A 144,179-nucleotide genomic window follows, 5' to 3' on the forward strand; every position below is an offset into this window, starting at 1 on the left:
CAGAAACTGTTCTACAGCTGCATCATAGAATGCATTTTCCTGAACCAATCCTATCAACCCAAGATTTTTAAACAAGAGCCCTCTCCCTCCCCTCCCCGCCGCTCCCCTCACCACCCACCCCCTTTAACTGCCTTATTCTTATCTAAAAAAACAGGCCCCAAGCACCTTTTCCACTAGATAGATAGATAGATAGATAGATAGATAGATAGATAGATAGATAGATAGATAGATAGATAGATAGATAGATAGATAACCCCATTGGCTTTAAGGCCTTTTAAATTTTATGGGACTTTTCCCACTGGGGCTGACAAACAACAAAAATAATTTTCGGGGTTTTTAGAGAGTGTTCCCTGTTTTAAAATGTCACAGTTCAATTAGGGCTTGTCTACACTGCCACTTACAGCGCTGAAACTTGTACCGCTCAGGGGTGTGAAAAAACACCCTCCTCAGCTGGAGCCGCAAGGACACTGCCACCTTAAAGCGTTGTCGCGGCAGCGATTTCACGTGCGCAGTGTAGACACCTTCTTAAGAGTTTAAACCAGTTCGTGTTACAAAGGGGCCTCTTTATTTCCCTACAGAACAAGGGAGTTCATTTCAAGGGTTACAAATGTGTTAAATAGATTGTGAATGGTAATATTGCTTTCTCTTTACCATTAACGTTCCTGTAAACAGGTGTTGATCTTACTAGTGTTCAGTAAAACTTGGCAGCCCTTTCGGTTTACATTTAGTTTTAATCCTCTGCCTTTGCTGTAAAAAAAAATTTAAAAGCAGAAGGGCCTGCTTCAAATAGGTCAAATTTGGCCTTTGGTTTACACTTAAAAAATCATTAGAAAAGAAAAATGTGTTGCGGGGGGGAAGGGAGGCGACAAATACCTTATCTCTTGTTTAAAAAAAAAATCTAACTGGTTCACATAAGCTGCTTTTTCTTGTGTTTTGTAGAAATCCATACTTTCAAAACGTGAGGTTTTTAACTGTACCCAGATTTTTAAAGCTTTCTTTACAATTTCAAGGTAACCAAAAAACACACAACTTTCTCTTTTTGCATTCTTTGATATATTAAGTCCATTTAAATAGTTAAAAAAGAGCTTGTACCTGGTCTCAGCACACGGACTGCAAACATTTAGAAACAAAGACAGTCTGATAATGCAACAAAAAATCATACTAAAATCCCTAAGTCAATAAAAACTTAATTTAACTTTAACAAATTACTTTTGTAAACTGCCTGTGGTTTTAACCCCAAGATGCTTCTTTATTTTACACTCTTAATAAGTTCAAAGGGTGTCTTTTGAAAAGCAATCTGCTGTGGGTTCTTGTTTGTTTTAAATTCATACATGTTCTGGTCATCTTTACAGTGAAACAACTTTGGTCACAGGACATGCGAGCTAAACAGGGGAAGGCAGCTATTTTTAAATCCTGCTTCATGCAGATTTTATATAACAGGCCTAAAGCAAACTTGTTTGTCCTGGTTTACATTTCAAAAAAACATGAGAAAAGAAGAAGAACGTATGTGTGTGTGAATGTTGGAAACAGAACAAGCCCCTTATCTCTGTCAGAACTTTTTCACATCAGCTGCTTTTTCTTCTTTTTTGTCTAAATCCAAACCTTAAAAACATGAGGGTTTTAACTGTACCCTGATTTTTAAAGCTTTCTTTACAATTTAAAGGTAAAGCTGTTTTGGTTTGGGTCTCTTTTTGTATTCTTTTATATAGTAAGTTTATTTAAACAGTTAATAAAAAGATTTTGTAAATGGTGATATGGCCATTCCCATTTCTGTAACCAGGAGGCTTTGAAATCTACATGCCTGTTTCCTTTAATTAACTTTACGGCCCTGGCTTTTGCTTAATGGTAACTAGACATCTTTGGAAAACAAACTGGCTAATTCAAAAATGCCCCTGTCAAACTTATTACTAAAATGCTTTTTGTCTTCTTAGAAAAACAAAGTACAAATGAAAAAGCCTTTTTGCTTTTATAAAGCATTCCTTTTAATACAGCTTCTAGACCCAAAACAAACACAGAAGCATGTATTTATGTCTCAGCCCATGGGCTGCAAACATTTAAGAACAAAAGCAGTCTGATAATGCAACAAAAATCTAAAATGTTTAATCAGCTTAATATAACTTTCATCATGTGTTAAAACTGTTACAGCATTTTTAAAAGGTGCATTTTTATTCCATTCCAAAACACAGCCTTCTTTTTTTCCGGTAAACAGGAGGTTTAAAGTCATGGCACTGTTTCCTTAGGTCCTGTCTATGCTGGCAAGTTGCAGCGCGGTAAAGCAGCTTTCTGCGCTGCAACTGGTGAGGTGTACGCACGGCCACGCCACTCAGGGCGCGGAAACAGGGCAGTTGCAGCGCTTTAAAAAAAGCACCGCACAGTTTAAAAAACTTTCTGCGCCGGGGCTATAGGCTGCGGTGCCAGTGTAGACACCGAGGTCGATTACGGCGCTGCGATTGGCCTCCGGGAGGTGTCCCACAATGCCTGCTCTCGCCTCTCTGGTCATCGGTTTGAACTCTACTGCCCGGCCCTCAGGTGACCATCCATCATCCCCACTCCATAAACTCCTTTGCCATTTTGAAAGTCCCCTTCCTGTTTGCTCGGTGATGCGTGCAGCGCATCTTTCCAGGTGGCTAGGCCTGCTCCACGCACCAGGTGATCCCCCTGCTTGGAGCTATGCTGAGCTGCTGGACCCCATCAGCATTTGGGGAGAGGAGGCTGTACAGTCCCAGCTGCACTCCAGACGTAGCAGTTATGATACCTACTGTGACGTTATTGACTTGAACTGGGACCATATAGATCATAGTTGTAACCAAGGTCCTGTAGTGGCACCAAATCTTGTATAAAGGGGGGTCAAATAAGGTGTCTAAGGCAAGGTTATGGTTTGCTGGTTATGATTATGCTTTCTATATGCTTGTGTCATTATTGTATTTTAAGTTATAAGTATTGACTCTGTACGTCTGTGGTTCAAACTTGTACTATGCTTCTGGGTGACACCCCAGACAAGTTCAAAAGGAGGACTTGTGGCCCTTAGAGACTAACAAATTAATTTGAACATAAGCTTTCGTGAGCTACAGCTCACTTCATCGGATGCAATGCCTAGCCTGCTTGATGGCCGATTAAGGACCATCACCTACACAATTGACCCATTGAGAGAAGGCAGACAAACCTTGGGACTCAGCACGGTGTGCAGGGACCTGCCTATGGACAGAACTCGGAGGTTTTTCCAAGCCACGTGATGGACAGCTTGTCTTGGGAAAAAAGAAAGACCACATGGCAAGAGAATATAAAAAGCTGCTGGAGCTCCTCCATCTTGTCTTCAGTCCTGCTTCATCCCTCTGGAGGGACTTTGCTACACTGAAGCGTTGAACCAAGAACTGAAAGACGCATCCCAGCTGTGGATGTTCTCCAGAGACTTGATTTGAACCTCCAGTTTATTCTGTCGCTGCCGCAAGCCTGAACCAAGAACTTGGCCATGACTGTATGTCATTGATTCCATTTCACCAATTCTAGCTCTCATCTATAGCTTTTTCCTTTTATGAACAAACCTTTAGATTTTAGATTCTAAAGGATTGGCAAGAGCGTGATTTGGGACAAGATCTGATTTGTATATTGACCTGGGTCTGGGGCTTGGTCCTTTGGGATCAAGAGAGCCTTTTTTCTTTTCCTGGGGTATTGGTTTTCATAACCATTTTTCCCCATAACAATTGGTGATACTGGGAAACTGGAGCGTCTAAGGGAATTGCTTGTGTGACTTGTGGTGAGCCAGTGGGGTGAGACCAAAGTCTGCTCTGTTTGGCTGGTTTGGTTTGCCTTAGAGGTGGAAAACCCCCAGCCTTCGGCTGTAACTGCCCTGCTTGAAGCAGTTTGTCCTGAACTGGCACTCTCAGTTGGGTCCCGGCAGAACCAGCATCATTACACCTACGGACAGATTTCACGATGCATGACAGAAAGGGGCGATGACCGGGACACACGGCAGTTTAGGATGAAAGTGAAGGAGCTGCGGAACGCCGAGCACAGGGCACGGGAGGCAAACCGCCACTCCGGTGCTGCGCCTATGAGCTGCCGGTTCTCCAAAGAGCTGGACATGATACTCCGCGGCGACCCCACCTCCATTGCGAACACCACTGTGGATACTTCGGTGGCTCGCATGTCAGTTGAGAGTGGACCGAGCCAGGAGGAGGAAATCTTGGATGAGGATGTGTAGGGGGACCCAGAGGCAGAAGATGACTCGGAGGTCAGAGATGCCTGCGGCCAGGAGCTCTTTTCTACCCAGGATGTTGGTGAAGCGTAAAAAGGAGAGGAGGCCCCTGGTAAGTGGATTTGATTTTGGGACTCGCTGAAGTGGGTTGTTGGGGGCAGGAGGGTTGCAGAAAGCAGGCTTGTCTCCCACCGCATGCCACCCTGCCAGAAGCAGAGGGGTGGGACAGGAAGCGGAACTATAAAAGGCCGCCCCTCCAGCTGAGTTGGGAGAGAGCTGCTGGAGGAGCAGAACGTCTCTTCCCTGCTCCCCTAATGGAGAGCGCTATCCTGACAGAGAGCCAGAGGGGCTGCCGGCGCTGCCAGACGCCGGGGACTCCAAGGAGCTGGTGGGGCTGCCACTAGCCGTCTACCCCAGCGAAGCGAACAACAACCCTGGAACCCATGTACACACGGAATGGGTGTGTAGGAAGGAGCCCAGGGCAGCCAAATCGGGTTCAGCTGTGTTATTGACTACAAGCCGGCCAGCGTGTTGTGATCGGATTTTCCCCTCTGACCCAGTGGCGGGCCACTCCGCTGCTGTTTAGGACCCTGGGTGGGGACGCAGTGGAGCGGGAAGGCCTGGGTTCCCCTACCACCGCCACGCCACCGTCAGGAGTAGCAGCCTCCCCACCTGGTTGTCAGGAGGCCTCATTGGTCTGGCACCCGCTTGAATCAGGACGCCAGACGGTTGTGCTGACTCTCCCACCAGAGAGCTAACCTCCCCTAGACGACGACGGCTCTGCCGGACTGTAGGCCAGAGCCCCCCTACTTGATTGCTGCCCCGCCCTGATCAAGGGCCAGGCAAATGGACCTTCTGCTGCTCTGCCTGCCTGACTGTAGGCCAGAGCCCCTACTTGACTGCAGCCCTGCCCTGAATGAGGGCCCCAGGGAAACAGACTCTCTACCATTGCTCGGCCTGACTGCAGGCCTGAACCATTAACACTGGGCTAATTTTCCCCTGAACCAAGGTACCCCGGAAGTATCGTAGCGAGGGGCGTGGTCTCCTACCCTGATGGACGGGGAGGGAGCCGCAAACCCCTTACAGCCTTTCTTTCTACTTGTTCATACTTTTTCTCTAAATATGTCAAAACACAAGAACGCAATCTTCCCCCAGCCAAACACAGAAAAACAATACAAAATAAATGTTCAAAAGGGCCAACGACGCCAAAAACGTACACAACTGGAAACGGGGACGGAGGGCTGGACGTAAACCCTACACAGGGTGCAGAAACCTGTCAGAAAGTACACGGTGATGAAACCTCTCGAGCCGTTAACTAGTCACGTGGAAATCCCCCTGTACATAGCAATCTCCCCTGTACATAGCAATCCTCTGTTTCATTTTGATGCTTTTTGATGTATTGTTCTACTTTTATTTATTTGATATATTAAATAACTGTATTTACAGTGATACATTGAGGTATAAACGATCTACACGCCTTGTCCTGTACAGAGCACACAGACGGCTCCCCTGGATCCCACAACCCACACAGGGAGAAAGCTGTCGCAAGCGTCGGCATCTCCAAAATCATATCAGGGCAAGAAAAGGCACCTGCTATTTCCCACCCTTGTACAGTGTAGACACGGGGTGAGGGCGAGACTCAGTGACCCCGGTTAGTCCTGCTCCATCTCTGCCGTCTGGGTTTCCATCGACAGCTGTTCACTCTCGAAACGCAGGGCGGGGTGAGGTTCGCCCATCAGCCAAAGAACCTTAATGTAAAGCAGCGCGCTCCTGCCAGTGCCCGTGGCAGATCCCCCATTTGAAGGGTGTGATCATTTCCGCCCTGAGACGGACGAGACCTCGTGTCCTGGTGTGAGGGGGCGCTGTGCTCTGTGCCCCACATATCCCCCCTCTCCCTGCCCCCAGCCTGGTGTTAGGGGATGCTGTGCTCCGGATCCTACATATTCCCCCAGCTTCCAGGCCCCCTGCCCAGCCTTAGGGGGTGCTGTGCTCTGTACCCTACACATCCCCAGCCCCCAGCCTGATGTTAGGCAGTTTCTAGTGTCTGTGAACTTACTGCATGTACCGGAGTCTATCGGCGCATGCTGGGTGCCACACACTGTGGGTATGGACAGGGCCCGATGCTGGAACCTGACCTGAAGGTGGGATTGGCCACTGTCCTGGTGGTTAGGACACAGGCAGGTAGTAGAGGGGCTCTGTGCGGGGACCCAATTCTGCCTTTCTGTCTGGCCGATCCCTTCTAATGAGGCTGAACCTGCCCATCTCCCCAGACTCAGCATAGCACAGGACTTGGGGGGCACCTGCTGGCAAAGTGGCCTCAGTCCCCACCGTATAGGCAGGGGTCATTCAGCTGGTGATAGCCCTTCTCTCAAGCCCCCAAGCACCTGTGTGTCATGGCTGCCTGCAGGAGTTCAGGGCCAACAACTGCCTGGGGGGAGGGAACAGGGCCTGGCTAGGCAGGGGCTCAAACCGGGGAGTGTCTGTTTGGATCCCCAGCTAGCCGTAGGGGTGCAACATGCGGGTGGGGCGGGGAGAGGGGGGAGATCAACTCCAGCCGGTTCATCATAAGCTAACAAAATAGTAGGAACAATTAGGAAAGGGATAGATAATAAAACAGAAATGATCACAAAGCCACTATATAAATATAATAAATAATATGGAACACTCAAGGACATGGAAACTCAAAAATATCACTTTATTGATACATGGCACGCCCACATCTTAAATACTGCATGGAGTTCTGGTTATTTTATGTCAAAAAGATATATTAGAATTGGGAAAAAGATACAGAAGGACAACAAAAATGAGTAGGGGTATGGGATAGCTTCCAGAGGAGCCGAGATTAAAGACTTGAACTGTTTAGTTTAGAAAAGAGATGACTATGGGGGATTCGATACAGGGGTATACAATCATTAATGGTGTGGAGAAAGTGAATAGGGAAGTGTTATTTATCCCTTCACATAACACAAGAAGCCAATGAAATGTATTGCTGTCAGGTATAAAACAAACAAAAGGAAATACTTCTTCACACAATGCACCATCAACCTGTGGAACTCGTTGCCAGGGGATGTTGTGAAAGCCAAAAGTATAATGGGGTTCAGAAAAGTTCCTTAGATAAATTCCTGGATGACAGGTCTACTAATGGCTATTAGCCAAGATAGCCTGTGACACAACCCCATGTTCTAGGAGTCTTTAAATCCCTGACTGCTGGATGCTGGGACTGGAAGACTGAGGATGGATCACTTGATAATTTCCCTGTTTTGTTCATTCCCTCTGAAGGATCTGGCACCAGCCACTGTCAGATGACAGGTTACTGGGCTAGATGGACCATTGATCTGACCCAGTATGGCCGTTCTTACATTCTTATTTTACCCTCCTTTAATTCTAGCCACTCCATTATCTTGCCGCGAAGCCACATCAGACTGACAGTGCTCCAGTTATCTGGGTGATCCCGTTTACCCTTTTTATATATTGGCACATTAGCTTTCCAGTGCTAAGGTCCTGTGCCCAGCCAATTCCCGGCCTTTGTATCACCCCCAGCCAAAGGGAGTGCTGTACACAGGCCACGTCCTGGTGTTACCGGCATGGTCCCCATTTTCCATGTGATGCCAGTGTCTCAGGTCCCCTTCACCTGAACACCTGGGGCATGCTGGGTTTTCATTCCTTCCCTCTCCATGTCTGGTTGTTCTGCAGGCACAGTGTCTGCCTGAGCCCTATGCCTGGGCCGGGCAGGCCTGGGTCAGTGTGACAGGGACACACGGCCCCTGGGGGCAGGGCTGAGGGTGTGCAGTGAAGAGGCCAGTGGAGTGAGAGCTCACACTGCCAGAGCAGGCTGGGAGCTCAGAACAGATGTTAATGACCCCTGTGCATCATTTGGTGATAAATTCACCCCCACACACAACGCCCGCCCTGGCAGTGGTGCATGCGGCAGGCTGTGGAGGGTGGAGACGCCGAGACAGACACCAGCTCACACCAACAACACGCCCTTGTGTCTCCCGTCTCAGGGGACAGCTGGAGCTAGTGGTAAAATAGTGGAAATTGTCAAGAGGAATTTGCCCTTTTCCTGGGAATGGATTTAGAAATTCACTAGTTATGGCTCAGCAGGACTGAGCCTGTCACAGGGGGGTTCCAATGGGAAACCAGGGGGTCCAGCTCTCCCCAATGCAGAGACTAGATGGGGGTGTGGTGGGGGGGTGATGGTGAATAATGTTTCCATTCTCATCTCACGGGGGGAGGGCCCCTCTGGCCACAGACACATCAGGGCCTCCCTGAGACACGCTACAAGAGCCCAGAGCCTGTCCGGGCCGGAAGAAGGAGGGGAGAAGGAGGGACCTGGGGCAGAGAGCCCCGGTTGCTGTTCATCAGAGATGTAGACTCGATGCTGCTGTGGGATATTCAGGCTGAGTCGCCGGCTCTCGATCACCCCATGATCCTGCTGTGGCTACTCTGTGAGTGTGCAGTGAGCTCTCTGCCTAGGGTTTTTTGGGGGGGGTGGCAGGTTTATAGGTCTGCCTGTGCTGGGGGGCATGGGGAACAGCCTGGAGGGGAAGTTATGGTAAAAATGGTTTAAATGAACTGAGCTGCTCTATGCATTCTTTGCCAGTCTGACGTTTCTGGGCACATGGCGGGAACTGTGGGAAGGCACTGGAGGACTAGTGGTACTCGTGGTACTCAAGTGGTGCTAGCCTGTGTCCACACTACAGTGGTTGTTGTAACAACTGAAGCTTTGTGCTCACACATTTTAGCATATACCCCTATAGGGCTGGCCAACTCCAGAGAAGAGCATCACCACACTTGAGTTAAGGGATTTCTTTCTGAACAGGACTCATGTTATAATTCAGGTTAATGCTGCAGTGAAGACAAGCCCTTAGTCTCCTCTCAGAGGCCTGTTTTAGAGCACATCTACACTGTAGATAAAAACCCCACAGCAGTGAGTCTCAGAGCCCAGCTTAATTCACTTGAGCTTGTGCTAAAGATAGCAGTGTAACATTCCTGCCTTGGCCTAGCTCCAGCCAAAGTGGAAGTGTCTACACTTCAATTTTAGCTCCCTCGCGTGACTCTATGAGTCTGAGTCAGTTGCCCTGTCCTCTGAGACTTGCTGTCACGTTGGGTTTTTGCCATGGAGATGTACCCTTAGTCTCTCTTTCTTGTTGCAGGTGACTTCCCTTCTCCTAAATTGTCTCTGAGCACCTCTTCAGCTCAGGTCGGGGACTCCGTTTTGGCTCAGTGTCACCTTCGTCTCAACAGTTTCGCTGCTTTAGTTATTTTCTGTCAGGATGGCAAAGAAATATCAAGCCAAAAGGTCATGCCAGGCTGGTCACTGTATCGACATGACATCTCTGTGCAGAGCTCAGGCCAGTTTCGATGTATGTACCAGTACAGGAACGACCAGAACCAGGTGAAAAATTCTCATCTCAGTCTCCCCCAGACATTGAATGTACCAGGTGAGTTGTTGGACCCCAGCACAATGTGAGGAGGGGGAAGGGGACTGTGGCTGGTGTCAGGCATTTTATAATTGTGTGGGCTTCTGCCACGGGAACCTGGTAATGGCGAGGCAGGTAGTGAGCTTGTAGGTTTGTTACCCCATTTTCCAACCCCACCCCTTGACCTGTTTGTCTTCTCATCCACCCACTGTGTTTTGAGTTTGGAGCATGGACTGACCTTTTTCACCTCTGTAACACTCCCAGCACAATGAGACCCGACCTGGATCTGGCCTTCAGGTGCTAGTGCATTATTATTATTTGTTATTATTATAACCCCAGCTGGGGATCTGGCCCATTGATTCCAACGGAGTGACACTGATTTACACTAGATGGGGAGCTGGCCCATTGACGCGAGTGAAGTGATGCTGATTTACACCAGCTCATTGATGTCAAAATTCCCCCAGAATGATCAGCTCTGGGAGTTACTGCATTACCAGCAGGAGAGTGGGGTGGGAGGAGGTATTGTTTCATGGTCTCTGTGTATATATAATGTCTTCTGCAGTTTCCACGGTATGCATCCGATGAAGTGAGCTGTAGCTTACGAAAGCTCATGGTCAAATAAATTGGTTAGTCTCTATGGTGCCACAAGTACTCCTTTTCTTTTTGCGAATACAGACTAACATGGCTGTTACTCTGAAATCTGATTCACTGTACCTTCAGATTTGGCTGAAAGGTGCCGAAATGTTGTGATTCTTTGTGTGTTTATGTCCCAGACAGGAGTGTTCACTCCAGTGACACTGATCACAGCAATAGCAGCAGCTCTGAGAAAAAATCAGTTCCTGATGGTAAATAATTTGTATTCGCTAAAGGCCAGTTTCCCAACCCACTGGAGGCAGTGGGACGATTTCCATTGAGTGCTTTGCACGTTGCATGAGGCACTAATTCGGTGTTTCTCCAGCATGCTGATCTAGAAGGGGGAGTCCTTGAGGAGCCCCAGCTAAGTGTCTCCCTTTAATCTATCCCACAGCAGAAGTTTGGGGGAGTTCAGGGAAAACAGGGGTGGCCAGGAGTGCAGGACACTATTGGCTTTTCTCCCCACAGCTCCTTCTGCCTCTGATCCTGCAGCTCCCAGGCTTGGCATCATCTCTCAGGGCTGGCGTGAGGGGAGGGCTGCACAGGAGAACTATTAGGAATTCCATCAACACTTTTTTCCAAAATTGATTTTTTTAACAAATCAAGAGTTTGGTGGCAAAATTTGACTTTCCTGAGAAATTTCTTTTCTTTTTGGTCAGTAAATTGAAAAGTGAAAACATTTTCAGTCTTTGGCTGATAATTTGTTGTTTTTTGGTGATTTTCTGACTCCCTGAAAACAAAACAATTTTTTTTTTTCGGTGTTTGGTGAAAAGTTTAACTTTTCCCACCAAAATTGTTGACAAAACCAAACTTTTTTTTTTCATTTTAATCAAAAATTTTCCATAGAAAAAAGCCAAATCATTTTCTAACCAGCTCTGCGGCCTAAGTGTTCAGGCCTGCTCCTACCCAGCTGACCTTCCCACCAGCCAGGACAGCTACAGAGCGCTGCCCCTCTGAAGACCCCTCACTCTGTGGAAATAGCAATGAGAGCTGGCCTAGGAGTTGTGTCCAGTGCTGCTCGAGCCCAGCCGTTCCCCCTAACCAGCCAGGAAGCCTTAGTCAGGAATGTAATCATAGTGTCATAGAAATGTGGGGCTGGAAGGGATCTCAAGAGGTCACCTGGTCCAGCCCCCTGAGCTGAGGCAGGGCCAAGTCAGCCTAAACCATCCCTGACAGGGGTTTGTCTGACCTGTTCTTCAAAACCTCCCATGTGGGTATTTCACAGCCTGCCTTGGAAGCCTGTTCCAGCGCTCAACTGTCCTTAGAGTTGCAAGGTGGATCTACCAACCCTGCCTGAGGAGCTATGGTCCAAGGCCCAGAATATGCAGCACTGGCCATGGGTCTGTACAACTGTCTGTACTGTCCGGAGTCACATTCAGCATTCCTGCCCCCAGGCAGTAGCTCCTAGCTCCTTCCCGTCTCCCCTCATTCTGCCCCTCCTGGAGAATGGCCAAGGGGGTGCTGGTTCTGGGAACGACAGCCGCTGCTGTGTAGTTCTGAAGGTCCCCATCCCAGTGTATTAGTTTCCCCGTGTCCACTCTGCTCTGAATATGCCCCGTGTCTCTCACATACCCTAACTCTCTCTGGCCATGGTTACTCCCAGGTTTCCGTCACTCCCTGATTGTCTCTTGCGGTGGCTTTGCTGTCAGGAGTTGGCCTGGGCAGGAGCAGGGAGAACAGACAGGCCCGTGTGGGCCCAGCCATGGCTGGAACTGTCCTAGCCATAACCCAGAAGTGACACACAGCCAGCACGACCCCTGGCGCAGGGAAACCTGCATCATGAACACTTCAGCGCTGGCTCCTGCAGGAATGTTCACATTTGTTTGATTTTCCCAGGAGGACGACTGGGACCGGAGGCCATCTGGGGAATCACAGGGCTCTCTGTCCTGTGTCTGGTTCCACTGATTTATCTGCTAGTGAAGAAAGGTAGGTGATGGGGACCTCAGCCCGAGGCTGTGAGTGAACAGTGGCCATACTAGGGAGAGACAAAGGGGAGCATTTTCCAATGAGCCTATGTAACGAAGGCAGCTACATTCAATGGCTTTCAATGGGATTCAGGCATCTAGGTCACTCTGGTGCTTTCAGAAACGCTGCCCCAAAAGCCTAGATGGTTTCAAAATCTGCTAAGGAAAATAGGAGCGGAAGTGCTTACAGTGGGGCATGAGCTCCCTATTCCCATGGGCACTTTGGCAAATACCACATCCTGGTCCCCAAAGGCGGGATGGATACATCATACAGGAGGCAGCTGCTCACAGAAGCCTGCTCGGCTCCAGGAGACTATTTGAGTGAGCTATGTTAAGGCCAAGATTGCCAACACTTCCCAGGGGATTTGGATACACTAATTTCACAGCTAGGCCTATGAATCCCTGGGGCCATTATGAAAAACCCACTCTAACCATGGTGCAGAGACCAGCCCCTGTCCACAGCATCACAGAGCTCATCTCTTGGTTGGACAGGGAGGGACGGATGGCTGGGACCCTGAAAACTGTAATTTTCTTCCTTTTTGTTTCAGTTGCATCTAAACGGAGATGTCCAAGGTAGGAAGGAGGATGACTTAGCTTGGGGTTGTTGTGAGTCTGGACGTGGCCCCAGGGTGTGATGCAGCAAGGTGCAGGTGGGGGAGGCGGTGAGGAGGAGAGGGGAACTGAGTTCTCAGCCGCCCTGGTATGTTCCCAGGTGAGCAGGACAGGGACTGAATGTGGGTAGGTCACCTGAGAATCCACTGGGATTCCCCGGCCTCTCTCTTGGGGTCAGCGTCTAATGTAGTCTGAGATACACCTGCTGGGAAGGGAGGCTTGTGCGTCACTCAGTGCCCAGTGGCAGCGTGTGCACCACAAACACAGAGTAATACCACCCACGCTGACGGGTTTCACACTCGCTTTCGACAGGGAACAGCTCCCAAACCACAGCACCGAGAACACTCCCACGGATGAGCAGATCCACTGTAAGTTCTTGTTCTTCCCCCTTACTACTTGTGTATGGGTAAGACCGAGTGCCCTCCGTGCCTGGGGAATGGTGTGCCAGGTGCTGTACACAATCCCCCAGCACAGTGCCCACGCCTGGCTTCCTGGTCCAGCTAGCGTCTGATCTGGCTGTTTCTACTGGCCCGAATTCACTGGCTAGGGTCTGAGGAAGGGGGAGGGCTACACATCTGAAAGGCAAGGTTACAGGATCAGAGAGCTGTAGGGCGGGAAGGGGCCTCAAGGGGTTGTTGAGTCCAGCCCCCTGCACTGAGGGTGGGTTAAAACTATCCTTGTGCTGTAATTCACAGACCGTCAGGGACCCTTGATATCATCTAGTCTGACCTCCTATATAGCACAGGCCAGCGCCTTACGCTAATCTACAGTGCCTGGCACTGTGGGACCCAGCCTGCTGTGGTCTTTAGGAGCTACCCCCATAGACATGTTAAATAATAATAACAATAACTGGCATCCACATCTCAGCTCTCACTGATGTAAGCAGTGTCAGGATGAGCTCCACCCTGACATCTGGTGGTGAGGTGTGGCAAGTTGTGGAAAAGAACTTCAGGGGCTGATCTCATTTGCATAGGCACACCCACCACGCCTAGAATGAGACCATAGCTGCCCAAATGGTCACTTTGGCTGCTGTGGGATCCCCAGTGTCTCTGTTATTGGGGCAGGAAGAATAAATTGTTATTACCCTGATTATGGGAACTGTGCTTGGAACTGCACGTGGCCTTTTGTTATGATGGAGGGATTCACCATCAACTAAGTAGCACTCGCTAGGCAAGGGTCATGGGTTCCAAAACTGTGTGAATGGAGAGGGGCTGGGGATAAGTATTAATACTTGGTGGCATGGGCCCCTTGGTGAGGGCCTTACATGCTAATTGCACTTCCTCCTCTCTCCACTGTGGAATATCAGAGCTAATTTTGATTTCATTAGAAGTCTAGTTATAGGCTGCTGAGCTCACTTTGGGCTGACAGTGCACCAGCACTGGGGCTCCCCTATTATAAGCTGAATTCACCTAAGAGCTGACATACACTGAGTGTTGTGTTAAGTAGTGGGGGAGCCTGAAGATATATTGTGGAGCAGTTTGCGGGACGGCTGGTGAAGCAGTTCGACGCGGCGCAGTGTGTGGCTGGCAGGAGTTGCTTGTGGGCCGTGGAGCTGAGTGAAGGAGTTCGTGGGGCGGCTGGCGGAGCGGAGCTGAGCGCAGCTGAGCGCAGCTGAGCGAAGGAGTTCGTGGGGCGGCTGGTGGAGCGGAGCGCAGCTGAGCGAAGGAGTTTGTGGGGCGGCTGGCGGAGTGGAGCGCCGCTATGGAGCTATGGGGCGGTCAGCTTCAGATCACGTAAGGTGCCTCTTACCCCTGTCCCATTTCCACCCAGGTTGGGAGGTAAAGCTCCACAGATAAACTTTCGAACTCTGGGGCTGCCCTGACCAGGGACAGAGACTTTTGGGGCATTGGACTTTTGGGACTTTGGGTGATTTGGGGTTGCTGGACTCAAGAACCAAAGGGAAAAGGGCATGCCCCAATTTGCCTGGGGTGGGTTTTTTTTGCTCATGGGTTGTGTTATGAATCCTGTTGGTGGTGTTTCCCCAACAAATGCAGGTCCTGACGGAACGGATAGCTGAGCTGCAAAGTACCGTTGACCGAGTTAAGACTTCCAGGAATAAGAAGCCTCAAACTGTGGCGATTGAGAAGCCTGCACTTAGAGCCACCATCCCCCCCAGGCGAAGGGGGAAAGGTCAATTCTTCTGCTACCGATGTGGTCAGGATGGACACAGTGCTGCCAAGTGCCGTAATGAAGAAAACCCCTCCTTAGTGTATGGAAAGCTGAGGATTAGTTGGGAGAGATCCAGTAGCTGCCAGAGGGTCTGGGGACGGGGACCCCCCAGGTCTGCAGGATTTGAAGGTTCCCCCAGAAAAGACTGTCCAGCTGGGATCCCTGCAGGACTGATAGAGCCTCGAGCAGAGGTCATGGTGAGGATCGAAGGGGTGGAGTGTAAAGCAGTGCTTGACACTGGATCTCAAGTGACTATTATATTTCAGTCATTCTACCAACAGATGCTTAGGCACCTGCCTATACAGCCACTGACTGGCCTTGGCCTGTGTGGCCTCAGCATGGATGAATACCCCTACCAAGGGTATGTCATAGTGCACCTGGAATTCCCAGAGGAGGTTGCTGGGGTAAGAGAAGAGGTAGACACAGCTGCCTTAATATGCCCTGACCCTAAAGGGACTTCTGATGTGTCTGTGCTGATAGGGACCAACTCCAGTCTCTTCAAGGTACTCGCGGATTACTGCAGAAGGCGGGCTGGGGACCAATACCTGAATACCCTGATGATCCATACGCTTTGTGCTGAAGCCTATAGGAAAATTGAGAGCGCTAAAAGGGACACATCTGAGCTACCGCTTGGGGCACTGAAGTACACGGGCACAACCCCCTTAGTAGTGCCTGCAAGGACGGAGCAAGAAGTGCTTGTCATGAGTACCTGTCTGAAAGGCAGTAAAGGGACGTTAGCAATGATAGAGCTGCCGATGGGAGGAGAGCTCCCTGAGTGCTGGTTCCCAGTGGAGTCATAACCCTACCTGCTGAAGCCCAGGAAAGGGTGACTATACTGATTGCTAATGAAACAAGTCGTGATATTTTTGTGAAGCAAGGACAAAAGATAGCAGACCTCTTTGAGCCTGAGTCGATTGTAAAACCCCAGTGTGAAACTCAAGTTCCGACAATAGACCCAGCAAAGTTTGACTTTGGAGATTCACCAGTGTCCGAGGACTGGAAAGATTGCCTGAGGAAGAAACTTTGTGAAAGATCCAAGGTGTTCTCACTGCATGAGTGGGATGTGGGATGTGCAAAAGGAGTAGAGCACAATATCAGACTACATGACTCTCGACCTTTCAGGGAGAGATCTAGGAAGATTGCTCTCTCTGAGATGGAAGATGTGTGACATCATCTTCAGGAGCTGGCTGCGAATGGCATCATTACAGAGTCCCGCAGCCCATACGCCTCACCCATTGTGGTAGTCCGCAAAAAGAATGGGAAAATCCGGATGTGTATTGACTACCGCACCCTAAACAGCCGTACTGTGGTCGACCAGTACACTATGCCTCGAGTGCAAGACACCTTAGACTGTTTGCTGGGAAGCCAGTGGTTCTCTGTGTTGGATCTTCGAAGTGGATACTACCAGATCCCTCTGGGAGAAGAAGATAAGGAGAAGACAGCCTTCATTTGCCCATTAGGGTTTTATCAGTTCGAACGCATGCCCCAAGGGATTTCTGGAGCACCTGCCACCTTTCAACGTCTCATGGAGAAGGTTGTGGGAGACATGAATTTACTGCAAGTGTTAGTTTATTTGGATGACCTGATTGTGTTTGGAAGAACCTTAGAGGAGCATGAAGAAAGACTTCTTAAAGTGCTTGATAGGTTGGAGGATTATGGTCTGAAGCTTTCAATTGACAAATGCCAGTTCTGCAGAACCTCAGTGAAGTATGTGGGTCACATTGTGTCCCAAGAAGGTGTGAGTACTGATCCTGATAAAATAGAAGCACTCACTACATGGCCACGTCCAAGTAACTACAGAGAACTCAAGACCTTCCTTGGATTTAGTGGCTACTACCGCAGATTTGTGAAAAACTATGCTGCGATTGTAAAGCCTCTGAATGATCTTACCAGGGGACATCAGTCCAGCAAGAACAAATCTAAGTCCAAGAATAAGGGGAGGTCCCCAAAGCCTCCTGTGCAGAGACACAATGGCCCCTTTGCACCATTTGGGCCACGGTGGGATGAGAGATGTGAAAGGGCTTTTCGAGAAATCATTACTTGCCTAACTCATGCTCCAGTCCTAGTTTTTGCTGACCCAAGCAAACCATTTATCCTGCATACTGATGCCAGTTTGGAGGCTCTGGGAGCAGTCCTGTACCAGGAAGTGGAAGGCAAATGTAAACCTGTAGCCTTTGCCAGCCGAGGATTGTCTGATAGTGGAACTCGCTATCCCACCCACAAGCTGGAATTTTTGGCCTTGAAATGGGCCATCACTGAGAAATTTCGAGACTACTTGTATGGTGCTCAGTTCCAGGTGTGGACAGACAACAATCCACTGACTTATGTGTTAACAAGTGCTAAGCTGGATGCTACAGGGCAGAGATGGGTGGCCGCCTTGGCTAGCTATGAGTTCAGCATTCAGTACCGATCAGGGAGAAGCAATGTAGATGCAGATGCATTGTCCAGGCGTCCGCAGGCTCCAGAAGTTGCTGTGATACCCACAGATGGAGTGAGAGCTATTTGCAGTGTGAGTCGCTGAGAGCCAGAGGCCCGTGAGGGCTTTCAGGGATGTGTTGCAGAAGCTTTGGGCCTGCCCCCTGAATGCATGCCTTCTGCTTCGGTGAACTATATTGCATTAGACCAATCTCCTTTGCCCATGCTCAATGCGGCTGACTGGCAAGAAGCCCAGCAGCAAGATATTGACATTCGTGATACACTACTTGCCAAAAGGGAGGGGCGAAGCCCAGCTGCGGTTGTCCCACCTAACCCGGAGGGTAAACTACTATTGAGAGAATGGACCAAACTAAAACTGATTCAGGGAGTGCTACACCAAATGACCACTGACCCTTTACAAAAACAACGAGCACAACTAGTACTGCCAAAAAAGTACAGAGCCCTGGCCATGAGGGCCCTGCATGATGACTTTGGGCATTTAGGGATGGAGAGGACCCTGGAACTTATTCGTAGTAGGTTCTATTGGCCCCGAATGGCTGAAGATGTTCGCAGGAAATGTGAGACTTGCGCTCGATGTGTTCAAAGGAAAACTCTGCCCACGAGGGCTGCATATCTCAAGAATATCACCAGCAACAAACCTTTGGAGTTGGTATGCATTGATTTCTTGTCTGTAGAGGTAGACAAGAGGAATGTTGGAAACATTCTAGTAGTGACTGACCATTTTACACGGTATGCACAAGCATATCCCACACGTGATCAGAGGGCCACCACCGTTGCTCGAGTATTGTGGGACAAATATTTCTCAGTCTATGGATTCCCGGCTCGGATACACTCTGATCAGGGGCGGGATTTTGAGAGTCACCTTCTGAAGGAGGTGCTGAAGATAGCAGGAATTAAAAAGTCTAGGACAACGCCTTATCACCCCCAAGGTGATCCTCAGCCAGAGAGGTTCAATCGAACCCTATTAGATATGTTGGAAACTTTGCGACCAGAGCAGAAGGCAACCTGGAGCCAGCATGTCGCATTTCTGGTGCATGCCTACAATGCCACAAAGAACGATGCTACGGGAGTCACCCCATATCTCTTGATGTTTGGGCGAGAACCAAGATTACCCATAGACTTGTGCTTTGGTGTATCAGAGGATGGAGATAGCTATGAAACTCATCAGCAATATGTATCCCGACTAAGAGAAAAGCTGCGGGATGCTTATCGCTTAGCTACCGCTGCGGCTCGGAAGAACGCAGACCGCAACAAACATCGATACGATGCTAGAGTGCGTTCGCAGGAGCTCCAGCCGGGGGACAGAGTCCTGCTGCGAAATTTGGGTATTGCTGGCAAACACAAGATAGCTGACAGATGGAAGGCAATACCTTACCTGGTGATGGAAAAGCTGGGAGATCTGCCGGTCTACAAGATCAAACCTGAAGACGGTCCAGGGCAAATAAAGACGGTACATAGAAACCTTTTGCTCCCTGTGGGAGAATTGGTAAGCACCCCTTGTGAGATGGGCCACGGCAGGGCCGCCAGGCAGAACAGAGGTGCTAGACCAAAGCCGCCATCCAACACAGACAGTGGGCCCCCTGCAGCTAACTTACCCCTATTCTGCACATCTGAGAGTGAGTCTGAGGAGGAAGACACAACCCTGGTGTATCCTGGGATGGAGACAAGATTTCAGTCTCGATCAGCTGAACCAAACGAGAGTTTTCCCTCTTCCGCCCTAAACCCAATGGCGGAACTATTTAGGCCCCTTTCTGATACCCCGGTGCTGCTGATGAGACCCCCCTGTGATGACACACACAGGTTATTGGACAATGGGGACAGACAGGTAGAGGATGTCCTGGGCACCTTGGACCCTCCAGCGTTAGAACTAGGAGTGCAGGGGCCTACGCCAGTAGCCGAGGGACCCTCCAGGGAAGCCTCTCCATCCGTCACTCAAGAGGATGTTCCCCCTACCTCGGCAACAGAGATTCTCAATAGACGAGACAGGGTGATAAGACCAGTGAAACGGTTAACTTATGATGCACCTGGGGTGACTAGTGAGGAGCCAATACATTTAGCACACAGGCTTGTGGAAGCTAAAGTGGGCTTCCTGAGGCCCTTTGGAGGAAACCAATGAGTTGGTATAAAGGGAGTGTGATTTGTCGGGACGACAAAGTCTCGGCTGGGGGGAGGATGTAAGCAGTGTCAGGATGAGCTCCACCCTGACATCTGGTGGTGAGGTGTGGCAAGTTGTGGAAAAGAACTTCAGGGGCCGATCTCATTTGCATAGGCACACCCACCACGCCTAGAATGAGACCATAGCTGCCCAAATGGTCACTTTGGCTGCTGTGGGATCCCCAGTGTCTCTGTTATTGGGGCAGGAAGAATAAATTGTTATTACCCTGATTATGGGAACTGTGCTTGGAACTGCACGTGGCCTTTTGTTATGATGGAGGGATTCACCATCAACTAAGTAGCACTCGCTAGGCAAGGGTCATGGGTTCCAAAACTGTATGAATGGAGAGAGGCTGGGGACAAGTATTAATACTTGGTGGCATGGGCCCCTTGGTGAGGGCCTTACATGCTGATTGCACTTCCTCCTCTCTCCACTGTGGAATATCAGAGCTAATTTTGATTTCATTAGAAGTCTAGTTATAGGCTGCTGAGCTCACTTTGGGCTGACAGTGCACCAGCACTGGGGCTCCCCTATTATAAGCTGAATTCACCTAAGAGCTGAAATCACTGAGTGTTGTGTTAAGTAGTGGGGGAGCCTGAAGATATATTGTGGAGCAGTTTGCGGGACGGCTGGTGAAGCAGTTCGGCGCAGTGTGTGGCTGGCAGGAGCTGCTTGTGGGCCGTGGAGCTGAGTGAAGGAGTTCGTGGGGCGGCTGGCGGAGCGGAGCTGAGCGCAGCTGAGCGCAGCTGAGCGAAGGAGTTCGTGGGGCGGCTGGTGGAGCGGAGCGCAGCTGAGCGAAGGAGTTTGTGGGGCGGCTGGCGGAGTGGAGCGCCGCTATGGAGCTATGGGGCGGTCAGCTTCAGATCACGTAAGGTGCCTCTTACCCCTGTCCCATTTCCACCCAGGTTGGGAGGTAAAGCTCCGCAGATAAACTTTCGAACTCTGGGGCTGCCCTGACCAGGGACAGAGACTTTTGGGGCATTGGACTTTTGGGACTTTGGGTGATTTGGGGTTGCTGGACTCAAGAACCAAAGGGAAAAGGGCATGCCCCAATTTGCCTGGGGTGGGTTTTTTTTTGCTCATGGGTTGTGTTATGAATCCTGTTGGTGGTGTTTCCCCAACATAATGCCACATTGTTTCTCTCTGTTATTAAAAGACTTTTGCTACACTCAGACTATGTGCTTGCGAGAGGGGAAGTATTGCCTCTTGGAGGCGCCCAGTGGGGGTGGTATATATTTGTCCCAGGTCACTGGGTGGGGGCTCGAGCCGGTTTGCATTGTGTTATTGGAATGGATCCCCTAGATATTGAACCCGGCCCTTGTTGCTGCCAACTCTGACGGGCAGAAGGGTTACACTCACACCCTTGCAGCTGCAATGACACAATTAGAGCTGACACCTCAGTGAAACCCTGATGTGGTCCCCCAGCCCCAGACTGTGCTTATTTTGGGCTGTCTCAGGCTGCTGCTGCTGCTGTGTTTATTTCACTGCAGTTTCCATTTCAACCCAGCCCCAGATAGAACAAACCGCCCCGATGAAATGTGTCCATTTAAAGAACCGGTCGGGTCTGGGAGGGGAATTTCTCATGCTCAGCAAGAGAGCAGGTGCTGTGACCGCAAGCCAGCGCTGTGCTGGTCGTGCTCGGGGAGCAGGGTTTCAATAAAGTCTCACAGTGTATACTCTAAAGCTGTGACCGGACCTCTGGGTCGGTGCTAGGGTGTGTTATTTTTGAACACCTAGATCATGCAATAGATAAATCTTTCCCCTTGCGAGGTCGGCACTTCTCCTTGCTGGGCTGGTGCCGAGACAGCATTAAGTGTTAGGTGAATGACAGCAGGATACTGAAAGAAGACTGTGCTAGGTGTTATCATGTGCCCAGCCCATGGACTCCAGGGGAGCAGCAGTATGCCCCTGCCCAGGGGGGATCTGCGTGTGCTGGGTCGGGGCGGGAGCTCTGGGCAGGCTCAGCCTAGGGGACATTCCCCAGGGGGTCCCGTCAATCCTTGGCAGATCCCACGGATCTGTGGATCCGAGTCCCAGCTACAAGGCCCGGCAGAGGGGCCGGCTGGTCTCGTGGTTGGGTCGCTGGGACTTGGGAGATCTGGATTTAATTCCTGGCTCTGCCGCAGGCTCCCTGGGTGACCTTGGGTAAGCCACTTAGGACCAGGTCGTTCCATCTTTGCTCATGGTGAAGAATACCTCACTCCGTGAGCTCTCCCCGGCACTCAGTGTGGTGAGGGGCTGTTCAGCTTGAATAAGGGGGGTGCACTCCAGCTTTAGCTCTGTCTGTACTGCCGCTCCCCATGTGTAACCATGGGCTAGTCTGACTGCACAGGGCGGGGTTGGGAGAATAACCCCATGAGTGGAGGGAATGCTAGGGGCCGTGTAAGTAGATGCAGAACTAGAACTTAGATCCACTGATGTCCCCAGTGGGACTCCGCTGCTGGCGAAGTGGGGGCAGGAGGTGATGGCTCACCTGGGGGTGGGGTTGGTCCTATTATGTCCTCTACCCCTTGTGTTAGTGCTCAGAGGCTGCTGGGATGTGGGGCGTGTACCAAAGCACAGCATGGTACTGAGCTGAACACAGGTTCCTGGGGCAGCTGGGCCCACATGAGAATCACAGCAGCTCCTCAGACCCCTTTGCTGAAGTGGGAATGGCCCATACCCTTGCCCTAGGCCTGCAGGTGCTGGAAAGATACAGAACAAGTCATCCCCAGCCAGGATAGCCTCTCTCCTGCCCCTCCGGCCCTGGCCCCTCCGTGGCGCTGGCTGTGTGGGGATGGGAGAGGAGGGGGGGCTGGGTGGGTGTCCCCCACAGGTGCTGGGTGCCTAGCAGGGGTGGCTGTGGGTCTTTCTCCCAGGGAGCAGCACTTACCCGCGTACTCTCTGCTAACTCTCTCCCCAGATGCCGCCATTGGCCAGTTTGGTGCAGCCAGGATGAGTCGTGGTGTTGGCTGAATCCTGACTCTGAATTTCAGGCTCAAGATCTGGGACGTCACAGTGGGAATTTGCACCATGAGACACTGGCCAATGCTGGAGCACAGCAGTGCTGAGCCCAGCGCTGGGGGTGTGAGCAGGGAATTGCATCCCTCTCTCTGCCCTGCTGTGTGTAGAGAGCAGCCTCAGACATTGTAATGCAGCAGGGATCGCTGTGATGGCCTGGTCTGCGCTCCTGCAGAGTCTCATCCAGCGATTCCTGCGTCCCACCCAGAACTTCTGCCACTGCAATTATTGCTTTTAACTACCCAGAGAAAAGACAAGATTTCTCTCTCCTTCTGCCCAGTTTTCTATCTCTACCTGCCCCTGCCTCTGTGTTTGAGCGGATTGAAAATTTTTGAACAAAAAGATTGTTTTGTAGAAAAATGAGGATATTTTCTAAAATGAAAATTTTCACCCAAAATTGCAGGATTCCTTTGAAATTTTCTATTCTGTTTGCAAAAATGTGGTGAACATTTATATCAAAGTGGTTGCTAAAATTGTTTGTTTACTGAGAACTGGGCTTTCAGTAAATAAATAAATTATAATGATTTTGATAACATTTGTTGATAATTCTGATAAATTAATGGGAAATTGTGCAAAATAAAAAACGGATCCATCTGGAACCAGAGAGATGCAACCAAATCCACACGTTTTTTTTCAGAATTGTTTCTCCATAGTCTAACCAGCAGTTTTGAATGTAGCTCCCTTCAAAGAGCTATTCTGCTGCGGTGTCAGTCTCTCTCTGTTGGGGTTTGGAGGTTAGCAGAGGACTAACAGGATTTTATTTTTGTTTTAAAGCTTCCTCGGGTGCAGGAAAACGAGACTGCAACATACGCCGTCATAGGGAAAGTCCGTGACAGGCCCAGCTAACGCTCTGGCTTCTGAAACACAGCACAGCCTGCACCTCCCGTCTGCACTGACTCTGAAATGGTGGGCGCCGAAGAGCCCTGTGGCTCCTGTATGGGCTAGTCGCTGAGTAGCCTTAGAACTTTGTCAGGTTTTAGGGAAAGTCTTTCTGCTCCGTGTCTCTGTCTTCAGATTCCTCTGTGCTCTTACCCGCTCCCCAGCATATCGGTGCTGTCTGTGTGCATTTCGCTTAGCCACCCCATCCCTGCTCCCCTCTGTTGTCTGGAGTTTTATAGACACCAGGGCAGATGTCAGTGAGTTTATTCCAATTGCAATAAACCTGCAGTATGAATTTGTGCAATGCTGATTCTTTCTTGGATGCTCAGGACTTCCGCTCCCCTCAAGAACAATGGAGTTCTGCCAAGCCATGAACCTCGCGCTCCCCACAGGCCTAGGCTGGCCAGGAAGGAGCTGGGTACAGCGCACGGGGGTGGGCCTCCACCCTGCAGCTGGGGTCAGTTCCCTCCTTCCTGGGCCCAGACAGCCCCTCTTTACTGCCTGCCCCCATCACCAGGGCTGCAGCTCCCCCTGTCCCTGGCCTGCCTCTGCAGGGTGCATGTTCAGCGGGGGAGTCACTGATCCCCTGGCTAGGGCCAGGCTGTGGGTTTGCTGGGGATCTTCCCAGGACATTTCTGCCCTGGCCCAGCCACCCCAGGGCTGGGGTTACAGCCATATGGGCTTCGAGCTGGGCTTCCCTCTCCCCTCTAGATGGCGCCAGAGCCCCACTGCCCTCCTGCCCACTGTTTGTTCTGGTCATCCCCTCCCCCTCTGGGTTCCTGGTCAGGGCTTGTCTTAATCTCTGGTGTGGTTTGGCCGGTTTCCCTCCCTTTGTATCACAGGGCTCTGACTGGACAGGCGCCTCTCACCCGCCAGCCAGAGATCTTAGGTCTGAGCTTTCACCTCAGGCCCACAGACCCCACTCGCCTCCCAGACCTGGGATAGAACCCAGAAGTCCTGACTCCCAGCCCCCTGCTCTAACCACCAGACCCCACTCCCCTGCAACTGCCAGAGCCAGAGTTAGGGGCTGTCTTTAAATTACATAAGACATTTTTTGGTGATTTTCAAGACCCACCAACACTCTGTACCACTGAAACAAACATCCAAAGTTAAGGACTTCCCCTGCAAAGCATTATGTAATTTATGAACAGCCCCATGGGCCCCAGGAACCCATGGAACCCTGACTCCCAGGCCCCCTCTTCTAACCCACAGGGTCTCCCTCCCTCCCTCCCTTGAGCCAGGGATAGAACCCAGGAGACCTGGCTCCCACCCCTGCCCCGCTCTGGCCATTAGACCCTACTCCCCTCCCAGAGCCAGGAGCGAAGCCAGGTTGCTGTATTCAGAATGCTAACTGTGACACCATGGAAGCAAGCTTAGCATACATTTCAGTGGCTTCTCTGAAGCCAAGATGTGAAGGAGGAAAAAGCTACAAGACACAAACTGTGGTCAGAAATAGAAAGGAGATTATGAAGCGATTCCTGTGTTAGAGCCAATGAGACAGGATACTGGGCCTGGGGAAGACAGTGGGAAGATAATAGAATCATAGAAGATTAGGTTGGAAGGGACCTCAGGAGGTCATCTAGTCCAACCCCCTGCTCAAAGCAGGACCAATCACCAACTAAATCATCCCAGCCAGGGCTTTGTCAAGCCAAGCCTTACAAACCTCTCAGAATGGAGATTCCACCACCTCCCTAGGTAACCCATTCCAGTGCTTCACCACCCTCCTAATGAAATAGTGTTTCCTAATATCCAACCTAGACCTCCCCCACTGCAACTTGAGACCATTGCTCCTTTTTCTGTCATCTGCCACCACTGAGAACAGCCAAGCTCCATCCTCTTTGGAACCCCCCTTTAGATAGTTGAAGGCTGCTATCAAATCCCCCCTCACTCTTCTCTTCTGCAGACTAAATAACCCCAGTTCCCTCAGCCTCTCCTTGTAAGTCATGTGCCCCAGCCCCCAAATCATTTTTGTTGCCTTCCACTGAACTCTCCCCAATTTGTCCACATCCTTTCTGTAGTGGAGGGTCCAAAACTGGATGCAGTAATCCAGATACGGTCTCATAAGTGCCAAATAGTGGGGAATAATCACTTCCCTCGATCTGCTGGCAATGGTCCTACTAATGTAGCCCAATATGCCTTTGGCCTTCTTGGCAACAAGGGCACACTGTTGACTCATATCCAGCATCTGTAGGGAATTCTCCATCACTTGATGTCTTTAAGTCAAGACTGGGTCTCGTTTTCTAACATCTGCACTAGCTCAAACAGAATCTATGGGCCTGATGAAGGGAACAGGTGGTGAGTTTCTCTGGTTTGTGCTATGAAGGAAATCAGACAAGATTATTATAAGATTTGCTTCTGGTATCTCTTATTTCAAGGGGTCACATGTGGAGACTGGGCACCACTCATTATTAGCAAGTCTTGCCGAATTAGGCTATTGATAATAATGAGTGTAATAATAATAATTGATAATATTAATAATAATTGATAATAATACCCTTTTTTATACTGCCCTTTTTTCCTCCATAGATCTCAAAGCTCTTTACATATGAGTAAAATATTACCAGCCCTAATTTATAGAAAGAGAAATTGAGGCACACAGTAGGGAAGTGGCTTGTCCTAAATTGCACAGTACCATGGCAGTGGCTGGGATAGAACCAAGATCCCCCAACCAGTGCACTATTCACTAGCTTACACTGCATTAGTAAAGTCAACGTAATGTCAGACATTAAACATGGAAATTACTATCTCCCATAAACTGTGTATTTTTCATGTACTGTTTGCTACAAAAACAAACCATCAAAATATCAATTTATTGGTCTGAGTTACTGACTGCTAAGGAACAGATTTCATTGGAAACCTGAGTTGTGTATTTTGCAGGAACATGTTACCTAAAGAAAGAAAACAGTGATGTACAAAAAGGGAAATGAATTCAAAGAATTTGCGAGAGTCTGAGCCCTGGTCCAGGAGTTGCTGAAAGGTCGCATCAGTAACCAAAACCTGAAAGGAGCAGGAGAGAGAAAATTAACATAAATATAAATTAAAATTCATAGCCACTGAAAGGAACAACTTGAAACCCAACTTTTCAGAGGGAACATGGAAAACCTTAATTTCTTCTGCAACATGAGACTAGATGGGCCAAGTCCCTCAGGGACTTACTCTGAATGATCTTCTGGGACGGACTTCATTTAATGCTCTGTTTTATGTGCTACAGTGTCCTAAATAGATGCAGCTAGAGTTAGAGATGCCTCCCGCTTTCACCCAGACCACACCGCACAATCCATTGTCTACAGCCAAGCTCTACGATACAACTGCATTTGCTCCAACCCCTCAGACAGAGACAAACACCTACAAGATCCTTATCAAGCATTCTTACAACTACAGTACCCACCTGCTGAAGTGAAGAAACAGATTGGCAGAGCCAGGCGAGTACCCAGAAGTCACCTACTACAGGATAGGCCCAACAAAGAAAATAACAGAACGCCACTAGCTATCACCTTCAGCCCCCAACTAAAACCTCTCCAACGCATCATCAAGGATCTACAACCTGTCCTGACGGATGACCCATCACTCTCACAGATCTTGGGAGACTGGCCAGTCCTTGCTTACAGACAGCCCCCCAACCTGAAGCAAATACTCACCAGCAACCACACACCACACAACAGAACCACTAACCCAGGAACCTATCCTTGCAACAAAGCCCGTTGCCAACTGTGTCCACATATCTATTCAGGGGACATCATCCATCATAGGGCCTAATCACATCAGCCACACTATCAGAGGCTCATTCACCTTCACATCTACCAATGTGATATATGCCATCAGGTGCCAGCAATGCCCCTCTGCCATGTACATTGGTCAAACTGGACAGTCTCTACGTAAAAGAATAAATGGACACAAATCAGATGTCAAGAATTATAACATTCAAAAACCAGTCAGAGAACACGTCAATCTCTCTGGTCACTTGATTACAGACCTAAAAGTTGCAATTCTTCAAAAAAAAAAACCTTCAAAAACAGCCTCCAGCGAGAGACTGCTGAATTGGAATTAATTTGCAAACTGGATACAATTAACTTCGGCTTGAATAGAGACTGGGAGTGGATGGGTCATTACACAAAGTAAAACTATTTCCCTATGTTTATTCCCCCCTTCCACCCCCCACTGTTCCTCAGAGGTTCTTGTCAACTGCTGGAAATGGCCCACCTTGATTATCACTACAAAAGGTTCCTCCCCCCTACTCCCCGCTCTCCTGCTGGTAATAGCTCACCTGAAGTGATCACCCTCTTGTTACAGTGTGTATGGTAACACCCATTGTTTCATGTTCTCTATGTATATAAATCTTCCCACTGTATTTTCCACTGAATGCATCCGATGAAGTGAGCTGTAGCTCACGAAAGCTTATGCTCAAATAAATTGGTTAGTCTCTGAGATGCCACAAGTCCTCCTTTTCTTTTTGCGAATAAAGACTAACACGGCTGCTACCCTGAAATCTGTTTCAGTGTTATCTAGTTCTACTGCCAGGTTGGCAAAGCCAAAGTGATTTATTAGAACAGCTGCGTTTAGCAGATTCTCCACTTTAGACAGTAAATACATTCCTATTCTTGATCAAACTGTTGTGTTAACTTTTAACAGCTAAGTACGTTACACGTGTAATTTTTGTACAACACAGCTCCAGGAGAGTTTGCCTGGGGGTAGCTATTCATCAGATCTGCTCTTCTGTGGACTAGGCTGCAGAGTGTACTTTACAGCTGAGTTTACCAAGCCACTTAAGGGATTTGAACACCAACTCCCATTAAAATCCCTTGAGATTGAGCCTCCAAATCCCATGGACAGCTTTGACAATCTCAGCCAACATGTCCAAGACACAGCATAGATATACACTAGCCCATCCTCAGAGGAGCCCTGTGAGGTAACACTGGTAGGTTGAAACTTGGAAATTCCATTCCACAGGAAATACCAACAGTTAAAAAACCCCATTTGTTCTAGACCAGCACAAAATTTGAAATTCTGAAATTGCAAAAAAAATTGCAGGAAAACAATCTTTTCATCAATCAAAATTTTTATATTGATATATTTGAAATATGGCATTGCAATCTTGATTTTTTATTTTATTTTATTTTGATATTATTGTTCTTTTATTGTATTTTGATATTTTATGTTCCTTTATTTTATTTTATATTTATTATTTTATTAATTTAGGTTATATTATTTTTATTTTTGTATATAAATTGATCATTGTTTTTGAAATAATTGTCCTAATTTTTAACTGGTATTCTAATTTGTTTTGGAATTGGTTTTTGGATTGCTCAATTGATATAGTAACTGGTCATTTGTAATTGTTATTCTTATTGAAAATTGTTTGATAATTGATTTAGTAATTGGTTTGGTAACTGATAATTAGTTTTCTAAATTGGTATTCTAACTGGTAATAATATAATATAATATAAATGACAGTCAAAATGAAATATTTCAATAAGTTTGAATGGATAGTTTCAATAATTTTTCATCTAAAGCTTAAACTAAATTGATACACTTCCATGTGATATTTCAATTTTCTTGAATCAGCATTTTCTTGTGGAAATGTTTTTTGTTGGAAATTTTTTGACCAACTCTGCAGTGAGATAGATGGGGCTGACTTTTGCCATTATCTAGGGCTGGGATTTTCAAAGATGCCTAAGTGAGTTAGGAACCCACTTCTCCTTGACATTAAATAGGAGTTACGTGCCTAAATTCCAGACTATTTTAAAAATACCACACTAGACAAATACAACCTTAGTTGGTGTATATACATGTTACTTCTTCCCCCTCCAATTTTCAATATTACATTACATTAATTAATAAATAACATTCACATTAATTATTAACAGAAGAGCACCATATCTACATTTGTGCTTGGTATTTGTTAGCTGAAATGCTGAATTATGATGCAAGTGGTTGTTCATTGCTGAGCAGGATTTAAGCACTAAATTGGTTTTAAATCCTTATGCAACTTTTACACCTATTTTTCACCATCTGTTTATGCAGTTATGGACAATGATGAATGTAATTGTTACCTCTTGTCACCAGAAGGGAGCACAGTGCAACTAGGACCAGGGTAGAAGGAATGGTAATTCCCAGTACCGACTTAGAGGACAATCCTAGGAAAGAAATTGTATAATGTCAGCACAAAGGAGGCACCAGAGAAAAAATAAGAAATTAGCAGGGAGATAAAGAGTGAAATAGCTCTTGACATCTATTAATATTATCAGCTGTCTTTTTGGGAGGGTCTCTTAACTGTAATGAGTATTGAGGAGGGATCTGAATATGAGGTGGCAGGTGCATTGGCAAGCAGCAAGGGGACGGCATTCCTAACATTATGGGCAACCGAGGGAAAGGCATGGAATTGGGAAAAGGATGCAGTGACAAGGTCAGCCACGTTTTTATGTAGAACCAGAGCTGGCTGGGAATTTTCCATTCAAATGGCTTTTGGATGGGAAATGTGATTTCTACAAAATCAATAGCTTCTGTATGAAAATGTCAATTTTGCTGATTTTTTTTTTCAATTTCCCAGCCAGGAAAATTCAAATTGAGAAGTTTAATTTCATGTCAGGTCAACATTAATCTTTTCATCTGCCTGAGCTGCTGCACTGCTTCATGGGAGCTGTAGTTCAGGTGTCTCGTGCCTCTATTCTCCCCTAAGAGCTGGAATTCCTGTCCAGACTACATTTCCCATGGTTCCCCTTGGTCACAGTACTTCCATGATGCACCATGAAAATAAGTGGATGCAGAAATGAATGTCAAAGTGAAACATTTAATGTCAGGCCAACCAACCACAATGGAACACTTCAGTTCGGGAATGTTAATACATTTTATTTCTATTGCAAACATCAAAATGGAACATATCGGCATTCCAAAATTGATTTTTTTTTTCCAATTCTGGATGAAATCAAATGCCAGAATGTTGGAATTTCCCATGGAACAGAAATTCCAGTTGATGATCAGCTCTCTGTATAATTTACACACCTTCCCTGAGCTTGATCATGCACATGTTTAGCTGCTGTGAGAGTTCACATAGTTTATGTATGGGGAATGGTATATACTTTCTGGGACGTGACTGGTACATATTTTAGGGGGAATCAATATTACTTTTGCTCATCTCCTTACAGCTGAAATTCAAACTGGAGGCTGGCTGCCAACGACAGGCGAGACAGGCGAGACTCATCAAGCCCTCGGATCGCTACCCCTTCCTGCTTCTCCACGTGGGCACCAATGATACTGCCAAGAATGACCTTGAGCGGATCACTGCAGACTACGTGGCTCTGGGAAGAAGGATAAAGGAGTTTGAGGTGCAAGTGGTGTTCTCGTCCATCCTCCCCATGGAAGGAAAAGGCCTGGGTAGAGACCGTCGAATTGTGCAAGTCAACAAATGGCTATGCAGGTGGTGTCGGAGAGAAGGCTTTGGATTCTTTGACCATGGGATGGTGTTCCAAGAAAGAGGAGTGCTAGGCAGAGATGAGCTCCACCTAACGAAGAGAGGAAAGAGCATCTTCGCAAGCAGGCTGGCTAACCTAGTGAGGAGGGCTTTAAACTAGGTTCACCGGGGGAAGGAGACCAAAGCCCTGAGGTAAGTGGGGAAGTGGGATACCAGGAGGAAGCATGAGCAGGAGCGCGCGAGAGGGCAGGGCTCCTGCCTCATACTGAGAAAGAGGGACGATCAGCAAGTTATCTCAAGTGCCTATACACAAATGCAAGAAGCCTGGAAAACAAGCAGGGAGAACTGGAAGTCCTGGCACAGTCAAGGAATTATGATGTGATTGGAATAACAGAGACTTGGTGGGATAACTCACATGACTGGAGTACTGTCATGGATGGATATAAATTGTTCAGGAAGGACAGGCAGGGCAGAAAAGGTCGGGGAGTTGCACTGTATGTAAGGGAGCAGTATGACTGCTCAGAGCTCAAGTAGGAAACTGCCGAAAAACCTGAGAGTCTCTGGATTAAGTTTAGAAGTGTGAGCAATAAGGGTGATGTCGTGGTGGGAGTCTGCTATAGACCACCAGACCAGGGGGATGAGGTGGACAAGGCTTTCTTCCGGCAACTCATGGAAGTTTCTAGATCGCAGGCCCTGGTTCTCATGGGAGACTTGAATCACCCTGATATCTGCTGGGAGAGCAATACAGCGGTACACAGACAATCCAGGAAGTTTTTGGAAAGTGTAGGGGACAATTTCCTTGTGCAAGTGCTGGAGGAACCAACTAGGGGCAGAGCTCTTCTTGACCTGCTGCTCACAAACCGTGAAGGATTAGTAGGGGAAGCTAAAGTGGATGGGAACCTGGGAGGCAGTGACCATGAGATGGTCGAGTTCAGGATCCTGATATAGGGAAGAAAGGAGAGCAGCAGAATACGGACCCTGGACTTGAGAAAAGCAGACTTTGACTCCCTCAGGGAACTGATGGGCAGGATCCCCTGGGAGAATAACATGAGGGGGAAAGGAGTCCAGGAGTGCTGGCTGTATTTTAAAGAATCCTTATTGAGGTTGCAGGGACAAACCATCCCGATGTGTAAAAAGAATAGTAAATATGGCAGGCGACTAGCTTGGCTTAACAGTGAAATCCTTGCTGATCTTAAACACAAAAAAGAAGCTTACAAGCAGTGGTAATCATCAAATTCCTACAGTTCATAAACAACAGTATTCCTGAGCCATTCATAGGCAGGCTGGATGGGCCTCTTTGGTCTCACTTGCTCTCCATTATTTCAAACCAGCACCTCTAGTAAAGCTGGCCCTGCTGGAGAGAGAGGAGTCTGCTGCTGAGTTCTTTGCTCCCTCTGCAGACCCACGGCTGGAGAGGGTGAGAGGGACAAGCCCTGAATTGCAGAGCCTGCATGGGATGCAGGGCCTGCAATCTGCAAAGCCCCAAGTAGCCCACTGAGTGTTTGCTCTGAATTCACTCCATTTAGCTGCTCCACCAAAGCTTGGCTCAAAGAATGACTAAAAGCCAACGTTGGGTCTGACACTTCTATCCCTTGAGTGATGCTGCTGTCCCATGGGAGTTTAATTGTCTCCATGGGGATGGGATTTTTCCTTATGCTGCATCATCAACAATTATAAAGATTCTGCAAGTCAAATTAAGAAATAGGTGACACTTGTGCAGCCCCCATTGCCTGCAATATGAGTTTGCCCAGCGGATGGATTAATAAACACTATTTTTGATAAAAAGAACGAGGAGTACTTGTGGCATCTTAGAGACTAACACATTTATTTGGGCATAAGCTTTCGTGCGCTAAAACCCACTTCATCAGATACATGCAGTGGAAAATACAGTAGGAAGATATATATATATATATACATAGAGAACATGAAAAAATGGGTGCTGCCATACCAACTATAATGAGAATAATCAATTAAGATGGGCTATTTATCAGCAGGAGAAAAAAAACTTTTGTAGTGATAATCAGGATGGCCCATTTCCAACAGTTGACAAGAAGGTGTGAGTAACAGTAGGGGGAAAATTAGCATGGGGAAATAGTTTTTACTTTGTGTAATGACCCATCCACTCCCAGTCTGTATTCAAGCCTAATTTAATGGTGTCCAGTTTGCAAATTAATTCCAATTCTACAACCGCATTTGCTCCAATCCCTCAGACAGAGACAAAGACCTACAAGATCTCTATCAAGTGTTCCTCGTTCTTTCTGCTGATACAGACTAACATGGCTACCACTCTGAAACCTGTCACTATTTTTGATGATGCACTAGAGGAACTCTCCATTAGCTGGGCTGGCTCTGCAGGGCTTACAAGAGTAAAAGGGAGGAGAAAATGTAGGTCGGGTCACTAAAGTCAGCAGGTCCAATGTACACAGGGAATAAAACTGACAAGCAAGAGGATGTCTGGTTTACGTAGTCACTCTTTACAATACAACTGCTATTTTGAAAACTGACAATTTGAACAGTAACTTATTCATCTGGATTCTGCCCCTAGCAATAGAGAATTTTTGTATAGAGAAGGTGCGTTTAGTGTCTTACCTGTTACACTCAGATGCTGGGCAGTACTTAGACGAGAAAGAGTCTTATGATTAAGATTGTCCTTGTGCTCGTATAAACAGTAAAAGTTTCCTGAGCTGCTAGTGGATATTTCATAAGGCAGGTCATAGGCAAATTTGCTTTCCTTCATTGGCTGGATTGCAATTTCCTTCCCATCTTTACAGAAAATAACACGGGTAAAAGGGAAAAGTGCAGGTATTTTACACTTCATCACCACTGTATCCCCTTGGGAACTGGATGCTTTGCCAAGAAACATCTGCGGAGCAGGGAGGTCTCCTACATAGGACAAAATATGAAATTAAACACACTTGACTCCATTCCCTTCTGGTGTTAACTGGCACTGCTCCAAGGTTTTCAGCAGGGGCTTTGGCTTAGTATGGCAGCTATTCCCATTCCCATGCTAAGATTTCTGTTAAACTAAGGCAATTCCTAGAGAAAAGCATTGTGAAACTAGAGTTAAGGTTGAGAGCAGATATTAGTGACCTACGGGTAAAAATCCATGTAGACAATTATAGTCAGTAAAGGAACAGACATTGAAAAGCCAGGAAATTCAGAGCTGAGAGTAAACATGAGAGACATCAAACATTTGAAAGTACTGAAAATTGATTATTAAGGTATCCAGACAAACTTAACTCTGTCCTCCTGAGACATTCAGCATGACTTATCAATCCATGGCAATCACTTCTTAACAAATGAAATAACAGAGACTTGAAGGGGGAGGGATAGCTCAGTGGTTTGAGCATTGGCCTGCTAAACCCAGGGTTGTGAGTTCAATCCTTGAGGGGGCCATTTGGGATCTGGGGCAAAAATTGGGGATTGGTCCTGCTTTGAGCAGGGGGTTGGACTAGATGACCTCCTGAGGTTCCTTCCAACCCTGAGATTCTATGATTCTATGATGGGGTAACACACATGACTGGAGCATTGTCATGGATGGATATAAACTGTTCAGGAAGGACAGGCAGGGGAGGAAAGGTGGAGGAGTTGCACTGTATGTAAGGGAGCAGTATGATTGCTCAGAGCTCCAGTATGAAACTGGAAAAAAGCCTGTTGAGAGTCTTTGGGTTACGTTTACAGGTGAGAGCAACAAGGGTGATGTCGGTGGACATGTGCTATAGACCACCAGACCAGGAGAATGAGGTAGACGAGGCTTTCTTCAGACAACTAACAGAATTTTCCAGATCACAGGCCCTGGTTCTCATGGGGGACTTCAATCACCCTGAGATCTGCTGGGAGAGCAATACAACACTGGACAGACCATCCAGGAAGTTTTTGGAGAGAGTTGGGGACAACTTCCTGGGGCAAGTGCTGGAGGAGCCAACTGGGGTCATGCTCCTTTTGACTTGCTGCTCACAAACAGGTAAGAATTGGTAGGGGAAGTAGAAGTAGTTGGCAATCTGGGCAGCAGTGACCATGAGATGGTTGAGTTCAGGACCTGATAAAAGGAAGAAAGGAGAGCAGCATAGGGGAGAGCAGCATAACACAGAAGCCCAAATGCCTAAGCTTAGGCAAAACTCCCACTGAATCATTTTTTATGACTATATATTATTTTTATTGCTATCTACCTCATGGTTTACCTTTTGATTTTACTGCAATCCTTTTCTATCTGTTTAAACTAAAGAGCACTTGCTGACTTGCAATTCACATGGGTCACTAGTGAGGGTTGTATAGCAGTGATTTTCACCCTATGGTCCACGGACCTCTGGGGGTCAGCAGAGTATGTCGAAGGTCTCCTGAAAGGGTGTTGTTACCATAGAACAGTGGTTTTCCGCCTGTGGTCTGCAGACCCATGGGGGTCCGCAGACTGTGTCTAAGATTTCCAAAGAGTCTGCACATCCATTAGAAATTTTTTAGGAATCGTCAAATGAAGAAAGGTTGAAAACTACTGTTGCACAGAGTTCAGTGACTATGCTATTTGACAGATTATGCCCTTGCTATCACATACATTATTTACCAAAGATATTTTGCATAAAGTTCATACCACTCTATAAACAGTCCTGTGCTATTGGGCAAATAAATAATTGACCCACTATAGTGAATTTCATCTAATAATCATTGAGTTTTTATCATAATCATAATGAATCATAATAATTTTTCCTTCTCTGTGGCCAAATACATTTGTATTCCCAAAAGTAATTCCTCATCTTCCACAGATTGCAGATGTTTTTTCTGTCATCTCATTTCTGCTCTAGGTATGTGGAAAAACTACTCACCTGGAGAGGAGCAGGTTTCTTGGTTTGTGAAATGAATACCTTTAAAATAAATGAATAATAGATTGATTTTAGTAATAGGTCAATGTAGAGGCTCAGATTTTGATCTCAGCTGCTTGTGTCACCCACTGATTCCAACCCTAGATTCACACAAAGGTCCCAGTCCTGAGTTCACTGAGGTTCTGAATAAGTAGAGAGATTTGTTCAGTGGGAGCTCATTGCAGAATCAAGGCCTTAGCATGCAGCTAGGCTGTGTGTTCCCTTATCATAATTAAATTCTTGTGTAACTCCTTCCATGCTCTTTTTTGAAAAGCTAAGCCGTTCTGAAATGGCTACATATCAAATGGAGGACTGGTCACCTCAAAAATTGCAGCTTCTGAAGTCCCACTGCATATGAGCTCTCCATGTGACTATTAGTCAATTATATGTGGTTTTATTGCCTGGAGAGAAATATATTTTTTCTGTGCTCACATAAATAGTTTTAAGGGGCTCAAACAATTAAAACTAAAAATTGCACTTCTGGGCTGTGAATAAGCATAGAAATTTGCATTGAAAAGGAGACTTTTTTGAGAAATTCAGAGCATATCAAAATAGGACTTTTTAATGTTATGTTTTTTTTAATGAAATCAGAACAGAATCTCAAGTACTGCAACTTTCACAACCAAAAAAAGTCCTGATTCTGCTCCCTTTAAACTCAGCAGCTAACCTCACAATCCTCGCTAGCTAGAATACTTAAAGTGTGTAAAAGGAAAATACCTGCACATATTAAATAATACAATTTAGCTATGACAATCTAATATTAGTTCAAATGATTTAAATAAGTACTTATCCTGTATTTTTCTTATCTGACAACTAAAACAGATCAGACAATTCATTGCAAATAATTAACCTGTTTCACTGTGCCATTTTTTCTTAAACCACAAATACAATTGAACTCAGCCACCCCTCTACCAGCTGTGACTCCTGTTCCTTACAACTAGAATGATTTGAGTGGATTTCATGTTCTCCATTGGGTTTGTAAGATCCAGGCATCACTTGTATATTCCTAATGGAATGTAAGCTCTAGGACTGATAAAACATTTAATGACTAAAAATATCTCTTTTATTTAAAGTTCCCTAACTGTCCAAAGTATGTTCCTTTTCCATAGCAGTTAATTCTTAACCCAAGATATGTTACCTAAGCAAATGACATTTATTTAGGGCCAGGTTCTACTCTCAGCTACACAGGTATAAATCAATCTGATATATAAATACATCTGTTGAGGTTGGTGGAGTTATCCTGGATTTACAATGGTGCCATTAAGAGGAAGAATTAGATCTTTAATAAAAAAATTGTTTTTTAAATAAGGCTGAGATTTTCAGAGCCACCTAAAAAATCTCAAAGCCTAATTCATATTAAAATTAATAGGAACTGGATGTCTAATTCCCATAGGGGCTTGGAAAATCTCAGTTTTACTGGCTAATTAGACCTGTCATTAAAATGTTCCTGGTTAATTAAGGGGACAACTCTTTACTGTTTTGGCCTGTCTCTTCTTAAAGTGAAATGCAGAATATCTGTAACATACTCACAGCATAGCCAGAGAACCAGCAGCAGAATCATTGGGAGAATCAGGAAGAATTTAGCCTTGAAATTTCTGCAGAGCCTTCTGCTGCTTTGGGTATGAGTTGGGAGACCAGCCCTGAGTCTCTGCTCTAAGCGTCCTTCTGCCCAGTGGGTTTCATAGAAGATCAGACACAGTCACTCTCATCTGAACTGCAATGTGCTCTTGGGTTGCAAGTACTGGAGACCCTGCTGTCCCTTGGCTCAGAGCCTTCTTTTGCTCCTCAGGTTCAAACAGTAGTCAGGTTGGTGATGCTTTCTCCTGCGGCTTGTGTCACTGCTCTCTGTATACAATAAGTGTTCACTTCATTCTGCTCTATGCCAGCCCTCAGCCCCAACTTCCTACAAGAAAAGTTAAGGCGTTGCCCTTGATCTGCACCTCAGACAATAGTAATGGATGGTCTAGTCTCAGTTGTACCTACTGAATGGAAATAAACAGGAAAAGAGACATTTCAGCAAACTCAACCCTTTAAGTGATGTGTCTTTCAGTGGGTGTATAGGGGGTGTTTTAAGGTCACTGCTCTGTTGCACTCCCTAGCATGCACTAGACCATAAGAAAGTCTTTCACCATGTTTGAAGCAAGCTAAATAACCTCCCTTATACCAGTGTAAACCCAAGTAGTCACTACTAGACTAATACCAGTAAAAAAAGAGAAGTAACATCACAACGCTCAGCAGAGTGACCCAGGATTTATGTGAGTGTAGGGGAGAGTAGAATTTGATTGAGAATGTTTATCTGTGGTTCTAGCAGACACCAAACACAGCAAGTGAGTCGAAAAGCTAAGGGGCTGAAAAGGCTGCAGAGAAAGCACAGATTTTATGTGTCAGGTTTTATGGTAGATGATGGGGAAGTTCCTAACCACAGAACATCTTTAGGGGGAACAGTTAGTGGGGGGGAAATTGGGAAATATTGTGAATAGCTGGAGATTCTTAACATCCTCCAGAAGTTTGAGAAGAAATGGGGGGCATGGGACGAGTTAGTGATAAAACTGGCTGAAGTTAGTCAGAATTTCAAAAATTTTGAAAAAGCAGAAATAAAAATTTAATAAAATATGTGTGATCCCCCCCCCCCCCCGCCATTTTTGACCATTTCTAGATACTCACCTTGGGCAGGTTTTGTCCCTGATATTTGTCAGCCAAATCATCATCTAGATCTCAATTTGAAGTGCCGATTTTCTCTTGGCTTAAACTTGATTGTGGAGAGTAAAACACTGAAATTGCTAGAAGAACCGGGCCCTGACTTTGTGCCTCACACTGAACATTGTTTTATTTCACCCATCTGCAGGTGTATCAGTGATGTGGTGTTTTCCTGATTTTAACAGATTTTCACATTAATCCAACTGTAAATAGTTATATTCAGCACTTCTTAACCTTCCCAAAATATAAACAGTGAATTCTAACTTAATAAGATTAATGTTAGAGATGGTTGAAAGTTTACAACCAAAAATAATTTCTCATCTGAAAATGTATTTTTATCGACATAGACATTTTCCACTATAAAATGTCAAATTCAATGACATTTTTCAGTTTTCCATAGAAAAGTCTAAATGAAAAATGTAGTTTTGAATTTACCTGAATTTTTTTCATTTTGACTCAACATTTCAAAATTATTTTATTTTTGTTTTGAAAAACTTAAATGTTTTGTTAAAATATTTAGAAAAAATTTATTTCAGTATTTCTGAATTGATTTTTTTTTTGCCACTTTTCATTCCATACATACTTTTCACTTAGGACAAAAGAAAATGTAAAAATAATGAAATTTTTTATTATATAATTATTTTGTTTTCTGACCAGTCTTAGTTAATAATCAAACCAAGTCATTCAGGAACTTTTGAAAAATTAGCTACCATTAAAATACAAATAAATTAAAATACATCTATATGGCAGACATCTCCCCCTTTTATCATGTCCTTTCTTCCCTTTTGGCTTTGCCCCCCCCCACCTTCAGAGTCAAGTGAGCACTACCTTCGTCCCAAAGTGACCAAAGGACGGGGGGTAACTAATTCGAGTGTCCAACAGATCCTTTTGTTGCCGCCTAGGCCAGCGTCCTGTGTTCCTGTTTAGGCTGGGCTGGATTTGTCCCATACATGCCCTGATGAGGTGTAAACTGCCCTTCTGCTTCTGGAGAGTTTTTGCCTGGGCTTGCTTTAAGCCATGAGGACACATTTTCAGCCTCAAAGCTATATACATGAAATTAAAACATGTAACATTACAATAACAACAATGCTCAATACATCATGAGCCTTCCGAAGACACCCAACATGACAGACTTTGCATTAGATACCACACAATCATATTATAAGGATGAACATGGGGGTGCTGGGTGTTCTCTGAGGTACAGAATGCCACACTCTGCCTTTCCTCCCAAGCCCCAAGGCCTAAATCTCTTGGGTGGTTCTGCTCAGAAATTCAGCTGGGTAATTCCAGCAGCAATGTCTCGGATCAGCCCATTCCCTGCTTCTGGCAAACAGAGGCTAGGGACACCATCCCTGCTCATCCTGGCTAATAGCCATTAATGGAACTATCCTCCATGAATTTATTTAGTTCTTCTTTGAACCCTGTTATAGTCTTGGCCTTCACAACATTATCTGGAAAATTGTTCCTCAGACTGACTGTGTGTTGTGTGGAGAAATACTTCCTTTTGTTTGTTTTAAACCTGCTGCCTAGTAATTTCAGTTGGTGACCCCTACTTCCTGTGTTATGAGAAGGAGTAAATACAAATTCCTTATTTACTTTTTCCACAACAGTCATGATTTTATCATATCTATCATATCCCTCCTTAGTTGTCTCTTTTCCAAGCTGAAAAGTTCCAGTCTTATTAATCTCTCCTCATATGGAAGCTGTTCCATACCCCTACTCATTTTTGTTGCCCTTTTCTGAAACTTTTCCAATTCCAATACATCTTTTTTTGAGATGTGGCAACCACATTTGCATGCAGTATTTAAGATGTGGGTGTACCATGGATTTATATAGAGGCAATATGATATTTATTTATTATTATTTATCCCTTTCTTAATGATTCCCAACATTCTCTTAGCTTTTTTGGCTGCCGCTGCACATTGAGTGGATATTTTCAGAAAGCTATCCACAATGACTCCAAGATCTCTTTCCTGAGTGGTAACAGCTAATTTAAACCTGATCATTTTATGTGTGTAGTGGGCTCCACGGGGAGCCATCAGCATTTAATGGTGCTTACAGTTAAAAACCGTTCTAGGTGACCCCTCAGTTTTAGCACAGCTCCAGATGCCCCACGGCATGCTCCCTTCCCTTGCCACAGTCCAATTGCTGGGATGCATGTGAGAGCTACTAAGTATGTCAACAGGCACTTCCGATGGGACCCCAGCACTATTCTGCCTTCATGGAGGCAGGATGACCGGAAGTCAGAGCAGTCTGGCCCAGGATCACAGCCCAACTCCCTGAGTTGCTCCTCAGACACTGCAAGGTGGGAAACTGAGGCAAAGGACACTGCCCAATGTACTTTTACCAACACACTGTAGGGCACCCACCTTTACCCAGTTCCCAGGGCTCAAAACATAACCCAGTTAATTTAAGTACCCACCCTTACCCAGTTGCCAGGGCTTCGGGCATATGCTTTTACAAGACTCATAGGGTATGTCTACACTACGGAATAAGGTCGAATTTATAGAAGTCGGTTTTTTAGAAATCGGTTTTATATATTCGAGTGTGTGTGTCCCCACAGAAAATGCTCTAAGTGCATTAAGTGCATTAACTCGGCGGAGCGCTTCCACAGTACTGAGGCTAGAGTCGACTTCTGGAGCGTTGCACTGTGGGTAGCTATCCCACAGTTCCCGCAGTCTCCGCTGCCCATTGGAATTCTGGGTTGAGATCCCAATGCCTGATGGGGCTAAAACATTGTCACGGGTGGTTCTGGGTACATATCGTCAGGCCCCTGTTCCCTCCCTCCCTCCCTCCGTGAAAGCAAGGGCAGACAATCGTTTTGCACCTTTTTTCCTGAGTTACCTGTGCAGACGCCATACCACGGCAAGCATGGAGCCCGCTCAGGTAACCGTCACCCTATGTCTCCTGGGTGCTGGCAGACGCGGTACGGCATTGCTACACAGTAGCCTGGGCAGACATGGGCGCAGGGACTAAATTTGGAGTGACTTGACCAGGTCATTCTCTTTAGTCCTGCAGTCAGTCCTATTGAACCGTCTTATGGTGAGCGGGCAGGCGATACGGACTGCTAGCAGTCATACTGTACCATCTTCTGCCGAGCAGCCATGAGATGTGGATGGCATGCAGTCCTTCTGCACCGTCTGCTGCCAGACAAAGATGTAAAAGATAGATGGAGTGGATCAAAACAAGAAATAGACCAGATTTGTTTTGTACTCATTTGCTTCCCCCCCTCCCCTGTCTAGGGGACTCATTCCTCTAGGTCACTCACAGAGAAGGTGCAGCGAGGTAAATCTAGCCATGTATCAATCAGAGGCCAGGCTAACCTCCTTGTTCCAATAACAACGATAACTTAGGTGCACCATTTCTTATTGGAACCCTCCGTGAAGTCCTGCCTGAAATACTCCTTGATGTAAAGACACCCCCTTTGTTGATTTTAGCTCCCTGAAGCCAACCCTGTAAGCCATGTCGTCAGTCGCCCCTCCCTCTGTCAGAGCAACGGCAGACAATCGTTCCGCGCCTTTTTTCTGTGTGGACGCCATACCAAGGCAAGCATGGAGGCCGCTCAGCTCACTTTGGCAATTAGGAGCACATTAAACACCACACGCATTATCCAGCAGTATATGCAGCACCAGAACCTGGCAAAGCGATACCGGGCGAGGAGGCGACGTCAGCGCGGTCACGTGAGTGATCAGGACATGGACACAGATTTCTCTGAAAGCATGGGCCCTGCCAATGCATGCATCATGGTGCTAATGGGGCAGGTTCATGCTGTGGAACGCCGATTCTGGGCTCAGGAAACAAGCACAGACTGGTGGGACCGCATAGTGTTGCAGGTCTGGGACGATTCCCAGTGGCTGCAAAACTTTCGCATGCGTAAGGGCACTTTCATGGAACTTTGTGACTTGCTTTCCCCTGCCCTGAGGCGCATGAATACCAAGATGAGAGCAGCCCTCACAGTTGAGAAGCGAGTGGCGATAGCCCTGTGGAAGCTTGCAACGCCAGACAGCTACCGATTAGTTGGGAATCAATTTGGAGTGGGCAAATCTACTGTGGGGGCTGCTGTGATGCAAGTAGCCCACGCAATCAAAGATCTGCTGATATCAAGGGTAGTGACCCTGGGAAATGTGCAGGTCATAGTGGATGGCTTTGCTGCAATGGGATTCCCTAACTGTGGTGGGGCTATAGACGGAACCCATATCCCTATCTTGGCACCGGAGCACCAAGCCGCCGAGTACATAAACCGCAAGGGGTACTTTTCGATAGTGCTGCAAGCTCTGGTGGATCACAAGGGACGTTTCACCAACATCAATGTGGGATGGCCGGGAAAGGTGCATGATGCTCGCATCTTCAGGAACTCTGGTCTGTTTCAAAAGCTGCAGGAAGGGACTTTCTTCCCAGACCAGAAAATAACTGTTGGGGATGTTGAAATGCCTATATGTATCCTTGGGGACCCAGCCTACCCCTTAATGCCATGGCTCATGAAGCCGTACACAGGCAGCCTGGACAGTAGTCAGGAGCTGTTCAACTACAGGCTGAGCAAGTGCAGAATGGTGGTAGAATGTGCATTTGGACGTTTAAAGGCGCGCTGGTGCAGTTTACTGACTCGCTTAGACCTCAGCGAAACCAATATTCCCACTGTTATTACTGCTTGCTGTGTGCTCCACAATATCTGTGAGAGTAAGGGGGAGACGTTTATGGCGGGGTGGGAGGTTGAGGCAAATCGCCTGGCTGCTGGTTACGCGCAGCCAGACACCAGGGCGGTTAGAAGAGCACAGGAGGGCGCGGTACGCAGCAGAGAAGCTTTGAAAACCAGTTTCATGACTGGCCAGGCTACGGTGTGAAAGTTCTGTTTGTTTCTCCTTGATGAAACCCCCCGCCCCTTGGTTCACTCTACTTCCCTGTAAGCTAACCACCTGCCCCTCCTCCTTTCAATCACCGCTTGCAGAGGCAATAAAGTCATTGTTGCTTCACATTCTTGCATTCTTTATTCATTCATCACACAAATAGGGGGATGACTACCAAGGTAGCCCAGGAGGGGTGGTGGAGGAGGGAAGGAAAATGCCACACAGCACTTTAAGCACAGCACTTTAAAAGTTTACAACTTTAAAATTTATTGAATGACAGCCTTCTTTTTTTTGGGGCAATCCTCTGTGGTGGAGTGGCTGGTTGGCCGGAGGCCCCCCCACCGCGTTCTTGGGCGTCTGGGTGTGGAGGCTATGGAACTTGGGGAGGAGGGCGGTTGGTTACAGAGGGGCTGCAGTGGCAGTCTGTGCTCCAGCTGCCTTTGCTGCAGCTCAACCATACACTGGAGCATACTGGTTTGGTCCTGCAGCAGCCTCAGCATTGAATCCTGCCTCCTCTCATCACGCTGCCGCCACATTTGAGCTTCAGCCCTGTCTTCACCCCGCCACTTACTCTCTTCAGCCCGCCACTTACTCTCTTCAGCCCGCCACCTCTGCTCCCGGTCATTTTGTGCTTTCCTGCACTCTGACATTATTTTCCTCCACGCATTCGTCTGTGCTCTGTCAGTGTGGGAGGACAGCATGAGCTCGGAGAACATTTCATCGCGAGTGCGGTTTTTTTTCTTTCTAAGCTTCACTAGCCTCTGGGAAGGAGAAGATCCTGTGATCATTGAAACCCATGCAGCTGGTGGAGAAAAAAAAAGGGACAGCGGTATTTAAAAAGACACATTTTATAAAACAGTCGCTACACTCTTTCAGGGTAAACCTTGCTGTTAACATTACATACATAGCACATGTGCTTTCGTTACAAGGTCGCATTTTGCCTCCTCTCACCGCGTGACTACCCCCTCAACCTTCCCTTTTCCCTGTGGCTAACAGCAGGGAACATTTCTGTTTAGCCACAGGCAAACAGCCCAGCAGGAATGGGCTCCTCTGAGTGTCCCCTGAAGAAAAGCACTCTATTTCAACCAGGTGACCATGAATTATATCTCACTCTCCTGAGGATAACACAGAGAGATAAAGAACGGATGTTGTTTGAATGCCAGCAAACATACACTGCAATGCTTTGTTCTACAATGATTCCCGAGTACGTGTTACTGGCCTGGAGTGGTAAAGTGTCCTACCATGAAGGATGCAATAAGGCTGCCCTCCCCAGAAACCTTTTGCAAAGGCTTTAGGACTACATCTAGGAGAACCGCAAATGCCAGGGCAAAGTAATCCTTTCACATGCTTGCTTTTAAACCATGTATAGTATTTTAAAAGGTACACTCACCAGAGGTCCCTTCTCCGTCTGCTGGGTCCAGGAGGCAGCCTTGGGTGGGTTCGGGGGGTACTGGCTCCAGGTCTAGGGTGAGAAACAGTTCCTGGCTGTCGGGAAAACCGGTTTCTCCGCTTGCTTGCTGTGAGCTATCTACAACCTCCTCCTCATCATCATCTTCTTCGTCCCCAAAACCTGCTTCCGCATTGCCTCCATCTCCATTGAAGGAGTCAAACAACACGGCTGGGGTAGTGGTGGCTGAACCCCCTAAAATGGCATGCAGCTCATCATAGAAGCGGCATGTTTGGGGCTCTGACCCAGAGTGGCTGTTCGCCTCTCTGGTTTTCTGGTAGGCTTGCCTCAGCTCCTTCAGTTTCACGCGGCACTGCTTCGGGTCCCTGTTATGGCCTCTGTCCTTCATGCCCTGGGAGATTTTCACAAAGGTTTTGGCATTTCGAAAACTGGAACGGAGTTCTGATAGCACGGATTCCTCTCCCCAAACAGCGATCAGATCCCGTACCTCCCGTTCGGTCCATGCTGGAGCTCTTTTGCGATTCTGGGACTCCATCATGGTCACCTGTGCTGATGAGCTCTGCATGGTCACCTGCAGCTTGCCACGCTGGCCAAACAGGAAATGAGATTCAAAAGTTCGCAGTTCTTTTCCTGTCTACCTGGCCAGTGCATCTGAGTTGAGAGTGCTGTCCAGAGCGGTCATAATGGAGCACTCTGGGATAGCTCCCGGAGGCCAATAACATCAAATTGTGTCCACAGTACCCCAAATTCGAGCTGGCAACGTCGATTTACGCACTAATCCACTTGTCAGGGGTGGAGTAAGGAAATCGATTTTAAGAGCCCTTTAAGTCGAAATAAAGGGCTTCATTGTGTGGACGGGTGCAGGTTTACATCGATTTAACGCTGCTAAATTCGACCTAAAGTCCTAGTGTAGACCAGGGCAGAGACTCATAGACTTTAAGGTCAGAAGGGACCATTATGATCACCTACTTTGACCTCCTGCACAACACAGGCCACAACATCTCACCCACCGACTCCTGTAATAAACCCCTAACATATATCTCAGCTACTGAAGTTTTCAAATCATGGTTTAAAGACTTCAAGGTACAAAGAATCCTCCAGCAAGTGACCCGTGTCCCATGCTGCAGAGGAAGGTGAAAAAACCCATTGCTTCTGCCAATCTGCCCTGGGGGAAAATTCTTTCCTGACCCCAAATATGGCGATCAGCTAAACCCTGAGAATGTGGGCAAGACTCACCAGCCAGACATCCAGGAAAGACTTCTCTGTAGTAAGTCAGATCCCACCCCATCTAACCTTCCATCACACACCAGTGGGCATATTTACCACTAATAGTCAAAGATCAATTAATTGTCAAAAATTAGACTATCCCATCATACCATCCCCTCCATAAACTCATCAAGCTTCGTCTTGAAGCCAGATATGTCTTTTGCCCTCACTGCTCCCCTTGGAATTGTGGAAGAAAACAAGATAATATAGCTTCCTGCAGTAGTGGTAAGATTAAAATGTATCTCTTGCAAAAGGAAGCTCTTAGCATATACATAACTGTCATTAGCCTGAAAGATCAGGTGCCCTGCCAGGGTTGTTCCTAGTCACATGCCTTCCCAAAAAACGTTGTCATGAACCGTGACAACCTCTCCTTGTTTCAACTTTCATGTACACTGAAGCTGCGGGGTTTCTAGAGGCCAACGTGTCCATTGGCTTCCTATCAGTATCCAAATATCGGGTATTAGTCCAGGACCACCGACTATAAATCGGCTAGGCTCACCAGGTGAATTTCCCAATCCCACATGCATTCTCCCCACGGACCTGACAGAATTAGGTATGTGGGAGCCCACACCCATCCGACTGGCCCATATGCTTGGAAGGAGCACTGCGAGTATCTTCATTTCCACCCTGAAACCCTCCAAGTATGTCTCCAAGGCCACAACTCAGATGGCACCCCCGAAGCATTAGTAAGGGCCAAGTCTGATGCTCAAGATCAATCAGAATGGCCATGAGCTGGTCATTCAGAAAATCCTGAATTTCTGAACAGGCCAAATCCCACTGCAATACCCTTCCCGCCTCAGTGATGTTTAATACCATCCTTGTCATTAGTTCCTGGGTTATTGAGCTAAGGGCAGAGATAACATGCAATTCACCAATTCTGTGCTCCAGTAATAAGTCCCGTGGCTTTCTCCAGCTGCCCTAGTTTTTCCTCATGTTGTTGGCCCTTGTAAATATTCCAAATTGCCACTGCGCTATCAGCACCATCCCATAGGCATTCGTTCAAGTGCCTTTTCCTTCTAGAGAAGACCCATGCCCTTTTCTCTGCTAACCGAATGGCAGCCCCCTTGGAGCAATTTGGGTATAAAGAGGTAACCTGAAAACTGGATAATGTCAGTGTGAATTTTACAATCCCTAGTGTGGCATTAACTATTGTCCATCGATATCCTAGCACATCTCTCTTTCATACAGTGTCATAACACATCTGTTGGTTTTACAATTCTCATATAGCTCTGGGAAACATCAACATTAATGGCATAGGAAGGAGAATATTTCAATATGGTACAGGTTAAGTTATTGGTTATCGGGATTAATTCAGTACAGGTAAAATTTCCATTAGTGGAATGCACTTTCTGAGTATGAGTTTGATTATTTACTAATTGGGTAACCAAATAACAATAAGGACCCCTTCCTTCCAACATACTGCAGGCTCTGGGAATGGCCATCATATCAACTCCGCTATGAAACCCACTAATCTAAATGATGGATTCTTGAAACTCATTTGTAGTTATATCATACACTTCTATCTCTACTGACCCGTCTGTTTTCCACTCAATTTTTTGCCCGTATGAGATATTCTGAACCTTAAAGAATAAATTTTCCAAGCAATATTTAAATAAATCACTAAGATGTGAAGGCCTTGGCCATTGGTTTTCATCAGAATATATGGTATTATTGATATTTGGGTAAGTTACAGGAGTGGTAGTGGTGGTGGAGGAGCTGGCGGGGGCAGTGCTCGTGGCAGCAAGGCGCCTTTGGTATTTGTCCTCTGGAAGCCAGTTAGGGAGGGCAGTGCATTCTGATGGTACTTGTCCATAAGTACAGAGCCCAGCCCCCGAAAGAAACCCAAACCACCACTCAACCCCGCAACATTCCCAAGAACGGTCCCCTGACAATGTACAATATTCCGTTCCCACCCCCAGAGCCAATTCTTAATGTCTTTTGTAGTCAGGAATCCATGGACTTTGGTGGTTTTGGCGGAGCGAGTGTTCCTTCGTCTTTCCGGGAGTAGTCATGGTACAGGATCATGCAGGGGAGAGGATACTAGCACACCCCCCTGTAGTGGTTTGGTTCCTTAAACAGATGCTGGATAGAATCATAGAATCATAGAATATCAGGGTTGGAAGGGACCCCAGAAGGTCATCTAGTCCAACCCCCTGCTCAAAGCAGGACCAATTCCCAGTTAAATCATCCCAGCCAGGGCTTTGTCAAGCCTGACCTTAAAAACCTCTAAGGAAGGAGATTCTACCACCTCCCTAGGTAACGCATTCCAGTGTTTCACCACCCTCTTAGTGAAAAAGTTTTTCCTAATATCCAATCTAAACCTCCCCCACTGCAACTTGAGACCATTACTCCTCGTTCTGTCATCTGCTACCATTGAGAACAGTCTAGAGCCATCCTCTTTGGAACCCCCTTTCAGGTAGTTGAAAGCAGCTATCAAATCCCCCCTCATTCTTCTCTTCTGCAGGCTAAACAATCCCAGCTCCCTCAGCCTCTCCTCATAACTCATGTGTTCCAGTCCCCTAATCATTTTTGTTGCCCTTCGCTGGACTCTCTCCAATTTATCCACATCCTTCTTGAAGTGTGGGGCCCAAAACTGGACACAGTACTCCAGATGAGGCCTCACCAATGTCGAATAGAGGGGAACGATCACGTCCCTCGATCTGCTCGCTATGCCCCTACTTATACATCCCAAAATGCCATTGGCCTTCTTGGCAACAAGGGCACACTGCTGACTCATATCCAGCTTCTCGTCCACTGTCACCCCTAGGTCCTTTTCCGCAGAACTGCTGCCTAGCCATTCGGTCCCTAGTCTGTAGCTGTGCATTGGGTTCTTCCGTCCTAAGTGCAGGACCCTGCACTTATCCTTATTGAACCTCATCAGATTCCTTTTGGCCCAATCTTCCAATTGGTCTAGGTCCTTCTGTATCCTATCCCTCCCCTCCAGCATATCTACCACTCCTCCCAGTTTAGTATCATCCGCAAATTTGCTGAGAGTGCAATCCACACCATCCTCCAGATCATTTATGAAGATATTGAATAAAACCGGCCCCAGGACCGACCCTTGGGGCACTCCACTTGATACTGGCTGCCAACTAGACATGGAGCCATTGATCACTACCCGTTGAGCCCGACAATCTAGCCAGCTTTCTACCCACCTTATAGTGCATTCATCCAGCCCATACTTCCTTAACTTGCTGACAAGAATACTATGGGAGACCGTGTCAAAGCTTTGCTAAAGTCAAGAAACAATACATCCACTGCTTTCCCTTCATCCACAGAACCAGTAATCTCATCATAAAAGGTGATTAGATTAGTCAGGCATGACCTTCCCTTGGTGAATCCATGCTGGCTGTTCCTGATCCTGATATATGGTGATTCCATTAGTGGACAAGGGAGCGGTTACTAGCACTTCACCTTGTCTTTGTTTCCTGCTGTCCAGGAGGTGGGAAAGAGGTACCAGAAGGAGAGATAGGCTGATCAGCAGTTGGAGTAGAATCATCTCGAGGCAGTGGGGCCTTTTTGCAGTGAGAAGCATGGGTCCAGGCAGTCAGTCCTTGGTACTTCACGGTGGTGTTGGTAGTCAACAGAACTTGATAAGCGCTTTTCCACAGCAGGGTTAGAGCAGTCCTTCGTTGATGGACCTCTATGTAGACCCAGTCTCCTGGTTCCAATGAATGACAGGGTTGCTCAGGATCCTTGGGTAGTGCTTCTTTCACCTGTGAATAAAGAGACCTAACACATTTCATTAATGCCTGGCAGTAATTAAGCATTGTATCATCCATCAAATGAATGTCCGTCTGGACGAGGGCCAGAGGAGGCACTGCTGGAAGTCGCATTGGGTTCCCTGTCAGGATTTCATAAGGGCTAAGTCCAGTCTTTTGGTTGGGGGTGGCCCTCATGCTCATTAATGCTAACGGAAGGGCATCTGGCCATTTTAAGTTTGTTTCTGCACAGATCTTGGCCAGTTTGTTTTTCAGAATCCATTTCTGGCATTCTACTGTCCTGGCAGACTGAGGGTGGTGGGGACAGTGGAGGTTGTGTTGGATCTGCAAGGCTGCACATAACTCTTTTACGATCTGTCCAGTAAAATGAGTACCCCGATCACTGTTGATACCAACAGGTACGCCAAATCGTGGTACAAGATCCTTAAGAAAAATGTTCACAACAGACTTGGCGTCTGCCCTCCTACAAGGGAAGGCTTCAACCCAGCTCGAAAAAACATCAACTAATACTTATTCACATACTCATAATTACAACATTTAGACATTTGAATAAGATCAATCTGAATATTTACAAAAGGTCCCCAAGGAGGGGGATGCACTGCCTTTCTAACTTTGACTGCTTTTCCAACACTATGTTGCTTGCAGATTGCACACTGTTGACAGTAATGTTGGGCTACAGAGGAAAAATTTGGTGCATACCAGTATTGTTTAACTGCAGCAATCATCCCACCCTTTGCTCACGTGTGCCATTGTGTGGTGCACGCGAGCAAAGTAGGGCAAGAGCACCTTCAGTGCAACCAGGCGGCCGTCCAGGTAGCGCCACACGTGATCAGGAAGCAAAGTGCACCCAGCAACACTCCAAGAACATTTTTCGGCTTTCGGTGCCACATCCTGGATCTTGGCAAGGTCCTCAGGGGAGGCCAGCGGAGGTTGCTCAATCATGGCAAGAGTGTACGCAGCCTGAGAGGGAGAAAGGGCCACAGTTTTGGCTGCTGAATCAGCCAAAGCATTTCCACGTGTAACTTTATCATGAGGGGTTGGTTAGCAATACATTTTACAACACCAACAGCTTTGGGCAACAGAAGGACATCCAAAAGAGCAGACACATATGTGCCATTTTTAATAGGGGAACCAGAGGATGTAAGGAAGCCTCTGTGTTTCCACAGTTGACCATAGTCATGTACTACTCCAAAAGTGTAGTGGGAATCAGTATAAATAGTAACAGCTTGATCCTGTGCCAAAATACAGGCTCGGGTCAAGGCAACGAGTTTGGCAACCTGGGCTGAAAATACAGAGGGAAGGAGGGCACTTTCAGTGACAGAATACAAAGAGCATACTGCATAGCTAGCAACCATATTTCCCTTAGATTTTCGCAAATATGAGCCATCTACAAAATAAATGAGTTCAGGGGTCTGTAAAGGCACATCCATGAGGTCTTCCTTTCCTTTGGATGGGTAAGGATAGAAATCACAGACACACAGTCATGGGGCTCTCCATCCTCTGGCAATAAGGAAGCAGGATTTAAAATGGGACAGTGAGTCAGGGTAATATGAGACAAGGATAGCAGAACAAGTTCGTATTTGGTGAGGTGAGAAGTAGACAGATGTTGAGTCTCGGATTTTAACAGAAGAGCAGCCACAGCATGAGGTACTGCAACAGTCAAGGGTGACCCTAGGACTATGGATTCAGACAACTGCACAGACAGAGCAACTGCCGCTACAGCCTCTTCCCCCTGAGGCCCCACCTGCACTCAGCACTGAGGCCTCATCCTGCTCCGTCTCTTTCGCCCCGAGGCCCCCTGGGGGAGGAGGGGGCAGAGAGGAGCAAGCGGTGGGCAGTGCCTGGGGGGAAAGAGGTTGAGTGTGGGTGGAGCTGGGGGGAGGGTCACGATATGGGTGCCGCTACCATTGTAAACCCAGTACTGCCCCGAGTGCCTCTAAGAGGCAATACTTTCCACTCGCAAGCATGGAGTTTGTGTATAACAAAAAGAAAACTTTTATTAAAAGGTTTCAGAGTAACAGCCGTGTTAGTCTGTATTCGCAAAAAGAAAAGGAGTACTTGGGGCACCTTAGAGACTAACCAATTTATTTGAGCATAAGCTTTTGTGAGCTACAGCTCACTTCATCGGATGCATACTGTGGAAACTGCAGAAGACATTATATACACAGAGACCATGAAACAATACCTCCTCCCATCCCACTCTCCTGCTGGTAATAGCTTATCTAAAGTAATCACTCTTTCCCAAACCCTGGCTGGCCAGCAGATATCCCTTTATCCTTTAAGGCCTCTCCAAAAAAAACCCTCGGCCCCATCTGGAGATCTTATCAATTTGTACTTAGAATGTAGGCAACTGGCTGCCCCTACATCACCTAGACAGTCAGGTGCTGGATCGTCTGCCCAGGGCGAACTGGATAGGGAGATATGATTTAACTGGGAATTGGTCCTGCTTCGAGCAGGGGGTTGGACTAGATGACCTTCTGGGGTCCCTTCCAACCCTGATATTCTATGATTCTATGATTCTATGATAGTTAGCGCAGGTCCATCCACTCAGGGCGGAACAAATAGAGGGGCCAGTAGACCCCGCACGCCTCCACCAGGCTACAGTCTGGAGGCTGACTCCACTATCCAGGGACCCCTACCCCAAGTAGTAACACCGATATCAGCATCTACTTCACCCCCTTCCCCTAAGTCGCCCCCGGATCCCACAGACTCGGTCCAATACCTATTTAACCGATTAGACGGACTGCCGGAAAATTCATCTGGACCGCCGGCAAAGAATACTAGCCTACAGAAGTTACTATCCCAGGGGCCCCCACGTTCAGCCCTCTGTCTCTGTCTCCCCATCATGAGACAACATTTCCCTCACGTCAACTTCCAGACCCAGGTTTAAATGAATCAGGCCAGGTGACCCTGGTGACTGTACATGCCCCTTGGTCTCCCACAGATTTGTATAATTTGGTTGAAAGATTCTCTAAAATAAAGGAAGACCCTGTCAAATTCCAAGAAGAATTAAGAACAGTCATAAACTGTTACAATCCTCACTGGGCAGATTTAAATCAACTCCTGAGAGCAGTCCTGAGAAGGGAAACATTAAATCGCCTCTTACATGAGGCAAATTGGCCCAATGACAACCAACGCCATAATCGGGATTTAAACTCAGACAGGAACAATCTGTTGGATGCGGTCCTCAAAATCTGCCCCCAAAAGGCAGATTGGACTAAAATTAGTGCTTGTAGACAAACTAAAGGAGAAAACCCGGACGATTATATGCAGTGCCTTAAGCAGGTTTTCGAGAGATATTCTGGCATAGATAATGCAGAGCAAGATGCTAAACAAGCCGTGGTGGCTGCCTTTGTCCAAGGACTCAACCCACGATTGGGAGACCAATTAAAAATTGATACCATGGATTGGGAAGGAAAAAACCCAGACGAAATTCTAGCAGCCACCCAGCCTTACTACCGTCAGTTAGAAAAGAAAAAGGACAACATCGAAACTAAATTAATGATCCTCCAGATCCAGAATATAGAAAAACCCCACAGCAACCACCCATTAAGGGGAAGAGGAGGGAGACCCAACAGAGGTCCCCACCATCTCCCTACCCAGAGGCAAAGTAATGACACCTGTTACTTCTGTGGACAGGTGGGCCATTGGAAAAGCAATTGTCCAAATTGCCCTGAGTGGTCAATTGACCCTGCCCTTTCACCACAATATTCTTCCCCTGTTCCCTTATGCCCTCAAAGCCATTAGGATAGCCAGGAGACAGGTGACATCATCGCTTCGCTTGTTCCTTTGAACCAGACGGGACCATATGTAAACTGTTAATTAAAAGCACCCCTCCCTCTTGCTTGCTAGATACTGGTGCCTCACGATCTACTCTCCACGCGGGCGATTTCCCTTCCCTCCCAGTAACCTCAGAAATAGTAAATGCAGGGGGAGTGAGCAACACTCCTATTCCCCATCCCGTCTCCTCACCTCTGACCATTTCTATTGGTCCTCTGTCGGGACACCATGCTTTCCTCCTCAGCCCCTGCTCACCTGTTAACCTTTTGGGAAGAGACTTTCGCAGGAGTGGGTGGGTGAGATTCTCTGGCCTGAGTTGTGCAGGAGGTCAGACTAGATGATCATAATGGTCCCTTCTGACCTTAGTGTCTATGAATCTATGAAAATGTACTGCTCACCAAAAACCTTATCATGATGTTACTAGAGGAAATGCACTGGCAGATGCTACTGCCAGACAGGTGGCCCTTTCCGGGTCTCCGGCTCCATTTGATTTTATTTTCCTCAGTTTACAGTTTCCCTCCAAGCCTGCCTCTTTCCACGATTTAGCTCTTATGCAAAATTCGTCCCCAGAACCAGAGAAGGACAGATGGAGGCGGGATGGATGTACTTTGCAGCTGGATGCCTTGTGGTGCTCCCCAGATGGCCGCTTGGTGGCGCCCAAAGCAGTGCTCCCCTATCTCGCTCGTATGTCCCATGGATTGGCGCCTGTGAGCAAAGGCGGGATGATCGCTTCAGTACTGCATCATTGGTATTCCCCAAATTTCTCTATTATGGCACAGCAGTACTGCAATTCTTGTCCGACCTGCCTAGCCCACAATAGTGGCAGACCAGTTCGGACAAAACCAGCTGTGCACCCCACCCCGTGGGGACCTTCTGTAAATATCCAGATCGATTTTATCAATATGCCAAAGTGTTGTTCTTATGAATATGTTCTCATTTGTGTTTGTATGTATTCCGGATGGGTAGAGGCCTACCCTTGTGCCAAGGCCGATTCCCTCACTGTACCAAAAAAATTGTTAAGGGATTTTATTCCCCGGTTTGGTCTACCTCTCTCTTAAAAAGGGGAATTAGCTCAAATGGTGGAGCGCTCGCTTAGCATGCAAGAGGTAGCGGGATCGTTGCCTGCATTCTCCAATGGGTATTTTTTGGGGGGGAGGCATAGCTCAGTGGTTTGAGCATTGGCCTGCTAAACCCAAGGTTGTGAGTTCAATCCTTGAGGGGGCCATTTAGGGATCTGAGGCAAAAATTGGGGATTGGTCCTGCTTTGAGCAGGGGGTTGGACTAGATGATCTCCTGAGGTCCCTTCCAACCCTGATACTCTATGATTCTATGACTCTATGATTCTCTATTAACAGTGACCGAGGCACCCATTTCACAGGCCACATCATTCAACAAATTTGCAAGGTTCTTAACATCACCCAACACTTACATTGTGCTCATCACCCTCAAAGTGCAGGGGGGGTAAGCACAAAAATGGGGAACTAAAGAACAAAATCTAAAATCTGTGCTGAAACCAGCCTTAAATGGCCTGATGCCCTACCTCTTGCTCTCATGTATATGAGGAGCACACCTGAACACAAACATGGCTTGCCCCCATATGAAATCCTTATGGCCAGACCCATGGATATGCCAGAATCCCCTCCCCCACTCCCTTGCCAATTGGACCTGCAACTAAACGATGATACTGTTATGACATACTGTCAGACGCTAATTCGTTGCATTAGGTCTATCAACTCACAGGTCCAAAGTGCTCTGGTGGAACCAGCTGACACACCATGCCATCCTCTTCAGTCTGGGGACTGGGTTTATATTAAGGTATATCAGAGGAAAACTTCTTTGGAACCTCACTGGAAAGGCCCCTACCAGGTCCTACTGACCACCCGTACAGCGGTCAAGTGCAAGGGACTCGCCAGCTGGATCCATGCCTCCCACTGCAAGAAAACAATGTCATCTCTAGACCCAGATGCTGCAGATTTCCAACCGGCAGATCTAGTTCCCAAAAACAACCAAAGTGGTCGTGATGACAACCCTGCTTCGGGCCCCGAAAGGGAACCTAGGTACAACCTGAGGAAGAGACAGTGATACCTCCAGTGATTCACCTTTATAGCCAGCTAAGGCTTCAGGCCTGCTGGTAAAGGGGACACCAGAGATTAAAGGCCAGAATAAAGCCTTTAGAAATCCAGTGGAGAGCCTAGCGCTCACTGGCACCTAACTGCCATGACTGACACCGTGGTCAAAATAAAGGAGTGAGCCATGGAGCGAAAATGACTGATGCCTTCCATTTGGTTCATATATGTAACTATGTTCTTGCTACTATTGCTGAATTTTCATGATACTGTTATGTTCTTTTGGATGCACAAAGCCACCAGCAATTTGTCAATAAATAACCCCTCTGAAGGACCGAATAAAGTGCCAGTAACCTCTCCCTTTTATGATGCCAAACTGTGGACGTTCCAAAAGAAGAAGAGGAACATCTGCTCTGCTAAAGCCAAGGCACAAGAATTCCTGACTACTAAAGACATTAAGAATTTACCCTGGTACAGAAGATGGAACATTGTACATTGGCAGGGAGGAACTTGTGGGTCCCATTCTTGGGAATGTGGCATTGATTGGGTATTGGGGTTTATTCCACAGGCTGCACCCTGTGTTTTTGGACAAGTGGCTTCACCACGCACTGCCCTCACGCACTGCCCTCATTGGCTTCCAGACAATGAATATCAAAAACACCTTGCTACCACAACCATCACCCCCACCATCCCTTCCTCCATTAACCTCACCACCGCCCCCACAACCTACTCAAATGTAGACAATACCGTATATTCAAATGAAGCCCAATGGCTAAAGCCTTCATATTTAAGTGATTTATGAAAATTTTGCTCGGAAAAACTATTTTTTAAGGTTCAGGACCGTTCATAAGAGCTAATGATTGAGTGGAGAACCGATGGGTTGGTGGAAATAGAAATATATGATGTCACTGCAACTGAGCCCAAAAGTCAGAGATTGAAATTGATGGGGCCCATAGTGGGACAGATATGATGGCTATTCCTGGAGTTTGTAGCATGATAAATAAAAAAGGCCCTTATCGTTATTTGGTCACCCAACTAGTAAATAATCAAACAAATACCCAGAAAGTTTGCTCCACTGCTGAAAAAGTTACCTGTACTGAAAATGTCCCAATAACTAATCATTTAAACTGCACCATATTGCAGTACACCCCATCCTATGATATTGTTGTTGAGGCCTCTCAAGAGTATGTGAGGGTGTTCAGCCATCAAATGTGGTATAATACTTCCTCAAAGAGAGATGGGTTGGAGTTTTGATGGACTGTAATTAATGCTACACCAGGGACTGTAAAATTTACACTACCCTTATCTAGTTTTCAGATTACCTCTATATATCCTAATTGTTCAAAGGGAGCTGCCATTCGGTTGGCACAGCAACGGACATGGGATTCCGCTAGAAAGAAGAGGGACTTGGCTGGACACCTATGGGATGGTGCAAATAGCGTAGCTGCAATTTGGAATATCTATAAAGGTCAGCAACCTGAGGAAAAATTGGGACAGTTGGAAAAAGCCACGGGTGTGGCAGTTCAATGATGAGACAGAACACAGCTTTATGCAAGCAAGCAGGCTGGTCAGCTGAGATGGGCTGTTCTGCCTCCCGCCTTCCACCTTCTCCTTTTATTATATTTCTCCCCCCTAAGCATTACACACTGCTGCCGCAAAAAGATACACAAAGGAATGTATGACATTGATTAATATACTTATTTACCATCTTTTATCTACTACAATCCTGGTTCTCAGGCCTTGAGCCCAGGCTAAGAAAGCCTCCCACAGTCACTGTCCCAATAATCAAGTTCTCATGGTTCATATCTAGCCTTTGTCCTTGGATAGAGCAATGTGTGCATTGCTTCTACAGAACAGTCAGGGTGTGCCCCGCCTGCTTCCAGGTGGAATAACTAAACATGAACCCTTCATCCCCCCGTTTTTTATTTAATGATATTCGGCCATCTCATGGTAGCCGTCAATTTGTTTTGTCATGCTATTTAACTCCCAGACAGACAAGGACATAGCTTGGGGAGCTTTCCAGGGCGAAATTTCACAAAATCTTAACAAGGAAGGAATACATTGTACACAGCAGCAGCAAAAAATAAGCCCAATGATTACAAACACAGCATAACCGAAAAGCTGTCGCAGCCATTCTAGAGAGGGCAGCCAACCTGTAAGCCAATTCCAAAAACCCTCAAACCCCAGATCTTGGCGTATGTGTGTTGTAAGATTGGCCAATTCAGCCAGTCTAGTTTCTATGGAGCGACTATTATCAGTTAAATTAAAGCAACACATGTGCTGAAACGTGGAGCAGCCTAGATGGTGTTTCAGGAGCAGAAAATCAATGGCTGCTCTGTTATCCAAGATTGCATTCCTTAATTCGTGTTGTTCTGTGTTAAGTAAGGCAATAGCCTGGGATGTTGTATTAATTGCCTTTGCTGCAAAGCATGCCAGGTTATTTAAAGTTCTGGCTGAATACATGGCAAGCACGGGGACCCCAACAATAGAGGCCGCTAAGGCAGTATACTCAGCACGACTAAAAAGCTCAACATCTGCAATACAATCATCTGAAAGGGGTACGCTTCTTTTACTACGTTTTTGACCGGCAAAAGGCAATATAAGTGTCATTCTACTAAGACAGCAAATGATGCCATCACTTAAATTTGCAGGAATATAATTAAAGGTGCGTGAACCGCAAGTAAAAAACCATCCTGATGGTAGGATGATATGGCCATAATTGTATGAAACATTAACAGCATGGGAACAATTTAAAAGGGGTTGAGAAATTTTTCGACAGCCCAAGGGCACCTTTGTACTAGCGCAGTTAACTACACACGCACAGGTGACATTGTGAGCCCCGGCCGGGTACGGTGTGTGAAGGGATATAGCCGTGCGAGGCAGAGTATAGTTGGCCGGGCCCCAATTAGCCATGCTAGAGTACTGGGAAGAAAGATTCGCATAAGCAGAAAACAATGTCTTATTCTCCATCTCCTCAGGGTGATGACATACTGGAATAAGGCATGTACCTAACAAATCTCCGGCTGCTACAGAATTAGATAGACAAAAGTGGGTAACATTTGCTATTGAAGCCAGTCTTTCCCATATGTTATATGTCATTCGGGCTCATAACGGGGGAAGCGCTTCCGAGCCAACCCCTACAGGAAATAGCAGGCACAAAAGGCACACAATCATCACAGAATTAGCAGTGATTTGGGCGAGAATCGCCACAAACAAAGTCTCAGGAGTCTCTGGCTGTTGATCTGCTGCCAGTCTTCGTTGGGCCGCGGCGACCAATGCTTTTACTGCTCCCCATGTCACGGGCCGGTTTGGGACACTACGCCTCCTCCGTTTCCGTCCCGTCCTTGTCGACTCGGGGGGCAACGCGGTCTCCTCCAAAGTCAGCTGAAACTCTGGCATGGGATTCGACAGCCCCTGGTGCCATGCCATGTTGTTTAAGTGCCGGTCGCACACACTGAGCTGGAACCCACAACGGTCCTGCAGGGAGAGACACAGCAGCATATCCCCGACCCCAAGTGATTAGAGGTACTGGGCCCAGCCACTGTGGATCGGGCAGCTGACGGTAAAAGACACGCGGTCTTTCCAGTACCTCAGATTTGTGAAAATGCCGATCCGCAGGGGTCTGCTGATCTGCATTCAGTGTTAAATTATTTAAAGTAAACAAGAGGATATGCATTTGTTGTAGAATGTCTCCTAAGGTTCGGAGACGCAGCTCCCCTTGTTTTAATTGTTTATCTAGCAAGGTTTTGAGTGTGCGATTGGCACGTTCAACAATGGCTTGGCCCGTGGAATTATAAGGGATTCCGTGTTTAAGACGGACGTCCCAGCGGGCACAAAAGGTGGAGAGGGCTGCAGAGCAGTAGGCTGGGGCATTATCTGTTTTAATTTGGCAGGGGCGACCCATAACAGAAAAGCAGGCCAGCAAATGGTGAATAACTTTGTTAGTGGCTTCCCCACGTTGTGGGGTTGCCCAAAGGAAGCCCGAATAAGTATCAACGGAAACATGTAAAAACGAATAGGGGCGGAATTGTGGCACATGAGTAACATCCATTTGCCACAGCTGATTTGCTGCGGTACCTCTGGGGTTAACGGCATAAGAAAAGGTAGGAGCAGCAGCAGCACAGTGGGGGCAGGAACGAACAATGGAACGTGCATGATCAGCAGGAATGTGAAACTGCCGGGCCAAAACAGAGGCAGACTGATGAAAAAAGGCATGGCTTTCAATGGGGTCAGAAAAAAGGGAATTTACCTGACCACGCAACGCGCGATCGGCGCGTGCATTGCCCTGAGCGAGTGGCCCAGGCAGAGGGGTATGACTGCGAATATGAGCAACAAAGTAAGGGAAATGACGAGTGGCAATAAGATGCTGCAAAGACAAAAACAGGCGAAGGAGGTCCGCATCAACCTGAGGGGTAATGAGGGCAAGGGGTAAATGATCAATTACCTGATAAACATAATGGGTATCCACAATTAAATTAAAGGGACAATCAGCAAAAAGTTGAAAGGCCAAAATAACAGCAGCCAATTCTGAACGCTGTGCAGAACGCTGAGGCAGTGTAAAACGAGAATGCCAACGAGGGGGGTCACCCAACTGATAAGTGACTACACCTCGGTGGGGAGAGCCATCAATAAAAAGAGTGACAGCGGAAACAATGGGTTGAGAGCGGCTAAGACGATGAACAACTAGGGGCACCTTTTGGGTAATGACCAACCGAGGATCTTTTGGAGGATTGTAAGAAATCTCTCCCACATAATCACAAAGAGCAACCTGCCAGGCCAAGGAGGTGTGGCACAAAAAGTCAAATTCAGTACGGGACAAGGGGAGCACAATGGCAACTAAATCAGTGCCAGTGAGTTGCACTGCACGGTGGCGGGCTTTACGAACAAGATCAGATAGGGCATCTAAATATGGATAAATATTTCGAGGAGGGGTGGATGAAAGGTATAGCCACTCTATAATAGAGATGGCTGTGTCTGTACGGGGTACAAACAGAGCCACAGTTGGCGTATGAGGGGTGGCAAGAAGAACCAACCGTAAGGGACGGACCTCTGGGAGTCTGTCCACAAACTGCTGACTCAATGCTGCATTGATTTGTTGAATGCAGGCAATATGCTCCTCAGTGATGACAATAACCGCACCCAGTGCCCGGGCTCCACGTAGGAGCTCGAACAACGGCTGCAGCATTGAAGTGGGGAGACGAAAGTAGGGACGAATCCAATTTAAATGACCCAAAATCTGTTGTAATTTAACAAGGGTTAGAGGTTGAGGTAGAATTAATTCCGGACGAACCGGAGCAGCATAGGTTTGTAAAACCTTATATCCGAGGTAGTGGTAGGGATAAGAGCGTTGGATTTTTTCTGGTGCCACTAACAGACAATTTTGGCCGAGAATCTGAGACAAAGATTCAAGCTGTTGTGCCGTGACCCGGGGACCACTAAGCAAAATGTCATCCATGTAATGGTAGACCTTTAGCGTAGGGTACCGGGCACGGAAAGGGGCAAGGGCCTGATCCACAAAAAGCTGACACAAGGTTGGACTATTTTGCATTCCCTGGGGCAAGACCTTCCACTGATACCTTTAAGAGGGTTGCTGATTATTATATTGTGGCACTGTAAATGCAAATTTTTCGCGATCTTGTGGGCAAAGGGGGATGGTGAAAAAACAATCTTTTAAATCTAACACACAAAGTTGATTGGTTTGAGGAATTAAATTTGGATTTGGTAAGCCAAATTGCAAGGGGCCCATAGGTTGGATGCGTTTATTTATTTCCCTTAAATCATGTAACAGCCGCCAAGCACCCGATTTTTTCTTAATAACGAACACCGGGGTGTTCCAGGGACTAGTGGAGCTTTCCAGTCGCTGTGCTTGCAAATGCTGCTGCGCAAGCGAATGAAGCGCTTTTAGCTTTTCTAGAGGGAGGGGCCACTGGTCAATCCATACGGGCTCTAAGGATTGCCATACCAAGGGTAATGCGGAGGGCACAGTGGGTGAGGGAGGGTTTTGGGCCATCAGATGTTAATATCGAGGGTGGTGTCTAACTTTGTAAGTAAATCACAGCCCCAAATATTGAGGTGGACAGGGAGTACAAAAGGGCGGATAGTAGCAAGGGTACGGCCTCCCGGTTTAGAGACTGTGACCCAAGACAAACTTTGGCGCCCGGGTTTACTACCCCCGATCCCCCACAATTCTTTAGAAGGAACCATAGGCCAACTAACCGGCCACTCCAGATCATGAATCACTGTAACGTCAGCTCCAGTGTCCACCAGCCCTGTAAAAGGAACATCATTTAAGAGAAGTGTGAACTGAGGTTTCGAGGGGCGGACTGACGTTGTCAGAGCAACAAGTGGAGAAGACGTGCTGTGAGACGGCGAGTGAGACAACGTCAATCCAAAGCCGCCTCTGCCCCGAGTTCGATCCTCGGCAGCTGGCACCTGATAGGGGACTAAAATCAATTGTGCAATTGACCGTCCATGTGGGAGTGACTGTGGAAGATGAGTCCACACCTGAACCTTAATAATGCCAGTGTAATCAGCATCAATGACCCCTGGAATGACAAAAAAGCCCTGTTTCCCAGCATGTGAGCGAGGGAGAACAAGACCTACAAAGCCGGCAGGGAGAGGTCCCGTCACCTGTATAGGTATGGCACAGACCTCCCCTGGAAGCCGAAAGTCAGTGTCCTCCTGCATGATCAAATCAAGCCCTGCACTTCCAGCAGTTGCCGCCCTCATAGAGTCTACGGATTTTAAGGCAGAGGAGCGGTTGTCTGAGTGGGAAACACCCCCATTTGGCCCTGGGTTCGGGGGGGACCCATCGCGCGGTTTCCCGACCCACTACAACACTGATTAGCCCAGGGATAACCTTTCCCACACTTGGGGCACTTCTTTGAGGGTCGGGCTGGTGCCTTAGATGAGCGGCACTCCCGCTGAAAATGACCCTCCTTACCACAGCGGTAACAACGCTTCCCCTCCTTCCCGGTTTTTCTCAGGGCGGCAGCCAGAACTCCAGCCTTGTGGGCTTGTGTGCCGATGTTCTGGCACGCCCGCAGCATGTCTGAGAGCTCTAAAATACCAGAGGCTTGCGCTGCCTGGAGAGCACGGCGGCAATCCTCGTTTGCATTTTCAACTGCCAATTTTAACAGGAGCTCGTGAGCTGCCTCAGTGTTATCCACCTGTCGGAGGATAGCCTCCTGCAATCTGTTGGTAAAATCCAAAAAGGACTCTGAGGCACCCTGACGGATACTGATAAAGCTTTTGGTAGGCTTGCCTGAATCCGGGACCTTCCTGAAAGCATGCTGGGCACAGGTGGAAATAATGGGGAAGACGGCCTGAGGGAGTTGAGACTGCATCTCAATAGTAGCAAACGGGCCCTCCCCTGCCAAATGCTCATAAATGATACCGTGCTCTCTATGTACCTGAGCTTGGCGTTCTGCCATCTGCCGATACTCACTAATCCAAATAACATACTGACTGGGTGATAACATCATGCGCAGCAGCATTTTCCAATCCTCAGGGATTAGGGAGTACCCAGTACCTATCCCTTCAATGAGACCACGCACAAAGGTGCTAGTCAGGCCAAACTCACGAATTGCTTTCTTTACCTCTCTAACCACCGAGTATGGCAAAGTGGTCCAGGTGCCCATGGGGTTGCCCTGGTCGTCATTCTGCCAGGTCACCAGGCAAACTGAGAACAGATCAGCCAGCTCCTCCGCTGTAAGATCTGATCAAGCTTTCGCTGCGTGAACCATTTGTTGCACCAGCAAAAGCTTCTGAGCAGATGCAGATGACCCTCCGGGGGGCCCCGGAGCATGGGGCCCCATGGACGGAGGGTGATCACACACCGGCTCCGGTGGGGAAGGCAAGGGAGGCGGTGGTAATGAAGACACTGGGGACAAAGCAAGGAGAGGGGGGGCTGTGGGTACGGGAGAGGGTCTTTCTGAAGCGACACGCTGGGTTGCATCGGTAGAAGGGGGGAGAGCTGCAACGGGGATGGCTACAGGAGCCGACGGGCGTGGCGGGATCACCAGCCTCGTGAGAGAGGGCCTATCCGAGGTGACACGCAGTATCGCTTCGCGACAGAGGTGCCAGGCATGTAAAGCCTGCATGGGCGCCTGAGGCTCTTCGTGCAATGTCTGGCCCAATTGCTCCCAGTCTGCTAGCTTAAGGCTTCCGGCTTCAGGGTACCACGGGCACTGGGCACGCACCTCCTGTAGCAGGAGAGTAAGTGCTCGAGCGGGTCAGTCATGCTGAGCCTTACGCAGCAAATACTGCAGTTCATTGCGGTGTTGCACTTGCAAAGCAGAGAGGGAGCTTCCCATACTTACCACAATGAAAAATACTCACCGGGATCCACGAAGCGGATGAGTGACGCGTCTGAAACCCTTGCCGGGCGAGGTGAGTGCTGAGGGCCCCACGTTTGGGCGCCAGTTGTGGCGGTTCAATGATGGGACAGAACACAGCTTTATGCAAGCAAGCAGGCTGGTCAGCTGAGATGGGCTGTTCTGCCCCCCTGCCTTCCACCTTCTCCTTTTATTATATTTCTCCCCCCTAAGCATTACACACTGCTACCGCAAAAAGATACACAAAGGAATGTATGACGTTGATTAATATACTTATTTACCATCCTTTATCTACTACAATCCTGGTTCTCAGGCCTTGAGCCCAGGCTAAGAAAGCTTCCCACAGTCACTGTCCCAACAATCAAGTTCTCATGGTTCATATCTAGCCCTTGTCCTTGGATAGAGCAATGTGTGCATTGCTTCTACAAAACAGTCAGGGTGTGCCCCGCCTGCTTCCAGGTGGAATAACTAAACATGAACCCTTCACACGGGCCTTATTACTGGAGCACAGCAAGCCCAAGTTCAGGCTGGTGTTGGTGAATTATACGTTATCTCTGGCCTTAGTTCAATGACCCAGAAGCTGTTAACAGAAATGGTACTGGGTATCACCAGCACTGGAAAGGTATTGCAGTGGGATCTGGCTTGTTCGGAGGGACAGGATTTTCTGAATGACCAGCTTACGGGCATTCAGAGGGATCTTGAATATCAGGCATGGCCTACTGCACTTACAAATACCTCAGGAGTTCCATCCAATCTGTGGCTGTGGAGACACACTTGGAGATTTCCTGAATGGAGAGGCAGATGTTCACAGTGCTCCTTCCAAGCATACGGGCTGATCGGAGGGGTATGGGCTCCCACCCACCGAATCCTGCCGGGTCCATGGGGAGGATGCATGTGGGATTGGATAATTCACCGAGACATTTGGGAACTTAAACTACCTGGTATGCCCAACCGATTTGTAGTCAGTGTTCCTGGAGTACCTCCCGACATTTAGGTAGTGATTGGAAGCCAATGGACACTCTGGCCATTAGACCCTCTCAACTTCAGTGTATACATAGACTAAAACCCGGAGAGGTTTTCACTGTTCGTGACAACATTTGTTGGGAGGGTATGGGACACGGGACTACCCCGACAGGACGCCTACTTTTCCAAGCTAATAATAGCTGTGTGCTTGTTGAGACCACCACCTTGAATGATGTACATTTTAATTTCACCACAGGCGCAGGCAATCATATCATTTATTGGCCTGTGGATAAAACTCTACAATTAGCCCTCAGGTTCCAGATACCCTTTAACTGGACTGCTTTAGTACCTGACTGATTCCAAAATTTGCTTTCAATCCTACCAGAGGTTCAGAAAATTTCTGAATTACAGGGACAAATTCACATGCTCCAAAATATATATCAAGCCAAAAAGAATGACTTTTATACTGCCTATAGAATGTCTACTTTGTGTACCCAGACTGATGTATTGTGTTTTGTGACTAAAGCTATACAACAACCCCAACTGCATCATATTATCACCATGGGAATGCTGTTGCTTTTACTGCTGTTTAGCATAGGGTTATGCTATTGTTGCTGTAAGAAATGTATTTATCATTGCCCATCCAGCCCCAGACCTGACAACCTTGGTGCAAGGAATCAGGTGGCAATAATGATTGTAAATGAAATGTGTGACACAGTTTGGGCAAAAGAACAGGAGGACAAAAAGGAGGAAATTAACAAGCTCATGGCTATAGAAGTTTAGGCCCAATCAGTGGTGCCAAAAAAGGCACCAAATGGGGGAATGTAAAGGAAAATCTAGTATGCCTAAACTTCTAGGCCTAAAACTTTGGTCAAGCTAACGGTGTATATGAAGCATAAGAACAGAGTGTGAAAATTCCACTGAGGGTCGATTACAAAGAGCACAGCTTAAGAGATGTAACTATAACCGCTAGAAGTTAGAAAAAACATTAACCACAAAGGAAAACACTTGTCAATAACAGGAAAAGCTTGTTTTTGCTAAACTTCAAATAAGGCAAAGCTACTCTTGAAGCTTGCACTATATGCCAAATAAGGAAAACACTGTTGAAGGAAGTGGGTTTAACAAATTGTGGTTTTCAGCAATATAAGCTCCTGTATCTCTGTTTACGAAAGAGCAGCTCCAGCTGACTCTCCCTGTATGCGCATGCTTGAATAAAGTTGGCTTTCAGGCTTGTTCTGAACCAAACACAATGCGTGGTGATTTTTCCACGACAATATCATGAGCAGAGAGATGGGAGGAGAGGTGAGTTGGAGGTCACTGTCTCTAATATTTATATCCCTCTCCCTTCTTCAAGGATTACCCCCAGCTGGGGTGCAGGTGACAAGCTGTCTCTTGTGGACATGAGGTTTGAAAGGTTCCTGTGATGCAATGTAAATTTCTTGTTTACTCTTTCCATTTGCTGGAGAATGGCCACGTAAGTAGGTGATGGCCCTTTAACACCTGAGTGGGGTATGTCTTTGTCTCTGAAAACCTAGTTTGTGACTGCTTGTCTTAATCTTGTCTTAATCTAATAACTTCTCATACAATATTGATACACACATTTTACCAGTACAATAATATTCAGCAGATAATGAGTTTTCAAATGATATCTCACAAGGCATACTTTGTAGAAAATGTATCATAGCTTTATAAAAGTGGTGACCATAGCAGTATAGACCATCACACTCCCTCATAAATTCTAGCCCACCAGTGAGGGTACTCATCTGGGATGCAGGAGACCCCTAGTTCAAGTCTCAGAGTAACAGCCGTGTTAGTCTGTATTCGCAAAAAGAAAAGGAGGACTTGTGGCACCTTAGCGACTAACCAATTTATTTGAGCATGAGCTTTCGTGAGCTACAGCTCACTTCATCGGATGCATACGAAAAGATTTGAACAAGGATCTTCCATATCTTAGGCAAGTGCCCAAACCACTAGGTCATGGACATTCTGGCATGGGGCTTCCTCAGTTTCTGCTGTTGAAGATGTTCCACTGTGGCTAAATAAGGAAACAGGCATTTGCACGTACAGACTGGGTCCTCAATCTCCCACATCGTCAGAGAGTGCCCTAACCACGAAGCTGCAACAACCTTTGCACAGGTTTTGCTCTCAGTCTTTTCATAAATGATACCCTTTTTGTTAACTCCTGTAACTCCTTCCGAATTTAGGGTATGGCATGTAGATGAATTAAAGAGATTAAACTTGAATTTACTAAAGAAAATAAAAACAGCAATGGCGTATTAGAAAAACCTGTATTTTAGTATCTGAGAAGGAGTAGCTACAAACTAAATGTTCTTCTTAAGATTCAATGTTTCTTAAACAATTTAGCAGTAAATGTTTCACATTATTAACCTATTCGGCACATTTAGCAAAATACAAAAAAAGAAATGAAAAAAACCATGAAATGGACCTACCCACACATACACACATACAGAGGAACGCAGACTTTTAAAGGTAACATGAAAACACAGGGCATGAGGATAAAAAAACTTGGAGGGGCATTTTAACAAATGTTTGAAATCTTTATTTAGCAAAACAGCCTGTATGTATTTTTATTAGATATCAAGGTTTAACATGGGTAAGCATGTGTCAGACAGAAACCCTTCTCAACCTCATGAGGCATTATATTCCCACTTTTGTTTTTCCAGTGTTTCTAATCACTTTTTCACAGGGGAGTTCATAGAAGCATAGACTTTAAGGTCAGAAGGGACCATTATGATCATCTAGTCTGACCTCCTGCACAACGCAGGCCACAGAATCTCACCCACCCACTCCTGTAACAAACCCCTAACTTATGTCTGAGCTATTTAAGTCTTCAAATTATGTTTAAAGACTTCAAGGTGCAAAGAATCCTCCAGCAAGTGACCCGTGCCCCATGCTGCAGAGGAAGGCGAAAAACCCTCAGGCCTCTGCGAATGTGCCCTGGAGGAAAATTCCTTCCTGACCCCAAATATGGCGATCAGCTAAACCAGGGGTCGGCAACCTATGGCACGTGAGCCGATTTTTAATGGCATGCTGCTGCCTGCCGGGTCCCAGCCGCTGACCCTGCTCAGCCCGCTGCCGAACCCAGGCCAGGACCCCGGCAGGCAGCAGCGTGCCATTAAAAATCCTGCCCACCCCGGCCTGCTCTTCTCCGTCCCGCCCCCCGCGGGGGCAGGGTGAAGAAGCTTGGTCCTGCCAGCTGCTGCTGCAAGGCAGGCAAGTTCCCCCTGCCCCCACCTCTTCCCCCAGTGTGCTGGATTCCTGCCCCTCCTCCCCTACCTCCCTGCCACCGATCAGCTGATGGTCCTTGAGAGGGAGGAGGAGAAGTGGAGCCTGAGCCCGCTGGCTGCTCTGGGGAGGAGACGGAGACGAGGTGGGGACAGGGCCTTGGGGAAGGGAGGTGGAATCAGGGCATATCCCCTCCAGCCCCCTGCCATGAGCCTCTCTGAGCAGGGGGCTGAGAGCACCCCCACGACCCCAGCCCACACCCCCAGCCCTCTTCCCTGACCCTTACACCCCCCTCACACACACCCCAGCCCCCTGCCCTGACCCCTGCACACCCCCACACACCCTCCCAGCCCTCTGCCCTGACCCCTGCACCTCCCTACACCCTCCCAGCTCTCTGCCCTGACCCCTGCACCCATCCCACACACTCCAGCCTCGTGCACTGACCCCTGCAACCCCCGACCCCAGCCCTGACTCCAGCACCCCCCACACATACCCAGCCCCCCCCCACTCCATGCCTTGACTCCTGCACCCCACTCACATGCCCCCAGCCCTCTGCCCTGACTCCTGCACCCTCCTCACACACCCCTACACCTCATGCCCTGACTCTTGCACCCCCCGCATTCCCACCCACACCCTGAGCACCAAATGGGAGCTCCTGCAACCCGCCCCCCGCACATTCCCACCTGCATCACTCGCACCAAATAGGAGCTGCCCAGGTAAGCACTCCACACCCAAACCTCCTGCCCCAACCCTGAGCCCCCTCCCTCATTCTAGCTCCTGGCCAGACCCTACACCCCAACCCCCAGCCTGCTCCTTCACCCCCAGCCCTGTGCTCAGTGCACTCCCACCCTCAGCTCAGTGCAGAGAGAGAGGAAGAGAATGGGTTAGAACCAGGGAGAAGGTAGGTACCCACTCTATGTGGGCAGGGCTGGGATCCCAGACCGGCAGCGGGCTGAGCGGGGCTGGCTGGCAGCCGGGACCCTGGCTGGCAGGAGCCGGTGGACGAAATCCCAGACCAGCAGCGGGCTGAGTGGCAGCAGACTGAGCCGCTCAGCCCACTGCTGGTCTGGGGTCCTGGCCACCGGCCCTGCTCAGCCCACTGCCGGTCTGGGGTTCTGGCTGCCGGCACCTTGCTAGCCGGCATCCCGGCCGCAGGCCCTGCCCATCCTGCTGCCGGCCTAGGTGAACGGAACCCTGGGCCGGCAGTGGGCCGAGCGGGCCAGTGGCATAAGATCAGCATTTGAATTTAATTTTAAATGAAGCTTCTTAAACATTTTGAAAACCTTGTTTACTTTACGTACGACGTATAGTTTAGTTATACAATATATAGACTTATAGAGAGAGACCTTCTAAAAAATTTTAAAATGTATTACTGTCACGCGAAACCTTAAATTAAAGTGAATAAATGAAGACTCGGCACACCACTTCTGAAAGGTTGCCGACCCCTGAGCTAAACCCTGAGCATGTGGGCAAGACTCACCAGCCAGACACCCAGGAAAGACTTCTCTGTAGTAACTCAGATCCCACCCCATCTAACATCCCATCACAGGCCATTGGGCATATCTACCGCTAACAGTTGAAGATCAATTAATTGCCAAAATTAAGCTATCGCATCATATCATCCCCTCCATAAACTTATCAAGCTTAGTCTTGAAGCCAGATAGGTCTTTTGCCCCCACTGCTTCCCTTGGAAGGCTGTTCCAGAACTTCACTCCTCTGATGGTTAGAAACCTTCGTCTAATTTCAAGACTAAACTTGCTGATGGCCAGTTTATATCCATTTGTTCTTGTGTCTACATTGGTACTGAGCTTAAATAATTCTTCTCCCTCCGTGGTATTCATCCCCCTGATATGTTTATAGATAGCAATCATGTCTCCTCTCATGAGTCAGTAAATAAACACTTCCAAAGGCGTCAGGTGGAATGGGTATACATGCAGAGGCTGGTCATCTCTGACTGGGATGACAAACAATGTAACATAATCACAATGCTTGTCTTTACATCTTTAGTGATATTTTACAGAAGTACTTCAAAAGCAACTACAATTTTTGTTCATTAATATCCTAAGACACATATTGGACTCTAAAAGAACAGCAATGACGAAACATGAAACCTAAAAGGGGTAGAGGGGTAAAGTCATTGTTAGCACTGTGCAGCTCACTGCGTCAAAACCCCCAACTCAGACATGCTAAAAAAGCCCTGTGTTATAATCAAAATGCACCAACATCTTTACTTTTGTAGCAATATTTTATACAGCTGTATGACAATTACTTTTTTCCATTTTTATCATCAATTGGAGTGGCCCCAAAATATTAATTTCTCTGTGATTTTATCAAAATGCACATTGCATAGTGCCTTTAAAACTTTAACCTCTTAGCAACTTCTTGCCTCCACCATACCTCTGATAAACTTCATGGTTTTGTCTTAAGCAAAGAGAAAGAAGTCTGGTGAAATAAAAATTACATTGTAATATTTAAAAGCAAGACTATCCCAACCTTTTAAATAAGAGCATAAACTTGTTCTTAAGAATGAATTACCCAGCACGCAAACCCCCATAAAAAACAAACCCATGAACAAAAGACTCCTCTAAAGGCAGATTACAAAGATGGTACATAAATCTCTTAATAAACCTCGTTTGTAAATTGTGAAGAAAATGTTAGATTTCAGGGCACAGTTTAATTCCCACTGTCATTTGCAGATAAAAAATATCAAATTTGAAAAGCTTTGTAACTGCATGTAGGAGAGAGATGAAGTCTGTAGCCTGTTATCTGAAAAAACATCCCCCACCCCACAGCCGATCCCCATACACCTTGACAAAATTATTAGCAATTTGGCAAAATGATGTGGGGCAATAAAGCCTTCTGAAGTTCAGCGAATGTTTCTGTATGACAAAGGCTGGCCCTCTCTAAAGCAAGGCAACTAACAAAGAATGGATATAAAACTGTTACACTAAACAAAAAAAGATTTCAGTCCATAGTCAAACCGCCCCACAAATCTATGTCAGGTCTTTTATTCCTAGGTTCCTGTTTTTTTCATATTCAACTTTGAAAAGTTTATGATAGTTTATTTTGTAAAATGCTGCTTGATGTGATTAAAAACAGTGAATTTAGCTGCAGGAGAAGAAGGAGATGGCTGTTTCAGATAAAAAAAAGGTCAGGAAAAGAGGCATGGGGTAGGGTGTGGGGTGACAAGCTTTTTCAGACAGTGTCAGATGCTACAGACTTTATCTCTCTCCTTTATGCCATTACAAAGCTCAGGCTTGGCTTTGCAGGGTTGATATTTTTATTGTAAAACCTCTTGGTAAATGATCAAAGGTTTATGTATCCTGGAAACTTTCTTCACCATTTACAATTGATGAGCTTATATCATATCCTTGTAAACTGCCCTTAGAGAAGATTGTTGTTGTTGGGTTTTTTTCGCATGTTGAGTAATTCATGTAGGGATCACTTCAAAAACAAGTGAATGCTTTTATTGAAAAAGTCGAGCTAGTTTCTCTTTTCAGCATTGTAATGTACATTTTATTTCACCTCTTTGGTTAGGACAAAACAGTAACATTTATGAGAGGTGGGGTTGAGGCATGGGGAGGGAGCGTTAGAGCAGTGGTGGGAGCTGTGGGGGGCCATGCCTGCGGACGTTAGCAAAATGTCTTGCAGCCCGCAATCAGATTACTCCGATGGGCTGCATGCGGCCCATGGGCCACAGGTTGCCCACCACTGCATTAGAGGTTATGGTTTTAAAGGCATCATATGTGAGGCTGGCAGACCAGGTGCCAGCTCATGCCAAAGCCCCAGGACTCACTGAGTGTTTATAAATCCATAGTTGGAAGGCAGACCAATTCACTTGTGTATTAATACAGATCCAAATGATTGGTAAATGAGAGTGTTTTTGGTGTTTAAACTTCATGAAAACTACTGGGATGTTACATGCATTCTTTTCACTTATCTGTATCCTGTTATAATGTAATAGCAAACATCCACAGTGTATATCCCTGTAACTAAATAACCTATCAAACGAAAAAGAAGCCTGGTGGAATGCAAATGAAGAACTTTAACAGAAAATTTTAAGGCAAGTGATCATTGTGTGTGGTGATCGGAGGTCAAAGACGCTAAGTGTATTCCTCACTCTGTGTAATCAAAGGAAGAGCCCTCATGGGTAGTGACCCTGTGAGTTTGCTTGCTGTGAGAAGAAGCTATAAGTATGGCATTAGGGAAAGATCCTTCATCTCTGGGCTGTTTGGATTCTAACAGCTGGAATAACCTGGGTTAATCTGGGTAGCCCTGAGATCCTTTTGGGAAACTGGCTGGTTATTACATCTCTGCCACCATTTGGAATTATAGACTGTGATTCACCTGTTATTATATTTTACCTGCTTTAACCTCTCAATAACTGTCATTTCCTTTTCTTTGCTAATAAAACTTTAGTTAGTTTACTATAGAATTGGCTGCCAGCATTGTCTTTGGTGTAAGATCTAGGATACCAATTGATCTGGGTGAGTGACTGGCCTCTTGGGACTGGGAGTAACCTAAAATATTTGTGATTTTTGGATTAAGTGACTGTTTTATCACAAAGTCCAGTTTGTCTGGGTGGCAAGATAGGCTGGAGAGTCTAAGGGAACTGTCTGTGACTCAGTGGCATGACTGGTTCAGTGATCCAGGAGATCACATTTGTTATTGGTTTGGTGAAAACTAATTATAGAACACGCCACCAGCTTGGGGGGTCTGCCCTGTGTTCTGGCAGTCTGCCCTGAGGTAGCATTCACAGTCGTGAGCCACTCCAGACAGCGTGACATAATATAATATTTTTTTTATAAGAGAAAGAACATTAATACCTTGGTGCTGCTTCAGTGTGATGATAAATAAAATGAAAAAAATTAACAGTTTTTCAGATTGCTCTGATTATCAGATAACTCTGTGTACCAGTGTGTGTGTGTGTGCATATCTAAGTGTTTAGTGATTGTTAATCTCTTTTGTGTATGTTGCTAAATGTGCCAAATACGTTATTAATGCAAAATATTTACTGCTAAATCTTGAGAATAAAATGTTGTTTGTAGCTATTGTCTCTCAAATACTAACATATAGGGTTCCCAAATACTCCATTGCTGTTTTTATTTTACTTAGTACACACAACTTAGTACACACTCATAAATGATCTGGAGGATGGTGTGGATTGCACTCTCAGCAAATTTGTGGATGATACTAAACTGGGAGGAGTGGTAGATACGCTGGAGGGGAGGGATAGGATACAGACGGACCTAGACAAATTGGAGGATTGGGCCAAAAGAAATCTGATGAGGTTCAATAAGGATAAGTGCAGGGTCCTGCACTTAGGACGGAAGAACCCAATGCACAGCTACAGACTAGGGACCGAATGGCTAGGCAGCAGTTCTGCGGAAAAGGACCTAGGGGTGACAGTGGACGAGAAGCTGGATATGAGTCAGCAGTGTGCCCTTGTTGCCAAGAAGGCCAATGGCATTTTGGGATGTATAAGTAGGGGCATAGCGAGCAGATCGAGGGACGTGATCGTTCCCCTCTATTCGACATTGGTGAGGCCTCATCTGGAGTACTGTGTCCAGTTTTGGGCCCCACACTTCAAGAAGGATGTGGATAAATTGGAGAGAGTCCAGCGAAGGGCAACAAAAATGATTAGGGGACTGGAACACATGAGTTATGAGGAGAGGCTGAGGGAGCTGGGATTGTTTAGCCTGCAGAAGAGAAGAATGAGGGGGGATTTGATAGCTGCTTTCAACTACCTGAAAGGGGGTTCCAAAGAGGATGGCTCTAGACTGTTCTCAATGGTAGCAGATGACAGAATGAGGAGTAATGGTCTCAAGTTGCAGTGGGGGAGGTTTAGATTGGATATTAGGAAAAACTTTTTCACTAAGAGGGTGGTGAAACACTGGAATGCGTTACCTAGGGAGGTGGTAGAATCTCCTTCCTTAGAGGTTTTTAAGGTCAGGCTTGACAAAGCCCTGGCTGGGATGATTTAACTGGGAATTGGTCCTGCTTTGAGCAGGGGTTGGACTAGATGACCTTCTGGGGTCCCTTCCAACCCTGATATTCTATGATTCTATGACAACTTTAATTAATCCACATTTCAGATCTTACCAAAAAGGGCATAGTTTGAGGACAGAGGAATAAAAAAGTAGCTAAAACTAGGCCTGCATTTTCTCTCACGAATGGACATATTAATGAATTTTCACCATTAGATTTCCTTTGAGTGAGGTATTGTGTGTGTTTTGTATGAAACAATGCTGAAAAACAAGCATGTGTGAGAAAGACACATCTATAAAATAATATAAAACTACTTTGAATGTATGTTTAAAGGGGTTATCTATAAATAGTGAACAAGCTGGCTTGAACATACACTTATTTGGGGTTGGGAGTGATGGGTGTGTGTTGCATGTTTTCCTACTTTTTTTTAAAATGTATCTGTTTGTCAAAAACTTTACAAAAATTAAGAGGCCCCTAATACATCTTAAACCAATAGGTGCTAATTTCCAATAAATATAAAAGGTTAGGAAGAAATACATTATTTGAGTATATGGAATAAGGGAAATTGGAATAAAATTTAGGCATGTAATTCCATTAGGGCCAGCCTACCAGTTTTTAAAGACAAATGCTAAAAGAATTGTGGAGAAAGAGGACATTTTATTCCCGGTCCAAATTAAGAAACAAATAAGGTTAACTGCTGAATTTACATAGGTATTGTAAAAAAATTGATAAAGAAACCTACATACATACTCATTGGAATTAGTATTTTATCTTTAATTTACAATTTAATATGCTCTGCTGAATAATTCCGTCAAAATCCATGGGGTTAGAAAATCCTTCTGATTGGTTTAGGAAACTGTGATGCAATTTACTGATCAGTGACGTGTGATTCCACAAAAAAAATCACATGGTTAAAGAATCCCTTCTGATTGGCTTACCAGTGATGGCTGGTTTGCTGTAAGACTCCAGAGCAGGGGGTTCTGCAGTTTGGTTGGTGACAATCTGTGGTGTGAAATGCTTTTCTCTTCTCTCTGTGCCTTTTAAAAAACTTTCTTGAATGTCTCTGTAATGATCCCCACTTCTGGTACCACTATAATGAGCTGGCACCCACCTCTCACAAGCACCCCCTGGTCAGGTGCGTGGATGCCCGCAGTTTTTCTCAGCTCATGGTGCCCCCATTGGCTGCTGCACTTGTCAGGCAGGTCTTCAGTGAGCCAAGTCTGTGTGCGAAACAAACAAACCTCTTCTGGGGTACACAATCCAAAATGTCCTGCAGCTCTCCCTGGGCTCAGTCTTTAACAGTCCAATAGGGACCATCATGATACCCTCTCCACTGGTATCAACCTCTAACCCTTCCTGGGCTGACACCCCTAATTAGTCCAATGGTGGCCTATCTCAGTCCCCCTTCAGCTGGTGCATCTTCCTATATCCCTCCCTGGGCTCAGTCTTTAAGCAACACAACGGCGCCCATCACGGTACCCTCGCTCGGTCTGGCTAGGTTGCAAGGTTCCTACTCTGGAATTGAGCAGCGCCCCAAGGGCTTCTTCCCTGGGTCTCCTTGCCTCTACTTGCAGCACCCCTCTTGGACTCAGTTCACTGACCACAGCTCCCCGCTGAGTCAGTCCCAGGGCAGCCCCCTTCCCTGTGGTGCCACCATTCTAATTCCCTTCCTTAGGGCATAGCCACTTCCCCCAGAGGCTGGTGGGGGACCTGGTCCTACCCACTGCTTTGGGTCCAAAACCAGGGATCCTTGAAGTATAGCAGCCTTGTGCTGCGCCCCTTAACTAATTACTGCTCTACATTTCTTTGGGCCACTTCCCCATAGCTCATCTTAGTTGAGCCCTGGCAGCCAGCCAGAAGCTATTCTCCAGCTTCCAGGCCCTGCAGACAACAGCTTGCTTCAGGCTCAGCACCCAGCAGCCAGCCAGGAACTCCTTCCTCGCTCCTCGAGTCCCTGCCAGGACACTGTTTGCATGACAGCGTGAGTGAAACACTGACCGTCTGCCCCCTTGTTTGGGGGGAGCAGGTGCAGAGGCAGCGGGAAGGACTGGGGGGCACCAGCAGGTGCAGAGATAGGGGGAGAGATTATGCAGCGCGTGCTGGGGGGGCTGCAAGCAGATGCAGAGAGGGGAAGATGGGAGTGGGCGAGGTTTACCAAGCTAAGCCCCGCCAGATGGTGCCTGAGGCTGTCCCTGCAGTGAGATGCATTGGGCATGAATTGTAGCAGTTGCCATGGGGTGCAGGGTCTTGCCAGGAGGCTCATTTCATACCCCCCTGGGCTCTGCACAGGTGCCTTCTCACACCCCTTCCTGTACTTGCGAGTCTGGCGCATCAAACATCTCATGCAGGAAAACAGCAGCTGCAGCTTTGGCCAGCCTGAGAAATGAAACCCACAGATTGGAGAAGCCCAGAACCAGGCCCTCCCTTCCCCACCGAGCAATCCTCACTGGGGGGCCACACAGCTCACAGCGAGGGCTCTGGAGATGGTCGCCAGGGGTTATGGGACTGGGAACACAGCGCTGCTCGCCCTGCTGGGCTGGCTCTGGGGTGAGTGCCCTTTTCTCCAGGTGTTTGGTTGCACAGAGATTTTAAAAACCTCATAAATAATGTTTCTCTGGCATCTTTTACTCCAGAGACTTTTGAAGACTTAGTTGTTGTATTTCCCTGGGAATCCAGCCACCTGGGTTTATTCCTAATGTTGGGGGGGAAGTGGGGTCTAGTGGTTAGAGCAAGGGGTGCTGGGAGTCGGGACTCCTGGATTCTGTCCCCAGCTCTTGGGAGGAAGTGGGGTCTAGTGAGTTAGAGTGGGGAGGGGACTGGAGGGAAGTGGGGTCTAGTGGGTTGGGGGGGGGCGGAGGGAAGTAGGGTCTAGTGGGTTAGAGCATGGGAGGCTGGAAGCCCAGACTCCTGGATTCTATCACTGGCTCTGGTAGGGGAGTGGGGTCTAGCGATTAGAGCAGGGGGGCTGGGAGCCTGGATTCCTGGGTTTGATTTCCAGTTCTGGGATGGAAGAGATGACCAAGAATGCACGGGGGAGCAGGAGTAGTCCAGCAGCCCAGAATGACTCTGCTCCCCCTACCAAAAAAACTGCACAACTAGGCCTGGGAAAGGAGGTTGGTTGTGTGTGCTGGGGGCGGGGGGAGGGAGGGGAGTAAAGATTCCTTGAAGCTGCTCCCCTGGGTGAAGAGCTTCACAGCTGCAGAAGGAGGGGGGGTGGGGCTGGGGGGCAAAGCAGAGGTATTTCCAGTCGAGAGAGGGAAGGGTTAATGCCATAGTACAAGGCACTGGGAAGGCCTCATCTGGAAAATTGTGCACGACTCTGGTCAGCCATGTACTAGAAATATGAATTCAGGCTGGACCAAGTGCAGAGAAGAGCTGCTAGGATGACCAGGGGAGGACAGTCTTATGAGAGGGGACTGGAAGGGCTTGACTTGTTCAGCATGGTGAATCGCAGGCTGAGAGGGGATCTGAATGCTCTCTATAAATACATTGTGCGGGGGAGGGAGGACACCAGAGAGGGTGAAGAGCTACAGAAAATGAAAGAGGAGGAGGCAGGTTCTGGAACCTCCTCCTAACAGGAGGAGTGGGGGGCAAACCCGCACTGGGTTAACTAAAGTGCTGTTTGCAAGCTGAATGAAAACCATGCCAGCTGGCGTGTCTACACTTATCTTGGTTCTGTTTGTTCCTGTTCTGGCAGGGGGAAGCTAACCTCAAAACTGCCAAATTCAAAATGAGAACATCTACATGGGGTTTGCACAGGTTCAATAAATTGGTTTTTGAAGTGGTTTCAACTGCTCTAGTGCAATCCATGTATAGTGCGGGTCACACACAGCCTCACCCACCTGTGAAGGAAGGAATTATGGGTAGAGTTTCTACAAATAGCTTAAGCAATTTGAAAGGGAGGTATATGTTCAACTGGGAAATCGTCATATTTTTTGTGAAGCCCTTGCTGCAAATAGTCTGAGCTGAAGAGAACTCATTACCTTTATACAGTTAGGATTTTCAGCTGTTGAAATGTATATTCTAAGCCCTAGCTCAGGGCAAAGAGCTGGTCAGCTCCAGGTCCTCAGGAGATAGGGAACATCCCACTGTAAACACATGTGAATATAAAGGATGCTAGAAAGGACATTCATGGGTCAGACCTAATCTCCCCTTCTCTATGTCTTTATTCCCATGGTTCACTTGTAGGTTTGACCATTTCAGAGCAAGCTCAGCTCCGAGTGGTGAATGGCTCGAGTCACTGTGCTGGGAGAGTCGAGGTGCTTCCGCAACCAGCAGTGGGGAAGCGTGTGTGATGTTGACTGGGACATAAACAATGCTGGAGTTGTGTGCAGGCAGCTGGGTTGTGGGATGGTGTTGTTAGCCCCAGGGTGGGCTGAGTTTGGAGAAGGGTCTGACCCCATCTGGCTAGCTGAGGTTAACTGCACAGGGAGAGAAACTGCCCTCACGGAATGCTGGAGTGGGCCTTGGGGAGACCATAACTGTAACCACAGAGAAGATGCCGGTGTTGTGTGCTCAGGTAACCCTCACCCATGACACATATGGCACTGTGTGGTGAGTACTGTGCTGCAGGGAGTAGAGTAGCATGTGTTACTCAACAGGGGTCATTCTCCCCTCTGAATCAGCCCTGACTCTGATGTCCCAGACTGTCCTGAGCTGGGTCTTTCCTGCTGAGAGCTAAAACTGAGGCCCTGCCCATTCTCTCTCTCTTGGCACTTTCTCAGCAGTCTGGGAGTTAATGCTGGGTCTGAATTCCAGATGGGGTGAATCCATTTGCCTTCCTTCAGCCTGAAATCCTGGCATGTGCTTTCAGCTGGACACAGGATTCTCCTCACTTTCTGGCCCAAAGTTCTTTTTTGCTTCAATCCTAAGGGAATGTCTAAGGGAATACCAATGTCTAAGGGAATACCAACGCTGAGAGTCGCTGGGCAGGTCCCACAAGGTGTTGAGATGTCAGTGGGATAGGAGAGCTCCCAGCATTTCTCAGGGGGCGCTCAACACTCTTCAGGGCCCAAATGTAGCCAAACCGCACATGCTCTCAATACTAGTTTCCCCATCAATCTGTGTCACTGGGCAGAATATTCCCACCGTCCCAGCCCCCCAGCTGCCTGTTCAAATAGGAATTAGTTCAGGGGCATCCTGTGGCCTGTTTTATGTAAGAAGGCAGACAAGGTGATCACAATGGTCCCTTCTGGTGTTAAAACCTATGGCACAGCCCTACCTCTGCCTTTCCTCCCACACCCCAGGGCCTGGTATGTCCCTTGGAGTCTGGCTTCTCCACTCTGCCCTGGTTCTGCTCCTGCTGGTGTCTGCCCTGATCATCACCTGAATCCTGAAGAAAGGAGCCTCCACCCTCCCTGAGCCACTGAGAACTGGCAATCAATGGCAGCAAGGGCAGCCTGAAGAAGACCCAGCGATGGGAGAGGAGTCGGTTATTTATGCTAGTGAGTAACTGTCATTTATGGGTGGTTCTGCTCAGACATTCAGCTGGGTAATTCTGGCAGCAATGTCTCTGGTCAGCCTGAAAACATAAGTCTGAGTCCACCCCCCAGACTCAAGGACACAAAGAAACCTTGGACATCTTTCATTACTAGTATCCAGAAAAATGTTCCACTTCCTTGAAATTGGCAGGGGGAGAAAGGGGAATCCCATCTCTCGCTGATAATTGGCCTCTAAATGGTGAAATCCCAGAATCATGTGGTGCTACAAGGATGGGCAAAAATCATCCTCAGAGTAAGATACTGTTTGTGACCTAAATCATGCGTAGATTGTCTATCTGCGAGCAGGAGGAAATTTGTCATGATCTGTCGCTCAAAGGCAGCTTAAGCCATTCTCTTCAGACTTTGCAAAATACAATCCTTTCTTTCCCTTTGAGGTGAATCTGCCTATTGGCTGGACTCACTCATTTTCCAAGGCAAAGCAATGGACTGGGGGCATGAGCTGTACAGTTACATGGAAGCAGGATGTGTGGATTGCAGCATGGTTCAGCTGTGAGGAGGGGGTTTTGGAATCTAAAACGAGATCTTAAATCTCCACTGGCCCAGAACAGAGACCAGACAGCTTAAAATCTGGCCTGTTTGAGTCTGGGTCTACTTTTGTGGCTCTGGCCTGTCGCTCTCCAAGAACCACTGTCAAACTGTCCTGCATCTGGGAATCAGAAATGATGCTTCCGAAGTCCCTGCTATTGCTGTAGGATTTGTCCAGTATTTTCAGAGCTGAGATTCCTCTGCTCCCCAGATGCCTCCCTGTGCCATAGGGAGAGTGTGCTCTGCAGCTGCTGAGATGTATGTGGGGATTATTGGAGAAAGCGGTTAGAGTGTGAGCAGGACTCTGTGCCTCGGGGGGCGGGGCAATGCGGGGGGGGGGGGGTTGCCAGGAGGATTATCACTGTAAAGATTTAACTAATTCCATGGTGTCCTTGGTTCAGCTCCCTTTGCTTCTCAGTGTCCATCGTCACTCCCTTTCACATTGTTTCATTCACAAATGTCTCAAGTTTTGTGGGCACCCACAGACCTCAGCGAGAGATGTACTGACTAGGAGGATGCCAGCAAGACAGGGCTGTGGGGGAGGCTGGCCTGGACTGGGGAGATGGAAACTTCACCTCCTAGCATCCAAACGTTCCACCCTCCCTGTCTCTTGCACTAGTGCATGTGAGGGGCATGTGCTGGATGGCCGTGACTATCCTTCGGGGTGGGGAGGGCTGTGCTAGCAGCAAATATCCTGACTGTCGTTTAATGGCAGGGCACGTTCTGAACAGGGCTTATTTTAAATAAATTTAGGAAACATGAGGAACAGCCACTTTTATCAGCTGTATCACCTCCTTGTTACAGGATCATGAGAAAGCCTGTGTGCATCACTCCCTCCAGTGGAGAGACTGGTGTCTCAGCTGCCTGCCATAAACCCAGCCCTGGGAGGAACTGACAGCTCCTCTTTTAGCTCAGAGAGTTGGTGTTGCCCTTCCTCCCAAGCCAGGTGCTCTGTGCACCTCCCATTCCTCCTCCCCCTCAGGCCATGGGCTCTGGGTGCCCACAACTCTCCCTTCTCCCATAACTTACTGCGGAAGTCATTGCCAGGGGCTGTTGTTTGTGTTGCTGCTGTGAACGGAGACACACACACACGCAGAGATGGAAAGCCCCTATGGATCTCAGCAGAGCACGGACCGTGACTTGAGCTAGGCTGCGTTACACCAGCAGATCTGCCCGTGGCTCTCCCCCTTCCCTGCCAGCATGAAACAACCCTCCCCCCCAGCGATGTGAGCGCTGCAGGCCCCAATGGCATTGCTCCAGCCGGCCGAGCCTCAGGGAAGAAGAGGAGCAGGTGGGGGGCAGCGAAGAGGTGAAAGCCCCCCTCGGGGGAGCCCCTGGCCCCTGAGAGGCTTGGAGGCCCTAGGGCTTGTGGGGCCCTGAGCAGGGGCCATCATGCTCCCCCCACTATGGCTGAGTCCCCCCAGCTCCCTGAGCCCTGCCCCGGCCCCCGACTGGCTGGCTCCCGGCTTCCACGGCAACGTGCTGAACTGAACAAGGGTCGCTGCCCCTGCGCCCCCATCCCCTTCTGGCCCCTCGCTGGCCCCGCCCAGTGGCAGCGTCTCCGGGGTCAGGCCGTGCTGGGCCCAGCGTTAGCGACATGGCCGCTCCCGCCGGGCCACTCACCTGGGGGCTGGGGGCTGTGGCCGCTGGAGGGACCGTCGGGCTGTACCACTCACCTGAGGGGGTGGGCCAGAGGGGCTGTGGCCGCTGGAGGGACCATCGGGCTGTACCACTCACCTGAGGGGGTGGGCCAGAGGGGCTGTGGCCGCTGGAGGGACCGTCGGGCTGTACCACTCACCTGAGGGGGTGGGCCAGAGGGGCTGTGGCCGCTGGAGGGACCGTCGGGCTGTACCACTCAGCTGGGGGGGGGGGTGGGCCAGAGGGGCTGTGGCCGCTGGAGGGACCGTCGGGCTGTACCACTCACCTGAGGGGGTGGGCCAGAGGGGCTGTGGCCGCTGGAGGGACCGTCGGGCTGTACCACTCACCTGAGGGGGTGGGCCAGAGGGGCTGTGGCCGCTGGAGGGACCGTCGGGCTGTACCACTCACCTGAGGGGGTGGGCCAGAGGGGCTGTGGCCGCTGGAGGGACCGTCGGGCTGTACCACTCACCTGAGGGGGTGGGCCAGAGGGGCTGTGGCAGCTGGAGGGACCGTCGGGCTGTACCACTCAGCTGGGGGGGTGGGCCAGAGGGGCTGTGGCCGCTGGAGGAGGTGTTGGGCCTTATCGCTTGTATGGCCCCTAGAGGGGAAAGGACTCGTGTCCCATTCCCCGTCATCAGAGGTTTGGCTGCGTGTGCTCTTTCAGCGTGTGTCCCAGCTCTGTACAGAGAGCAGAGACCCAGGCCCTGATGGAGTGACCCAATAAATCCACAAACTTGGCTCCTAGCGAAGGCACCTGGTCAGGTTTATTGCCGACGAAGCAGGGTGCTAATGCCTCGGATCAATGGTTACAACTACACTGACACATGTGTGCTGGTCACAATGGACCAGCTCAGTTAGTGGCGGGACTCTCCACTATCCCCTAGGCCAGACAAAGACACTCCCTCTGGGACACATCTTTATACACCACTGCAAACAAGTTACCTATCATCCGTGAGGTATTAGGGAGCCACTCATTGCCTTGTACCTGTAGGTGCGATCAGAACATCTCTATTCATCATGCTGTCATCCTGACCTTAGCCTTAAGATGGGTCAGCGTGTTCCTGTTATCTCTGGGGGATGTGTTTATCGGGGTGTTCTGCTACCGCCCTTCTGAAATGTGCTTGCGTGAGTGCTTTGTGCCGAGCAACTCTTAGGAATATGTGGTTTTGCCTAATGTTGCCAATTCTGTGAGTAGGGCCTGCCTCTTGCTGACAGCTTAACTTTGCTTTATATCAGCAAGATTTTGATTACTTTAGCCCAGGTCTCAGGCCTCACACCAGGCCTCTGACACATGGGCTTATGTTTCAGGCACTCTTCCTACTGCATCCCCCAGCCCCCATACCAGCCAGTTCCCACAGCCTGAGGCTGGGTCAGAACTGGGCCCGCTGCAGACCGGGGGGCAGAACCAGGCCTCAACAGCTCACCGGCCAGGCACTCTCATCTCCCGCAGGAAATCAATACCAGGGGGCGGCAGGAATGTGTCTCCGTGTCACTCCCGCACCAGCTGCCATCTCCTTTGCTGGCTGCTCACAGAGTGTCGCTCCTCATATCAGTCTATTCTCCTATCTTCAGCAATGGCCAACGCCTGCTGCTTCAGAGGATTATGCAGAAAAACCCATCAGTGGGCAGCAGAGGGAAGTCCTTCCCCCAGGGGAAGTTTGTTCGTCAGCCCCATTGGTCACTTTGTGGCTGGCTCATGCTTTGAAGCAAGACATTTTATGTTCCTTCTACCCTCTCTCCTTTCACTCTGGATGGTCTCATTCTGCTGCTAAATCTCTAGTCCCTATTTTACAAATCCTTCTCAGATCTTGTCCTCAGTGATATCTAGTGGCAGTGAGTCCCACAAGCCAATTCTTTGGTGTGTGTGTATAGAAACTTTTGATTGGTTTTAAATCTCTCTCCTTTCAGCCTCACTGAATGCACCATTTTTCTTGTAATATAAGGGTGGGTGAATCTACGTTCCCCATGCACTTCACACTTGGCCAGATGAGAGGCCTCCAATCTAGGGGGACATGGAGTACGCTTGTACAGCTATATAGGGGGAAATCTTTTGTTTAGTTCAGGGATCGGCAATCTTTGGCACGCTGCCTGTCAGAGAAATCCACTGGCGGGCTGGGCCAGTTTGTTTACCTGCAGCGTCCACAGGTGTGGCCGCGGTTTGCCGTTCCAGGCCAATGGGGGCTGTGGGAAGCGGCAGCCAGCACATCCCTCAGCCCATCCCACTTTCCGCAGCCCCCATTGGCCTGGAACAGCGAACTGCAACCAGAGAGAGTTGCAATCGGCCGAACCTGTGGATGCTGCAGGTAAACAAACCGTCCCGGCCTTCCAGCGGATTTCCCTGATGGGCCGCGTGTCAAAAGTTGCCGATCCCTGGTTTAGTTCTTTAATGTTGTTTATTCATTCTTCCTGCATCTTGTCCTGAATTATTCTTCATAAAATATTATTCTTGACAACCAGCTGTCGAGGTTCCTTCCCCACTCTAAACTCTAGGGTACAGATGTGGGGACCTGCATGAAAGACCCCCTAAGCTTATTCTTACCAGCTTAGGTTAAAACTTCCTCAAGGTACACACTTTGCCTTCTCCTTGAACCCTATGCTGCCACCACCAAGCGTGTTAAAGAACAGAGAAAGAGCCCACTTGGAGACGTCTTCCCTCCAAAATATCCCCTAAGCCCTACACTCCCTTTCCTGGGGAAGGCTTGATAAAAATCCTCACCAATTTGTACAGGTGAACACAGTCCCAAACCCTTGGATCTTAAGAACAATGAAAAAGCAATCAGGTTCTTAAAAGAAGAATTTTAATTAAAGAAAAGGTAAAAGAATCACCTCTGTAAAATCAGGATGGTAAATACCTTACAGGGTAATCAGATTCAAAACACAGACAATCCCTCTAGGCAAAACCTTAAATTAGAAAAAGACACAAAACCAGACACAAAAAAACATTCCATTCAGCACAGCCTATTTTACCAGCCATTAAACAAAAGAAAATCTAACACATTTCTAGCTAGATTACTTACTAACTTTTTACAGGAGTTCTGAGCTGCATTCCTGATCTGTTCCTGGCAAAAGCATCACACAGACAGAGAGGCCCTTTGTTCCCGCCCCACCCTCCAGCTTTGGAAGTATCTTGTCTCCTCATTGGTCATTTTGGTCAGGTGCCAGCGAGGTTACTTTAGCTTCTTAACCCTTTACAGGTGAAAGGGTTTTGCTTTTGGCCAGGAGGGATTTTATAGCACTGTACACAGAAGGGTGGGTACCCTTCCCTTTATATTTATGAACCAGCCAATCAAGCACACCCTTTGCTTTCTATTTTCCTCAGAGAGAGACAGGTGCAATGACTAGAAGGCAAGTAGTAGCCACTAGTAGAAAGGTTTCTTGCCTGGTCAGGTCATGTGTCAGATTAATAATTTTCTAGACCCATATTGATTCCATCCACCTCAGACATTAACATCAGAAAGGTGACATGAAATTGCAACAGGTATGAGCCTGCAGTGAAAACATTCCCGGCAGCAATAACTGAATTCTTGTATCTATAGGGATGCCCTTTCAGTTTCATTTTTGCTTTTTCATATCATAATGGAGTGTCTTAATTGTATACACAAATATACTTCACCAAGTTGATGGACTTTGCTCATGTGCTATCTGGAAGCTTGTTTATCTTTACACACACTGAATGGTCAAAGTTTCCTTCTCCCGACTTCCTGCCCAAACCGTCAGAATCAGCTGCCGCTCAGAAGCAGCGTACCAGTCTCCAGCACCATGAACACCCAGGCTGGAATGCAAGACAGCCTGGAGACTTACTTCGAGAGGAGTGTGGAAATTGAGATAACCAACGAATCACGGGATGTGACCCTCCATTCCCCCAGGTAAACACCCCCTGCGGCACCTGCCTCAGAGCACCCGCAGGCTCTCTGCATACTATATCCTGCTTCTTCCAGATACTGAGTCCCCAAGTTCAGCATTGTCCCCAAAATATTCTTATCCCACTCCCTGTTCCTCCAATGCTCTCTAATTCATTAAAATCTCCATGGTTTGGAAATTTTGATGCAGAAATGAATGCAACATGGAGAAAGATTTTCAATACAGGAAAGATGGGAAATCAAGAGCTAAGAAGCCAGATTCAGTTTTCTTTTACAAAGATGTAAATCTGGTGTCACTACAAGGCACTCAGACTCTGGGGGGACAGATCAGAATCTGGCCCTGACCACATTGCAGACAGTGGGTGACTCTAGATTTACCACCTGGGAACTGAGATCAGAATCTGGCCCTGACCCCATGGCAGTCAGTGGTTGACTCCAGATTTACCCCAGGGTAACTGAGATCAGAGTTCAACCCTGACCCCATTGCAGGTGGTGGGCGACTCCAGATTTAACACATGGAAATTGAGATGAGAATCTGACCCTGACCATATTTCAGCCAGTGGCTGACTTGAGATTTACCCCAAGGAAGCTGAGCTCACAAGCTGAAATTCCCTGGCAGCGTTATTATCCAGCCAATTCTTACCCACAGCGAAGGGACTCAGAGTATCAGCTCATGAGCCAGGCAAAAGGCTAATAATAGTCCATGTGATTCTTTATACACAAGGAGCAATTAACACACTACACTCTGTCTATATCTTTATGAAGCTGTAAACTCCATTTTGCCAATGCATCCTTTTGCCTTCTCTATGGTCCCTTTGCCTCCATGTTGGGCTGAGATTCAAAGGCTGGTGGCAAATGCTGAATACAACAGAGTTTCTGAAGAGAGTCTCTGAAACCTGACCTGTGAGGAAAAGTTTAAAAAAGTGGGCATGTTTAGTGCTGAGAAAAGAAGACTAGGGGGGACCTGATAACAGTCTGCAGATATGTTAAGGGCTGTTATAAAGAGGATGGTGATCAATTGTTCTCCATGTCTGTTTGAGGTAGGGCAAGAAGCAATCAGCTTAATGTGCAGCAAAGGAGGTTTAGGGTAGATATTAGGAAAACTTTCTAAATATAAGGATAGTTAAGTTCTGGAATAGGCTTTCAATGGAAGTTGTGGAATTGCAGTCATTGGAGGTTTTTTGGAACAGGTTGCACAAACCCCCTTTAGGGATGGTCTAGCGCAAAGGAGTGGACTTGATGACTTCCCAAGGTCCCTTCCAGCCCCACATTTCTATGATTATATAAGAAGTGAAGCAGGTTGTCACCTGACAAAGAGGGCAGAATTTATAAAAAGGGCATGGAGAGCCAAAGGGGAAGACGTCAATCTAGGAAAGATGGCTCCATGAGGGTGAAGCAACCCAGAAGGTAGACATTTGGTGGGCAGGGTCCTAAAGCTGAGTAGCTAAGGTACTTGACAACAGCCCTTGGGGGGTTGAGACTTGCTTGATCTCCCCCTAAAAAGACCCCCACCAATTCACCCAGCTGTGAAATAGGTACCTGACCCACTGGGTTAGGGTGATCAAAGATGGTCAGATGTGATACTGGCTGCATCTCTCCTTTGTGTTCCACTGGCTAGGAAACTCGTGTGCTGTAACTACATCAGCCTGATCAGCTAATGCCTCAGGGGCACTTTGACCCTGTCTGCCTCCCTGAGCCCAGATGGCATCAAGGGAAGGGTGATCTAGCCAGGGGCATTGTGGTCAGGAAGCTTATTGTGTTCTCTCTGATCTGCACTCCCATGTGCTTTTCCTGTTAAGTATAAACGAGCAATGGTAGCATCCTGTGTAAAGTGTCTGTGGGTACGTCTACACTGCAAAAAAACCCTCATGGCAGCGAGTGTCTGAGTCCAGGTCACCAGACTTGGGCTCATGGGGCTTGCGCTATGGCTCTAAAAATAGCTGTGTCGGCAGCACTTTGAACTTGTGGCTGGGGCTGGAGCGCTGAGACCCGCCCTCCTACCAGGCTTCAGAGCCTGAGCTCCAGACCAAGCCAGAACGTTCACAAGGCTATGTTGAGCACCATAGCATGAGCCCTGCAAGCCCAAGTCTGTTGACCTGTGCTCTGCCTTGGGTGTTTATCTGCAGCTAGACACACCCTCAGTGTGTTCTCTGCTTTACAATTACTGCCTGCATCCTGAGAGAGTTAGACTGTCACCAGAAGGCTCTCACTTCTAAGTGGAGTTCTGGGAGATGGTGTGCTAAGCAACAGGGGCGTCTGAAGGGTCAGCATTGAGACCCAGGGCTAGGCATGTGCATAGTTCTCAGGAGGGGGTGCTAGATGGAGGGACTGCACCCCAGGAGTGTGCCGAGGGACCCCAAGACTAGACCAGTGTCTGGACTCCTTTCAGGCTCCAGAGGCTTAAAACACCCAAGATCCACGGGCCAGGATTCGCCTCTCAGCTGTCTAGTGAGCACTTGAGTGGGGGCACTCAGCTCGGATCTGTGACACCAATAACACCGGGTTTAAGCAGGCACATCTCCATTAGAGTCAACAGATTTTCATTTGTTTGCCTCAGTCCTAAAATATTTGCAAATGCAGTGCACAAACCTCTTCTAACCCCTCCCTGTTTGATTCCCACCACCCCCATGCTGTTCCCAAGTAGCTAGTGCTGCACCGTGGAAGTCAGACTATGTTCATCTCAATCCCTCTCTTCCCACAGGAGTTACTGCTTCAGCGGCCACAGCCTCCTGCCTCCTTCCCCCCAAATCCTGCCAGGATCCAAGCAGAGCTGTCTGTTCACAAAAGGACGGTACAGCTTTCGTGGGAGCGTGGGCCTGCTGGTGTACAACTCAGACGCCTTCACCCTTGCCATCATGTTCTCCAACCCCTTTGACTACAACCTCTACTGTGTTGAGTTTGGCCTCGAGATCTGCCCAGGCAAAGAGCACCTTGGTGACATGGAGGAAGTCTATGCAAGGATGTACAATTATATGCCTGCCAACAGCTGCACAACGTTCAAGAAAGCCAAGCTGGGCCAATGCCAGGAAGCGCTTGTGGTCTCCGCAGGGAATATCCGTGTCATGGCCACCATGTCCAATGCTGCCAAAGCAGTCATTAAAGTGCTTGTAGAGGAAAAAGGGAACCCACCTCCCTACTCAAAGAACCCGATTTACTACAAGACACACTCCTAGAGTAAAGACTGCTGCTACGACTGACATCCAGCCTAAGACATGAAATGACTCCACATGGGCCCGATCTACAGGCAGAAATAACCCACTACTGCATAGACACCAGCGCAGGAACCTACCTTGGGACAGAACTGGCCCTCACTTATCATAGTGCTTGGAAAGAGCATAGACACTGCAAGAGGTGTCTAAGGCCAGAAGGGACCATTGTGATCAATTAGTCATATATCCTGTATAATACAGTCCAGAAAACTCCCCCCAGATAATTCCTCTTGAACTAGAGCATCTCTAATAAAATAAATAATGTCGCAAAGACAGTCTTGTAACCCTGGCTTTGAATTGGCTCCATGTTGTTCACATTATGTTAGCCGCAGGTGGGAAAGTGAATTCATAACAGGCATAAATAATGTCTGATTCATCCACTGCCCTTTTAGAATGGTGTAAACCCATTGCAGGCAGTAGGTGACTGAATTGACGCCCGGGGAACTGAGATCAGAATCTGGCCCAGACTCCATTGCAGGCAGTGGGTGACTCCAGATTTAGCCTAAGGGAACTGAGATCTGAATATGGCCCAGTACAGAATCAATAACATTTTCATTCTAGGTTCCATTTATTTCAGACTAAGGAAGAAATAACAAAGAATGAATATAAAATCCAGTGTGAGAACGGGAACAAAGCAACTCTGTGTAACACGCTCCCTCTTGAGCTACCCGCTCTCTGGGCTGGAGATGTCTCCCAGCAGTGCTCTGCAGGGAGGCAGCCAGGTGCCTAAAGAAGCAGGACAAGAAAAGAGAATGACAATGTCTTCTTCCAGTTACACACCCAGATGCATTACAGAAATTCGTTAGAATGTAAAACCTGCAAGCAATGAAGGGAGCTCGCCAGTTCCAAGAAGAAGCTCCTGTGGCTTTGTAGATTAGCATGGCTAGAGTTCCAGAGAGATGTGCCTTGTGAGCAGAATATGGAGCAGAGGTGGGCAAACTTTTTGGCCCGAGGGTCACATTGGGGTTGCAAAACTGTATGGAGAGCTGGATAGGGAAGGCTGTGCCTTCCCAAACAGCCAGGCCCTTGCCCCCTATCCGTCCCCTCCCACTTCCCGCCCCCTGACTGCCCCCCTCACAACCCCCCACCCATCCAACCCCCCTGCTCATTGTCCCCTGACCACCCCCTCCCGGAACCCGTCTCCCCTATCCAACCCCCCTTGCTCCCTGTCCCCTGACTGCCCCACCTTCTATCCACATCCCCGCCCCCTAACAGGCCCCCCGGGACTCCCACGTCTATCCAACCTCCCCTGTTCCCCGTCCCCTGACTGCCCCCCCCAGAACCTCCGCCCCATACAACCGCCCCCTGACAGGCCCCCCAGGACTCCCACACCTATCCAACCGCCCTCTGCTCCCCATCCCCTGACTACCCCCTGAGACCCCCTGCCCTGGCCCTGGCCCCCTTACCATGCTGCTCAGAGCAGCATGTCTGGCAGCTGCACCGCTCGGCAGGGCCGCCCAGAGGATTCAGGGCCTGGGGTCTTCAGCGGTGGGGGCCCTTCCACTCTGGGGCTTCGGGGCACTTCGCTGAAGACCCGGAGCGGAAGAAGCGGCGGTGGGTCTGCGGCAACGGGTCCTTCAATCCGTGTGTGTTCGGCAGCATCTGAAAACTCTCATGGGGGCCCCTGCGGGGCACAGGGCCTGGGGCCTGGGGCAAATTGCCTCACTTGCCCCCGCCATGGGCGGCCCTGCCGCTCGGCCGGAGCCAGACACGCTGCTGTGCTGCCCTGCAGGAGCGCGCAGCCCCGCCGCCCAGAGTGCTGCCCACATGGCGGCATGGCTGCGGGGGAGGAGGGACAGCAGGGGTGGGGCCAGGGGCTAGCCTTCCTGGCGGGGAGCTCAAGGGCCGGGCAGGATGGTCCCGTGGGACAGATGTAGCCCATGGGCTGTAGTTTGCCCACCTCTGGTATAGAGTTTTATGGAGGAGCAATAGCAACTTCCATAGTTTTATTTAAGATCCTGTTTTCAAAATGCTATGTAAGCAGTGTCAGGATGAGCTCCACCCTGACATCTGGTGGTGAGGTGTGGCAAGTTGTGGAAAAGAACTTCAGGGGCAGATCTCATTTGCATAGGCACACCCACCACGCCTAGAATGAGACCATAGCTGCCCAAATGGTCACTTTGGCCGCTGTGGGATCCCCAGTGTCTCTGTTATTGGGGCAGGAAGAATAAATTGTTATTACCCTGATTATGGGAACTGTGCTTGGAACTGTACGTGGCCTTTTGTTACGATGGAGGGATTCACCATCATCTAAGTAGCACTCGCTAGGCAAGGGTCATGGGTTCCAAAACTGTGTGAATGGAGAGAGGCTGGGGACAAGTATTAATACTTGGTGGCATGGGCCCCTTGGTGAGGGCCTTACATGCTGATTGTACTTCCTCCTCTCTCCACTGTGGAATATCAGAGCTAATTTTGATTTCATTAGAAGTCTAGTTATAGGCTGCTGAGCTCACTTTGGGCTGACAGTGCACCAGCACTGGGGCTCCCCTACTATAAGCTGAATTCACCTAAGAGCTGAAATCACTGAGTGTTGTGTTAAGTAGTGGGGGAGCCTGAAGATATATTGTGGAGCAGTTTGCGGGACGGCTGGTGAAGCAGTTCGACGCGGAGCAGTGTGTGGATGGCAGGAGCTGCTTGTGGGCCGTGGAGCTGAGTGAAGGAGTTCGTGGGGCGGCTGGCGGAGCGGAGCGCAGCTGAGCGAAGGAGTTCGTGGGGCGGCTGGTGGAGCGGAGCGCAGCTGAGCGAAGGAGTTCGTGGGGCGGCTGGTGGAGCGGAGTGCAGCTGCGCGAAGGAGTTTTGTGGGGCGGCTGGCGGAGCGGAGCGCCGCTATGGAGCTATGGGGCGGTCAGCTTCAGATCACGTAAGGTGCCTCTTACCCCCGTCCCATTTCCACCCAGGTTGGGAGGTAAAGCTCCGCCGATAAACTTTCGAACTCTGGGGCTGCCCTGACCAGGGACAGAGACTTTTGGGGCATTGGACTTTTGGGGTTGCTGGACTCAAGAACCAAAGGGAAAAGGGCATGCCCCAATTTGCCTGGGGTGGGGTTGTTTTTGCTCATGGGTTGTGTTATGAATCCGGTTGGTGGTGTTTCCCCAACATTTCCCCACATTGTTTCTCTCTGTTATTAAAAGACTTTTGCTACACTCAGACTATGTGCTTGCGAGAGGGGAAGTATTGCCTCTTGGAGGCGCCCAGCGGGGGTGGTATATATTTGTCCCAGGTCACTGGGTGGGGGCTCGAGCCGGTTTGCATTGTGTTATTGGAATGGAACCCCTAGATATTGAACCCGGCCCTTGTTGCTGCCAACTCTGATGGGCAGAAGAGTTGCTATAAAATCTCTAAGCACATTCTTATTGTTTTGAAAATTGCTGTGTCAGTTTAGGGTCCAGATTAGAGTTTGGGGTACAAATGTGGGGTTATTTGGGCAAAGGGTTTCTGAGACACAGCCCCTCAAAACAGCATTATTTTAAAATTTGTTGGTTCTTATCATTTCCACCCCCTCAGATCTAGGGAGAATACTACAGGCTGTATCCCCATAAAGCTCATATCACTGTACAGCCCCTAGCTGTCCTAGTGTCTGGCACTGCGATCCAATTTCAAAACCTAATTATTCAAAAGTTATTAGACCTTCATTCTGGTTCCATAAGGTAGCCCACACATTGATCCAAGCCATAAATACTAGCACACATGCAGACCGAGCAAAATTTCTGTATCAATGCAAAATTTCGAAGTGCTCTACAATTGACAAGAAGAGTCATACCAGCTTGAAAGTTGGCATGCCAAAGCAGCAGCTGGAGTAGATCTTGTGGTGCTAATTTGGGGTCCTTTCGTCTACAGGTTCCCAAGAAGCGTCTCCCCCCAAATGACCTTTTAATTTCCAAAGTGTTCAAAAATCAACACGCATAGGGCAATTGTCTTGACAACAGGTATGCCACAGCAAGGCCTGGGGTGGGGTTTGTGGTTCAAATTTGGGGACACTTGGTTGATGGTTCTTTGAGATACAGCCCCTTCCCACATGAGCTGCTTTTAAATTTTTCAGATTCCCATAATTTTTTTTTTTTTTATACAGAGCGGCTCTGAGCCTCATTTAGTGACGAGGATGATTTAGTTGGGGATTGGTCCTGCTTTGAGCAGAGGGTTGGACTAGATGACCTCCTGAGGTCCCTTCCAACCCTGATATTCTATGATTCTCATGAAACTGCTATCACTGGACTGTTCTGAGCTCTGCTATTCAATGGGGCCAAGGTCTGGTTCAGAAACCCAATCCTTCAAAAGTTATTGCACTACAAATACTTTATCACCTCGGCTCACAGACTGTTCACACTGCTGTGAGCTGTGGTTTCCTCAGAGACTCCTTGGTGAGTGATCCACTGAAGTAGCACACTCAGGAGCTCAGGGCAACCTGCATGAGCCCTTGAGCCCAAAGCACATGAGTGTGAATCCTCTTCACAGGAGATTTGCATAAAGTGAACTTTATTGCTCCCAGCCTGCCTTTTGCTTGGTCCCTACCCCAGATAATTTCTCCTCCATCCCTGTTCTTGGTTCATTTTAAATGAGTCACTTTTTATTGCAGTCACTCTGCTCTGCCCCATTTGGTTTATACACTAAGAGCAAGATAAAGGCCCCTATGGGACTGGCCCTCCCTTGGTGTGATGGTGCAGGAATGGTCACACAGTGTGTGGCACTGTGCAGCGTTAGGAGATCATGCAATGAAAGACCCTGCTATAACATTTAGGCCGGAGAAGATGGACTTCTGGCTACTGTGGGCTCCCTAGCTCTGAATTCACCAAGGGGGGTTGTAAATTCTCAGCCTCAGTGCTGTGCTGACACCTGTTTTATTCTAATATATACCCCAGACTTTGCCCTAAGTAAAGGAGAACAGATAACAAGCGTGCCCTGCCCTATACAGCTGCTGGAGAATGGCCCGAGGCACCAGCCTGCAGCCTGTGTCTGCCTCTTGTTTTACTTCCATTGTAAGCTCTTTTGGGGGCAGTGACTGGCTCTTTGTTCTATGTTTGTACAGCACCTAGCACAGTGGGGCCCTGGCCTCTGGTTGCTTCAGAAACAGAAATAAATAAATAACCCCTTCGTCAATCTTTGCATGCGGTAAAACCGCTCCTATGTGCAAGGACTGCACAGCCACAGCCCCTGTCTGGGGGCACACAGCCCCACACCCTTTTCTGCAGGAATGCCAGGGCAGCAGCCACAACCTCCTGGTCATGAATCACAAGGATGGCATGTGCCTGGAGCCAACAGGCACGTGACACTCCAGAGAGGTCCATGCGAGGAGAAATTCCACCTTGTCTGGGGTTTTTTTCCTCCTTATTATGTTGTACCTGAGTCTATGTGAGTATTACTGTTTTGCACAAATACTGTGTGTGCCTCAGTTTCCCTGTGTATTGCATCAATGCCTAGATGATGGGAATAAGGGTGTGTGACTTTTGCTGAGATCCTCAGGGGCAGATGAGGTGGCTCCAGCTGCCTGCAGTTATGCGATGGCTGATACGCTTTGTAACCTGAGACCCAGGAGGGGGATGTGACCAGGTGACACTTTGCCCAGGAAGTGAGACAAAGACCAGGAGGAGGGGCAACTGGCATGTTGGAGGTCGGGTCAGGAAGCTGGGCAGTCTGCTGTTGGGGACTCGGAGAGGGAGGAGTCCAGAGTGACCTGCCCAGGATCCACTCAAGATGGACTTTGCTGAAAGTCACTGATTTCTGTGTTAACAAGCTCTGTTCTATGCTGTGTTCCTGTCGACTAATAAGCCTTCTGTTTTACACGCTGGCTGAGAGTAACGGCTGACTGTGGAGCTGGCGTGCAGGGCTCTCTGTGTTCCTCTGGGGTCCCGTCCAGGTAGACCCGCCAAGGGGAAGTGTATGGTGTGAACAGGGATGCTGAATGCTCTGAGGTAAGACCAGAAAGGCCATAGCCCTTCGGCTGAGAGTAACATGCCCTGGACAGGTGTGCCCTGAGGGGAGTCACGCTACCCAGAGTCCTGTCTGGCTTCATACAGAGCAGTTCCAGAGCATCAGACCTGTGACTCCGTCACACCAGGAAAACTGGGCTGTCATACACTGCACCCTTAGAAAAGAAAATGCAATACCTGCCATGGTATATGCTTAGCTAGTGCCATTCAGCCTGTCCTGTGCTGTGCAGCCCCAGCGTAGAATCTATCGATCTAGTATGTCGGTCATCATGCAACTATATCAGTAGAGAGGGGTGCAGCTACTCCAGTATGGAAGGGCAATAATCTATACAGCTATAAGGCACCTGTCATAACCATAGGGATAGCCTAAATTCCTCCTTACCTGTAAGGGGTTAAGAAGCTCAAATATATCCAAAACAATTTTTTTCCATGCAGATTTGTGAAATGTACTGGTCTCGTTCTTAATTTGAATGAAGACAAAAGTCAAAATCTCAAAATGCTTTGGGAAATAGAATTTCCATCCTCCACACAGCTCTAAAGAGCCGGTACAGCCTGCGTATTAGGAACAGCATGTAGGGAACAGCTCCAAGAGCAAAGTTACTTCTATTCTGCTGACTTCTCCAACATTTCTCTGTTAGCAATGGAGGAAAGACCCAGCCAGGAGCTGTGACATGCATTGCTGTCTTTCTTCTGTGGAGAACAACTTTAGTTTGTGTGAATTAAAATGACTTGAGTCCACATGATGAAATTCTTTAAGTGTACTAACTGTCGGGTTAATACATAGTCTATAATCCCCTTTGAAAGTGGATTAAAATAATTGCTGATTGAGTTAGTATGGACTAATGTTTATGTGGGTGCATCTCTACCTCTCAGTAGCTTGGCAGTCCTCCAACTGCTATCCCACACTGCTTTGCACGATGTCAGGACTAGCCTGTCTATGCACCTGTGTCCCCTCCACTGCTCTGGGATCATCTTGACTGGATGTCACCTCCCTTTACCCCTTACTCTATACATTGCTATGGCAGCACTATTCCATGCCTCATGCAGCCACCTGGAGTGTGCAGAGGTCCTGGATCTCCTAGCTCTCTGGAGAGAGCTGAAGGCACAGCAACGCTTGCCAAGCATCAACGCAAAAAGGAGGTTCATGAAGCCATCTCTAAGGAGGTGGCAGAGAAGGGTCACAGTCGGGATGCTATGCAGCACCAAAACAAAAGCAAGAAGTTCAAAAGTGCTTATAAGAAAGTTCAGGACAAAAACAGGACCTCCAGGGTGCTCCTGATGCCTGTCTAGTATTTTGAGCTATAGTCCACAAAAATTATCAGCATCAGCACCGAGGCAAATCCCAAAAGGATGTAGCCTCCTTGTAGAACTACACAAAAATGCGGAGGTTAGTTAAACAGAAATTAAAAGGTACAGCACCAAAAGTAAAATCCTTGCAAGCTGCATGGAAATTTTTTAAAGACCATAATAGAGGCTCAATTTAAATGTATACCCCCAAATTAAAAAAACCATAGTAACAGAACCAAAAAAGAGCCACCGTGGCTAAACAACAAAGCAAAATAAGTAGAGAGCGGCAAAAATACATCGTTTAAAAGTGAAAGTTAAATCCTAATGAGGAAAATAGAAAGGAGCATAAACTCTGGCAAATGAAGTGTAAAAATATAATTAGGAAGGCCAAAAAAAATTTGAAGAACAGCTAGCCAAAGACTCAAAAAGCAAATTTTTTTAAGTACATCAGAAGTAGGAAGCCTGCTAAACAACCAGTGAGGTCACTGGATGATCAAGATGATATAGGAGCACTCAAGGATGATAAGCACATTGCAGAGAAACTAAACTAATTCTTTGCATCAGTCTTCATGGTTGAGGATATGAGGGAGATTCCCAAACCTGAGCCATTCTTTTTAGGTGACAAATCTGAGGAACTGTCCCTTATTGAGGTGTCATTAGAGGAAGTTTTGGAACAAATTGATAAACTAAACAGTAATAACCACCAGGACCAGATGGTCTTCACCCAAGACTTCTGAAGGAACTCAAATGTGAAATTGCAGGACTACTAACTGTAGTTTGTAACCTATCATTTAAATCAGCTTCTGTACCAAATGACTGGAGGATAGCTAATGTGACCAATTTATAAAAAGGGCTCCAGAGGAGACCCCCGGCAAATACAGGCTGGTAAGCATGACTTCAGTACCAGGCAAACTGGTTGAAACTATAGTAAAGAACAAAATTGTCAGACATAAAGATGAACATAATTTGTTGGAGAATAGTCAACATGGCTTTTGTAAAGGGAAATCATGCCTCACCAATCTCCAAGAATTCTTTGAGGGGGTCAACAAGCATGTGGACAAGGGGATCCAGTAGATGTAGTGTATTTAGATTTTCAGAAAGCCTTTGACAAGGTCCTTCACCAAAGGCTCTTAAGCAAAGTAAGCAGTCATGGAATAAGAGGGAAGGTTCTCTCAGGGATTGGTGACTGGTTAAAAGATAGGAATAAATGGTCAATTTACAGAATGGAGAGAGGTAAATAGTGGTGTCCCCCAGGGGTCTGTTCTGGGACCAGTCCTATTCAACATATTCATAAATGATCTGGAGAAAGAGGTAAAACAGTTAGGCAGCAAAATTTCCAGATGATACAAAACTAATCAAGATAGTTAAGTCCCAGGCAGACTGCGAAGAGCTACAAAAGGATCTCACAAAACTGGATGACTGGGCAACAAAATGGCAGATGAAAACCAATGTTGATAAATGCAAAGTAATGAACATTGGAAAACATAATCTAAACTATACATATAAAATAATGGGGTCTAAATTATCTGTTATCACTCAAGAAAGAGATCTCGGAGTCATTGTGGATACTTCTCTGAAAACACCTGCTCAATGTGCAGCGGCAGTCAAAAAAGTGAAGAGAATGTTGGGAATCATTTAGAAAGGGATAGATAATAAGACAGAAAATATCATATTGCATCTATATAAATCCATTGTACACCCACATCTTGAATACTGCATGCAGATGTGGTCACCCAATCAGGGGTGGAGGGATAGCTCAGTGGTTTGAGCATTGGCCTCCTAAACCCAGGGTTGTGAGTTCAATCCTTGAGGGGGCCATTTAGGGATCTGGGGCAAAATTGGGGATTGGTCCTGCTTTGAGCAGGGGATTGGACTAAATGACTTCCTGAGATTCTATGATCTCAGAAAAGATATATTGGATTTAGTTCAGAAAAGGGCAACAAAAATGATTAGGGGTATAGAATGGCTTCCGTATGAGGAGAGATTAATAAGACTGGGACTTTTCAGCTTGGAAAATAGACGAGTAAAGGGGGATATGATTGAGGTGTATACAATCATGACTGATGTAGGGAAAGTAGATAAGGAAGTGTTATTTATTCCTTCTCATAACACAACAACTAGGGGCCACCAAATGAAATTAATAGGCAGCAGGTTTCAAACAAACAAAAGGAAGTACTTTTTCACACAACGCAGAGTCAACCTGTGGAACTCCTTGCCAGAGGATGTTGTGAAGGCCAAGACTATAACGGTTCAAAAAAAAACTAGATAAATTCATGGAGGATAGGTCCATCCATGGCGATTAGCCAGGATGGGCAGGAATGGTGTCCCTAGCCTCTGACTGCCAAAATCTGGGAATGGACGACAGGGGATGGATCACTTGATGATTACCTGTTCTGTTCATTCCCTCTAGGGCACCTGTCATTGGCCAGTGTTGGAAGACAGGATTCTGGGCTAGATGGATCTTTGGTCTGACCCAGTATGGCTGTTCTTGTGTTCTTAGATTGAGCACCACAATGATCAATCTCTAGCTAGGTCCTTAATATGGTCTGGGTGGCTGTTTAGTCGATGTGCATCATAGCCAAAGTTATCACTCCACTGAAGCTTCTGGCGACCACCTGATTTCCGGCTGTGTAGTGGCATTCCTTGGTAAATATGTTTCATAATTCATTGGTCTTCCATTCTAATAATATGTCCGTACCAAGAGAGACACCAGAACTGAACCAGTGCTGATGGAGGCAGTTGGTGGGTTCAGCTCTGAATAACTTCATGGCTGATCTTTGCCTGCTGCTTAACCTGGAGCTGCTGGAGAAGACGATGAGAAAGAAACATGTCAATCCACAACCGTTAGTGCCCAAAACCTCAGCATGAAATAGCTCCCTGCCTAGACAAGGCCTGAGTGTGTGTGTGTGTGTCTGGTGTGTGTGTTATCTCTGCAGGCACGTGAATGCCCAGCTAGCACTGTAAATACAAACCAGATGTTCTATAGCAGTTTCCCATTAAAGACAGCGGAACATTTTCATTCTCTCACTTAACGTTTCTTCCCACATCTGGCAGTCCATTTCACTGTAGCGGTTTGTTCTATTTGGATCTAGGTTTGAAATGGAAATGAATCAAGTCTAGTAGCATGTGCTGGACCAGTTTCACTTATATCTGTGCCATGCTTTTCATTTCACTGGGGTTTTGTGGGAGGAACTGAGAGCAGAAGTAGACCCATCATGTGTACTGAAATGCATGGGGAAGAAACAGGCATTTCTGAGATGCCTCCCTTCCCCTTCTGCAGGTGAGTTGGACCCTAGTGGTAAAGACTGGGGATAGACACTTCAGACATGGGGGCAAACTGCCAGAGCAGGGAGCCAGGGATGGGTGCTCTGCATCGGGAACATGTCTGGGGTGAGTCACAGCTCAGATGTGCAGACTTCATTGCTTGAGATACTGACAGGGGGCAAAGGCAGGGCAGGGTTAGTGCCTCTGCTCTTCCAAACTCAGTCACCCCTGCTACCCTGGTCTCTTTATTTTCACCTGGGTCACAGAATCATAGAATTGTAGGACTGGAAGGAACTTCAAGAGGGCATCTCGTCCAGTCCCCTGCACTCAAGGCAGGACTAAATATTATTAGTCAAGGGGTTCTCAACCTTTTTCTTGATAAGGCTGCCCTCAACACGCTATAAAAATGCCAGGGCCTAGCAGGGCCCAGCAAGCATGGGGCTACAGGCCGTGGGCCGTGCGGGGACCCTTGGGCATAGGCATACTTGTATGTATATTTTGGGAGGGCAAGGGTTGGCGGGGTTCAAGCCAGCTCTGCACAGCAGGGTTCAGGGAGGGAGCACCACCTCCACCCCCTGACTCACTCAGGAGGCCACCCAGCCTGTCTGGGCTGTGTGGGGACACAACCAAAAAATATAACTCAAGGGGGGGACTCAGTTCAAAAAGTTTGAAAACCTCTCAGGGTGCAGGGATGGGGTAGCTAGAGGCTGTGTGAAGTGAGGGGAGTAGCTCAGGGTGCAGGGAGGGAGTAGCTAGGGGCTGTGTGCAGACAGGGGGTAGCTCAGGGTGCAGGTAGGTGGTAGCTAGGGGCTGTGTGTGGGCCAGGGGTAGCTCAGGGTGCAGGCAGGAGGTATCTAGGGGCTGTGTATGGGTGGGGAGAGGGTTTCCAGTGCGGCTCCCAGCTTCAGTGGAAGGGGGTGCTGGGTGCTTCTGGCTTTAGCCCCCCACTGCTCCTGGCTTGGGGGTGGGGGGATGTTTGCTGGGTTCAGCCCCACATTGCTCCCATCTTAGGGGGAGGCACCGGCTTAAGCCCTGTGCCGCTCCCAGCTGGGGGGGGCGGGGCAAGGGGCACCAGCTTCGGCCACGGGGCTCCGTGTCCCCCCTGAAAGGGCTTGGATACCCTCATGGGGCCGCGGTCCCTGGTTGAGAACCGCTGATCTAGATAATCCCTGACAGGTGTTTGTCCAACCTGGTCTTAAAAATCTCCAATGATGGAGATTCCACAACCTCCACAATTTATTCCGGTGCTTGACCACCGTGACAGTTAAACCCGTTTTCTTCTTGTCCTGTCCTCAGAGGTTAAGGAGAACAATTTACGTTCCTCTTCCTTGTAACAACCTTTTATGTACTTGAAAACTGTTATCATGTCCCCTCTCAGTCTTCTCTTCTCCAGACTAAACAAACCCAGTTTTTTCAATCTTCCCTCATAGGTCATGTTTTCTAGACCTGAATCAGTTTTGTTGCTCTTCTCTGGACTTTCTCAAATTTCTACATCTCATCTTTCCTGAAATGTGGCGCCCAGAACCGGACACAATACTCCAGTTGAGGCCTAATCAGCAAGGAGTAGAGTGGAAGAATTACTCCTCGTGTCTTGCTTATGTAACCTTTCTGCGAGGTGGAGCCAGCAGCAACAAGGGCCGGGTTCAGTATCTAGGGGTTCCTTTTCAACAACACAACACAAAACCAGCTCGAGCCCTCACCCAGTGACCTGGGACAATTACACACCACCCCTGGGCACTCTAAGAGGCAATACTTCCCCTCTGCAAGCACAGAGTATGAGTGTAGCAAAAACTTTTAATAAAAGGAGGGAATTAACTCAACATTAATTTGGGAAAACACCACAACTAGGGTCCATAAACACAAACCATGAGCAAAAGACCCACCCCCAAATAAGTTGGACAGTGTCCTTTTCTCCACAGGATCTTAAGTCCAGCAACCCAAAAGTCCCTTTAACGTGCCTGTCCCTTCTCTGTACCCCACTCACAGTTGCTATCCTTGGCTAGTGCAGTCCCAGAGTTCAGAGGTTCATCTGCAGAGTTCACCTCCCACCCTGTGTGGAAGGCGGGGGGGCAGGGAGAGGGGAGACGGGGAGGAGGCTGCACAGCTCGGGCACTTGCTCATTGTCCCAATGGCTGATTGCCACGCCTTTGCAGGGCTCTGCTCTGGCCCTCTCCACGAGCTTCTCTGCTGGCTGCTTGCCACGTCTCTCTGCCAGCCGCTCTTCTGGCTGCGCCTCTCCGCCAGCCACCCTGCTGGCCGCTTGCTGCGCCTCTCCGCCAGCCACCCTGCTGGCCGCTTGCTGCGCCTCTCCGCCAGCCACCCTGCTGGCCACACCTCTCCGCTAGCTGCCCTGCTGGCTCTACCTCTCCACCAGCTGCCCACTCGCTAAGATGTCTTAATATAAAAAAATAAGAATGGCCCTCCTGGGTCAGACCAAAGGTCCATCTAGCCCAGTATCCTGCCTTCCGACAGTGGCCAGTGCCAGGTGCCCCAGAGGCAATGAACAGAACAGGTAATCATCAAGTGATCCATCCCCTGTCATCATTCCCAGCTTCTGGCAAACAGAGGCTAGGGACACCATTCCTGCCCATCCTGGCTAATCGCCATTGATGGACCTATCCTCCATGAATTTATCTAGTTCTTTTTTGAACCCTGCTATGGTCTTGGTCTTCACAACATCCTCTGGCAAGGAGTTCCACAGGTTGACTGTGCATTGTGTGAAGAAATACTTCCTTTTATTTGTTTTAAACCTGCTGCCTATTAATTTCATTTGGTGACCCCTAGTTCTTGTGTTATGAGAAGTAGTAAACAACACTTCCTGATCTACTTTCTCCACACCAGTCATGATTTTATAGACCTCAATCATATAGTCATGATTTTATAGACCTCCCCTTACCCGTCTCTTTTCCAAGTTGAAGAGTCCCAGTCTTATTAATCTCTCCTCATACGGAAGCTGTTCCATACCCGTAATAATTTTTGTTGCCCTTTTCTGAACCTTTTCCAATTCCAGCATATCTTTTTTGAGATGGGGTGATCACATCTACACACAGTATTCAAGATGTGGGTGTACCATGAATTTATATAGACACAACATGATATTTTCTGTCCTATTATCTATCGCTTTCTTAATTATTCCCAGCATTCTGTTCGTTTTTTTGACTGCCGCTGCACATGAGTGGATGTTTTCAGAGAAGTATCCACAATGACTCCAAGATCTCTTTCTTGAGTGGTAACAGCTAATTTAGACCCCATCATTTTATATGTATAGTTGGGATTATGCTTTCCAATGTGCATTACTTTGCATTTATCAGAATTATATTTCATCTGCCATTTTGTTGCCCAGTCATCCAGTTTTGTGAGAGCCTTTTGTAGCTCTTCACAGTGTGCCTGCGACTTAACTATCTTTAGTAATTTTGTATCATCTGCAAATTTTGCCACTTCACTGTTTACCCCTTTTCCAGATCATTTATGAATATATTGAATAGGACTGGTCCCAGAACAGACCCCTGGGGGACACCATTTACCTCTCTCCATTCTGTAAATTGACCATTTATTCCTATCTTTTAACCAGTTACCAATCCATGAGAGAACCTTCCCTCTTATCCCATGACTGCTTACTTTGCATAAGAGCCTTTGTTGAGGGACCTTGCCAAAGGCTTTTTGAAATCCTAAATACACTATATCCACTGGATCCTCTTGGGCCACATGCTTGTTGACTCCCTCAAAGGCATGATTTCCCTTTACAAAAACCATGTGGACTCTTCCTCAAAAAATTATGTTCATCTATGTCTGACAATATTGTTCTTTATTATAGTTTCAACCACTTTGCCCGGTACTGAAGTCAGGCTTACCAGCCTGTAATTGACGGGATCACCTCTGGAGCCCTTTTAAAAAATGGGCATCACATTAGCTACCCTCCAGTCATCTGGTGCAGAAGCTGATTTAAATGACAGGTTACAGATGACAGTTAGTAGTCCTGCAATTTCACATTTGAGTTCCTTCAGAACTCTTGGGTGAATCCCATCTGGTCCTGGTGACTTATTGCTGTTTAATTTACCAATTTGTTCCAAAACCTCCTCTAATGACACCTCAATCTGGGACAGTTCCTCAGATTTGTCACCTAAAAAGAATGGCTCAGGTTTGGGAATCTCCCTCACATCCTCAGCCATGAAAACCGATGCAAAGAATTCATTTAGTTTTTCCACAATGGCCTTATCCTCCTTGATGCTCCTTATCACCTTGATTGTCCAGTGGCCCCACTGGTTGTTTAGCAGGCTTCCTGCTTCTGATGTACTTAAAAAAATTTGCTATTACTTTTTGGGTCTTTGGCTAACTGTTCCTCAAATTCTTTTTTGGCCTTCCTAATTGTATTTTTATACTTCATTTGCCAGTGTTTATGCTCCTTTCTATTTTCCTCACTAGAATTTAACTTCCACTTTTTAAAGGATGCCTTTTTGCCTCTCACTGCTTCTTTTACTTTGTTCTTTAGCCATGGTGGCTCTTTTTTGGTTCTGTTACTATGTTTTTTTTTAATTTGGGGTATACATTTAAGTTGAGCCTCTATTATTGTGTCTTTAAAAAGTTTCCACGCAGTGTGTGGAGATTTCACTTTTGGCACTGCACCCTTTAATTTCTGTTTAACGAACCTCCTCATTTTTGCATAGTTCCCCTTTCTGAAATTAAATGCTACAGTGTTGGGCCACTGTGGTGTTTTTCCTGCCACAGGGATATTAAATTTAATTATATTGTGGTCACTATTACCAAGCGGTCCTGGTATATTCATACCTCTTGGACCAGATCCTGTGCTCCACTTAGGACTAAATCAAGAATTGTCTCTCCTCTGGTGGGTTCCAGACCAGCTGCTCCAAGAAACAGTCATTTAAGGTGTCAAGAAACTTTATCTCTGCATACTGTCCTGAGGTGACATGTACCCAGTCAATATGGGGACAATTGAAATCCCCCATTATTATTATTGAGTTTTTTATTTTAATAGCCTCTCTAATCTCCCTGAGCATTTCACAGTCACTATCACCATCCTGGTCAGGTGGTTGGTAATATATCCCTACCACTATAATCTTATTATTAGAGCATGGAATTTCTATCCATAGAGATTCTTTGGTACAGTTTGATTCATTTACAATTTTTATTTCATTTGATTTTACTCTTTCACATATAATGCCACTCCCCCACCAGCACGACCTCTTCTGGCCTTCTGATATATTTTGCACCCTGATATTACTGTATCTCATTGATTGTCCTCATTCCGCCAAGTTTCTGTGATGCCTATTATCTGAATATCCTCATTTAAGACAAGGCACTCTAGTTCACCCATTTTATTATTTAGACTTCTAGTATTGGTATATAGGCACTTTAAAATGTGTCTCCTTTTAGCTGTCTGTCATTACATGATATAATTGAATGGGACTCTTTTTTATTTAATCAGACCCTGCCTGTATTTTATCTTCATTCCTCCCCACCACCACCTTAACACACCTCTCAGGGATTTCACATGTTATTGGGGGAGAGCCACTGCTGGTGTACACTGGGCAGTCTATTGCAATAGAGACACTGTCCAAAGTAGGTCAAATACTTAGGTATCAGTGATTTCAGCTCTACAGCAGGTAACAAGACTCTCAATTGAGTCACAATTAGCTCTTTTATTATACCATGGAGAGAGGCGGGGTCAAATGGTATCTAGGCTCTTTAAACAGGGCCCACACCACCCTCTCTCAAGTAATTGGGTTTTGGAACCCATGTCCCCTGCTTAGCAAGTGCTGTTCAGTTGAGGGTGAGTCATAGAATCATAGAATATCAGGGTTGGAAGGGACCCCTGAAGGTCATCTAGTCCAACCCCCTGCTCGAAGCAGGACCAATTCCCAGTTAAATCATCCCAGCCAGGGCTTTGTCAAGCCTGACCTTAAAAACCTCTAAGGAAGGAGATTCTACCACCTCCCTAGGTAACGCATTCCAGTGTTTCACCACCCTCTTAGTGAAAAAGTTTTTCCTAATATCCAATCTAAACCTCCCCCACTGCAACTTCAGACCATTACTCCTCGTTCTGTCATCTGCTACCACTGAGAACAGTCTAGAGCCATCCTCTTTGGAACCCCCTTTCAGGTAGTTGAAAGCAGCTATCAAATCCCCCCTCATTCTTCTCTTCTGCAGGCTAAACAATCCCAGCTCCCTCAGCCTCTCCTCATAAGTCATGTGTTCCAGACCCCTAATCATTTTTGTTGCCCTTCGCTGGACTCTCTCCAATTTATCCACATCCTTCTTGTAGTGTGGGGCCCAAAACTGGACACAGTACTCCGGATGAGGCCTCACCAATGTCGAATAGAGGGGAACGATCACGTCCCTCGATCTGCTCGCTATGCCCCTACTTATACATCCCAAAATGCCATTGGCCTTCTTGGCAACAAGGGCACACTGCTGACTCATATCCAGCTTCTCGTCCACTGTCACCCCTAGATCCTTTTCTGCAGAACTGCTGCCTAGCCATTCGGTCCCTAGTCTGTAGCGGTGCATTGGATTCTTCCATCCTAAGTGCAGGACCCTGCACTTATCCTTATTGAACCTCATCAGATTTCTTTTGGCCCAATCCTCCAATTTGTCTAGGTCCTTCTGTATCCTATCCCTCCCCTCCAGCGTATCTACCACTCCTCCCAGTTTAGTATCATCCGCAAATTTGCTGAGAGTGCAATCCACACCATCCTCCAGATCGTTTATGAAGATATTGAACAAAACCGGCCCCAGGACCGACCCTTGGGGCACTCCACTTGATACCGGCTGCCAACTAGACATGGAGCCATTGATCACTACCCGTTGAGCCCGACAATCTAGCCAGCTTTCTACCCACCTTATAGTGCATTCATCCAGCCCATACTTCCTTAACTTGCTGACAAGAATACTGTGGGAGACCGTGTCAAAAGCTTTGCTAAAGTCAAGATACAATACATCCACTGCTTTCCCTTCATCCACAGAACCAGTAATCTCATCATAAAAGGCAATTAGATTAGTCAGGCATGACCTTCCCTTGGTGAATCCATGCTGGCTGTTCCTGATCACTTTCCTCTCATGCAAGTGCTTCAGGATTGATTCTTTGAGGACCTGCTCCATGATTTTTCCAGGGACTGAGGTGAGGCTGACTGGCCTGTAGTTCCCTGGATCCTCCTTCTTCCCTTTTTTAAAGATTGGCACTACATTAGCCTTTTTCCAGTCATCCGGGACTTCCCCCGTTCGCCACGAGTTTTCAAAGATAATGGCCAATGGCTCTGCAATCACAGCCGCCAATTCCTTCAGCACTCTCGGATGCAACTCGTCCGGCCCCATGGACTTGTGCACGTCCAGCTTTTCTAAATAGTCCCTAACCACCTCTATCTCCACAGAGGGCTGGCCATCTCCTCCCCATTTTGTGATGCCCAGCGCAGCAGTCTGGGAGCTGACCTTGTTAGTGAAGACAGAGGCAAAAAAAGCATTGAGTACATTAGCTTTTTCCACATCCTCTGTCACTAGGTTGCCTTCCTCATTCAGTAAGGGGCCCACACTTTCCTTGGCTTTCTTCTTGTTGCCAACATACCTGAAGAAACCCTTCTTGTTACTCTTGACATCTCTTGCTAGCTGCAGCTCCAGGTGCGATTTGGCCCTCCTGATATCATTCCTACATGCCCGAGCAATATTTTTATACTCTTCCCTGGATTCTATGATTCTATGAGTCCTTCCATTTTCGGTATGCCAGGTACAGTTCTGCTGCCCTCAGTTCACACAACAAGGATAACAACGCTTTATTACTCCTGTCCCAATAACAAGGAGACTGGGGATCAAACACCAGCCACAAGTGATCATTTGGGCAAGCAGTCCCATCATGCTGAGCACCTAGGCAGGTGGGTGTGTCCATGCAAACAAGATCAGCTTCTGAAGTCTTTTTCCACAGCTCAACACTAGATGTCAGGGGAGAGCTCATTTAGACTCTGCTTACATCCTCCCCTCCGCCAAGAATTTGTTGTCCCGACAAATCACACTCCATATTATATCAAATTCATTAGTTCCCCCCAAAGGGCCTCAGGAAACCCACTATGGCTTCCACAAGCCTGTGAACTAAGTGTATTGGTTCTTCACTAGCCACCCCAAGTGCATCATAAGTTAACTGTCTTACTGGCCTTATAATCCTGTCCCTCCTATTGAGAGTGGGCATTGCAGGGGCAGGGAAGACATCTTCTTGGGCAATGGGTGGTGAGGTTTCCTTTGAGGATCCAATTCAGCAGTTTCTCGCTGAATTGGAATTCATTTGCAAATTGGATACTATTAATTTAGGCTTAAATAGAGACTGGGAGTGGCTAAGTCATTATGCAAGGTAGCCTGTGTCCTCTTGTTTTTTCCTACCCCCCCCCCCAAGATGTTCTGGTTTAACTTGGATTTAAACTTGGAGAGTGGTCAGTTTGGATGAGCTATTACCAGCAGGAGAGTGAGTTTGTGTGTGTATGGGGGTGGGGGGATGTGAGAAAACCTGGATTTGTGCAGGAAATAGCCCAACTTGATTGTCATGCACATTGTGTAAAGAGTTGTCACTTTGGATGGGCTATCACCAGCAGGAGAGTGAATTTGTGTGGGGGGGTGGAGGGTGAGAAAACCTGGATTTGTGCTGGAAATGGCCCACCTGATGATCACTTTAGATAAGCTATTACCAGCAGGACAGTGGGGTGGGAGGAGGTATTGTTTCATATTCTCTGTGTATATATAAAGTCTGCTGCAGTTTCCACGGTATGCATCCGATGAAGTGAGCTGTAGCTCACGAAAGCTCATGCTCAAATAAATTGGTTAGTCTCTAAGGTGCCACAAGTACTCCTTTTCTTTTTCCTTCTCAGACTCACTCTCAGATGTGCTGAGCAGGGGTAGGTTAGCCGCGGGGGGCCCACTGTCCATGTTGGATGGAGGAGGCTTTCGCAGTACTGTGTGGGCTGTGGACCTTTTACAGGTTCCAAGCGAGATAGCAGTGGAAGATGGTGCATGGAAGCTAATGGCCACGGGGAGCCAGGCCCCACCAGATCCTGCCTCCAATGTGGAGTTTTTAAAGAAAATGTCGGCCTTCTTGGGGAAACAGGGAAAGACCTTGGATGACATGCTGGGTCTGTTGGGCTTTGATACAAGAGCCTCACACCTGGGGGCTGCTCCCTCACCTGATGAGTGGGCAAAGGCTTTGGGGCAAGCATTAGAAAAGGATGTGCAGCCCCACCCTGAGTCAAGCCCCTATCATACATTAAGGTTATTTTCTGGGGGTCCCACCCCAATAACAGGAGAAGAAGGATTTGAACCCTAGCTGGAACAAACCACTGAAATGCTGCAGAAGTGGGCAATACCTGATGCTGAAAAGAGAAGGTGTCTAGTAGAGTGCCTCAGTGGTCCAGTCCTAGATGTAATTCGCACCCTGAAGCTCAGCTTCACCTGGACTCCAGGTGAAGGACTGCCTAGAGGCCCTTGATCACGCCTTTGGAAGAACCGAGGGCTCGGAGGACATTTATTGTAAGTTCCTTAATGCCAGACAACAAAAGGGTGAGAAGGTTTCTGCCTATATCCAGAGGTTGGAGAAATTATTACAGAGAGCCATCATGAGGGGAGCAGTGGCGGTTGAGCAAATGGACTGGATTAGACTGGCTCAGATTGTGAGAGGAGTTCAATATCAGAACCCAATCCTACTCCACCTTCGATTAAGGGCACAACAAGAAAACCCACCGTGTTACTCTCGGCTGATAAAAGAGGTCTGAGAGGAGGAGGAGAGGCAGGCAGCTGGTGAGGTTTGGTAGGTTCAGTCACACCAGGAAGCTGGCACAGAATCCATGCAAATGCTCAAGGCACTGATGGTGAATCCCCAAGAGGAAATTATCCAACGAGTGCAGGTTCTGACACAGAAGGTGGCTGAACTAGAGAATACCATCAATCCAGCAAAGACTTCAAGGTACAAGGAACCCCCGGCTGCCATGATACAGAAGACTACATTTAGAGCTACTGCCCCACCCAGGCAACAAGGGAGAGGACAGTCCTTCTTCTGCTACAGGTGTGGCCAAGATGGAGACACTGCTGCAAGGTGTCAGAATGCAGAGAATCCCACGCTAGTATATCAAAAGCTGAGGACCACTTGGGGAAATTCGGGAAACAACCGTGGGGCTTGGGAAGGGAGCCGCCTAGGCCAGCAGGAGTTGGAGGCTCCCCTGGAAAGAACCACACAGCCACAATCCCACCAGGATTGATAGGACCTCGAACGGAGGTCACTGTGAAGATTGAAGGGACAGAATGTAAAGCAGTGCTTGACACCGGGTCCCAGGTGACTCTCATATTTCAATCCTTCTACCAGCAGATGCTTAGGCATCCGCCTATACAGCCCCTGACAGGACTCGGCCTGTGTGGCCTTAGCATGGATGAGTACCCCTATCAAGGGCATGTCATAGTGCACCTGGAATTTCCAGAGGAGATCGCTGGGGTAAGACAAGAGGTGGACACTGCTGCCTTAATATGCCCTGACCCTAAAGGGGTCTCTGATGTGTCCGTGCTAATAGGGACCAACTCCTTCCTCTTTAAGGTACTCACAGATTACTGCAGACAGCAAACTGGGGATCCAATACCAGCCACAAGTTATCATTTGGGCAAGCAATCCCATCATGCTGAGCGCCTAGGCAGGGTGGGTGTGTCCATGCAAACGAGATCAGCTTCTGAAGTCTTTTTCCACAGCTCACCACTAGATGTCAGGGGAGAGCTCATTCAGACTCTGCTTACACTTACAATGCTCCTGCTAATACATCCCAGAATGATGTTTGCTTTTTTTGCAACAGTGTTTGCCAGGGTTCCCTCCCCACTCTGAACTCTGGGGTACAGATGTGGGGACCCGCATGAAAGACCCCCTAAATTTATATTCCACCAGTTTAGCTTAAAAACTTCCCCAAGGCACAAATTCCTTTTCTTGGCCTTGGACAGTATTGCTGCCACCACCAAGTGATTTAAACAAACATTCAGGAAGGGGCCACTTGGAGCCCTATCCCCCGCAAAATATCCCCCCAAGTCCCTTCACCCCCCTTTCCTGGGGAGGCTTGAGAATAATATAACAACCGATAGGTTAACAAAGTGAGCACAGACCAAATCCCTGATTTTTAGGACACTGAAAATCAATCAGGTTCTTAAATGAAGAATTTTATTAAAAAAAAAAAAAGAGTAAAAGAATCACACCTGCAAAATCAGGATGGAAGATAACTTTACAGGGTAAATAAAAAGATTTAAAACCCAGAGGATTCCCCTCTGATTCTGCTCTCCAGTTACAAAACAGGAATAAAATTATCTCTTGGCATAATATAAAAGATAATCTAACACATTGCCTTGCTATTACTTACAATTTCTGTAATTTTAGATGTATCATTCAGGATCTTGTTAGGAGCTGGTTTACCTGCTTGGTCTCTCTCTTTGTCCCAAGAGGGAACCAACAAAGAGAGCACAAACAAAGCCTTCTGCACCCTGAGATTTGAAAGGATCTTCTTTCCCCATTGGTCCTTCTGGTCAGGTGCCAACCAGGTTAATTGAACTGATTAACCCCTTACAGGTAAGTGATTCTGTACCTCTGGCCAGAAGGGATTTATGTTACTGCATACTTAAAGGTTGTTACCCTTCCCTTTATATTTATGACAGTGTTGACTCATATTTAGCTTGTGATCCACTGTGACCCCCTGGTCCTTTTCCGCAGTCAGATGCTAAGATTGTAGCTCTCAGTGCGGCTGAGAACTCAGTTTCCTGCCCACCCAGCACCCTGCATCACACAGTGTCCAGAATCCCAGCGACCCAGGGTAAGGAATTATTCCTTCCTACCTTTGACAGCTCTGTTGGAGACCCCAGTGCATGGCCACTAGTTAAGTCGAGGGGATGGAAGGCCATAAGGGTTGAGGAAGTCTTCCTGCTGAAGGCCTAAGGGCTTCTTCTAAACCCCCCTTAATAGAATTCAGGCCTGGCTGGTTTGAGTAAGTTCTTTTGCTCTTAAAACAATGTTGCAGCCGCAGATAATGCCTTATAGTGTAAGGTTTGCTGAGGCCAAGTTAAAAATAATAGGAGATAGTTACAAAGCCAGACAGAATGTGCTGGTTGTTTAAGTTGCTAGGAATGCTTGTTAGAGGTTGCAGGAAATAAACATTGTTGTAACCCATATAAGGAAGGCAGAGTATTTGTGCAAAGTTTTAATTGACTGATGTGTAGTGCAGTAGCATTAAGGAATATAAAAGTGTGTGTAATGACCTGCTCTGGTGTGCAGGATTTGAGATTCTGTTCTCCCTGTACCTTGTTTGCAGCTGCAAATAAACTTTTCTGCTTCTCCACCCTGTTGTGATTACTGAGTGAAACACACCGGGTAACGAACCCCTGCTGTTGTTTTGCCTCTCGGCACTGGGTGCCGGCAACAGCTCTGTTTAGATGCAGCTGCAACAAAAAGGAAGAAAAATGTTATTGGAAACCCTTCCCTCGCTCCGTGGCAGGTTTGTATAATTTTTGGTGGTGTCCAGAACAGGTCCAAGTCCCGCCCCACCCCCCACAGCTGCCTTGTACGCCGATATATATTTTTAAAAATAATGTAAAAATGGACTGGAAATAGTAAGCATTTAACAGTTTCCCTATATTACACAATGTGTGTTGGGGGGTGAGGGCTCTGGCTGGGGTTGCAGGCTCTGGGGTGGGGTGGGGCTGGGGATGAGGAGTTTGGGGTGTGGGAGGGTCTCAGGGCTAGGGCACAGGGTTGGGGTGCAGGGGTGAGGGCTGCAGGGTGGGGCTGGGGATGAGGGGTTCACGGTGCAGGAGGAGGCTCAGGGTAGGGCAGAGGGTTAGGGTACATAGGGGTGAGGGCTCTGGCTGGGTGTGCAGGCTCTGGGGTGGGGTGGGGCTGGGGATGAGGAGTTTGGGGTGCAGACAGACTGCCCTGGGGGTAGGGCCAGAGAGAAGGAGGCACGTGGGGGTGGCAGGCAGGGCCGGGGGAGAGACTGGTGGAGCTGGGCACCAGGGCCCTGAATATTCCTGGATTCCGGGCACCATGGGCCCATACAACTTGCCACCCCTGCCTTCCCCTGCTACAGGCTTCCTGTGCGACCTGGGGCTAGTCACTCAGCCCATTTGGGTATGTCTGCTCTGCAATAAAATGGTACCAGCTGGCTCCAGCTCACGGGGCTGAAAAGAGCAATGTAGAAGCTCAGGCTCTGAGATCCCAGGTCTTGCAGCATCTACATTGCTAATTTTAGCCCTGCAAGCCTGAGTCAGCTGACCCAGGCTCTGAGACTCGGTAAGTTTTTTTATCATGGTGTAGATATCTCCTTTGTGCCTTAGTTTCCCCTCTGTACAATGGGAACAACTACCCTGCCCTGCACGGCTGCCGGGGGGGGGGGGGGGGGGCAGGAGGGTAAGTGTCTTAAAAATAGTGAATTGCTCAGCTTACTGCAATGATGGGGGCCAGATAAGCCAGAGACTGCTGGGCCAGATGGGACCACCAGCTTGTTTAGCACGGAGGCTTGGCAGAATTAGATTTTTATTTTTGACCGATAATATTGAGGTTTATTTTTAAGCATTTTTACATTTCTTTATCCATTTAAATGTTCACCATTATGGGAAATTATCTGGGTGGGGAGTCAGCTAAGGGGAGTGTGTCAAACAATAATTGTTTAGTGACAATACACATTGAGATTCAAAAAGTTAAAGCTTTAGCACTGTTAAAACACCAACTGTCAATGTCACACATCAAACCATGCAGCGTCAATATCCTCAAATCAAGCTCTAAGGAGTTCCCAAGCAGCAGGTTTCTTACTTTGCCTAGCTGTAAATCTCGATTGTTATCAACAGATCTATTTCTTCCAGGTTTGTGTGTGTCTGGTGACAGTATTGTAAGCAGTGTAGTTGTAGCCATGTGGGTGCCAGCTTATTAGAGAGACAAGGTGGGTGAGGTTATCCCTTTTATTGGATCAACTTCTGTTGGTGAGAGAGACGAGCATTCGAGTCATGAAGCAGAAAAGCTCTGTGTAGCTCTAAAGTGTGTCTCTCTCTCACCAAGTTGGTCCAGTAAAAGATATGACCTCACTCACCTTCTCTCTCTACTGTGAAATTGACAGTGAAGGGCTAAAATCCGTACGCTGTTTATGTTACAATCTGATATATAGACTGTGTCAGCTCTTTTTAGAGGCCTAAAATCCAGAGTTTGGTCAAGAAAACAGAGGCCTAGCAAATAGTGAACAATATTAGCTAAGAAGCAGAACAAACAAAGGACAACCTTGCTTTTTGCTAAGATAAGCTTGGTCAGCAAGAAGCCAGGTGGAAATTATAATTGTGGGCTTTATCTCAAAGTTGAGAACAGACCATGGGAATGAAAGGGGCCCTGTTTCTTCTGTAGAAGAGGTGCCTTCCTACACACCAGCCTTGAGTTTATGGAAGAAGTTCAAACATATCAGTATGAGATATGATATCCTTCCTCTCACAGATGTGCACCTCTCCTCCAAGCCATTGTCAGCCATCTGGCCTTAGAAACACAAATGAATAATTAAAAGACAATCTTTATTGCTATATACTTTTCATTTGTCCTTTTGCTTTAACTCCTAGGACTCCTTGTCCTGTTGGACAATCAAGGGAGCTACTTCATTATCTATGGATCCCAAATCAGAATTCAACATATATATATTTTATACTAACACACTCTATATATTGTTTAATATACTGTGTACTAATTAAGTGTCATGTGTTAACCTGAAACCATGGGCAGAGACATTATGTAACCTTTTGACCATTGGATACTGAGCTTATCTTGTCTTGCTGCTAGACCTATCCAGGGGTTTGGGACTGCCTACCCCATCATTTCCCTCCACCCATGGAAAATCCATATAATCCATTGTAATCAATTGTTTGGCAGTGTCTCTGAGCCTAATAAGCGAGGTGACACTCCATCAGCGCTGTACGTAATAAATGCATGTGCTTGATTCTACACGGTGTCCATATTTGTTCCTTCAGACAGTTATAGATAAAAACCTAGCCTTCCAAGCCTAAATACCATAGACAGCACCCTTGGGAGCAGGGGTCCCCAAACTTTTCACAGTTGTGCCCCTGCTTACTCTGTCCATGCCCCGCCAGGGAGCTGGGGCCAGGAGTGGATGCGGCTCCTGGGGATGGGGGTGGGCTGGGATAAGGGCCAAGGCTGGGACCACAGTTGGGGGCAGAGCTGGGGCTGGGAATGGAGCCATGGCCAGGCTTGGGGCAAGTCCAGAAGCAGAGCTGCAATTGGGCCGGGGTGGGGGCTGGCAGCCGGGACCGACAGCCACTGGGAACCATGGGCCTGCACTTGGCTGTGTTCCCTGAGCTACGTGAATGGTGGAGGGGTTTGTCTGAGAAGCGTGGCAGGGCTGTGATGGGCTTGGGGAGTCCACAGGGGAGGGGTGGTGAGCGAAGGCCCAGGAGGTGTTTGTACTTGAGAGACCCAGTTTGCCCTGTGCAGCGCTGCGCTCTGCAGGCTGTGCCAGTCGCAGGGCTCGGGGGTGTTCTCGGCCGGGGACTGTCAGCAGGGAGGTGGGGGTGGGGCTGCTCTGTGGGTTTGCTGAAGGGCGAGGGAAAGTCGAGCGTGAAATGGTTTCATGCGCGTAGGAGCGAGGGGCTGGGGGAAGGGGCGTAAATGTAGCAGAGGCGGAGTTCTTCGGGTTGTTGGGGACACTGGGGCATGGCCACTAGGTAACTCGAGGGGATGGAAGACCACGAGTGGCGATGAAGCCCCCTCGCACTAGGCCCAAGTGTCCTTGCCCCCCCCCCTCCTGCCTGGAGGCACTCGCAGCAGCTCTGCGTACTAGGCCCAAGTGTCCTTGGCCCCCCCGCCTGGAGGCACACACAGCAGTTATGCTGAGGATCTGCAACAATATGTTGCAGAGTCAGACTGCCTGAAACTAAACAAGGCCCAACAGGGCAGATATGGAAGAAAAATGCTGAAGAAAGCAGCTTTATGTATAGTTTAACAAATGATACAAAAAACAAGGGAACTAGCTGGTAACTGGATTGGCTGGCTGTATGGATACTTAGGGCAGCTTGTTATTGGATAAGTATGCTGAAGAAAGGATGTATAAAAGCCTGTGTAACTTCCTGCTTTGTGTGCAGGATTTGAGATTCTATTCTCCCTGTATCTTTTTGAAGCTTCAAATAAACTTTTCTGCTTCTCCACCCCGTTGTGATTATTGGGCGAAGCATACCGGGTAGCGAACCAACCCCAGCTGTTGTTTTGCCTCTCGGCACTGGGTGCCGGCAACAGGGTGGAGCAGGCTCAGTCTGTGAGCGGAGGGCAGGTGCTCGTAGCTCCTGTTTGCTACAGTGCGAAGGCAGAGCCTGGGCGTATTGGGGCATCGATCAACGAGGGCAGAGTTAAGGTTGCGCGGGCCTAACCCTTCCCTCAGTTTCCTGGTTTTACGAATCCTGAGTGTGAAATACCTGAACTCGGAATGTTCTGGCTTTCAGACGTGTGAGTTTGGCGGGTTTCAGCGTTCTGGATGGGAGCGAGATACCCCAGGGCAGCCTCGACGCTGTGCTAATGAAATTGTTTTTGTGTGTGTGTGAGAGAGAGAGAGAGAGAGAGATATCAGGGCATAAATGATTTATTCTCACATCCCTGTCCCCCTCGAGCTGTGATGTTCATGACTCTCTGCATCTACGTGTCTCTGCGGCCCCGTGGGGATGAGAAAACACTGCTTGAACCTAACCTGTGTCACTGCCAAGTTTCCCCAGGTCCCCAGTGGACTCAGGGAGATAATTGCTCCATGTGTGTCTCATCGTAACTCCTGGCACTAGTTGATGCTTAGCGATGCTCCCAGGAGGCAGGTTGAGCAGAGAAAAGGCAAAGCACTTTATTCACTGCACAGGAGCCAGCTCAGACCCAGCCTGCCAGAGACCCCTTGGGTCACTATTTAAAGGGGCTCAGGCACCTAACTCTCACTGACATCCATGGGAGTTAGGCACTTCAATACCTTCAAAAATCTGCCCCCTTGTTCACCCTGCACGTGCTCAGAGGCTCAGCATAGACCCCAGCACATCCCCCCATAGCAGCATCACAGCGTGTCTCTGACACAGCTACACCCACGCAGGCATCCCCGCACTGCCTCTCTCCCCACCCCCTCTATGAGGCTTACACCAGAGACATTTGGCTCAGCATCTGCGTCCTGGATATTCAGTAAATGCAGGAGCCGTTTCAGGCCTCATTTAAACCCATTTGGTACCCTACATTTGCATTCCCCACGACCAGGTGTGCACGTCAGGCAGCTGCCTGTGCAAATGGCTTGTGGCCGCCTGTCGCTCTGCCTGTCGCTCTCATGCACAGTCACCGAGGGGATTTTATGTGCAGGCCTCCGGGGTGGGAACTTTGGCCAGGAAGGTTCTGCCGTAACTATAACAACGGGCTGTGACGCGAAGCCCGGCCTCAGCCACACCCGGCTGCCGCTGCCCACGAAGTGTCTGAGCTTCCCCTGTGCCATCGACTGACCCAAACGCGGCTTCTCGCTGGCTGGTTAACTGGCTCCATCACCGTCTCCTTCCCGGGGCTCCGCTCAGGCTGGCAGCGAGTGTGGGGCTCATGCAGGCTTGTGGGGCACTGGGAATCCTGTGGGGAAGTGACAGGGAATCCCAGTGACCATCTCGCATGCAGCTGCCCCCACCCCCTCCCAGGGTGACAGTGCTGAGTGCTCTAGGTTATCAATCTGCCCCCCCCCCCATCTACAGGGAGAGCTGGGCAGTGGGGGAAGGGCAGCGACTCAGGGTCTAGGCGAGTGAGCCCTTGTGCCTGGCAGGGGGTGCCGGTGAGGGGTCCCAGCACAGACCACACCCTTGGATGCAGGTGGGGGAGATGGAGGCTCTGAGGTGGCAGGGAGGTTGGGATGGATCCTTTTCCCACTGACCAGTCCCTGCACTGACTTTGTGGGGAGAACAACCCCCATCCCACATGGGCCCATTCACAGAGCGTCGCCCTTACCCAGTGCTATGGAGCCGGCCGGGTGTCCTGTACTCGAGAGCCGCCCTGTCCCACCACCGCGTATGTCACTGCCACGTTCCTGTCCACCCTGGGCTGCTGGGACACCAGTACAACACAGACAGGGTGAGAGCCCTGGTGAGCTGGCTGGGAAATGCCTCCCCTCCGCACCATGCAGACAGGCCGGCCGGGAATCCTGGGTTCATGGATTCCAAGGGCAGAAGGGACCATTGTGATCCCCTCGTCTGACCCCCTGTGTGACGCCGTCTGGAGACGTCCCCACAATAGCTCCTTGAGCTGTTAGATGCACGTCCAATCCTGAGGTATAAATTGTCAGGGATGGAGAATCCCCCATGGCCCCTAGGGAATGGTCCCAGTGGTTAATCGCTCTCCCTGTTAAACACTTACATCCTGTTCCAGTCTGAATTAGTCTCCTGAGGAGCACCAGGGCAGGAGTCCTGAGCAGGGCCCAGGGATGAGGGGAGGGGGAAGAACGATCTCTCCTTAGAGCCGGGGCTGGGGAGTGCCATGCTCAGGAGGGTGCTGGAGCACAGGTCTTAACTTTACCATGTGCTCCAGTCCTATTGGAATCAATGGGATGGACGCAGGAACTTGGAGTCCCCCATACAATTGAGGGCTCCCCTCAGCTGGGGCTTCCGGGGGTGAGACAATCCATGGGTCAGCCAGGGAAACTCCCCCAGCTAGAGCCAGACGTGATCACAGACAAACCTTCTCCTTTCTTCTATTGGATTTGTGGGGCCAGAATTCCAGCTTGTGTAAATCAGTGTTGCTCCACTGCGGTCACAGGAGTGAGGCCGATTTACACCCACTGGTGATTTGGTTCAATGGCTTGAATGGAGCTACAGCTGATTTACACCAATTGGGGATCTGGCCCATTGACACCAACAGAGTGACACCAATTTACATCAGTGGGGGATCTGGCCCCATTGACTCCAGTGGAGCTACAGTGACATGAAACTGGCTGGAGAATTAAATCCAGACTCTTAAATTCTTTCTTTCACCACGGGCAAGTCATGGCTGACCAACCTGATTGTCTTCTATGAAGAGCTAGATGACACTAATCTTGGGGGAGAGGTAGGTATGCTGGAGGGTAGAGATAGGGTCCAGAGTGAGCTAGACAAATTGGAGCATTGGGCCAAAAGAAATCTGATGAGGTTCAACAAGGACAAGTGCAGAGTCCTGCACTTAGGATGGAAGAATCCCAGGCACTGCCACAGGCTGGGGACCGATTGGCTAAGCAGCAGTTCTGAAGAAAAGGACCTGGGGATTATAGTGGAAGAGAAGCTGGGTATGAGTCAACATTGTGTCCTTGTTGCCAAGAAGGCTAACGGCATATTGGGCTGTATTAGTAGGAGCATTGCCAGCAGATATTCGGCACTGGTGAGGCCACATCTGGAGTATTGTGTCCAGTTTTGGGCCCCCCACTACAGAAAGGATGTGGACAAATTAGAGAGAGTCCAGCAAAGGGCAATGGAAATAATTAGGTGGCTGGAGCACATGACTTATGAGGAGAGGCTGAGGGAACTGGTCTTATTTAGTCTGCAGCAGAGAAGAGTGAGGGGGGATTTGATAGCAGCCTTCAACTACCTGAAGGAGGGTTCCAAAGAGGATAGAGCTAGGCTGTTCTCAGTGGTGGCAGATGTCAGAACAAGGAGCAATAGTCTCAAGTTGCAGTGGGGGAGGTCTAGGTTGGATATTAAGAGAAAATATTTCACTAGGAGGGTGGTGAAGCACTGGGATGGGTTACCTAGGGAGGTGGTGGAATCTCCATAGAATCATAGAATATCAGGGCTGGAAGGGACCTCAGGAGGTCATCTAGTACAACCACCTGCTCAAAGCAGGACCAATCCCCAATTTTTGCCCCAGATCCCCTAAATGGCCCCCTCAAGGATTGAACTCACAACCCTGGGTTTAGCAAGCCAATGCTCAAACCACTGAGCTATTCCCCCCAAACTTCCATCCTTAGAGGTTTCTAAGGCCCAGCTTGACAAAGCCCTGGCTGGGATGATTTAGTTGGGGGTTGGTCCTGCTTTGAGCAGGGGGTTGGACTAGATGACCTCCTGAGGTCTCTTCTAACCCTAATCTTCTATGGTTCTATGATTCTTTCTTCATGCCAGGACTGTCACTATTTATCCCCCATGACTGGGATCACCCCTTGGTGAACCTCACTCCTGGCTAGGCCAGAGCCGCCGGTCCTGGGATCAGCCCAGGGGTTTTCCGAGGGTTTAGCTGTATCTCCTGGTGCCCGTTTGCTTGGGAACTTTCTGCCCAGACCCGGCTCTCTGGGCCCTGTCTGCCCTGCGGGCACCGGCACACCAACTCACCTGGGCAGTTCCGACTCTAGTGACCTCGGCATCTGGGGGAGAGAACTAAGGTCAGTGCGTCCTCACCAGGCTCCCCACCCGCTGGAGAGATGCCAACCCACGTCCCCCAGGGACACAGACCCGTCCCTGACTCCAGCTGGGCCCAGTGGGGAGAGAGCGCCAGGCACTGCCTGGCCAGTGTGAGCCCTAATGGGCTGGCTGGCCCCATGGATGGTGGCTGCCCACTGATAAGGGGTGAATCTCTGGCTGTTCCTGGTGTGTGTCTCCTTTCTCCCCACACAGGGAGGTGTCTGCCCAGGCCGCGGCGCCCACCCTGCAGTTTCCAGCAGGAGCTGCCAGGGCTCCTCCCAGTCCAGCCCCTGCTCATGGCCAGGGGCTCCCATCGCCCCGTCACTGGTCTGGGCAGAAGCTGGGGCAGCAGGGAGAACAGACCCTATCAGGGCAGGACTCTCTGGCCTGGCTACCCAGGGCCCCTTTCGGCCCCAACACCCCGGACTCTGACGCCCAGCCAACAGATGGACAAAGGGCCGAATTCTCCCCTCCGGGGTGGTGCTGGAACAACAGGCTCTTACACTGGATCTGATCTTCAGCAGCCAGGCTGCTCCGGTCTGGGCTGGGATCCCTGTGTGGAACGAGAGCTGTGTCAGTCCCATGTGCAGCACCAGGCGCCAAGGGCAGGGCCCTGCTGCCATTTGCCATAGGGGCAGGAAGGCAGCAGCACCATCGCCATCACTAGGGCAGGGGGAGACGACACTCCCAGACAAAGGTTGGGCCCCCTCAAAACCCCAGGAGCATTTGCACTGTGGGTAGCTGGGGGGTATAGCCCAGGTCAGCTCCACAGGGCAGAGTCCCAGGCAGGGCAGCAATGAGCCCTCCTCCCAGACCTGGGCATCACCTGGGGGAGAAACCCCAAAAGGGTGCTGGGGATCAGGGTGAAGTTCCCTCCTACCTGTGAGTCCTGCAGCGTGACACAACTACCGAGAGAAAGAAAAGAGCGTTAGGGAAGCTCAGCGCACGTCACAGCCTGGGGCAACTGTCGGGACCTGGCGGTGTGCACCTCTGCCCCCGATGTGCTGCACCTCCCCGCTGGTCTGTGGGGTCTAGCTACCCACGGAGCCCTTCAGCCGCAGATCCACAGAGGCAGCACAGGGCAATGGTTAGTGCAGGGGACAGATGCCCAGAGACCTCAGTGCTGGGTGATCTCAGACCAGTCAGTTCTGCTCCCCGTGCCTCAGCCAGGTTACAACCAGCAAACGTGCCCTTCACTGCCATTGCAGTGGGATTTAAATTAGCTGTTACCTCTCATGAAACAGATCTTGGAGTCATCATGGATAGTTCTCTGAAAACATCTGCTCAGTGTGCAGGAGCAGTCAAAAAAGCAAACAGAATGCTGGGAACCATTAGGAAAGGGATAGATAATAAGACACAAAATACCATAATGCCACTATATAAATCCATGACACACCCACACCTGGAATACTGTGTGCAGTTCTGGTTGCCCTATGTCACAAACAATATATTAGAATTGGAAAAGGTACAGAGAAGGGCAACAAAAATGATGAAGGGTGTGGAATAGCTTGTGTATGAGGAAAGATGAAAAAGTTTGGGACTTTTCAGTTTGGAAAAGAGATGACTAATGAGGATATGATAGAGGTCTATGAAATCGTGACTGATGTGGAGAAAGTGAACAAGGAAGTGTTATTTACTTCTTCACACAACACAAGATCTAGGGGGCACCCAATGAAATTAAATAGGCAGCAGCTTTAAAACAAACAAAACTTCACCCAACGCACAGTCAGCTTGTGGAACTTGTTGCCAGCGGATGTTCTGAAGGCAAAAAGTATAATGGGGTTTAGAAAGAACTGGATAAATTCACGGAGGAAAGGTCCATCGATGGGTATTAGCCAAGGTAGCCGGGGACAAACACCATGCTCTGGGTGTCCCTAGTCTCTGACTGCCAGACACTGGGGCTGGACGACAGGGGATGGATCACTCACTAATTGCCTGAAAAAAGGATGTTGGGCTAGATGGACCATTGGTCTGACCCAGCATGGCCGTTCTTATAACCTTATGATTTAAGCCAGAACAGCCGCCCATCCCAGGGCATCCTCCACCCCACCGGCACCTACCTGTCTTCATCAGAAAACACCCCAGCAGGCCCAGAGCCAGGCCGGCTGTGACGGCGAGTCCCACAATGAGTCCCAGTCCTGGAAAACTGTCACAGCAGCTGGGAACTGAGAGGAAAGCAGGGGATTAGGCTGGAGCCCAAGGACTGACGCTGGTGGGGCTGGAAGCATCCGGAACACAGAGGGGGAACACAAAAGGGATCCAGGATGGGGGGTGAGACCCAGGGGACATGGATCCAGGACAGGGAAGCCCCCGTACATCATCTTACATCCCACCAAAACCTGGTGCACACTGTGAGACACTGGGGGTGGCTATAACATGACAGCTGACATGAGAGGCCTTGCTCAGTTAAACTCTTGCCTTGCGGCACAGGCAACGGTCTCATGGCGCCCTCTTGTGGCACAATGTGGCCCTGCAGGTGCCTTACGCACAGCCTCCTCTTGCATCTTACAAGACCTTTCTCCAAGATCGGGACACATGAAACAAAACTGCCCCTTTGCGGGGGTCTCATTTATTAGATCTCTTGCAGTGCATCAAATTAGTCCATCTCTGGTTCCACTTTGATTCAGGAGTCCCTCAGGCCTCCTTCTGGTGCCTGCGCATACTGTCCATAACTTCCCCCATTTCATGGGATATCAGGTGAAGGTCATCTAGTCCAACCCCCTGCTCAAAGCAGGACCAATCCCCAACTTTTGCCCCAGATCCCTAAATGGCCCCCTCAAGGATAGAACTCACAACCCTGGGTTTAGCAGGCCAATGCTCAAACCACTGAGCTATCCTTCCCCCCATCACACTCTCCTTCTGAAAAAAGAAAAGGAGTACTTGTGGCACCTTAGAAACTAACAAATTTACAGCTCATGAAAGCTTATGCTCTAATAACTTTGTTAGTCTCTAAGGTGCCACAAGTATTCCTTTTCTTTTTACGGCTACAGACTAACATGGCTGCTACTCGAAAACTCTCCTTCTGGGCTCTGAGCTGGTATCTCAGGCGGGTTCCCCTCCTGGAGTCAGGAGTCCCACAGTCCTCCTTCCTGGAACTGCATGGGATAAATGAGGCCAAGTTCAGCCCTCACTCAGCTTCTTTGCATGGGCCCCTTTTAACCCAGGCCAGCCACTGAGGGTGACCCCAAATAGCACGTGTGAAAAATTGAGACACTTTTTTTTCAGGCAGGCAGTGGGGAGGTGGGGTATAGTTGCCTGTATATCCAGATGGTTCAGATAATATTGGGGTGTCTGGTCACCCCACATCCACCCTTCTTTAGCTCTGTGGATACTTCTCTCTTATAACAAGGCCTGGACTAACTTAGCCACATGGCCGACCTGGCACAAGGCTGTGCTAAAGTTCTCTGCCAGGGAAAAGTGCAGAGTGGGGCTGCCCCTGTCACCTCATCATGGGGTCAGTTGCCCTGGGACATCTGGGCTGCCGTCACATTTCACAGTGACATAACGAGTTGGCTTTAGCCATCTCCTTGTGAAACACCCCATTGCCTCTCGTGGATTCTTACCCTGCAGCCCCTGCCCATCCAGGTGCCTACGGCAGGGTAATGGTCTCTCCACTGAAAGTGCTGGGTGCTCTCCCCTAATCTCAGACCAGGCCGCCCCCGTCCCCTACAGGGAAATCCCCCCGCACTGAGTGAATCCATTTACCTGGGGGCGATGGCTCTCCTCTGGAGGTGTTATTCACAGAAGGGCTGGGACGACCTATGGGGCAGACACACAGCGATCACAGATCCCCTCAAACAGCCAGAACCCCCATGTGAAATGGCAGCGACTGCCAGTGAAATACGTGTGAGTCTCTGGGAGCGTCACACAACGACATGGGAACTTTTGATTAGCAAAGCAACAAGCGGCTCAAGGGAGGCAGTATTGTCTTGTGGCTAGAGTACTGGGTGTGAACTCAGAAGATGTGGATCCTAATCCCACCTCTGTGGCTGGGCGACCTTTGGTAAATCATTGTCTCTCTGTGTGCCTCAGTTTCCCTGGAGAGTGTTTTGATTTCTACCCGTGTGTCAGCAGGTGCTGAATGAGCTCTCCCTTGATGGCTATTTATGAACTTGGAAAAGGCCTCAGCAGCAGGCTGTATTTTCATGTACAGACCTGCTTTGCCTAGGAGGTCAGCAGAGGGACCTTCTTTGCCAACGGGGTCAGTTTTGGGTTAAAATTCACTTTAATCTTGAATGCAGGGCATTGAAATGTTATTATCCTTATTGTGTGAGTTAAGGGCAGCGGAACTGTACTGAGCATGCCCTGATCGAGGGGGGTCACCCTCCCGTAACCTTGTTCGCAAAGGAGGGGATATTGATGCCAAATCCAAGCAGAAGTCAGAGGTGGGTGGGAGTGGGGGTTCTCTCTCTGTTGGGGTGGATTCTGTAGGGAGTGGCACATTACAAAACCTCAATTACTTCTGTGTGATACCGGGGAGAGAAATGCTCACAGGGCGGGCTCTGCTCCCCCTGAAATCAGTGAAAACCTTTCTACTGAATTCAAAGCAATTAGGATCTGGCTAGAGCTGGTACTAGAATATTTTGCTCCGTCTCATAAATAGATTCACAGTCATTGAAAGGATTGTTCTGATCATCTTGTCTGACTTCTGCATAACAGGATCCAGTCCCATATCTCCAGCCCATAATGCCTCTGGCACAAGAGCCCAGAATTCAGAAAGAGCCTCGCCCTAGAGACATCAAGTGAGGGAGAATTCACCACCTCTGAAAAGAGTCCCCTTCAGTGCCTGTCCCTTTCCCATGCTGTCTGTAAGAAAATCAGCCCGAGAACCTGAATGAGAGAGATGGTCTGGGGCTGCCGCATTGAGTCCAATTTGGAACTTCCCCTTTTCTTGCACCAAGCACACATGGCAGGGTTTTTAAACCCAGTGTTTTGATCAGTCTCACTAGACAGGGTCGAACTACAGGATCTGGATGTGGATAATGTGTATCCAGAACTTATATATGCAGCCACAAGTAGTTTCTAATTTGCAACATTCCCTGCTGTGTATGTGCCCAGCAGGAGTTTCAAATGGTCTCAACTGCATTAATTTACCCCCATCTATTCTGAACTTCAAGCAAAGCCTAGACATTAGGCTACACATAAGTGTAGACATTAACGACAATACACCTGCCAAATTTCACATGTAAGGATTTGCCCATGTTTTGAACAGGTCAGTCCTGTTCTTCACCTTCGTAACACTGCAAAAGAGCTGATGGAATCTTGCTCAGCTAAACTAAGCTAATGATCTGGAGTTCAGGCACAGGGAGTTCAGCACAAGAGATGGAAGTTTAGAAACTTTTACTCTAGCTGCCACTGGCTGCTCCCACCGCACCCCCGCTGCCTGCCCCCTGTGTGCTAAGCAACCCTCTGTTCGTTCAGCGTGTTACCTGGCGCACTCACGTGCCGGCGGGCACTGGGGAGAGAAGTCTTCTCCTGGTTCCTGTCGTCCTTGTGCTGGTAGCGGCAGAAATACTCCCCTGGGCTCTCTGGAGACACTGGCTCGGCTGACTCAAAGATGAATTTGTTTCTGTCCTTGGGCAGCATTAAAATTTCCTTGCCGTCCTTACAGAAGATGACGCGTGTCACCGGGGTGTCCATAGGGACGAAGCATAGCAGTATGATAGTGTCCCCTTGCGGGGTAGAGCCCTTGCTCAGGATCAGTGTCGGGGCAGGGAGGTCACCTACGTGGGGAGGAAACGTTATTTGGTTAAATGGCTCCTCTCTCATGGAGTTGACATTTGAATTATGGCAGAGACTAGCCAGGCCCTTGTGTGTCACCCTGGATTGGGCTCACCTCAGCCTGGGCCTTTATGTGATGGGGAACAAGGGTCGCCCTCTCACCAGCCAGATTTGTAAATTCAAACCTATCTGTCCTACGTGGGTCAGAGGGAGCTGCCCCCTCCTGCTTTACACCCCGTCAGCTCCCAACAGCTCCTCTACTTTCATCCTTCTTGGGCCAGCTTCTCAACGGGGGTAAATCAGCAAAGCACAGGCTCTTTGCACAGGGTCTCAGGCTGTCGTGTCTTCACTGCTGTTGTTATTTGAATTAGCTCAGGTGCGTCTACATGCTCCAGTCACAAACTTGTGCAAATTCCACTGCATTGCCACTTACAACCTCTTACCCGTTTTCCGAACAATTTACCACCACTCCCATTTAAACTGAGCCATCATTTGCACTCCCACTGGATTCGGGCCCCTTGCACTCATCCTGTGGGTCTGACTCTGGTCCTGCTGAAGTCAGACTGAGTCGGGCCCAGTGAAACAGCACCAGGCTTTTTATACAGTCAGTGGCAGTATCCAAAATGTCCCCCATGAGACCTGATCCTCAGGCCTCTGCTCCACCCACTGGACACACAGGGCCTGATTCTCATTTACACTAAAGCCCCATCCACTGGTAAAGTGAGTGTGAATTTACACCCTTTGTTAGCCTCCTTACACGGCCCAAGTGTTATCAACAGGCCTTAGTATGCTCGAGGATCGGGCCCCTCTGGTCTATAATTAACATTGTTACAAGGCACCGACACTCACCGGGAGAGCTGCAGATTTCCTGGCTTGCAGCCAGCGCCCCTGTGCAATGAAATATAAATTCCCATCATTAGTGCAGCCAGGTCAATTCAGAGCCTTATCAGAACTATGGAAATTTAAAATACATGGAGATTTTGGAATCATGGTAACGAGCACACGGGGCGTCCTCCCAGTCTCGCACTGCCGAGCGTCTATGGTGGGAATCCCGTCCTTTTCTTCTTTTCCTAAAATGGGGATCAGGTAAATCAGGCATTTAAAGTGACTCTGATAAAATTCAGTCCTGGGTCAGAGACCGGGCTAAGGCTGGTATCGCAAAGATAATTGGAGCTAGAAATTTTTTGTGTCCCATTGCAGCTCTTCTGGATGGTTGTTGCCATGTGACTGCAGATTTTGTTTTCTGTGTCCTGCAGCTCTAAACTCCTGAGGGTCTGCTCTGCTCTTGCCTACTCTGAGGAAATTGAGAAAAAAATCTGACCAGTACCAGCCCCCGTTCAGCTGAATGGATGTTAGCACTAGTATGGACATGAGTGCTACAACTGGGGCCATATCAATCATCACTTTGTGGACGCTAACTTCATTTAACTAAAACAGCAATAAAAACAGTTCCTGCCACAGAAGTCTTATCTACAATATGGTTTGTATGGTCTTAATGCTCTTATAGGACTTTTGGGTAAAACTTTCCAGTGTAAACACACACACACACACATTGTGCCCTCTCCTGGATATTTTAGTTTAGTTCTTTCTTGATTTGCTGTCCTTCCCTTAGGCTGTGTCTTCACTGAAAACAATGTATTTTGATAGCTAAATTGGCATAAAATCCTGGTGGAAAGAAGACATTGAGAGTTTTTACTGCAGTGTGTCCCTGCAAGGTCAACCCCAGCTGCAGGGGTTAGAGTTTACATCAACTGGCTATTATGAGGTAACAACTTGCTGTGCCTTGTGTCCACTAGGACTGTACAGGGAGGTTGTACAAAAAACCTCTTTTTGCAGTGAAAATGTAGCTTTAGTCTAAAATGAAGGGAATTCTGGCTGGCAGTGTATGATTTGTGGACAAAAAACAAATATTGTTCACTTTACAATTTTTCTTCCTTTGGCACTTCTTGTGATATTAGATCTTAAAATTACAGCTCTGTGACTCATAGATGAGTTAACTTTAGATACATTTTAGGATTTTTGAAAATGTCTTGGTTGGAATTTTCTTTTACTTGAGGTTGTATTTGGCAGTTTCACTGATCCTGACATTACAGAAAGGGTGATTTGGGGTGATATGTGCATGGAAGGTTATTGAAGGAAGTACCGTTCAAACAACAATCAAAAGTAGAAATTCAGTTGGCAGCAAATTTGTGATTGAGCTGCATTCTCAGATTCAATAGAAGATCCAGTACAGAGCCATACACAGAGTGAAAAACTTTAAGTTCATATAAAAATGTAAATCCTGCATAAATCCTGCTGTCTTCCTGGGTCAGTGTTGAAGCTCAGCTTCATGGATTACCCTGCTGCAAACGGAACATATTTCACAACATTTCCCTTGAATTGAAACGTGCAGCAGAAAGGATAGTTGGAATAAAGAGTTGGAAGCATTATACAGTTGCTAACCGTGATGGCAGTACAGGGCTGTGCTCAATGGGACAGCGCTTAGAGGCTACTGAACACCGCGCCTTTGCTGGGGCTGGCATGGATGCATACGGTTCCTAGATTCACAGAGTCCGACACCAAAGGGACCATTGTGATTGTCTAGAGCTTCCCCACAATAGTCCTGGTTGAACAAAGCAAATCTGCTAGAAAAACACCCAATGTTGATTTTAAAAACTGCCAGTGATGGAGAATCCACCACAACCCTTGTGAAATTGTTCCAGTGTAACTGGTGGAGCTGCGGATGCCAAGAAACCAGACCCTGAACGTACCTCCTAGGAGGGGCTCATTACACCCTACAGGGTTAGACCTAATTAACTGACTCATTAGCTGTTCTCAGTCTCCCTTAAAGCCAAGCTAAACCCAGCCAGTTGTGTCCATACTCACAGAGCAGGCAGAGGCCCAGCGGCAGGACCATTGGGAGAAGTGGTGAGAATCGCAGCAGCCCCTCAGGGATTCAGCAGCAGGGAAGGCCTGTCTCTCTCTGCTCCTCAGTGTCAGGGAGAGACGTTTCTGTGGCTGTCTGATCTGACTTCTCCCCTTCTGATCTGCAGGGAGAAGGGAACAGAGAAGTCGCAGGCACGCTCTGATCTGCCACGTGCTCCCTGAGGTTAGAGAGAAGAAAAGCCACAGCCCCTGTGAGAGACGGGGCCATGTCTGCTACCTGCCTTATGACTAGGGGGATCTCGCTCCCTGGCTGGAGGGAGATGCTGCTCTCCCAGCTGGTCTGTGACAGGCCATATACTGAGCATTGTGCTTACTGGGATGACGTCCATTCCAACATTGCCACAGAGTGGGGAGATGTGTTTCCTTTAACCTATCCCATTTTTCCTTATTCTTTTTAAAATTAATTGTTGATTAAATAACTTGCATTTGTTTTAAATTGTATGTAATTGTCAGTGGGTCAGAGAAGTGCCCAGTGCAGAGAGAGTACCCCAGAGTGGGGACACCCTAGCCCCTGTCCTAGGTGACCACAGCAGGGTTGGGGGTTGAGCCGCCCAGGAATCCTGGGCCCAGCCTTGTTGGGGTTACGAGGACTCTGCCAGACAGGAGAGTGGAAGGGCAGGGAGGCCACTGGGTAAAGGAAGTGGGAGTGAGGACTCAGATCTTTTCACTAGCCCACTTCACCCACTTTCACTTCACTTCACCTGCAGAAGCCAGGAAAGTTCCCCACAATAGTGGGACTATTCCCCTGCTTACACAGGGAAGGACTGGGGGCAGTACAGCCATGCCGGAGGAGCTGCCGGCTGTTCTGCTCCTCCTGTGTCTTTCCAGTATGGAGAACCGGCTATAAATATCCCACTGGTATGGCGTACCAGAGCGTACCGCCCTATTGGCATCATTGTTCTCACTTGTGGTTAATTTTCTTATTGGCATTGCACCAGGGATTTCCCCACCCACCCCTGTGTTTAGAAGAGATTGAAGTCCTCTCCAGCGGCTTCTCTACAAATTTAAAACTCTTATGTGAAATGAACTGAGTGGCCTAGGAAGGAAAGAGCTCCCAGATCTCTTCCCTTACAGATATGCAGCTATGATAACATAGGTCAGGGCAAATGCACTTGTATCCCCCCCATCATGGCCCACAAAGGGCATCTGCCCTCAGTTCCCATCTCCTCAGCTGTCACCTTTCTTGAACGGAGACCTGTGTGTCTCTCCCACCTGACTGGGGTTTTTCCAGGTTGCACAGTTCCTTGCCTAACGCTGTGATATCCTCAGCAAGCCAGACTGGGCCAAAAAGGCCAGTGTCTGCACTTTGCTTTCTCTCTGCGGGCTGTGAGAGAATTGTAATTGCCAGCAGTTAACACACAGCCCCTTCTAAGCCCCTTCTAAGCCTGCACATTTATTGTGAAGGTGAAAGCGTTACAGAGAAAACATATTAAAACAATATGGAACCTACACACAGGCTAAATAGTTTGAATAGATCAACCCCCAGCTCCAGCCGTGGGCTGTGGTAGGTTTCAGTTCTTCAAAACCCACCACTGGGTTTTCCCTGAGGTCACCAGTTTGTAACTGTTTCAGAACCAGAACCCAGACTGGGCAGATCATCCTGTTCCTTTATAGAGCTCAGGCCTTTGATCTTGAACCTCCAGGAAGAGGGAATCACCTCTTCTCATGGCCTAGCTCCTCCTTTCCCATCCTTCACCCTCTAGTGGTCCCAGTACCCATTGTACAGCACAGCCACCAGTCATAACCTCTGGTTTCCTAGGACTTGGGCTTACGTAAATCTTGCCACTACTGAGCTTCATGCTGGGAAATTTTGCTTGTGTCTCCCCTCACTCTGCTCCCTTATTCCCAGGCCCCTGGTGCCAGGAGTGGGACGCTCATAATAAACACGGTAGGTGGTTTTCGAAGGTTGCGGCAGGAACAAATAGTCACCACAGCTCCACTCCAGGCTTGTTTAACAAACTCTTACTTTATTACTTGCATGTAAAGCCAGGAGTGAACTCAGTGACTGTCCATCCAGGGGTGTCCTCTTTACCCTCTCAAGTCAGGAAAGTCTCACTGCAGATCCCAGGCCAGAAGTTCTTCTCAGAAGCTTGTCTGGCCCTTACATCCTCCGAACTTGGTCTCAGTGCCGCCTTCCCAGTTGCCTGGACCATACAGCCCCCCATGGACTAGTCTCTGGTGTCTTGAGCATCCATTCCTGGCACCTTCAGCCAGGCTTCAGGAAAACCCCACCTCTAGCCATTAACCCTCAACTCTTTCTTCCCATTTTCCTCTGCCGCCTGCTGGAACTGGCATAGAATCAAGAATTATAGAATATCAGGGTTGGAAGGGACCTCAGGAGATCATCTAGTCCAACCCCCTGCTCAAAGCAGGACCAATCCCCAACTTAATCAACCCAGCCAGGGTTTTGTCAAGCCTGACCTTAAAAACTTCAAAGGAAGGAGATTCCACCACCTCCCTAGGTAACACATTCCAGTGCTTCACCACCCTTCTAGTGAAAAAGTTTTTCTTAATATCCAACCTAAACCTCCCCCACTGCAACTTAAGACCATTACTCCTCATTCTGTCATCTGCTACCACTGAGAACAGTCTAGATCCATCCTCTTTGGAACCCCCTTTCAGGTAGCTGAAAGCCGCTATCAAATCCCCCCTCATTCTTCTCTTCCGCAGACTAAACAATCCCAATTCCCTCAGCTTCTCCTCATAAGTCATGTGTTCCAGTCCCATAATCATTTTTGTTGCCCTCCGCTGGACGTTTTCCAATTTTTCCACATCCTTCTTGTAGTGTGGAGCCCAAAACTGGACACAGTACTCCAGATGAGGCCTCACCAATGTCGAATAGAGGGGAACGATCACGTCCCTCGATCTGCTGGCAATGCCCCGACTTATATATCCCAAAATGCCATTGACCTTCTTGGCAACAAGGGCACACTGCTGGCTCATATCCAGCTTCTCGACCACTGTAACTCCTAGGTCCTTTGCTGCAGAACTGCTGCTTAGCCATTCGGTCCCTAGTCTGTAGTGGTGCATGGGATTCTTCCGTCCTAAGTGCAGGACTCTGCACTTTTCCTTGTTGAACCTCAACAGATTTCCTTTGGCCCAATCCTCTAATTTGTCTAGGTCCCTCTGTATCCTATCCCTACCCTCCAGCGTATCCACCTCTCCTCCCAGGTTAGTGTTATATGCAAACTTACTGAGGGTGCAATCCACGCCATCCTCCAGATCATAAATGAAGATATGAATGTGCCATGTCATCCAGCATCTGCTAGACAAGAATTGTCAAAATCTGGAGACTAGGGAGGGTCTGTGCTGGTGAGAACTTCCATTGACGTCATGGCCAAGCTGTCACTGGCAGCTGTCAGATCAGGCCCTTTCTTTGTAACTTAGTGGAATCGTTCAATGCACTGATTGTCCCTTCACCTTCAGTAGAGTCTCACTCAGTGGTGCAAGTAGAATTCATTCCTTACTGGTACACTGCTCTCATGGGAGGGACACAAAGGGTGAGGCACAAGCTAAAGGGGACATGTGACCTCCCCACGTGGCATCTCCCCACCTTGCCCTCAGATCGTGCCCCCGCGCTTTCCCCATCCCCTCCCCATGATCCATCCCACGTTACCTGGGGGGACTCTGTTCTCCTCCCGCTGCGGGAAAGAAGCAGAACATTGGGCCGCTGTGTGGCCTCGTGCTGGCAGCTCCTCCAGCGCAGCTGTACCACCCCCAGCCCTGTCCTCCGGCGGGGCTGCTGTACAGACCCTGGACAGGACTCAGCAGATTCAACTGCATGGAAGGGCTGGGGGCAGGGCTGGGGGCAGAACAGCCACTCCAGAGGAGCTGCTGGCCATTCTGCTCCTCCTGTGCCTTTGTCTGTCGGGCTTGTCAGTACTATGGCTGAGCTACAGCAGACCCGGGGTCGCCTGGGCTGCCCGACTGAGGCTGCTTTTCTCTCTGGAACGGGGAGATGGCATTCTGCCTTGGCCGTGTCTAGCTAGGTGCCATCACTGCTGTAGCATCTCAGCTCCTGACAATCATACCTGGATTTCAGCCTCCCAACAGCCCTCGGAGGCAGGGGAGAATTATTCCCATTTCACCAAGCACAAGAAGATGAAGCCACTTGCCCCAGTTCCCCCAGTCAGTAGCTGACGGTAGCAGGAATTCTCCCCCATGACAGGGTGTCTGCAGAGAAGCTGTTTTAGCGGCACAGAACTGCAGAGGACAGACTTGAGAGAGATGCTTCTACAATAGTCATGGACAAAACCCTTTGGTAACGCAGAGTTCAGGTGCCTGGCAATAGCTCCTGCCCTGCCAGAGTGTGGAGCCCAGCACAGCTCAGATTGTGAACCCCAGGAAATGCAGGGTTAAGGTTAACGCCCGCGCACCTCACCTCTGCTCCCCGGGAGCTGGCGACAGCCGCTGGGAACCATGGGTCTGTGCTCCGGCTGCGTTCCCTGCACAAGGTGTGGCTGTGTGAATGGTGGAGGGGTTTGTCTGAGAAGCGTGGCAGGGCTGTGATGGGCTCTGAGGCCATCGGGGAGGGGTGGTGAGCGAAGGCCCAAGAGGTGTTTGCACTTGAGAGACCCAGTTTGCCCTGTGCAGCACTGCGCTCTGCAGGCTGTGCCAGTCGCAGGGCTCGGGGGTGTTCTCGGCCGGGGACTGTCAGCAGGGAGGTGGGGGTGGGGCCGCTCTGTGGGTTTGCTAAAGGGCGAGGGAAAGTCGAGCATTAAATGGCATCATGCGTGTAGGAGCGGGGGGCTAGGGAAAGGGTGTAAATGTAGCAGAGGCGGAGTTCTTGGGGTGGAGCAGGCTCAGTCTGTGAGTGGAGGGCGGGTGCCCATAGCTCCTGTTTGCTACAGTGCGAAGGCAGAGCCTGGGCGTATGGGCCAGTGCTCAACGAGGCCAGAGTTAAGGTTGCGTGGCCCTGGCTCTTCCCTCAGTTTCCTGGCTTTAGGAATCCTGAGTGTCAAAAACATGAACTTGGAATGTTCTGGCTTTCAGACGTGTGAGTTTGGCTGGTCCCAGAGTTCTGGACGGGAGTGAAATACGCGGGGGCAGCCTCGACTCTGAGCTAATGAAACTATTTGTCAGTGTGTGTGTGTGTGAGAGAGAGAGAGAGAGAGATCAGGGCATAAATGATTTATTCTCACATCCCTGTCCCCCTCGATCTGTGATGTTCACGACTCTCTGCATCTGGGTGTCTCTGCAGCCCCTCTTGGGATGAGAAAAAGCTGCTTGAATTGATTCTGTGTCACTGCGAAGTTTCCCCAGGGCCCCAGTGGACTCGGGGAGGCAATGGCTCCATGTGTGTCTCACCGTAACACCTGGCACTAGTTGATGCTTAGCGATGCTCCTAGGAGGCAGGTTGGGCAGTGAGAAGGCAAAGCACTTTATTCACTGCATAGGAGCCAGCTCAGACCCAGCCTGCCAGAGAACCCTTGGGCCAGGTGTTTAAAGGAACTCAGGCACCTAACTCTCATTGACATCCATGGGAGTTATACACTTCAATACCTTCAAAAATCTGCCCCCTTTTTCACTCTGCGCATGCTCAGTGGCCAGGGCCGGCCCACAACATTTTGGCACCTGAGGCGGGGAGCTCAAATTATGCCCCCATGCTTCCTCACTTGGGCCAAAACTTTGAAAGGTCTCAATTCTGCCTTCTTCCTGTTCTATGCCTCTCATGGTACTGCTCTGCTACCTACCCCAAAAAAGGAGAATTAACAACTTAAAATGCCTTGTTCAAAAATTTTAAGTAACACTTAACTTTCAAACTCCTGAACAGGAAATGTAACTTTTCTTGTCTGCATAGTAAACACTGATAATTTTATCTGTTTGAATAATCAAAGTGGTGCTTTCCATGCCTTCTTGGTTGCAAAGATTTGAACTGCTTCCTGCTGAAGGTCCACAGTCTGGGACCAGCTCATCCTCTATTGAGACGGTTGGAAGGCCAACCAGCATCTCCTGCGTCATTGTGGAGAATAGATGTGTTTTTATTAACTTCAGCTTGGAAAAGCTGCATTCTGCACTGGCAACTGTTACACGAAGTGTTAGAAGTATGCGCAGAGCAACAAAAGCATTTGGAAAGAGGGTGGTCATCTTATTTGTGCACATATATTCCAGAACAGCCTTTGGAGTTGATCCTGCTGAAATGTATCTTGAAAGGGCTCTCAGTTCATCACCTAAATCACTCGTATCAATATCGCGCATGTCAACATGTGTCAACACTGTCTCTAGTGCCCTGCATTGCTGGTTTAGGTCTTCTTCAGGTATAGTGAGGAGTTTTGGAATATCATATAACATCCCAAATATATTGCTGTGTTCCTTGAGCTGCATGAAACGATCTTCAAATGACTGTATTGCACAATCTAACACCTGGTTAAAGAATTCAACTTTGAATTGTTGTTTGGGTCTCTTATGGGATTATCCTGTGCCTCGTAATCAAAATGTTGCCTTCTTCAGTGACTCTTGTATTCTTGAATGGGTGGGAAAATAGCTTCAGTGTGAAGTTTCTCTGCTAACTTCTGTGCACTCTTCAGAATGTTTTGAAATCCCTCATCTGACCGGTAAGACTGCAGGTATGACTTTGCTTTGTCCAGTTGTTCCATTGCTCCAGATATATCAAGGTCAACACCTTGGAGTCTCTTGCTTACAACATTTTTTTCAAATTTCAAACAGTATGTCATGCCACAACACTAAGCCACACCGAAATTTGAAGTTATGTATGTTTCTGGTGATTCCATTTCCCTCTGCCACTGTTCTCTCACTAACAGTTCCTGTCAGAGCATTGTCCTCCATAATGGCAACTATGGCATCATCTATCTTCCCAATTTGGTGTTTGATAGGCTTTATCGACTCCACTCGACTTTCCCATCATGTGGCACTCAGTGGGTTCAGTGTCAGAGAGGATGTTCCCAGATGTTGCTTCAAAATTTGTCGTCGATGAGTTGATGCAGAGAAAAATACATAGATGCTTCGAATTACATTAAAAAATTCAGCAGCCTCACTAGAAGCTGATGCTGCATCACTGACCACCAAGTTCAATGAATGAGAACTGCATGGGACAAAAAAAGCTCAAGGGTTTAACTCTCCGATCCGTGTCTGCACTCCTCTGTTCTTTCCTCTCATGTTGGCACCATTACCGTAGCCCTGACCTCTCCTGTCAGCTATCAGAATTCCCGTATCTTCCAGCTTTTTAAGAAGCACATTTGTCATACCAGCTCCTGTAGTATCATCAATGTCAATAAATTCTAGAAAATGCTCTGACAGTCACCATTGCAGGGACATTTTCACTAGGTTCTGTTGTTGTTACAAAACTCAACATTAAAGTAATTTGTTCCGTATGGCTGATGTCAGGTGTGCAGTCCAGAATAACAGAGTAATAGCTTGCTGACTTCAGATCTGCCACAATCTTTTGTTTGACTTTTGTTGCCAGTAACTGTATGATCTCATTTTGAATTGTTTTTCCAAGGTAGTGGTGCGTGTACGTTTCTTGGGTGGTGACTCTTCTTAGATACTCCTGGAGTACAGCATCAAACTCAGGCATCAGCTCCACAATTTTAAGGAAGTTTCCATTGTTTGGCACATACAGCTGATCTGAAGTGCCACGCAGTGCTTGGTTTTGGGTAGCAAGCATTCTCACAACGTCAATAAGCCTTTTCAGAACATTTTGCCAGTAAAGAGACTCTGATGCAATCTTAGAATCATAGAATCATAGAATATCAGGGTTGGAAGGGACCCCAGAAGGTCATCTAGTCCAACCCCCTGCTTGAAGCAGGACCAATTCCCAGTTAAATCATCCCAGCCAGGGCTTTGTCAAGCCTGACCTTAAAAACCTCTAAGGAAGGAGATTCCACCACCTCCCTAGGTAACGCATTCCAGTGTTTCACCACCCTCTTAGTGAAAAAGTTTTTCCTTATATCCAATCTAAACCTCCCCCACTGCAACTTGAGACCATTACTCCTCGTTCTGTCATCTGCTACCATTGAGAACAGTCTAGAGCCATCCTCTTTGGAACCCCCTTTCAGGTAGTTGAAAGCAGCTATCAAATCCCCCCTCATTCTTCTCTTCTGCAGGCTAAACAATCCCAGCTCCCTCAGCCTCTCCTCATAACTCATGTGTTCCAGTCCCCTAATCATTTTTGTTGCCCTTCGCTGGACTCTCTCCAATTTATCCACATCCTTCTTGAAGTGTGGGGCCCAAAACTGGACACAGTACTCCAGATGAGGCCTCACCAATGTCGAATAGAGGGGAACGATCACGTCCCTCAATCTGCTCGCTATGCCCCTACTTATACATCCCAAAATGCCATTGGCCTTCTTGGCAACAAGGGCACACTGCTGACTCATATCCAGCTTCTCGTCCACTGTCACCCCTAGGTCCTTTTCCGCAGAACTGCTGCCTAGCCATTCAGTCCCTAGTCTGTAGCTGTGCATTGGGTTCTTCCGTCCTAAGTGCAGGACCCTGCACTTATCCTTATTGAACCTCATCAGATTTCTTTTGGCCCAATCCTCCAACTTGTCTAGGTCCTTCTGTATCCTATCCCTCCCCTCCAGCGTATCTACCACTCCTCCCAGTTTAGTATCATCCGCAAATTTGCTGAGAGTGCAATCCACACCATTCTCCAGATCATTTATGAAGATATTGAACAAAAGCGGCCCCAGGACCGACCCTTGGGGTACTCCACTTGATACCGGCTGCCAACTAGACATGGAGCCATTGATCACTACCCGTTGAGCCCGACAATCTAGCCAGCTTTCTACCCACCTTATAGTGCATTCATCCAGCCCATACTTCCTTAACTTGCTGACAAGAATACTGTGGGAGACCGTGTCAAAAGCTTTGCTAAAGTCAAGAAACAATACATCCACTGCTTTCCCTTCATCCACAGAACCAGTAATCTCATCATAAAAGGCGATTAGATTAGTCAGGCATGACCTTCCCTTGGTGAATCCATGCTGGCTGTTCCTGATCACTTTCCTCTCATGCAAGTGCTTCAGGATTGATTCTTTGAGGACCTGCTCCATGATTTTTCCAGGGACTGAGGTGAGGCTGACTGGCCTGTAGTTCCCTGGATCCTCCTTCTTCCCTTTTTTAAAGATTGGCACTACATTAGCCTTTTTCCAGTCATCCAGGACTTCCCCGGTTCGCCACGAGTTTTCAAAGATAATGGCCAATGGCTCTGCAATCACAGCCGCCAATTCCTTCAGCACTCTCGGATGCAACTCGTCCGGCCCCATGGACTTGTGCACGTCCAGCTTTTCTAAATAGTCCCTAACCACCTCTATCTCCACAGAGGGCTGGCCATCTCTTCCCCATTTTGTGATGCCCAGCGCAGCAGTCTGGGAGCTGACCTTTTTAGTGAAAACAGAGGCAAAAAAAGCATTGAGTACATTAGCTTTTTCCACATCCTCTGTCACTAGGTTGCCTCCCTCATTCAGTAAGGGGCCCACACATTCCTTGGCTTTCTTCTTGTTGCCAACATACCTGACGAAACCCTTCTTGTTACTCTTGACATCTCTGGCTATCTGCAGCTCCAGGTGCGATTTGGCCCTCCTGATATCATTCCTACATGCCCGAGCAATATCTTCTCTTGATGCTGATTATCTATGGTGGCCTTTAACCTTAGTCTCATCTCAAGCTCTTTCCACCTATGGAATGAACTCTCTCTGGTGATTTGCTGCCTTCTTAAGGCATTCCAGATTTCTAGCCAGATTTTTCCAGTCCTTTGTTCCTGTAGAACCCAATGTGGCTGTGTCATAAATATAAAGGGAAGGGTAACCACCTTTCTGTATACAGGGCTATAAAATCCCTCCTGGCCAGAGGCAAAATCCTTTCACCTGTAAAGGGTTAAGAAGCTAAGGTAACCTCACTGGCACCTGACCCAAAATGACCAATGAGGGGAGGGGGGAAAAAAGGCTTTTTCTGTCTGTGTGATACCTTTGCCGGGAACAGATCAAGGATGCAAGCCTTCCAACTCCTGTAAAGTTAGTAAGTAATCTAGCTAGAAAATGCATTTTTCTGTCTTTTTGTAACTTAAGGTTTTGCCTAGAGGGATTCTCTATGTTTTGATTCTGACTGCCTGTGAGATTATCTTCCATTCTAATCTTACAGAGTATTTCTTTTATCTTTGTTTTGTTCTTCTAATAAAGTTCTGTTTTTTTAAGAATCTGATTGGGTTTTTATGGTCCTAAGGAACCCAAGCTGGTCTGTACTCATCTTGTTTATTCTCAAGCCTCCCCAGGAAAGGGGGTGTAAGGGCTTGGGGGGATATTTTGGGGGAAAACATCTCCAAGTGGTCTCTTCCCGGATTCTTTGTTAAATCTGTTGGTGGTGGCAGCGTACTAGGTTTTAACCTAAGTTGGTTCCCAAGGCAAGAAAGAAATCTGTGCCTTGGGGAATTTTTAACTTAAGCTGGTAAGAATAAGCTTAGGGGGTCTTTCATGCGGGTCCCCACATCTGTACTCTAGAGTTCAGAGTGGGGAAGGAACCTTGACAGGCTAGAACATTAGACTGGAAGAGTTTGCAACAAAAACGGTATGCAGTATTCTGGGTTTGTGAGTACATAAGCCATGACCTCTCCACTTTGTCACCATTGGGGATTTCACGCCAGTAATGTGTTGGATGTGTTGCCGGCACCCAGTGCCGAGAGGCAAAACAACAGCAGGGGTTTGTTACCCGGTGTGCTTTACCTAATAATTATAACGGGGCGGAGAAGCAGAAAAGTTTATTTGAAGCTTCAAAAAGGTACAGGGAGATTAGAATCTCAAATCCTGTACACAGAACAGGAAGTTACACAGGCTTTTATACATTTTTTTTAGCATATTTATTCAATAGCAAGCTGCCCTAAGTATCCATATAGCCAGCCAATCCAGTTACCAGCTAGTTCCCTTGTTTTTTGTATTATTTGTTAAACTATATATAAAGCTGCTTTATTTAGCATTTTTTTTTATATTTGTCCTGTTTGGCCTTGTTTAGTTTCAGGCAGTTTGACTCTGCAACATATTGTTGCAGATCCTCAGCGTAACTGCTGTGAGTGCCTCCAGGCGGGGGGCGGGCAAGGACATTTGGGCCTAGTGCGAAGGGGCTTCATCGACACTCGTGGTCTTCCATCCCCTCGAGTTACCTAGTGGGCATGCCCCAGTGTCCCCAACAGATGGAAACTTCTATTTTCATTGTCTTTGGGGAACATGAAATTTTTCACTTGCTGTGGCCCATGAGGTACAAGGAAGTCCCTCAGGCTACTGCTCAAGTGGGTCCACAGTCCTGGATCATCTAGACTTAAGGAACTAAACTCAGCAGCAGCTGTTTCTTGTGCCTCCACCACACTCTTCTCTGATCTACACTTTTCTTCAGGAATGTGCATGGATGCATCCATTTGAGATGGAGATATGGATGCTGCAGTAGCTGCCAGGTCACCTGCACTCTGACTAACTGGAAGATCAGGCATCTCCTCACCACTCACATCCTCACTGGGGCCGGAAGGCTCACCGTGAACATTTGCGTCTATGTATCTCAGGAGAGCTCCTTCCTGCTTAGATAGAAAAGCTTCCTTTGCTTTCTTTCTTTTTCTGAATGCTGCCCCAGAGGGGCGTTTTCTTCTTTCACTCATGATTGCTGTTCTGTGCCAGCTACAATGGCTCTCAACACTCAGTTGAAGGGGACAAATAAGCAGGCTGGTAACAGGGCCTGAGTGAGGGAAGATATCAGCATCTCAAGGGCCTAACTGGCTCCTTCTACTTCAGTTGACTGCCTGTTCTCCTCGAGTGGGTTCAGGGAAGCAGCAGGAAACAGGAAGCTCCCTGAGGAGTTGGTGTTAATCAGTCCAGGCTCCTGGGGGTGCTAGAGAGGGACATAAGAGGCTCCTCCTCCTCTCTCTCCCTGCAGCTCCTGCTACTTTCTGTTATTCCCTCTCACCGTTTCTCCTGCCGGCCTGTTATGTCTCTTGTGCCCTCCTTCCTCCAGCACAGCATCCCATCATCTCTGTGCATCTAGAGCAGAGAGAATCCATATGCACCAGCAGCAGAGACAATTGTCTACATTCTGGGTCCTAGTGGAACCCTCCCCCCACACACAGTCTGGCACCTGAGGCAGCTGCCTCAGTTCGCCCCATGGTAAGGCCAGCCCTGCCAGAGACTCAACACAGACCCCAGCACATCCCCCCATAGCAGCATTACAGCCTGTCGCTGGCACAGCTACCCATGCCTGCATCCCCGCGCTGCCCAGTGGCGCCATTTAGGGGCAGAAGAGGGAGCTCTTGCCCCCCTCCCGAGTTTCATCCCGGAGGTCTGCTCACAGTGCATGCCCTATCCCCAGATGGACCTCTTAACTGGAACACCGATGATCATGTGTGATATGTGGTGAATTCTGTGCTGCTCCCAGCTTCTGCCCTTGGGGCAGGGAGCTTTTTTATAAACAGAGTAATTAAGATAACAAAAGGCTTGTCATTAAATTAAATTAAGGATGGTTAGATGATCCTGAAAGCATTGCAAGTTAAAAGATAGGAAACAAAGTGTAGTAATAAATGGTCAATTTTCAAAATGGAGAGAGGTAAATAGTGGTGTCGCCCAGGAGTCTGTATTGGGACCAGTCCTATTTAACATATTCATAAATGATGTGAAAAAAGGGGTGAACAGTGAGGTGGCAAAATTTGCAGATCATACAAAATTACTCAAGACAGTTAAATCCAAAGCAGACTGTGAAAGGTTACAAAGGGATCGCACAAAACCAGGTGACTGGGCAACACAATGGCAGATGAAATTCAGTGTTGATAAATGCAAAGTAATGCACACTGGCAGAATATAATCCCAATTATACATACAAAATGTTGAAGTCTAAATTATCTGTTACCCATCAAGAAAGAGATCTTGGAATCATTGTGGATAGTTCTCTGAAAACATCTGCTCAATGTGCAGTGGCAGACAAAAAAGCAAACAGAATTTTGGAAATCATTAGAAAAGGGATAGATAGATAGATAGATAGATTAGATAGATAATAATTGCCTCTATATAAATCCATCGTATGCCCACATATTGAATACTGTGTGCAGATCTGGTCACCCCAGGTCAAAAAGGACATATTGGATTTGTAAAAGGTACAGAGAAGGGCAACAGAAATGATTAGGGGTATTGAACAGCTTCCATATGAGGTGAGATTAAAAAGACTCGGACTTTTCAGCTTGGAAAAGGACGACTAAGGGGGGATATGAATGGTGTGGAAAAACTGAATACGGAAGTGTTATTTACTCCTTTTCATAACACAAGATCTAGGTATCACACAATGAAATTAATAGGCAGCAGATGTAAACCAAACAAAAGAAAGGTTTCAGAGTAACAGCCGTGTTAGTCTGTATTCGGAAAAAGAAAAGGAGTACTTGTGGCACCTTAGAGACTAACCAATTTATTTGAGCATGAGCTTTCGTGAGTTACTTCATCGGATGAAGTGAGCTGTAACTCACGAAAGCTCATGCTCAAATAAATTGGTTAGTCTCTAAGGTGCCACAAGTACTCCTTTTCTTTTTGCAAACAAAAGAAAGTATTTCTTTAGAGTCAACCTGTGGAACTCTTTGCCAGGTGATGCTGTGAAGGCCAAAACTATAACAGGGTTCAAAAAAGAACTAGATAAGTTCATGGAGGAAAGGTCCATCAATGACTATTAGCCAGGATGGCCAGGGATGGAACACCATGTTTTGCATGTCCCTAGCCTTTGTTTGCTAGAAGCTGGGAATGGGCGACAGGGGATCGCTTGATGATTACCTGTTCTGTTCATTCCCTCTGGGACACATGGCATTGGCCACTGTCGGAAGACAGGATACTGGGCTAGATGGACCACTGGTCTTACCCAGTATGGCCATTCTGATGTTCTTATATAGAACCCAGATGTATCTGCCCCCTGCTGTAACCCACTAGATCCCAACTCCCCTCCCAGAGCTGAGATAGAACCCAGGAGTCCTGACAGGGTCTTTCTCTCCACAGAGTTAGAAACAAAGTAAGAATATACATTAAAATTTTAAACCTAACCAGTGTCCCTTAAGTGACTTGCCACAAGATGTCAGAACATGTTAGTATTATAGCCGAGTGGGTCAAAGATTTGTTTATTTTTCTTTCTCTTATATAGGAATTACATACAGTGCTCCTGTCAGCTAATTGATAAGTTATCTGCCAAAAAACTAGAGTTTTCAAGTCCCTAAGTAGCCCCTGGAATCATGGTTAAAGTTGCCCTCCCACCAAAATTTGAAATGGCGCCCCTCGCTGCCTCTCTCCCCAGCTCCACCGTGAGGCCGGCACCAGGTAGATTTGGCTCAGCGTCTGCTTCCTGGAAACTCAGTAAATGCAGGGGCCTTTTTGACCCAAATTTTGAACCCATTTGGGACCCTGCATTTGCATGTCCCATGACCAGGCGTGCACGTCAGGCAGCTGCCTCTGCAAATGGGTGGAAGCTGCTTTTCCCTCTGAATGTAGATTTTATGTGCAGGCCTCCGAGGTGGAAACATTGGTCATGAAGGTTCTGCCATAAATAGGACAATGGGCTGTGACGCGAAGCCCGGCCTCGGCCACACCCGGCTCCCACTGCCCGAGAAATATCTGAGCTTCTCTTGTTTCACTGATTGACCCAAATGCTCCTTCTCGCTGGCTGGTTAACAGGCTCCATCACCATCTCCTTCCCTGGGGTCCGCTCAGGCTGGCAGCAAGTGTGGGGCTCACGCAGGCTTGTGGGGCACTGGGAATCCTGTGGGGACGTGTCAGGGAATCTCAGTGACCATCTCGCATGCACCTGCCCCCCACCTCCTCCCAGTATTTTCCTGAGCACTGGGCGGGGGCCCTGGGGGTCCTGTGTTATCAGCCTGTCCCCATATCTGTCAGGAGAGCTGGGGAAGTTCCCTGCCCTTGAGGCCCTGCTCCCAGATGCTTCTAATCACAAAGCGCTAAATGCTGGTCCTTGGGGTTATAAAATGCTGGGGAAGGGCAGCAACTCAGGCTGTAGGCGAGTGAGCCCTGGGGCCTGGCAGGGGGGTGCTGGTGAGGGGTCCCAGCAGAGACTGCATCCTTGGTAGCAGGTGAGGGAGATGGAGTCTCCGAGATGGCAGTGAAACTCCCCCAGCTGAGCTGGACGTCATCAGGGACCCGCAGACGAACCTTCTTCTTTCTTCTATTGCATTTATGGGGCCAGATCCCCAGCTGGTGTAAATCAGTGTCGCTTAATTGCGGTCAAAGGAGTGAGGCCGATTTACACCTGCTGGTGATTTGGTTCATTGGCTTCAATGGAGCTACAGCTGATTTACACCAACTGGGCATATGGCCAATTGACACCAATGGAGTCACACCAGTTTACACCCATGGGGGATCTGGCCCCATTGACTCCAGTAGAGCTACAGTGACATGAAACTGACTGGAGAATTAAGCTCAGAGTCTCCAATTCTTTTTCCCTTCATGCCAGGATGGTCAGTGTTTATCCCACGGGACTGGGGTCACCCCACAGTGACCCTCATTCCTGGCCAGACTTGAGGCAGCGGTGCTGGGATCAGCCCAGGAAGTTCCCAGGGTTTAGCTGTATCTCCTGGTGCCGTTTACATGCGAACGTTCTGCCCAAACCCGGCTCCCTAGGTCCTGTCTGCCCAGCACAGCAACTCACCTGGTCAGTGCCAGCTCTGGTGACCTCAGCACCTGGGGGAGAGAACCAAGGTCAGTGCATCCTCACCAGCCTCCCGACACCCTGGAGAGACCCCAGCCCATGTCCCCCAGGGACACAGACCCATCCCGGACCTCAGCTGGGCCCAGTGGGGAGAGACCTGGCCAGTGTGAGCACTAATGGGCTGGCTGGGCCTATAATGCCAGGTGCCCAGCCTGGTGCCCATGTCGGGACGGGGGGTGTAGAACTGGGACAGGCCCCATGGACACT

At 48.1% G+C, this 144,179-nt stretch overlaps 2 protein-coding genes across 5 annotated transcripts; one reads left to right on the forward strand and one right to left on the reverse strand.

The window, feature by feature from the left end:
• Window positions 1–26,342: 26,342 nt before the first annotated feature.
• Window positions 26,343–81,801, reverse strand: LOC311511860 (uncharacterized protein). Of its 4 annotated transcripts, XM_084612782.1 has the most exons (8): window positions 81,099–81,678; window positions 78,027–78,131; window positions 74,982–76,419; window positions 37,258–37,572; window positions 35,692–35,730; window positions 33,464–33,757; window positions 29,517–29,600; window positions 26,343–26,463 (listed from the first exon to the last, which is right to left on the reverse strand). In XM_084612782.1, exons 4-8 carry the CDS (start codon window positions 37,286–37,288, stop codon window positions 26,450–26,452), a joined length of 462 nt encoding a protein of 153 aa, XP_084468908.1. In that variant the 5' UTR covers window positions 37,289–37,572; window positions 74,982–76,419; window positions 78,027–78,131; window positions 81,099–81,678; the 3' UTR covers window positions 26,343–26,449. The 4 variants fall into 4 exon arrangements, 1 of the variants encoding a protein (XP_084468908.1); XR_014709353.1 differs by lacking the exons at window positions 26,343–26,463; window positions 29,517–29,600; window positions 33,464–33,757; window positions 35,692–35,730 and having other exon boundaries at window positions 37,559–37,630; window positions 81,099–81,675; XR_014709354.1 differs by lacking the exons at window positions 26,343–26,463; window positions 29,517–29,600; window positions 33,464–33,757; ... (2 more) ...; window positions 78,027–78,131; window positions 81,099–81,678 and adding exons at window positions 63,711–63,966; window positions 81,746–81,801 and having other exon boundaries at window positions 74,982–75,263.
• Window positions 81,802–85,400: 3,599 nt separating this feature from the next.
• On the forward strand, window positions 85,401–89,787 carry LOC311511875 (DELTA-thalatoxin-Avl1a-like). The gene is made up of 2 exons (XM_084612803.1): window positions 85,401–85,573; window positions 88,269–89,787. The coding sequence occupies exons 1-2, from the start codon at window positions 85,467–85,469 to the stop codon at window positions 88,738–88,740; spliced, it is 579 nt and encodes a 192-aa protein (XP_084468929.1). The 5' UTR covers window positions 85,401–85,466; the 3' UTR covers window positions 88,741–89,787.
• Window positions 89,788–144,179: the final 54,392 nt, after the last annotated feature.

This window comes from Lepidochelys olivacea (genome assembly GCF_965140295.1).
Source record: "Lepidochelys olivacea isolate rLepOli2 genome assembly, chromosome: 23".
Classification (NCBI taxonomy): Eukaryota; Metazoa; Chordata; order Testudines; family Cheloniidae; genus Lepidochelys; species Lepidochelys olivacea.

What these genes read in the sequence shown, in the direction of transcription:
- LOC311511875 (XM_084612803.1), top strand. Translation starts at nt 85,467, where the DNA reads ATGAACACCCAGGCTGGAATGCAAGACAGCCTGGAGACTTACTTCGAG. An exon ending in GTGACCCTCCATTCCCCCAG is followed by an intron (nt 85,574 to 88,268) that starts GTAAACACCCCC and finishes CTCTTCCCACAG; the next exon opens with GAGTTACTGCTTCAGCGGCC.
- LOC311511860 (XM_084612782.1), bottom strand. Translation starts at nt 37,288, where the DNA reads ATGATTCTGCTGCTGGTTCTCTGGCTATGCT. An exon ending in GCTGGTTCTCTGGCTATGCT is followed by an intron (nt 35,731 to 37,257) that starts GTGAGTATGTTA and finishes TTTATTTTAAAG; the next exon opens with GTATTCATTTCACAAACCAA. An exon ending in AGAAACCTGCTCCTCTCCAG is followed by an intron (nt 33,758 to 35,691) that starts GTGAGTAGTTTT and finishes TGTCCTATGTAG; the next exon opens with GAGACCTCCCTGCTCCGCAG.